The 130945-nt window shown below is 43.5% G+C and overlaps 4 protein-coding genes and 1 pseudogene across 11 annotated transcripts in view; 4 read left to right on the top strand and 1 right to left on the bottom strand.

Moving 5' to 3' along the window:
- The first annotated feature begins 1391 nt into the window (after nt 1–1391).
- On the top strand, nt 1392–7114 carry LOC311103386 (proline-rich protein 15-like protein A). Its single transcript, XM_084144950.1, has 2 exons — nt 1392–1756; nt 5377–7114. Exon 2 carries the CDS (start codon nt 5420–5422, stop codon nt 5753–5755), a length of 336 nt encoding a protein of 111 aa, XP_084001076.1. The 5' UTR covers nt 1392–1756; nt 5377–5419; the 3' UTR covers nt 5756–7114.
- A 5053-nt stretch (nt 7115–12167) lies between these two features.
- Nucleotides 12168–41606, top strand: LOC311104297 (oxysterol-binding protein-related protein 7-like). Of its 7 annotated transcripts, none has more exons than XM_084146102.1 (22): nt 12168–12239; nt 24513–24733; nt 24964–25104; nt 25405–25458; nt 25630–25743; nt 26187–26369; nt 26602–26734; nt 26871–26992; nt 27172–27273; nt 28509–28671; nt 29254–29387; nt 30505–30606; nt 30872–31067; nt 33289–33339; nt 35664–35953; nt 36491–36628; nt 36757–36899; nt 38816–38960; nt 39156–39306; nt 39582–39708; nt 40059–40181; nt 40491–41606. In XM_084146102.1, the coding sequence occupies exons 2-22, from the start codon at nt 24593–24595 to the stop codon at nt 40600–40602; spliced, it is 2865 nt and encodes a 954-aa protein (XP_084002228.1). In that variant the 5' UTR covers nt 12168–12239; nt 24513–24592; the 3' UTR covers nt 40603–41606. The 7 variants fall into 7 exon arrangements, 6 of the variants coding, with proteins under 6 accessions (XP_084002228.1, XP_084002229.1, XP_084002232.1 ...); XM_084146103.1 differs by having other exon boundaries at nt 12193–12239; nt 24513–24730; XM_084146101.1 differs by having other exon boundaries at nt 12215–12239; nt 26187–26408.
- An 875-nt stretch (nt 41607–42481) lies between these two features.
- Nucleotides 42482–58386, bottom strand: LOC311104299 (TANK-binding kinase 1-binding protein 1-like). Its single transcript, XM_084146108.1, has 11 exons — nt 58306–58386; nt 51053–51309; nt 49912–50040; nt 46297–46401; nt 45821–45971; nt 45529–45731; nt 45259–45320; nt 44938–45047; nt 44167–44684; nt 43753–44013; nt 42482–43572 (listed from the first exon to the last, which is right to left on the bottom strand). The coding sequence occupies exons 2-11, from the start codon at nt 51284–51286 to the stop codon at nt 43444–43446; spliced, it is 1902 nt and encodes a 633-aa protein (XP_084002234.1). The 5' UTR covers nt 51287–51309; nt 58306–58386; the 3' UTR covers nt 42482–43443.
- Nucleotides 58387–68675: 10289 nt separating this feature from the next.
- Nucleotides 68676–77611, top strand: LOC311104406 (pyruvate dehydrogenase (acetyl-transferring) kinase isozyme 2, mitochondrial-like; annotated as a pseudogene). Its single transcript, XR_014615791.1, has 11 exons — nt 68676–68879; nt 69518–69659; nt 71989–72060; nt 72332–72516; nt 73362–73451; nt 73692–73769; nt 73947–74023; nt 74178–74276; nt 75431–75541; nt 75748–75863; nt 75985–77611. The product of XR_014615791.1 is annotated as a pyruvate dehydrogenase (acetyl-transferring) kinase isozyme 2, mitochondrial-like (transcript).
- Nucleotides 77612–112743: 35132 nt separating this feature from the next.
- LOC311103341 (N-acetylglutamate synthase, mitochondrial-like) overlaps nt 112744–130945 on the top strand; it is a 19695-nt gene continuing 1493 nt past the window's right edge. The window contains exons 1-7 of the mRNA XM_084144899.1: nt 112744–113227; nt 119575–119852; nt 119958–120171; nt 121124–121304; nt 122310–122349; nt 130202–130333; nt 130611–130793. Coding sequence (XP_084001025.1) covers nt 112862–113227; nt 119575–119852; nt 119958–120171; nt 121124–121304; nt 122310–122349; nt 130202–130333; nt 130611–130793 — 1394 coding nt within the window. The 5' untranslated portion in view covers nt 112744–112861. The remainder of the gene's footprint in view (nt 113228–119574; nt 119853–119957; nt 120172–121123; nt 121305–122309; nt 122350–130201; nt 130334–130610; nt 130794–130945) is intronic.

The raw sequence follows: 130945 nt of genomic DNA, 5'->3' as shown, positions 1-130945 counted from the left end.
AGAGAGAGGGAGAGAGAGAGATGAGATGAGATGAGATCAGACAGAGGAGGGAGGGAGGGAGGGAGGGGAGGGAGGGAGGGAGGGAGGGAGGGAGGGAGGGAGGGAGGGAGGGAGGTATTATAGAGCTGAAGGCTTCACACAACATAGTTTGAAAGGGTTTGGTGCATGTGCTGATAAACATGGCCTTAGCCTTTTAAATAAGGTTTACAAGCCATCCTGAACTATAATGTGTTTTAACTGTACTGTGCTGTCAAGCTTGCCCATCGGTCTCACTATAAAGCAGTGGCTCTTATTCCAACTCAGAGCTCATCACCAGATCAAATCTCACATGACCGCTTCTGCCCAGAACATGCAAACTGATATGAAGCTGAGATATGCTTGAGATATAAGGATGGCATTGTTGAGAGTTTGTGCCTGTGGCAGAGATTGATAGGACAGGGGCGCTGCTCTGGCAGTTTCCTCCTTCTTCATCTGATCTTTCATAATGCTCATAGCATTATATAAAATAAATGTATTATTATTATATTATGATATTATGATATAGGACAATGGTTCATATCTGTGTTAGTTAAAGTTGTAGCATACATACTGTAGGTAGTCAGAAAAACTGTACGTGCCCACTGTCGCATGTTGCTTCAGGGAAAGTCACTGGCAAAACATGTATATGAAACAACAAAATGTTCACCCAAAAGACACGCCTTCACCATTTTCTGCTCATTGATTGTGTTGTTTGTCCATATCACCCTTCTAGAGACACTTATCACATGATCACAGGTTTATAGGCCTTAGCAAACAGATGGTTGACTACTTGGGGCTGGACACAAGGAACCACGCTATCTAGACTTGTGGGGACAGGACCAATCTACAGGGAGAGATGAGCTGGGTTATATAGGCCTCTTTGGTTTTATGGCAGCCATTTTGGGTGATAAGGATTTTTCAACTGACACGTGATCGGCCAGTTTTGGTTACATATTAACCAACGTCCTACTTCTGAGGGAGTATTAAAAACTATAGCGCCAGGCGTGATGAAAATCAACATGAATACAACATGATATCTAATTGCACACAGATCTATAACCATAAAATAATGTTAATCCTCTCTAACCACTAAAGGCTTTAGATAGCTGGTATTAACAACCTTGTCTGACTGAACCAATAGTGCATTTGCATTGCAGACACAGTGAAAGTGTTGTCAGAGTGATTTGTCAGAACATGTAATATGTTATTTATTATTATTATTATTATTAAGTTGAGCGGATCTATTGAGCGTCTATCTACGCTCTTCTCTCATCTCACTGTCACCCTGGTTATGTTTACCCAAGTCCCCGTGGGCGGAGTCTATAGTGTTCAACTCAGCTGAGTGTGTGTGTGACAGGAGGAGGGACAAAGCTTGCACCTGTAGCTCTACACCTGACTATCAGAGAGAGAGAGAGAGAGAGAGAGAGAGAGACCTGTAGCTCTACACCTGACTATCAGAGAGAGAGAGAGAGAGAGAGAGAGAGAGAGAGAGAGAGAGAGAGAGACCTGTAGCTCTACACCTGACTATCAGAGAGAGAGAGAGAGAGAGAGAGTAGACAGAACAGGGGAGAACGAAGAAGACGAAAGAAAGGATAGCAGTGGAAGAGGATTCTGGAGTGGATATTGGAGGAATGATCTGATATTTGAATCGATGAATTTGGCTTTCCTAGCAGGGTTTCTCCCATAAACTATTAAGCTTTGGGAGGAAGGTCGCATCCAGATCTCTACACATACACAGGTGAGGTTATTGCACACGCAAACATGCACTCGCACACACACACATACACACACACAAGCAGACACGCAAACACAGACATGCATTCACGCACACACACACACACACACACACACACACACACACACACACACACACACACAATCTTGTACAACTAACCTTGCAGGGACAGAGAATTCAGCCCCATTCAAAATCCTATTTTCCCTAACCCCTAACCCTAAACCTAAACCTAACCCTAGCTCCTAACCCTTAAACTAACCCTAGCTCCTAACCCTAAACCTAATTCTAACCCTAACACTAATTCTAACCAACAAAATGTCCAAAGTTGGTCAAATATGTTGGGGACTTCTGGTGCCCACAAGTATTGTTAAACACATCCACACACATACACACACACACACAAACACACATAATACCGTACCTTGACAATGTACACTAAACAACATTTTGGCAGATGTATAGCAAGATAGTAATGATGAAATATGGATGATCAAAATGTAGGAGCTTTTTGTATCTTTCTCCACAATGTCAAATATTGTGCTTAGGTAACATACCTAATTCAGATGAACACCTCTTAAACTGACTGAAAGTGTACTTCAGACACAATGGGCTTCCTTGGGCCCCTCATACCAGTTAGCAATAAGGACCTTTGAACACTGAGCTTTTTGACCTTACACACACTGAGTCAACACTAAGCTGTTAGCACACACTGCACCTAACTGATTACACTGTACCTTGGTGACCGTATACGTCTACATTGATATGGATTCAATACATAATATGTTAGCTGTAAAATACCAGCGTGACACCCTAATTAGTCACGCCACCAATGTAACATATACCAAAACATGTATAGTATATCCTTAGAGGGAATGACCACTGCTCTAATGGCCAGCATATTGGCCTGCTTAATGCAATAGTTTGACAGATGCATGAGAAGTTAGGTTGTAATTTTAAAGGACTTTCCCCTCATATTTGACCATGCTCCACATTTCGTAAATATTTGATGCGTGAATTCCCAGATAAGAGTCTAACGTTACCATGGGAATGGGGCTATAGGCTTTACTGCAGACCGAGTTATCACCAAGGGTGACTTTTCTATCAGTGGTGGATGTTTACTATAGCATAGACTTTCCTATGGCTGGAAGGATTGCTACAGAGTGTACAGTGATATGGTCTCACTAGAAATCTGGGCTCTAAGTGCAGGTTTAGTTCCCAGAGCCCCTGTAGCTTAGTTGGTAGAGCATGGCGCTTGCAACGCCAGGGATGTGGGTTCGTTTCCCACGAGGGTTGTGGGTTCGTTTGCACTCACTAACTGTAAGTCGCTCTGGATAAGAGCGTCTGCTAAATGACGTAAATGTAATTTCAGAAATAATAATAATGTTGTGATTTTGATTGATTTACTGGATGAAGAATATGGACATTGTCATTGTTACCTTGAAGGGATGGCCTTTGGCCTTTCCGAATAGTCACACAACACAGCCACAGCCATAAAATGAATGATTCTCTCAAATTTAGATTTCGTGTTTCCTTATGGCATTCCTAATGACGTCATGTAAACCATCTCAGTACTTGGAGCTTTACTGGAAGTAACCTTTTCTGCTGACCGGGACAACTGTCTGTGCCAACGACTAGTCCAGGACATGGTCCAGCTACTTGACCGATGTTCTGCTCTGAGAAGGGTGTGAAATGGTCAATCTAGGTTACTGATGACTAAAGGACAATAGGTAGATGGATGGAATGACAGACAGGCAGGCAGACAGACAGACAGGGTGGATGACCTGAGAATGAGCTATGTTGAATGTCACTGACTGACTGGCTTTCCAATGGGCAATAGAACTAATAAGGAAAACCAAGAACTTCCGCTTTAGAAAGATCATAAAATGGGTTACATGTAAGATAACCAACCACAAGTATTACAAAGTCAGGTGACTGACTATTATGCTGAGGCAGATAAAAAGATGCCCAGACTAGCTTTGCCTCTGAACGTTTCACCCTGGCAGGAAACTAGTCAAAGGAAATCAAACGTTAACATGTTGGCCAAGCGTATCCGCTGTTTTGTCATGAGAGAAAAAAATCTGCCTTGGCTTCTGTTTGCTCATCTAAAAACCCAAACCCAACCCTCAGCTATCAGGCCAAAAGTCACTAGCACCCAAACAGATCATCAAAAGAACATTAGCATATTGTATGGAAATGTCCACAGCGTTGCTAGGCGACCGGCGGGTAACAGCCTACTCCCTTCTTCTGGGGGGAGAGTGGCACAAAGCCGAGGCTTTATCTGTTTGCAGCGAGAGCAGTGTGTGTGTGTGTGTGTGTGTGTGTGTGTGTGTGTGTGTGTGTGTGTGTGTGTGTGTGTGTGTGTGTGTGCGCACGTGTCTATTTTTTACGTTTACTACATGTGTTTGTTATATGTGTGTCCCTCCACCTGCAAGCGTGTGTTCGCCTTTGTCTGTGTATTACATAGGTAGTCTGGTCTTCATGTTCTAGATCTCCATTTGTATTGATGTAGTATATGTGCTGGTAAATCAGTATATATTTGCTTATGTGAAAGGTTTACTTGTGTAGAAACCCACAGTACAGACAATACAACCTGCTCTGCCGGTATTACACAATGAGCAGCCAAACTCTCCCACGACTGTTACAGTCCGAGCAGGAGCACTTAAACCACGCTGACACACTACAGAACACATGATTTCCGGAAGTCCCTTTGATATTTGTTTGCAGAACGGTTTACCTGGAGTTTAAAAAGCTTCTGACTGTCTAACACTAGGGTACTTTTCTCTCTAGTCCTAATAGGGAAACTACCATTGTGGTGAAACACTAAACAGAAACTCCCAGTTTAATGAATTACTCTAATGAGTGGTTGGTTTTGAACCAAGGCCAGGGGATTTTCAGCTGGAGAAATAATTAAATTAATTCCCAGAAATGACTGCATCAGAATGGAACTAACCCCAAACTCAGGTTTGCATTAGCAGTAGTCATTGTTGTAGTAGTAGTAGTCATATCTATTGTGACAGTGGTGGCAACAATGGTAGAGGGATTGATAATGGCAGTAGTAGCAGACAAGTAGTGACAATGGTAGCACGACGCTTGCAATTCAAAGAGCAGCATCTCAGTACCAGAGATTGGGCAACCCGTGAGTGTTATCCCATCCTAGAAAGGGTTTGGCTGAAATAGGAGGCGCTATATTAGCATCCAGCACGTTTAGCTTGGCCAACACACACTAGGAGTAACCCAATCACCAGTGGTGCCCTGTCATCCCTCCACCATATGGTGCCTATTGAGTTCCCCTGAAATATTCAGGAGGGCTCAGTCCCCCTGACACAGATCTATCTGACACAGATCTATCTGAGCTGGGCATTGTTGGGAGTCAGGTTACTGTGGTTAGGGCTTATGGTAAGAGGTGTGGCAGGAGTTTGAATGGGGAATGGGAAAGGAATAGTGGGGGGACTTATGTAACTCACCCTCTCTCTCCCACCATCATCTCTGAGAGGTCATGACTCATGTCTGATCCATCTTCATTGTAAACATTGTGGAGCTATAAAGCTACAGTTATTAACTAACTTATTACTAAACTTCTCTCGCTTTCTCTCCCCTCTTTCTCTCCCTACATCAACCCAAAGCCCCTCCGGTCTTCCATCCCGCCCTCCCTCCTCTCTGTGTGTCATGGCTGACCCATCGCCTGGCTGGTGGAAGTTGACCTTCCTACGTAAGAAGAAGTCGGAGCCCAAGGTTCTGTACGAGATCCCAGCGGAGTACGGCAGCAATACCACACCCCACAGTGGAGCCCCCGGGCCAGTAGAGGGCGCCACAGAGGACAGCCAGTTCAACGCCCGTCTGGAGAGGATAGTGGATAAGACGGCCACCAAGGGACGCCATGTTAAAGTGTCCCACTCGGGCCGTTTTAAAGAGAAGAAGAAGATCAGGCCCACGTTAGCAGAAACCCCCGATCTGTTCCCTGGTCACGAGCCTAGCGACGAAAACCTCCAAGCTGGGAAATGAGTTCATACACACATAGACCTACACACACACACATACACACAAAATGCATGTCTTTCTCTTTCAAACAAATTCATGCACACTGAAACACAGAAGACATTCTTTGCCTTACCCTCAAACACATACATTGGTCACACCATTTCACACAGTCCCCCTATCACACTCAGTAACACACACAGAGATGAAAGGCAGTGCATCCCATTGGGACATGACATTTGTGTCAATCCAGCCAGAGATCTCTATTCTTTATTCCCTATAAGTGTGGGACTGACTGGGAGTCTTTGTATGCATCTTAGTGTCACATTCTCTCTCTTCCTATCACAATCAATGGAGCAGTGGAAGAATGGAACACCTGATTCTCCCCTGTCTGTCTGCTTCATACTTAGGCCATGGATACATAAACAGACTACCTTTAATAAGGTGCTAGCATCTCCGACTTTAAACATTCAACAGATCACAGGAACAGGGAGGAGTTTCAGTTCATGGATATTACACAGTCAGTGTACGGTACATAATGTGTACTTTACTGGTGTTGCTAAGTTTCTCATCTGTACAAAGCAAAAAGGTAATGTGTGAAGCAGACGTTGTTGTTTGAATAACAGCTTTATGACCTAGAGGGCATGGTTACCGACTGTTGGAGGTTGACAGGTTTCCATAGTGACAGACTGTGTCATGTGTCATTCATAAACATGTCACATCAAAAATCAATTGTTCTAAAATCAATTGTTCTAAAACTAACCTACGAGTATATTTTATTCTTTTTTTGTTGCTTTAAAAAAAAAATACCGGTAGGCCTCTCTATCACTTGATAATTTAACCTCAAACTAGACATTTCTGTTATTTTGAGGAAATGTTCTTCCAATTGCACTTTCTAATGTAATAGTGAAGGACTGCTTCATAGACTGCAAGGTTTCAACATAACTTCTATGCATTTCTACAGTGTTTTCAAGATATTAGAAGACACTGAAGCCAAACTAAAACCAGAAATGGAAGAGGAAGCAAGACACCCCACTCGCTGTTTTTTTCTAGTTCAATGAAAGTCAACGAAGAAAGGAGACCAGACCCAGCTGCTATTGCATTGGTGGCTATGGGAGACACACCCAGTTAAGTAGACCGGAACTGACTATTTATTTTAGATGAACGGCCTCAGTGAACTATCTTCATTTACCCACCATCTTCGCTAAATCTACACATCAGATCCCTCCTCTACAAAGACTGAAAAAGCATATTTAATTTAATTTTCACCTTCTACTCTTAATGACAAAAATCCCTTTCATTGAAATTGTGCTGTACATTTTGAATAATTTTGTAAAATGCAGACTGGTTTAATTGGTTTATAAATAAAATATATGTGAGATTTTATTGAAATGCTTAAGGTTATTTATTGTGGACTCATTACATTGCCTCTTATAGGATGATGCCCTCTAGCGGGAACAAGCCCATTGTTTATCTCGAAGTTGGCACATTCAATCTAGGCAGCAGGGTTGGGGTCAATTCCATTTGAATTCCAGTCAATCAAACTCAAATTCCAATTCGACATTTTCCTCATTGAAAATATTTTAAATTGGAATTTCAGTTTACTTCCTGAATTGACATGGAATTGAGCCCAACCCTGCCTATTATTCCACATTTTTTGTCATTTAGCAGACGCTTTTATCCAGAGCGATTTACAGTTAGTGAATGTATACATGTTTTTGTTTTTTTCATACTGAAACGAATCCACATCCCCTGCCAGCCAAACCCTCCCCTATCTTGGATGAATTGTGCGCCGGCCATGGGTCTCCCGGTCGCGCCCGGCTGCGACGGAGCCTGGACTCGAACCAGGATCTCTAGTGGCACGGCTAGCACTGCATATACATATACTCGGGAGTCATGGCAGTGGATCCCAAAATGTTTATTCCCATGACCCTTCAGGAACATGAAACAATACATAACATCCTATACGATTTATCAGTTATAAAATAATAATCCATGACATTTGGATGATTATACTGTCCTTTGGACCTGCAAATCCGGGCTTATCAGGTGTGCAGATAGGCCTAGTCCTACTGTGATTGAAATTGTATTTGTAAATCATATTAGGGATTATAAGGGATGGGATATCCTGTATATTAAAATATCATGTCATAAATTGAATACACTTACTTATACAATAAAATATCCCATGGCTATGATCCAACATTGAGGGTGTTTTACAAGTCTGCTATGGCAATCGACTAACACCAGAGGGCAGTGATAGGGCAGGGAAATCAGAGCCATACGCAAAACTCATTTGACAGAGAGATAAAGAGAAAGAGAAAGAGAAAGAGAGAGAGCGAGAGAGAGAGAGAGAGAGAGAGAGAGAGAGAGAGAGAGAGAGAGAGAGAGAGAGAGAGAGAGAGAGAGAGAGAGAGAGAGAACAGACAGAGATAAGGGGAGAAGTTAATTCGAGGAGAAGCAAGGGATGAAAAAATAGACTGAATGACACTGAAGAGGCACATTGACAAAACATAAAACGAACATGTACCTTTGTGAAAGAGGCTATGACAGAGGAGCAGAGGCAGACAAGGTCTTATCTGATGACATGGAGTCTGCGCTTGTACTTCACCCTAATTGCGCCATGTTGATAATGGCAGACCCTGGCTGTGAACCCACTCTCCGAGGGTGTCTCAGGGAGAGTTGGGAAATGCAAAAAAACACATTTTCAATTCACACATCCATACACTCTTGTATATGTGTGAAAGAGGACAAATATAAGCACCCACTCCCCATAAATATCTCATTCCTGTGCCGTAATATGCCACCTGGTTTAAAGACGTGAGGTCCTCTGGTAAATAACTAAACAATTCTAAGGCAAAACAGGTTCATTAACATAATAGGTAGAGCATGGGTATAAAACATGGGTATAAAAGGCAAAGATTCATAAGGCACAATAAACTCCAGGCCTACAGAAGGTTCATACACTGTCTTCAGCTCCAGGAGCTCCATACAACTGTCCCATTGTTGTCTATTCCACGTTGTGTCTTTTTTGTGAAGCTGAAAACTGAAAATTAAATACTGTTGTTGCATCTTATCTTTGTCTTTTATTCCCATGCTCCACCCCTGATGTTTAAGAACCTGTTTTGCTCCACCCCTGATGTTTAAGAACCTGATTTGCCCCACCCCTGATGTTTAAGAACCTGCTTTGCCCCACCCCTGATGTTTAAGAACCTGTTTTGCTCCACCCCTGATGTTTAAGAACCTGATTTGCCTTGGAATTGTTTAGTTGTATTTAGTTATTTACCAGAGGACCTCATGTCTTTAAACCAGGTGGTATAGTCTGGCTACAGGAATTCCACGTTGGTGGAAACAGCGTTTATTCAACCAGTGTGTGCCCAGTGGGGTCTTACAAGACAGACTTCAACTGTTAGCAATATCAGATTTCTCTCACAACCAAACATTACTGTAAATACGTTTCTCATATAATACATGTATACAACTTCTAAGATCACCTCTTCTGAAATGTTTAACTCAGATGGGACTTTTACCTCACCTGTACTGTTACATTGGCTACTGTACATGTGTGTGTGTATTTCTGTAAATGTGCTTTAAGTGTTTGTTTCCACATAATATATGTATGGCATTGAGTTGTAAATCTGTGTGTATTTCGATATAAAACTTAGCAAAAAAAAGTTTATTTTCAGCAAACTTAACATGTGTAAATATTTGTATGAACATAACAAGATTCAACAACTGAGACATAAACTGAACAAGTTCCACAGACATGTGACTAACAGAAATGGAATAATGTGTCCCTGAACAAAGGGGGGTCAAAATCAAAAGTAACAGTCAGTATCTGGTGTGGCCATCAGCTGCATTAAGTACTGCAGTGCATCTCCTCCTCATGGACTGCACCAGATTTGCCAGTTCTTGCTGTGAGATGTTACCCGACTCTTCCACCAAGGCACCTGCAAGTTCCCGGACATTTCTGGGGGTAATGGCCCTAGCCCTCACCCTCCGATCCAACAGGTCCCAGATGTGCTCAATGGGATTGAGATCCGGGCTCTTCACTGGCCATGGCAGAACACTGACATTCCTGTCTTGCAGGAAATCACGCACAGAACGAGCAGTATGGCTGGTGGCATTGTCATGCTGGAGGGTCATGTCAGGATGAGCCTGCAGGAAGGGTACCACATGTGGGAGGAGGAGGTCTTCCCTGTAACGCATACCGCTGAGATTGCCTGCAATGACAACAATCTCAGTCCGATGATGCTGTGACACACCGCCCCAGACCATGACGGACCCTCCACCTCCAAATCGATCCCACTCCAGAGTACAGGCCTCGGTGTAACGCTCATTCCTTCGACGATAAACGCGAATCCGACCATCAACCCTAGTGAGACAAAACCTTGACTCGTCAGTGAAGAGCACTTTTTGCCAGTCCTGTCTGGTCTAGCGACGGTGGGTTTGTGCCCATAGGTGACGTTGTTGCCGGTGATGTCTGGTGAGGACCTGTCTTACAACAGGCCTACAAGCCCTCAGTCTAGCCTCTCTCAGCCTATTGTGGACAGTCTGAGCACTGATGGAGGGATTGTGTGTTCCTGGTGTAACTTGGGCAGTTGTTGTTGCCATCCTGTACCTGTCCCGCAGGTGTGATGTTTGGATGTACCGATCCTGTGCAGGTGTTGTTACACGTGGTCTGCCACTGCGAGGACGAACAGCTGTCTGTCCTGTCTCCCTGTAGCGCTGTCTTAGGCGTCTCACAGTACGGACATTGCAATTTATTTCCCTGGCCACATCTGCAGTCCTCATGTCTCCTTGCAGCATGCCTAAGGCACGTTCACGCAGATGAACAGGGACCCTGGGCATCTTTCTTTTGGTGTTTTTCAGAGTCAGTAGAAAGGCCTCTTTAGTGTCCTAAGTTTTCATAACTGTGACCTTAATTGCCTACCGTCTGTAAGCTGTTAGTGTCTTAACGACCGTTCCACAGGTGCATGTTCATTAATTGTTTATGGTTCATTGAACAAGCATTGGAAACAGTGTTTAAACCCTTTACCATGAAGATCTGTGAAGTTATTTGGATTTTTACGAATTATCTTTTTTTGCTGAGTTTATATACATACATTTTGTCCATGAATGTGTAAAGCCTGTGTGTAGCAAACACGTGACCACATACTCAGCAGTACTACGTGTTGTAGATTTTGCCAAAGAGCAGAGCGTGATCCTAAACATCGATCCTCCTGTCAACGGCTGAGAGAGAGATGAGAGAGAGAATACCTCACATTCCTTCACATTGCTAGGGCAACTCTCATTGGCCCATTCTAGGCCCTGCGCTTGGTGGCAGTGACAGTGACATGGGCTTATGATTGAGGTGTCGGTCATACCGGTTTAGCAAGGCCCAGGCACCCTATTAACAGTCATAGCCTCGGGAAGTAGTTTGTGGGTGTGGTTACTAGGTGAAGAGTCACTGCCTATCTTGTATGCAGATACATTTACATTTTAGTTCTTTAGCAGACGCTCTTATCCAGAGCGACTTACAGTTAGTGAGTGCATACATTTTCATTCTGGCCCCAGTGGGAAACACACCCACAACCCTGGCGTTGCAAGCGCCATGCTCTACCAACTGAGCTACATGGGACATCATACAGATGTGATTGATGATAGGGTTGAAATGCTAATAACAAATAATAATAATAATAATAATAACACATTGGACTGTCTCCTCTATTTATTTATTTATTTTTGTTTATAGGGAAAAGTTTGGTGGTTTATTTTCCCCATAAACAACACCAAACAAACGCTATCTTTTTACAAAAGAAAAAAATATTATTCTGTGTGTTACTTAATTTTGCTAACGTGGTTTATTAGGCCTACTCTTGTAAACAATTGTCATTTAAAACACATTACTAGTGAATATAACCTGCTGTACAATTCATAAAATTATTAGGCCAATAGCCTAATAGGCTAATTGTACTGGCTAATTGATGCAAAGCCAATCAAATAATGTTTCAAGTTTACAAATTAGTGCATTATGGCACAACATTGATGACCTATTCAGTTCCTGTCATCATTCTCTGAAGCGTCAGGAGTTTGGAGTAGTGGGGGTGAACAACTAGTCCGCTTTGGCATCAGGGATTTTTTATAGATTTTTTAAACGAGGTCAAATCATGACGTCAGTGATCTTCATGTCGGAGCATTAGAAAAATGGCTGAGTTTCCATCTTGAAATTCCCGAGTTGGATGACCGTTCAAAAGATTTTTCCCAGTCGGAGCTCGTTTTTTTTCTCGAATTCCCTGTTATTTTGAACGCACTGAAGTCGGAGATTTCCGAGTTCTCAGTTGTTTTGAACGCTGCATATGGATCGGGCACACCTTTCTCACCTGCGACACTCGGATTTTGACGATTGAGTGACGTGGTGCTACGATATGACAAATGGGAGGAAACAAATTGGAAGTTTGCTAGAGATTTGGCATGTGAAAAGTCACTCCTTTCACGCTGGCCACTGACTTGGATTATCCACGGTTTTCAGGTGAGTTGTTTGTTATTTTATTGACAATGGGGAATAAATTAACATAATGCAAATAACTTCGATTGGTTGGAACGAATTAGTAGGATAATTGTTTGCTTTTTCTCGGCTACAGTAACGTTAGGTATGTTTGTTTTGAGTTTGATATTGCAGTAGGTTATGTTTGATCAATTACGGATCGAATTTCGAGTGTTTGTTTGTTTCATTTGCTTTAAATTACTTAGGTCTATGTTTTAAAGTAAAACAATTAATATTTTGTTGGAGATTTGACACCTGGAACTTCAAATGTGCCGCCATATGAGATTTATCAAATTTAAGCGACTGCTACCTTTATCTTTCTCAACATTTGAGGCCAAACTTTTCCTATGGCACAAAAGTCACAATAGTACTGTAATTAGGGCTACTGTTCTGAGCACCAATTGGCCCCCGTGTCGTGACGTTATTAGCCATCTGTGGCTTTGAAACGTTTGTGTGTTGACACGAGTGTGCCCAAATCCAGGTGCCAAACCAGTTTTTCCATCAATGTGCGTAATAGTCAGGATCTTGTGATCCAATGTTTGTTGTTCTTGCTATACATTGTTGCTTATTCTCGCGATACTCCTGAGATAGTGAAAATTAGGCTATGTTTATTTTCAAGACATCTCCATCACTGCTTTTCACTCACCTGTGTGTTTTCTGCATACCATCTTTATAGAAATGTATGTATCCAGGGCCGTCTTAATGCAGGGGTTTAACGGGGCTTAAGCCCCTGGACCCAGGCCCATGGGAGGGGAGGGGAGGGGGGGCAAGAGATAGCAAAACGAGTGTAATCTAATAAATGAAAGGTGTGTGTGTGTGGGGGGGTATATATATAGATAGATATCTAGATTTTTATTTTTTACTGCAATCACCAACCACAGGAGGATTCAGGAGCCCACTCTTAATGAGTGTACATAAACAGCCTGCTGCTGCCGCACTGCTACTCCTCAGATGAGAGGAGGTAGGGGCCCACGTGGGTAACTGGGGGGCCCTGCATTGATTGGGTAACTGATTATTACAAAATATACTTCATAACTCTTTAGACCCCAATAAAATTCTAGAATGCTGCTGTAGATTACTGAGGATTTTCAAGATAAAGCTCATTTTCTCACATTTCAAAAGGACATAGCTCAAAAACAAAGAACAAATTACAATTACAAGTTAACTTAGTTTAAAAGAGCACAACCTCTTCTTTAATATGACACCACATTCATGTCAATAGGAATAACACTCATTTTGTCTTTCATTGTGTAAAGACGCTCACTATCAAAAAACTAACACTAGTATTTAACATTTTCACGGGTATGTTCCAAATATCTCTAACGGTCGCCCCAGCCCATTTCACTGTTGCGGACAATTTATGTTTGAGGCTTTACTGAGCCGGACAAACTTCTCTCTGAGGAGAGCCCAAGCACTTTCCCAGTGTTTCCGCAGATCAAGTATGCAGACATTTGTGCCGTCTTGCGCAATCTTTTCCCCCTGGCACATTTCCTGTCTTGCGCTCGCATTGCCTTTGTTGTTTTCCTTACAAATAAAAACTTTGGACGTGTGTACGTTCCTATTACAGTAAGTGCCTTATTTTCTGTATATCGTGTTGTTTCTACTGTAGCTTAATGTATTTGCAGTTTTATTCACACGTTTTCAAGTACTGGTGACAATTCATGCATTCCGATTATTGCATAGATTGATGTGTGTAAAATACATTTTTGAAGGTTGTACTGATTATGATGAGCTAAGCTGTGTGGTGCCATGTTTGTTGACATTATACAATGCATTCTGGGTATCACGTAAACGTCCGTCAGACCAAAGATGTTATCACAAAATGAGGTGACTGAATGGTTCACTCATCTTTCAAGTAAACTTACCGGTAATGAATGAAGGGAAGTGAATGATCGTAGACAACACACCCCCTTCATCATGCATACTGCAAACAGACCAAACTCATCTTGTCTCCTCTTATCTTTGGTTGAAGCGGGGGGAAAAAAATAAAACATGGTGGCGCGCACAAACTACACACCTTCGGATTACTTTCAATTTTTAGAAAGTGTTTTACTCTATTTAGATCAATGGTGAGTTCCCCCGTGATGTGATGAATTGTAAATAGTAATTGCTATTAGCTCATTCATATGAGTGGTTTGTGTCAATCTTTCCTCAGTTAGCGCTAGGACTAATGTAACCTATGTTGTCGCTACTTCTGTGAATGTCTGAACAGTGCATCCAAAAATAAACTGGTCACATTCAGGACATAACTTTGTAAGGACGGTGTTTGTGCAGAATGTTTCTGTGAAAAAAGTGTGGCCAGCTCAAACGCTGACTGTTGCGTCAATCGAAGCTGGACATTCTAAGTAAGCGTTCTAATCACACCGGTTTGAGTGTACACTTCAGGGACCACTGTAGAATGATCACACCCATTTTGTTGGTACGTGTCAAAAGGGTTCAATTGCAGTAAATGTTACTAAATTACTCTCAAAATATACCAAGTATAATATATTATACTTCTAAATATTTAAAAAACATGAATAAATAAAAGGATCCAAAATGTTACGAGGACAATATTCAGAAAGTATTTCAAAACCCACACAAAGTAGGCTATTTGATCGACAACGATTCTTACTTCTGTAAAAATGCAAACAACTATTCAGAGACCATTTCAAAATGTAGATAACCCCTCTCAATAACATTTAGTACAGACTAAGCCTGACATAAAATGTAGAAATAGTAGGCTACTTTGACAACAATTCAGTGAATTGCCACGGGGGGCCAGTATGAAAAATGTATGCACTCACTAACTGTAAGTCGCTCTGGATAAGAGCGTCTGCTAAATGACTAAAATGTCAAAATGTGGGATGTGGTGGCGGACAGGTTGGTGTTAAACACCAGATTTAAAGAGTCTCCTACCACTTCTAAAAACCACTCCAAAACCCCTGTCACTGTCACTTTAGGCCCTGGCTGTGTGGTACAAGGGTGACTGGTGGGACTTGGCGCAGACGCACTCCATGGAAACGTAGGCTCCCCTCTCAGGTGTGCTCTTCCTCATCTTCCTCTCCATTTTCCTTTTCCTCTCCCTCCACTCTCCTCTCCTCCTTGCGCCACATCTCTATGCCTCATATCATCTCTAACTATTCCTCCCTGCCTTCTGTTGCTGACCCTTGACTCTCCACATCACTTCCTTCACTTTCACTGACCTAGAGGAACAGACGGAGAGGGAGGAGTGGAGCAACAAAGAGGATCCAACTGTAGTCAGGAACATCTCACGCTCTCCCTCTCTCTTTCATTCCTCTTGTTCTCAACCATACATACTCTCTAACTAATAATCCCATTTTAGGGGTTTCCATAATAGACTGAAATAGACTACATTTTCTTCATATCATGCTTCTTTAGACCTGTCTAAAATAAATTATGGATTTATTGTGAAGGTGTAGGCTATGTTATATGGATTTATTACACTTTTAAAAATGTAGATGTTTCAAAGGTCAGCATCAGTGGCTTGTAGGGTATGTGTGGAAGCCAGGAGATGCTAAATGTGTTTGTTAATTAACGGTCAATTACCGTGAGACCGACAGTTATTTGCTTGACAATCAACGGCTGAAGAAATTTTGTGACCGCCACAGACCTACATAACACAAACGTTGTATCCCTCATTTACTCAAGCGTTTCCTTTATTTTGTCGGTTGCCTATGGTCGGGAAGGCTGCAATTTGGATTATGGCCATAGACATATAATCCATAGAAGGGTTTTGGACCTCCAAGAGGTCACCTCTTACCATTGGCAATTTGAGTGTTTAAACTCATGGGTACATACGCTAGCAATGGCTGCCAGTCCTGACATGAATGGGAACTGCCATCAATGGATTATATTTCTATGGTTGGTTGAGGCTGTCTGTCTTTTGCATATTAAAAAATACAATTGCGGGAAAAACGTACAGTTTCAAAAGCAAATGCCTACCGCTGAAAAGAGAAGACTAATCTGTCTGTAGAACCAATATATTTTTTTCCCCCCTCAACTCCCAATGTTTGGCGAACAGCAGCGCTGTTTTTCAAAGTAGCTAATCTTGAGATAGGCTAATGCCAAGAGTAGCGCATCGGCCGTCACCGTGAGTAGTAGCCTATGGCTTCATCTTCATCATTAGGTGAGTCAGTGTGCCACTGGAAACTGTATTCAGTAGCCTATAAAAAAATAAAATATATATATATATGGATAGAAAGGTGTGTGTGTGTATGTATATATACAGTAGATAGATATATCTGTCCTCCTGATATTGTACAATCTGTGTCGCTTCATTGGCCTGAGCTATTGTTTTCTTTTTATTCAAGACCAGATTGATCTGTCAGTTGCCACTCATTTCGGTCATTTGTGTGGTATTAAAATAGATTAAGCTAATGTATTCTGTCATGTAAATGACACAGAATTGCATTTAAATGCATATTAAAAGGCCTCCCAAAAATGTTGACCCTTCTAACAAATGTTCCCCATGTGTGGAAATCCTAAAAACGCCTCTGGTCAACTGTAGCCTCTGCCACATTGCAAATGTCATAATGGATTTATTATAAAGGGTATTTTTCTTCAACAGTAAATTTACCACGCATAGATTGGCTTCTTTGTGCACGGATCTGTTTACAGAAAATGATGCTGTGCACGGATTTGTTTACAGAAAATGGTGGTGTGCCGGGATGGGGGCTATAAAAAAAGTATTAAGCCCCGGGGCCTATGATTTCTTAATCCAGCCCTGTATCTATCCTGTTACTCTCTCTGCACTGAAACAACTGATTTAGAACTTGAACTTCCATTGCCCATGTCCTAGTCTTAGTAACACTCTATGGTAACATTTGAATTGCACTCATATTTACTTTTAGAAATATGAACATGTTGGCTATTAACACATTTCTGGCTCTTTAGTGCATATTTAGTTCATTTTGATTAGGAAGGTTGTCAGTCACTCTGTTATTGCCCTAGTAGGTGATAAAGGTGACAGTCCACACTTCCATCAGAATATATGATATGAGTGATGCTGAATGTCTGTGGTTTACAGATGGCCAGCCAGGGTAAGCATTTAGGAGTGTTGCATCCCAGCCTTACTGAAGCTTAAATGCTTGGTTGCGCCAAACCCGAGTTGTAGACAAGGGAGTGAATATGGTATTCATGTGGGCCCATCAAATGTGATTTGTCCAATGCTACAATTATGTCCCACAGCCATATATATAAAGTTTTGCAGTATGTCAGCTATGTTGTAATTCTCTTGGAACAGGCTTAGAACTTGCAATCCCAACATGGCTTACATTGGAAATCCGCCAAAAATGCATCCCTCCTTAAAGAACCATGGATTTCTAAACCTTGAACTCAGTTGGCAGCTAGATCTATGGCTCTAGAGTTAGTTGCCTTGTCTAGAAGATGGAAAATCCCAGGTGTCCCGGTAGCAGCAGCAGTGTCACTGAGGCCGTAAGGGGCCCTGCCTGGGCTCCCATGTGTTGGTGCAGCATGCAGCTCAGGCACATTCCTGTCGGAGCACAGAAACCTGTCCGATCACCCTACGCCTCCGGCACCTGATGCAGTCTTTCTCTCTCTCTCTCTCTCGTGACTTTCTTGAACTCTTCTGGAAGTTTCTCCTTGGTGTTCTCATAATCTCCTTCAGAGATCATTCTGATGTTAGGCCTTCCTCTTCCAACCAAGACTCAGATGTTATGATTGTTACTCTGGCCTGCATCAGGGGTAAGCAACAGCAGTTTTCAATATAAGGGAAGGTGTTCCTAATGTTTGGTATATTCAGTGTAGAGTACAAAGAGCTGTTCAGAACATTTGATCCAGATCCAAATTAATCAAACCTCCAGAACAAGATCATGTTTTGTTGGTGTCGGGTATGTGTCAATGGCTGAAAATTCTCTCATTCAAACCACAAGATATGCAGATATCAAGAGCCCATTATCATTGCTAACAGGAAGCTCTAGTTTTTCCCCAAGTGTTATGACCACATTTTCAGTCCGACTATTTTTAAAGGCCTGAGAAACATTGTTGACATCTTACTCAAAAGGAGAAACTTTGACTCCTTATTTTCTGGTTGAACAACATATTCCACATCGTTATTGTATGCGTCAGTCACTGTAACATTCTTCATACTCCAGCCTAGTTATGACTTAGCATTAAGCTGACCTGTATCATGAAGTCATTTGGTCTGAGAGATTCCGGAATGCCATTGTTTGATGGGTGTATTTTAGTATATTGAAAAATTATTTCAAAGCCACCCAAGAGGGCTTGAGTGCAGTTTCAGTTGACTCACTGTAAACTGTGCTGAATTTGTCATGCCAAATTTGGTCTCTCAATTCAAAGCAGAATTATTGTAAATAATCAGCAACGGCAACTCATTATACTCCTTGTAGAATGAGAAAATATAGTCTGAAAGTTACCTGGACAGTTGTTTGTGTGCACCACCAATTGATGGAGCGACTGATGGAGCTGCTGAATCTAATCTGATGGATATTAGAGTTTTTCTGGGGGGTTTTGTACTCCGATGCCCCCTCAGTCAATTTCGTCAACAATAACTTAGATAGACCTACACAAGGCTGGAATGGGCTACAAGACCATCGCCAAGCAGCTTGGTGAGAAGGTGACAACAGTTGGTGCGATTATTCGCAAATGGAAGAAACACAAAATAACTGTCAATCTCCCTCGGCCTGGGGCTCCATGCAAGATCTCACCTCGTGGAGTTGCAATGATCATGAGAACGGTGAGGAATCAGCCCAGAACTACACGGGAGGATCTTGTCAATGATCTCAAGGCAGCTGGGACCATAGTCACCAAGAAAACAATTGGTAACACACTACGCTGTGAAGGACTGAAATCCTGCAGCGCCCGCAAGGTCCCCCTGCTCAAGAAAGCACATATACATGCCCGTCTGAAGTTTGCCAATGAACATCTGAATGATTCAGAGGAGAACTGGGTGAAAGTGTTGTGGTCAGATGAGACCAAAATTGAGCTCTTTGGCATCAACTCAATTCGCCGTGTTTGGAGGAGGAGGAATGCTGCCTATGACCCCAAGAACACCATCCCCACTGTCAAACATGGAGGTGGAAACATTATGCTTTGGGGGTGTTTTTCTGCTAAGGGGACAGGACAACTTCACCGCATCAAAGGGACGATGGACGGGACCATGTACCGTCAAATCTTGGGTGAGAACCTCCTTCCCTCAGCCAGGGTGTTGAGAATGGGTCGTGGATGGGTATTCCAGCATGACAATGACCCAAAACACACGGCCAAGGCAACAAAGGAGTGGCTCCAAGAATAAGCACATTAAGGTCCTGGAGTGGCCTAGCCAGTCTCCAGACCTTAATCCCATAGAAAATCTGTGGAGGGAGCTGAAGGTTCGAGTTGCCAAACGTCAGCCTCGAAACCTTAATGACTTGGAGAAGATCTGCAAAGACGAGTGGAACAAAATCCCTCCTGAGATGTGTGCAAACCTGGTGGCCAACTACAATAAACGTCTGACCTCTGATTGCCAACAAGGGTTTTGCCACCAAGTACGAAGTCATGTTTTGCAGAGGGGTCAGGTACTTGTTTCCCTCATTAAAATGCAAATCAATTCATAAGATTTTTTACATGCGTTTTTGTGGATTTTGTTGATATTCTGTCTCTCAGCATTAAAATTATAGACTGAATTTCTTTGTCAGTGGGCAAATGTACAAAATCAGCAGGGGATCAAATACAGAGAGAGAGATGTTTTTAAAATTTCTAACAGACAACTCTTGGTCGACTAACAACATTTTTTTTAGTTGGGTACAGCCCTAGTGTGAATATATGGATCATTCATTGAGTGTTGTTTAGTCTATTGACCTGGAAGCCCATGATGCCATGATTATGTACATTAACAGAATGGGGCGGCAGGTAGCTTAGTGGGTAAGAGCGTTGTGCCAGTAACCGAAAGGTCGCTGGTTCTAATCCCCGAGCCGACTAGGTGAACTGTCGATGTGCCCTTGAGCAAGGCACTTAACCCTAATTGCTCCTGTAAGTCGCTCTGGATAAGAGCGTCTGCTAAATGACTAAAATGTAAAATGTAAATGTAACATCCATGAAAAATACTCCACCTATTTTTCCTGACAAAAACTAATGACGATAACAAGAAGAGATGCCCTGGAAAAAAACAATTACAAATTACTTTTCATTTTTAGTTGACATGTAACAAAATGAGAATTCCATGTGAAACTAATGTACATTACATTTGACATTAAGTGCCTTTTCATCTGTTTTGTCCAATCATAAGCATGCATGGTTTAGCAGACTATTTCATGCAATCCTCTTATTACCTATTTGCCTATAATGTCTTTCTGTTGTGTGGGCTGCTTGATCAAAGCTGGCTCTCCCACACATACCTCCCGGGGGGTCACTTTATTCCTCTCTCTTTTGAACTGATGCGCAGCCAGGACACTAATTGTAACCTACTTCAATTAGAAACGACAATCATTTATTTGATCATCTTTCCTTTCCTATAGGCCATTTTTGCTCTTATCACATCAGAAGCTCTATTTTGCCATGTGTTATTCATCTGTTTTGCTGCAAATGCACGTTGTGCTTTCTTTTTCCCGATTGGAAAAACTAATGCTATTTTGCTGAATTTATGTTTGTGACTAAAATGACTGACTAAAACTATACTAAAATGTGGTTGTCACTCAAAATAACAACAATATGAAGTTGACACATGGTTGCTGTGGCAATCCTGTATGTATGGAATTGGGGTGTGTAATCTACTTTCCAGATAATGGTCCCTTTAGCATCCAACACGAGTATCCAAGAGAACAGTGACGCATCAATGTTGATATATATTCATATAATTTACGTGTTTAATTGATTTAAATATGTAAACAAGAAAATAAAGACCTTTTACTATTAGAAATGTAGACAGAGGAGAAAAGCCGACCCCTGATATAATTTGGGATGCTTTTAAGGCTTACATTAGGGGAATGATGATGTCATACTCGGCAAAAGTTCAATCTGAGTTAGTGATTTATTTTTAATTTTATATCTTAAAAAAAGCACATAAAAAAAAATCTTTACAAGGTAAAGAACAAAATACAATTTCAGAACTTAAGCAGGGTGATCTTTTACTTTTGAAGAGAGCCAACAACTACAGGTTAAACTCAAATAAAGCATACTATTTAATGGCAAATAAACCTGGTAAACGCCTTGCAGCACTCACAAAACGAATACACGCCAAACCAGTTATCATTTTATAAACTTTAATTAAAAACCACAACTCTATAAATAACAATTTTAAAAGCTACAATGAAAATCTATTGGAAAGTTTGGACTGATCCTACAGCCTTCTTGGACTCTAACCCTGAAGGAACTATCAGCAGATAAAGGAAAGTAGCGCCCCTATTTTTTACTCAAATGACAAGACGTCACTCGACTCAACGCTTCCGAGTTCCATGTATCAAACAGTTATTTTAGTTATATTAAAACCAGAAAAATCTGGAGAGTCCCCTACAGATTACAGACCCGTACATTTTAATAAATGGGGACGACATAATAACAGAACTCATAAGCAACAGCATGGCAGAAGTCTTACCAGACTTGAAACATTTGTATTTATTATGGATCCCCATTATCTACTGCCAAGGCAGCAGCTACTCTTCCTTGGGTCCAGCAAAATTAAGGCAATTACATACAATTAAAAAACATTACATTACTTTTTACAACACATTAAGTGTGTGCCCTCAGGCCACTACTCTACTAACGCAAATCTACAACACAAAATCTGTGTGTGTTTGTAGTGCAGGGTTTCCCAAACTCGGTCCTCAGGACCCCAAGGGGTGCATGTTTTTTGCCCTAGCACTACACAGCTGTTTTTCATTTCTTTATAAACAACTAATCATCAAGCTTTGATCATTTGAATCCGCTGTGTAGTGTTGGGGGAAAAAACCAAAACGTGCACCCCTTGGGGTCACGAGGACCAGGTTTGGGAAATGCTGGTATAGTGCATATGTTATCGTGTGCGTGTCTGTGCCTGTTTGTCTCCACAGTCCCCGCTGTTCCCTAAGGTGTATTTTGATCTGTTTTTTAAAATCTGATTTTACTGCTTGCATGAGTTACTTGATGTGGAATAGAGTTCCATGTAGTCATGTGCACCTCCCATAGTCTGTTCTGGACTTTGGGACTGTGAAGAGACCTCTGTTGGCATGTCTTGTGGGGTATCCAAAGTTAAATCTAGAATCGGCTTCCTATTTCACAACAAAGCCTCCTTCACTCATGCTGCCAAACATGCCCTCGTAACACTGACTATCCTACCGATCCTTGACTTCGGCGATGTCATTTACAAAATAGCCTCCAACACTCTACTCAGCAAATTGGATGTAGTCTATCACAGTGCCATCTGTTTTGTCTCCAAAGCCCCATACACTACCCACCACTGTGACCTGTACGCTCTTGTTGGCTGGTCCTCAATACATGTTCGTCGTCAAACCCACTGGCTCCAGGCCATCTATAAATCACTGCTAGGCAAATCCCCGCCTTATCTTAGCTCATTGGTCACCATAGCAGCACCCACCCGTAGTCTGCGCTCCAGCAGGTATATCTCACTGGTCATCCCCAAAGCCAACACCTCCTTTGGCCGCCATTCCTTCCAGTTCTCTGCTGCCAATGACTGGAACGAACTGCAAAAATCTCTGAAGCTGGAGACTCTTATCTCACTCAGAGCACCTTACCGATCACTGTACCTGTACACAGCCCATCTGAAATTAGCCCACCCAACTACCTCATCCCCATATTGTTATTTATTTTGCTCATTTGCACCCCAGTATCTCTATATGCACATCATCTCTTGCACATCTATCATTCCAGTGTTAATACTAAATTGTAATTATTATGCACTATGGCCTATTTATTGCCTTACCTCCATAACTTGCTACATTTGCACACACTGTATATATATTTTCTGTTGTATTTTTGACTTTTTATGTTTTGTTTACCCCATATGTAACTCGGTGTTGTTTTTATCGCACTGCTTTGCTTTATCTTGGCCAGGTCGCAGTTGTAAATGAGAACTTGTTCTCAACTGGCTTACCTGGTTAAATAAAGGTGAAATAAATAAAAAATGAATGTCGAGTGCAGCAGTGTAAAAACAAAGAGGGGGGGTGTCAATGCAAATAGTCCGGGTGGCCGTTTGATTAATTGTTCAGCAGTCTTATGGCTTGGGGGTAGAAGCTGTTAAGGAACCTTTTGGAACTAAACTTTGCGCTCCGGTACCGCTTCCCGTGCGGTAGCAGAGAGAACAGTCTGACTTGGGTGACTGGAGTCTTTGACCATTTTTTGGGCCTTCCTCTGACACCGCCTGGTATATATGTCCTGGATGGCAGGAAGCTTGGCCCCAGTGATGTACTGGGCCGTACGCACTACCCTCTGTGGCGCCTTACGGTCGGATGCCGAGCATTTGCCATACCAGTCGGTGATGCAACCGGTCAGGATGCTCTCGATGGTACAGCTAGGGGGAAAAGGTGTTGTCGTGCCCTCTTCATGGCTGTCTTGGTGTGTTTGGACCATGATAGTTTGTTGGTGATGTGGACACCAAGGAACTTGAAACTCTCTACCCGCTCCACTACAGCCCCGTCGATGTGAATGGGGGCGCGTTCGGCCCTCCTTTTCCTGTAGTCACTGTTGTGTTGGATGCTATCAAGGGACTGAAGACATTCTTCCATGGAATAGGTTAACTCTGGAATACTAGTAGATAGATCCAATCATTATGTAAGTTGGTCTTTTTTTTAAGTAAACGTTTCTTTTTTTTACTGTAGAGTTGTATCTGTTTGCTACTTTTCATAATCCCACATGCTGCTGGTTCGGTCTCTAATTTAAGCTTTTTTTTTTACAGGGAAATATAGTTTTGACCTTAATTAAAAACATGAGCGTGTTTTTTAAAATTGCTAGTAGTATCTGTGAATAATTTTGGATGTTGCATTGTCATATTCTTTGGTCAGTATTCCTGGACCTTGTCTACTACCAGTTTTTCTACCATGGTCTTTTATAAGGCCAAGCCAACCATAAAGTTGTGAGGGGGTTGGGGTGGATGATGTGAATGTTCTTCTCGTGCAGGGGCAGCAGTGTGTTCCTGACACTTGAATGTCAAGAATTGAAGGCTTCCTCCTTAAGTCTATATTTATCTGATTGCTCAGGGTTGAAAATGGGACAGTTAAAGCTTATGAAGCTGCCAAATGTTAAACCAGTAAAATGGCACCATGTTTTTTGATGTCTCCTCACATTACTGTTCCTTTGTCTCCACAGAGCTGTGTTTCCTCCAATGAGAGAGAACCTTTCTGAAAAGCAGACATACTTTTAGCGACGTTGTTCATCCAATCGTAATTATGGACCCTCGGGTGTGCCCACCCACACTCAACAGCAGCCAATCAGTGATGAGCAATCTGGACAAGTCTCCCGCTGGAGGATTCAAGGCCGGCCACTCACGGAATGGCAGCGCTGGGTCATCACGCAACTCCCGCCAGGTAGTTTCTGAGTCGTTCCTTTTTTATTAAAATGATCTTAAAGTGTGAGTTGGTGTGCCTGTCTTTTGTATCTGATGGGTCACCTCTCTACACCATAGTGTAACAAAAGATGTATATAAACATCACGAATATGTCTGGATGGATGCATGAAACCCACATTGTGAGTATGAAGTTCTTTATTGCCTGAACCCCCCCCCCCCCCCCCCCCCCCCCCCCCCCCGCCACTCCCACAGAACTCCAGGAACTGGGAGGTGTTGGAAGACCACATGGACATAGGTTCAGGGATCGGGTCAGGGCTGGACATGAGCATCCCTGGTATCTGTGAGGGTTTATTGATGAAGAGGAGGAAATACCCTATGAAGGGCTGGCACAAGGTAATGTGAAGGCTGTACTTGGCAAGCCAATTGAAGCGCAGTTGGCAAGCCAATTAGTTCTGTTTCACCATCACTTTTGACTTCCTGTGGTGTATTCACTAGTAACCAAACGGAAGTAATTGGCCGAAACTCGGCTGTAAGGGACTAATCAAGGGTTTCCCAAACTAATCTGAACCCCTCAAAAAATAAACTTGTTTTCATTGCAAAGTGTTTTTGTTGTTTTACGTTGCACAATGTTTTGCTACTGGTGTGCACTTATGAATACACCCCTGTCTAATGTGGTTCTGTCTCTTCTTTCAGAGGTACTTCCTGTTGGAAAAAGGGATCCTCAAGTACTCCAAGACACAGCAGGATGTATGTATTCACAATACACTTCCAAAAACACAAATCCAAGTAACGAGTGCAATCTTTCTGAAATCGGTCAGCGCCATATTGTAAAAGTAACAGGCTACGGAATGCTTGTTTATATACATATTTGACAATAAAGTGAGGGGGTTTCATCCATTGTAATGTTCTACTCGTCAGATCCAAAGAGGAAAGCTCCATGGATCCCTGGATGTTAGCCTAGCTGTCATGTCCATCAACAAGAAGTCCAAGCGCATCGATCTGGACGGTGGAGACTATTTATACCACCTCAAGGTACACTGAGTATACAAAACATTAAGAACACCTGCTCTTTCCATGACAGACTGACCAGGTGAATCCAGGTGACAGCTATGATCCCTTATTGATGTCAATTGTTAAAACCACTTCAATCAGTGTAGGTGAAGGGGAGGAGACAGGTTAAATAAGGATTTTTAAGCCTTGAGACAACTGACACATGGATTGTGTATGTGTGCCATTCAGAGGGTGACTAGCAAGACAAAAGATTTAAGTGCCTTTGAACAGGGTATGATAGTAGGTGCCAGGCGCACAGGTTTGTGTCAAGAACTGTAACGCTGCTGGGTTTTTCATGCTCAACGGTTTCCTTTTCACATCTGTTTCTTATCCATCCATATCAGTTTCACTGCCATTAAATCCATAAGAAGTAGCATATTTTATTTGTGTAAAAATGATTGATGTAAAATTCACTCTCCTGTTAGGCCAAGAGCAATGACTTGTTCTACATATGGCTGACCAAGCTGTGTGCCCATCGTGTCTTCAAGAAGAACGAGGCCCTGAGCGTCCACCACGGAGTCCTCCACGCCCTCACTATGGGCGACAGCACGTTGTTGCCAGCCATGGCAAGTCTAGCCCAGAGAAACCAAGCCGCAATGCCAGGCATGGTGAGTGAACAGAGAAACCAAGCCGCAATGCCAGGCATGGTGAGTCAACAGAGAAACCGGGGCATGACTCAATGTGGTCTGCTACTTGCAGTGCTACAACCAAATACATTCTGGTCACCAAAATAGATTGCTATATTCTGAATAGAACGAGGACTTTATACAAATGGGCTTGGACTGACCGTTGACTACTCTTCTTTCTCTTTCCCTCTGTCCCCAAATCATGTTGTTCCAGTACCCTCACTACGCCAGCTCTGCCTCTGTCTACCAGGCTGAGATGGACGTTCCGCCCACAGCAGCCCCAGGGGTCAATGGCAAGGTGGCTGCATGGCTGCAGCAGACCCACCAGTCTGATACTTGCTCCCAAGGTAAGGTACTGCCATGGTGAAGCTAGGGAATCAATGCTATCAATTTTCAGCTCGGCGTTAAATGAATATCCAATTACTTTCAGAGCCAAGCTTCCTATTCTTCTTAATAACCTTCTCTGACCCTTGACCCCCACAGAGCTAGCTCGTTCTCAGGTGGACTTGACTGAGTTGGCCCAGCTCATTCAGAGGCTCAATTGGCTGGAGACTGGCCAGCAACCCATCTCCAACAGTGATCTAGAGCGACGAATCAACATGCAGGTAAGGTCACCACCCTAACCACTACTCCACAACCGCACATGCTGTATATGGTCAGTTCTCTATGGAAAAAAAAAATAATGTCACACCTGTGATTCTGAGGTGAGCGAGACATTGGAAAATTAATTTAGTGGTTGCCTGTTCTTTATTCTGAACATGTATCTATTATACCTGTCTTTCAGAATCTGACACTTAATATCCCCAAGGTCAAGAAGGAGAGGAAGACTACGAACAAGATATTTGGTCACTCTCGCACCCTGTCCGGTGTCGACGCCCGCGGCATGGTAAGTTCTCATGTCCTATACGGTTGGTATCATAAGTCTTTTTTTTCTTCCCATTTTGTTGTGTGAAAAAGTGGGATTGAAATAGATTTAATTAGATTTTTTTTGTCATTGATGTACACAAATAATAAAATCAAACAATTTACAAATTAACTAAAATGTAAAGACTAAAATATAGTTGTTCCATAAGTATTCACCCGTTTTGTTTAGGCAAGCCTAAATTAATTCAGGAGTAAAACGTAGCTTAACAAATCACATAAATTACATGGACTCACTCTATGTGAATTAATAGGGGTTGAGATGATTTTTGAATGACTACCCCTTCCTCTGTCCCCAATACATGCAACATATGTAAGGTCCCTCAGTCAAGTACTGACTTTCAAGCACAGATTCAACTACAAAACCAGGGAGCTTTTTCGAAAGCCTCATAAAGAATGGCCGTGATTGGTAAATGGGTAACAATAACAAATCAGACATTGAATATAATTTATCTTTAAGCATGGTCCAGTTAATAATTCAGCTGTGGATGATGCGTTATACCACCTAGACACATCAAAGATGCAGTCGTCCTTCTCTCATTGAATAAATAATAACCTGATGGTCACACTATAGTATATTTATAGCTGACGAGATGCGTTTTTCTAAAGACGAGAATAAAACGTTAACTCAACAATAGAGATTGCGGAGATTCTACAAAGGAAGTAATGCTAGTAACCTACAATATATAAACTCATTTCCCGGCCGCGTCATGAAACATTGCGTGCACAGTTAGGCGTCAAAGGGGCTTGTTTAGATTGAAGTGAAGGACAACTTCCAACTTCAGATGCAAGTTAACAAACGTAATTAGTTGGTTATCGTCTACAACATGGCAGATGTCGTCGGAGGACTGATTATCTAGCGAGCTAGCAACAGGCATGGTAAAATATCACAAATAGAGCTAGATAAAGCCAGGAGAATAATGTACTTGTTGAGCATAATTATAACCATCAGTCTTGTGTTCATGGTCCTCACTCACTCACTCACTCACTCACTCACTCACTCACTCACTCACTCACTCACTCACTCACTCACTATTACGTTTGTCAAGGTCCCGACATCAATGTAAAGCTTTTCTTCTACAGGGCTTTTTGATGCTAGCGTGTGCGTGCATCACTCAAACGTGACCAAAAAAATGGCTCTACACATCCTTTCCCCTCTCCCTCCTCCCCCCTACTTTCCTCCCCCCTCTCCTCCCTCAGTTTACCTCCAGCCACCTGAGCACATCATCCAACCACCTGAGTGTGGGAGTCCCTTCGGTGCCGTCCATCCCAGACTATGTGTACTCTCAGCTCTCCAACCCTCTCATAACCTCCCCTGAAGCCAAGAAGATTCAGCAGGACATCTGTGCTGTGTCCCAAAGGGGTAAGCGAGGGGTGTTACAGGGTTTGGGGGCTCATTCGATGGGGTGTAAGGTTAAAAAAGTCCCACATAGGAATGTCATGTGTAGATCTGGTATAATGAGGGTGATTCTGCAACATAATCCCAGGTGGTGAGTGACTCCGCCAGGACAGCGGAGTCACTCACCACCTTCCGGAGACATTTGAAACCCCACCTCTTTAAGGAATACCTGGGATAGGATAAAGTATTCCTTCTAACCCCCCCCCCCCCCCCCCCCCCCCCCCCAAAATTGTAAAGTGGTTATCCCACTGGCTATAGGGTGAACGCACCAATTTGTGAGTCGCTCTGGCTAAGAGCGTCTGCTAAATGACGTTAATGTGCCCTTGAGCAAGGCACTTAACCCTAATTGCTCCTGTAAGTCGCTCTGGTTAAGAGCGTCTGCTAAATGACTAAAATGTAAAATGTAAATGTAATAAATTACCTATGTAGACCACTGCAATTTAGTAATAATTTACTTACTTTAGTTACTTAGGGATTTATGTTGGTATGGATGAATGAAACATGAAATCAAATGAAAATGACATTTGTCTGCTGTAATCTTCTCAGTTCATGCGTCTCTCAAGTCCATCCACGAGGTGCTTGCGCTGGAACGTGAGCGGATCCGACAGGCTTGGACCGGTCCAGACCTACGATTATCCACCTCCAATCAACTGGCCACCCTGTGCAGCACACTGTCTGAGGTAAGAGGCCTGCCCTGGACACACACACACTGAAACATACATCCTACTATAAACTGAGAACATAACCGATTGTTAATTTTTTACATTTTAGTCATTTAGCAGACACTCTTATCCAGAGTGACTTACAGTTAGTGAGTGCATGCATTTTCATACTGGCCCGCCGTGGGAAACGAACCCACAACCCTGGCGTTGCAAGCGACATGCTCTACCAACTGAGCTACAGGGGAATATAGTTAGCAGTAGCTAGCTATCGTTTACAGGAAGGGAGTTGTCTTACATTTGTACATTTTAGTCATTTAGCAGATGCACTTATCCAGAGCGACTTCCAGTTAGTGAGTGCATACATTTTTCATACTGTTAATGACTCCAAAGGAGAGAGCTACATTTCTTTGAGTTTTTATTTTGGAAGTAACAAGAAGAACAGGTAGAGACCTAGCGAACAATAGACAAGGCTGATTTTACATTTTTAGTCAACACTGTGGTCTCTGTTTTAAAACACACACAGCAGAGGTTTCTATGGGCCACACCTCTTTTCACTCTCGCTCTCTCCTTCCAAAATATATTCCTGTCTCAGCCTGCTGTTGTTCAAGTGTGTGAAACCAGCCAGAACTGGTTTGGGCTGTTTGGGGTTGGGACATCTAGGAACTAGGTCGTGCCCATCAGGGGCAGAACTGCTCCTCCCTGTTTCCCTGTTTTGAGCCTGCCTGGATGCAACAACAAAAGCCTTTTCAAACTTGTTCAAACAGAGGGAAATTGTTAGATTTCTCTTGGTGAAACAACTAAAACCTCCCACAAACGAATCTATTTGATCAGAGTTACTAGATGTTCTTGAACTAAACAAATGACTATGAAACGGAACTAGGCTTGAACGCTGCATCAATTGTCTTGTGCTGGATGGATCTGACAAAGCTGACCGAGTTCTGAGGAAATCCGAGAGGGAAAACTTCCACCAAATGTTCATACTGTACATTTTGTCCAACTTACTTGCATGTGGGCCAAGGTTGATACATGATGTGACAATGGGAGGTTTCAGAAATGGGAAATAACTTCAATATTGTGCTTGCTTTTCATACAATTCTCTACAGTATACTAATAAGTCACACTTTTGTGTATCCAGCTGGAGGTGCAGTCTTGCCAGACCAAAGTTCATTCCCTGTCCCTTTCCTCTGGTTCCACGGGGGGTTCCAAGCAGTCCTACAGCACTGTGCGTCAGAACCAGGTGTGTCTCAGCTGCCAACCCCCACTCAACAAGAGGCAGGCTGCTACTTGTTTCTGAATGTCTGTGCGTGTCTGCCTGTTTCTGTGTTTGTGCCTGTATGCATGGGATTCTATATGAAATGAGCACAGTTTTCATCCTTAACTCTCTTTTGTAAGACATTACTGTCATTACTTTTATCCATTTTAAAGCATTGTTCATTATGTATGCTTCCTGTTAACTATAATCTTCCTCCTTCGGTCTCTCTTCCTCTTCCCCCTCTCCTCAGAATGCTGAGAAGACGCCCTCTACAGGTCACTCTGTGCAGCGCACCCCCTCGCTGGCCGACTCCATGGCCGAGTACTATGACGCCAGAGATGTCATCGTCTGTGAGAACTCCTCAGAAAACGGAGAAGAGGAGTCTGATGAGTCCGGGCTGAGTGACATCACCACCACCAGTAACTCTGAGCCAGACGAGGTCCATGGTGAGCGGCCATTCTTTGGATATTACTGTTCAACTGTGGTCATAGAAGTAGAATGACTAGAACGGACGCACTAAAGATGTCTTCTATAATATTGTGTTTGAGCAGTCCTAATATACCTTGAGAATGCAGTTTGGTCTATGTGGTCAATTTGAGTTTTTGTCTTAAAATAAATAACAATATGCATTTGATTTGTTTTAAATTCAGCAGTATCTAGTAAAGCTGGGACGATAAACCGAAAATTATCGATTCCGAACCGACCATTTATCAAGGATGTTTTACTGATATCGACTATAACGATAAGTAGCCTTTACTGGAGGAATGTGTAGTTTGAAATGAAATAAGTCTGCTAAATGTGGGCTATTTTTAACAGGACAATTGATGGCCACATCATTCAAAGTAGTAGTTTTAAGGGTAATATAAAAAAGTAACTGGTGCATATTAATATTGTTAACTTGTCGTTCAATTTATCGTTATCGTGATAATTCAGTAATTATATCGTAATATGGATTTTTGTCCATATCGCCCAGCTCTATCTAGGTAGTTATACTTATAAACTCGGCTGACACCAACGTTGGGTGTATATACAGTGGGGGAAAAAGTATTTAGTCAGCCACCAATTGTGCATGTTCTCCCACTTAAAAAGATGAGAGAGGCCTGTAATTTTCATCATAGGTACACGTCAACTATGACAGACAAAATGAGGAAAGAAAATCACATTGTAGGATTTTTAATGAATTTATTTGCAAATTATGGTGAAAATAAGTATTTGGTCAATAACAAAAGTTTCTCAATACTTTGTTATATACCCTTTGTTGGTAATGACACAGGTCAAACGTTTTCTGTAAGTCTTCACAAGGTTTTCACACACTGTTGCTGGTATTTTGGCCCATTCCTCCATGCAGATCTCCTCTAGAGCAGTGATGTTTTGGGGCTGTCGCTGGGCAACACAGATTTTCAACTCCCTCCAAAGATTTTCTATGGGGTTGAGATCTGGAGACTGGCTATGCCACTCCAGGACCTTGAAATGCTTCTTACGAAGCCACTCCTTCGTTGCCCGGGCGGTGTGTTTGGGATCATTGTCATGCTGAAAGACCCAGCCACGTTTCATCTTCAATGCCCTTGCTGATGGAAGGAGGTTTTCACTCAAAATCTCACGATACATGGCCCCATTCATTCTTTCCTTTACACGGATCAGTCGTCCTGGTCCCTTTGCAGAAAAACAGCCCTAAAGCATGATGTTTCCACCCCATGCTTCACAGTAGGTATGGTGTTCTTTGGATGCAACTCAGCATTCTTTGTCCTCCAAACACGACGAGTTGAGTTTTTACCAAAAAGTTCTATTTTGTTTTCATCTGACCATATGACATTCTCCCAATCCTCTTCTGGATCATCCAAATGCACTCTAGCAAACTTCAGACGGGCCTGGACATGTACTGGCTTAAGCAGGGGGACACGTCTGGAACTGCAGGATTTGAGTCCCTGGCGGTGGTGTGTTACTGATGGTAGGCTTTGTTACTTTGGTCCCAGCTCTCTGCAGGTCATTCACTAGGTCCCCCTGTGTGGTTCTGGGATTTTTGCTCACCGTTTTTGTGATCATTTTGACCCCACGGTGTGAGATCTTGCATGGAGCCCCAGATCGAGGGAGATTATCAGTGGTCTTGTATGTCTTCCATTTCCTAATAATTGCTCCCACAGTTGATTTCTTCAAACACAGCTGCTTACCTATTGCCAATTCAGTCTTCCCAGCCTGGTGCAGGTCTACAATTTTTGTTTCTGGTGTCCTTTGACAGCTCTTTGGTCTTGGCCATAGTGGAGTTTGGAGTGTGACTGTTTGAGGTTGTGGACAGATGTATTTTATACTGATAACAAGTTCAAACAGGTGCCATTAATACAGGTAACGAGTGGAGGACAGAGGAGCCTCTTAAAGAAGAAGTTACAGGTCTGTGAGAGCCAGAAATCTTGCTTGTTTGTAGGTGACCAAATACTTATTTTCCACCATAATTTGCAAATAAATTCATTAAAAATCCTACAATGTGATTTTTGGGATTTTTTTTTCTTCTCAATTTGTCTGTCATAGTTGACGTGTACCTATGATGAAAATTACAGGCCTCTCATCTTTTTAAGTGGGAGAACTTGCACAATTGGTGTCTGACTAAATACTTTTTCCCCACTGTATGTAATCTGTGTACAAATGTCATTTTATTACGTTTTGTGAATATAGCTTCCACTTTGCCTGCAGAGGCAGTATCACCGGACCAACCGCAAACAAAAGGTATTTTGGGACAGGTCAAACTGAAGTATCTGTGGAGTGGTGGTGAATTGCGGCCATATTGGAAGTCCCAAATGGATCGTTTAATTAATTGATGCGCATAATTTATTTAAAAACGGTATATTTTTCAATGCTGTACATGCAACCATACTGATTGGACCCAGAAAACATCCCAATAGTCTACTCATTCTATTACTATGATTTTTATAATTACTCTCATTCTTGTTCCTCTTTGTCCTGCTGAGGTGTCTCTTGGGTTTTGTGGGACTGGTGCCACTTTAACAAATGTATTATTGTCTAATTTGTATAGATATTTTATTCTTTAAACTTCATACCCTCCACCTCAATCTAACATTAAACTATAATTTGGATGATTGAGAAATCGAGAGACTAATGTCATGTCTTTACTTAATTTAGCCTCCCCTTTCACCATCCTTTCCTTGACAGCTTTGGGCCTTCAGACATTTTAAAGGGACGCTTTGGCAATTTTTACATTTACATTTTAGTCATTTAGCAGACGCTCTTATCCAGAGCGACTTACAGTTAGTGAGTGCATACATTTTTCATACTGGCCCCCCCGTGGGAAACGAAACCACAACCCTGACGTTGCAAGCGCCATGCTCTACCAACTGAGCTACAGGCAATGAAGCCTTGAGTTGATTTGACAATTTTAAAATGCATAGAAAAACCACACCAGGCAACAAATGCATGTACCAAAAACTGCTGAGGATTATATGCATATTCAAAAGATATGCAAAGTCAAAAGATTTGTTTCCATTGTGTTCCTTTAATGGTAGCCAAGTGGCTGCAGGGCAAAACAAGAGACATTGGCACTCTGTGGTATACATTCAATCATACAAAATGTATATTTTTTACCTTAAGATAAACTCGGATACCATTTTTATGTCTCGGAGTCCAGTATGAAGTTAACTGCCAAAGTAAAGGAAACGTAATAGGGCGCTGGGCCACCACGAGCCGGTGCTTCAGTGCACCTTGGCATAGATTCTACAAGTGTCTGGAACCCTATTGGACGGATGCGACACCATTCTTCCACGATACATTCCATAATTTGGTGTTTTGTTGATTGTGGTATAAAACGCTGTCTCAGGTGCCGCTACAGAATCTACCATAAGTGTTCAATTCAACCTGGTCTCAGAGCATTTCGTATTATTCTGTATGTAAAACCAAGACACTCCATTTAGTATGATATGTTTCGTATGGTATGTATTCATTTGTGGAATCCATCACCCATTTCGTATGGTATGTTACGAATTTACAAAATGTATGAAGTTACGATTTCTATTTAGGTGGCTAACGTTATCTGGCTAATGTTAGCTTGCTGACTAATGTTAGCTAGGGGTTAGGGTTAAAGTTAAGTTTAGGAGTTAGGTGAAAGGGTTAGGAGAAGGGTTAGCTAACATGCTAAGTAGTTGCAAAGTAGCTAAAAAGTAGCAAGTAGTTAAAGTCGCTAAAATGATAAAGTTGTCTGTGATGAGATTTGAACTCGCAACCTTTTGAGTTGCTACACATTTGCATTATACGCCCACCCATCCAACCCCAACCACCACCCTACTTTTGTTTTTGCCTTAAGTAACCATCGGTCTTAGGTATGGTTACATAACATAACATACTAATTTCAGTGTCCCGGATGGTAGACCTCGTTTTTAATGCTCATCAAACCATTCAGTGACCACTCGTACCTTGTGGATGAGGGCATTGTCATCCTGGAAGAGGCCACTCCCATCAGGATAGAAATGCTTCCATAGGTTGAAGGTGATAACTTAGAATTGCTGTATATTTACTGGTTGTTACAGAATGGCTGTGTATTTATTGGTGTTTACCTTGCCCTCTAAGGTGTTGAGTGGACCCAAACCATGCCAGGAAAATGCACCCCACACCATAAGAGCCGCCAGAATCCTTCACCCTTCAAGTGTTTCCTTTATTTTGGCAGTTACCTGTAGTTTCGCCAGCCAATTCTAACTAGCGTTAGCGCAATGACAAAGTCTACATGAACAGCTAGCATGCTAGCTATTCCCATAGACTTCCAGGCATTGCGCTAACGCGATTTGGCAACTTCCTTCAAACTGAATGCAGAGACATAAAAATGGTATCCACGAGTTAATCTGACCCTGGAGAAAATCCTGAACTCTCCCTTTAAGGGATGAATCTTGTGAATCATGTGTGTTTTTTTTTTTATATTCAAGCTTTCAAGTTGGGATTTGGCCCTAAGTGCTCGGGTGTAATCGTAAAAAAAACTAACGTGAGATTCAATAGAAAATGTATAGAATTCCATCTAACCTTTGTCACATGCCCTCTCCCCCTGGCAGCCTCTGCCACCCTGAACTACCGCGCCAGCGTGTCCAGAGCCCCGGACATGGTTAGCACCGTGCCCACCAACACAGGCCGCCGCACCGTCCTGCCCGCCAACTGTGTCGACAACAGCCACATTGGCATCATGACCATCCTGTACAACAACATTGGCAAGGACCTGTCACGTGTGTCCATGCCCTGTGGGCTCAACGAACCTCTGAACCTGCTGCAGAGGGTGAGCGAAGAGCTGGAGTACTCTGAGCTTCTGGACATCGCCAACCGCACAGAGGACCCATTCGAGAGGATGGTAAGGCGGCCCGCCACATGCCTGACCTTAAAAAGAAGCAGCTCAAGTATAGGTTTGTGCTGCAATACCAGCATTGGTGCTGATTCAAGTGAATTGATACGCCTGTAGATTTGCATAGTTGAAATCAGAAGAACGGTCTTGGTCTCAAGGTCTGCTTTCTCAAATCAAATGTTATTGGTCACGTGCCGAATACAACCGGTGTAGACTTTATAGTGAAATGCTTACTTACGAGCCCATTCCCAACAATGTAGAGATGGATAGATAGCAGCAGCGTATGTGAAAGTGTGTGTGTGTGGTGTCAGTGTAGTGTGTGCATTAGAGCCAGTGCAAGAGAATCGGTGCAAAAAAAACTACAAACAATGAATGGGGTCAATGTAAGTTGCAGATTTACCATGTAAAATACTGTATATCATGGTTCTTACATATAGTAAGCCTTTTGTCGATTTTTGGGGTAGCAGTTTGCTTCCGGTGCCATTTGATATTGTTGATGGGTGCGATCTCACTCATCCGCTTTCCCATCCCTTATTTTTCATGAAGCTATACATTGGAGTTTTCTCTATCTCCGGCTATGCCTGGGCCACTTGGCGGAACCGCTACAAGCCCTTCAACCCCGTCCTGGGAGAGACATACGAGAGCCACTGCAAGGAACGTGGCTTCCGCTACGTCGCTGAGCAGGTAGGACTTGAATAATCCTGACCCGGAATCATCCTAGATACCATCTGCAAAGCAAGTAACCCCTAAAACTGCTCCAGGGTGACTTCCACTGAAGATTCAGTTATTTAACGGTTTCTTTCTGTTCCCAGGTCAGCCACCACCCGCCCTGCTCCGCCGTGCACGCCGAGTCTGAGAACTTCACATTCTGGCAAGACCAGCGATGGAAGAACAAGTTCTGGGGAAAGTCTTTGGAGATCATCTCCTCTGGTCCAGTGAATGTCAAGTTGCCTAAGTGAGTGTTATGCTAATTCCATCATGATTATTTTGCCAAATAAAGAAGGAATGTAACCCTACTTTCACATCGTCGTTTTGAATGTCTTGATCCGTTGTTCAAAGTACAAGCTCAAGGAAAGTGTTTTCATTGAGCTGATTTGAAAAGGCATTAGCTTGCCAAATGAGCTCTACTACAGTGAGGGGAAAAAAGTATTTGATCCCCTGCTGATTTTGTACGTTTGCCAACTGACAAAGAAATGATTAGTCTCTAATTTTAATGGTAGGTTTATTTGAACAGTGAGAGACAGAATAACAAAAAAATCCAGAAAAACGCATGTCAAAAATGTTATAAATTGATTTGCATTTTAATGAGGGAAATAAGCATTTGACCCCCTCTCAATCAGAAAGATTTCTGGCTCCCAGGTGTCTTTTATACAGGTAACGAGCTGAGATTAGGAGCACAGTCTTAAAGGGAGTGCTCCTAATCTCAGTTTGTTACCTGTGTAAAAGACACCTGTCCACAGAAGCAATCAATCAATCAGATTCCAAACTCTCCATCATGGCCAAGACCAAAGAGCTCTCCAAGGATGTCAGGGACAAGATTGTAGACCTACACAAGGCTGGAATGGGCTACAAGACCATCGCCAAGCAGCTTGGTGAGAAGGTGACAACAGTTGGTGCGATTTATTCGCAAATGGAAGACACACAAAAGAACTGTCAATCTCCCTCGGCCTGGGGCTCCATGCAATATCTCACCTCGTGGAGTTGCAATGATCATGAGAACGGTGAGGAATCAGCCCAGAACTACACGAGAGGATCTAGTCAATGATCTCAAGGCAGCTGGGACCATAGTCACCAAGAAAACAATTGGTAACATACTACGCCGGGAAGGACTGAAATCCTGCAGCGCCCGCAAGGTCCCCCTGATCAAGAAAGCACATATATACAGGGCCGTCTGAAGTTTGCCAATGAACATCTGAATGATTCAGATGAGAACTGGGTGTAAGTGTTGTGGTCTGATGAGACCAAAATTGAACTCTTTGGCATCAACTCAATTCGCCGTGTTTGGAGGAGGAGGAATGCTGCCTATGACCCCAAGAACACCATCCCCACCGTCAAACATGGAGGTGGAAACATTATGCTTTGGGGGTGTTTTTCTGCTAAGGGGTTCAGGACAACTTCACCGCATCAAAGGGACGATGGACGGGGCCATGTACCGTCAAATCATGGGTGAAAACCTCCTTCCCTCAGCCAGGGCATTGAAAATGGGTCGTGGATGGGTATTCCGGCATGACAATGACCCAAAACACACGGCCAAGGCAACAAAGGAGTGGCTCAAGAAGAAGCACATTAAGGTCCTGGAGTGGCCTAGCCAGTCTCCAGACCTTAATCCCATAGAATATCTGTGGAGGGAGCTGAAGGTTCGAGTTGCCAAACGTCAGCCTTGAAACCTTAATGACTTGGAGAAGATCTGCAAAGAGGAGTGGAACAAAATCCCTCCTGAGATGTGTGCAAACCTGGTGGCCAACTACAAGAAACGTCTGACCTCTGTGATTGCCAACAAGGGTTTTGCCACCAAGTACTAAGTCATGTTTTGCAGAGTGGTCAAATACTTATTTCTCTCATTAAAATGCAAATCAATTTATAACATTTTTGACGTGTTTTTCTGGATTTTTTGGTTGTTATTCTGTCTCTCACTGTTCAAATAAACCTACCATTAAAATTATAGACTGATCATGTCTTTGTCAGTGGGCAAACGTACAAAATCAGCAGGGGATCAAAAACTGTTTTCCCTCACTGTAGCTGTAACATGTTTGAAAGTATAATTTACTGTGTGCTATTCAATGAAAGGTTCATAGTATTGAAACTGACTCCATTGTCCATGAATTTCAAGAGTGCTAAACCCATGTATTTCTCTCTCCCTCCACCCTCTAGGTATGGAGATCACTATGAGTGGAACAAGGCGGTGACCTGCGTCCACAACGTCCTGAGTCCGCAGAGGTGGCTGGAGCACTACGGAGAGGTGACCATCAGAAACACCAAGAGTGACATCTGCACCTGCAAGATCTCCTTTGTCAAGGTGAGACCCCTACCCGGTACCCACAGAACATAAAACTCAATTGAAGGGTGACCCCATAATGGGACCCACATTGAATCAAATAAACGGTCAACTGTTTGAATGGGGTCTAGACATTTTAGAAATCTTCAAAGCTTTACATATGGAAGTACCTACTAAATTGCCATTGACACGTCCCCCTCTCTCTCTCTCCTCCAGTCCCGCTACTGGACCTCTGAGACCAGTAAGAACGAGGTGCAGGGACAGGTTCTGAACCGAGCGGGAGAGGTGGTCCACCGTTTCGGTGGGCTGTGGCACGAGGGCATCTTCTGTGACACCCTGCCTAACCCACAGTGCATCTGGAAGCCCAGTGAGTACTGCTATTACCTGAATAATCTCTTATCCGCTATGTACGATAATCCTAATCTCTAATCCGATCTCAATATTATAGTTTATCCTATAAAATGGTGTAATCAACACCGTTGTGCCTATTATATTTTCCCTAATCCATATTAGGTCTGTGAATTCTATCTTGTGATCCACTTTGCAAGATTATGGATGTTTTCCTCAATCCGTGAGTCTGTAATCCACTCTATAGTACCAGCACTATGGCCTCATACAGTACCCTGTTTCTCCCATCTCCAGACACTCAGCCTGATGACCACTTCCAGTACTACGGCTTTGGTCGCTACGCCAGGGAGCTCAATGAGCTTACTCCTGAACTGAAGAAGGTCCTACCTCCCACAGACACTCGCTATAGGCCAGACCAGAGGTGAGACCACCGTCCAGCCTGCTCAGTAATGCATACATAGAGGATGTTTAGCCATGTACACATAATTCGATTTGTCAAATGCATTGTAAGTAGGGCTAGGAGTATTTCTTGAACATGTGATGTAACCAGGAAAAACTCTGGGTCCTGTACAGTAGGTCATGTAGGTGGTATCATTCAGTAACATTAACTTCCTCAAATGCCAGAGCTGTGTTCTGCATTGAGTGTGATGCCACATCCAATGTAGTTGCGTGAGATGGAACTGTACACACAATTGATTGTGTTAACACATTTGAAGCTGTCATGCAGAGTGCAGCTGAATCTCTTATCTCTCCAGTATTCTTTCCCCATAGGATCCTGGAGGAGGGAGATGTAGCTGGGGCTGACAGAAAGAAGGAGGAAGTAGAGCAGAAACAGAGGGACCGACGAAAGGAGCTGGCCAAGAAGGGAGAGGAGCATGTGCCTCGTTTCTTCAGGTGAGTCTCACCAACCATCCCTTCCTGCCTCACGCAATCAAAGAGCATTTATTGTAGAAATGCCAAGGTAGTGGTCACCAACCCTGCTACTCAGGGTCTTTATGATTAGCAGATTAGCTGAATCGGGTGTGTTAGGACAGGGTTGGAATATAAGCCTGCACCTGTAGCTTTTTCAGGACTTGAGTTGGTGACCACTGACATGACATGTGTATTCATGCACAGTGTCTGTACTTCCTTGAAGGCCTCTATTGATGCCCTTTTTAAAGGTTACCTTGCACTAGAAAATAAATATACTCTTCCCTCCTTCAGGAAAGAGATGGATGCGGCAGGGAATGAGATCTGGCTGAGCAACGGAACCTACTGGAAGATCCGCGAGCGACCAGGCTTCGCCAACACTGAGAACTTGGATCTGTGGTGTTGAGTAGAGCCTCCTGTCATTTTGGCTTCATCATAAACTATTACAGCCCAATGACTCTACTGAACGCAGACACTAACGTTCCACTGAGAGGGAATAGGAGAGGTGGGAAGGGAGTTTTGGCTGCATGGATGAATCATTCCAGGGTGACTGTCTGCCATGGAGGGAGGACATGTCAACGTGGAGTAGATGAGGACTACTTTGAATATTTTCCTTCAAGTCTTTGATGTTCCCACATTGATGCTGATCCTCCACACCCCAGTAACCGCTCTGGTGTCCGCAAATGTGTAAACTGCTTTGAAAATAACCACATTGAAGTTGGTTCATGCATATTTAACTGCCAAGTTTACTGCATTAGTGGTCTGAGATCCAACATAGCGTTTTGAATAATGTTACCTTGCATGTTATAGAAATGCATGATGCTTTTGTCAATTTTAAGATGTGTATATATTTAAACACTTTTACTTATTGACTTTTTAGGTCTATATGCAAATGTATTTAAATAAATTAGTGATATCAAATGCTCACTTTATAAAGGGTAACTAACAGGGCAGGGGATTGTTTATAAGACTGCTGTGGATTAATTGGGTTTTATGGGTAAGAAGGGCTACCTCTTGCCCTCTCGATGGGTCTTACTGTGTTTTTGTATATTTAGTTGTCATGTCGAGTTGTACTGTACATCTTTGGACATTGGTATGAGTCACCGAATGCCTCACATCCTCCTCCTCCTCCCTCACCTGTTTTAAAGAGAACATGGATCTATTTAGCACTAGCCCTTTCACTGCTTCCCTTCTAGAGTGAGTTTATAGATGTTTAATGCTTTTGATCGTTATCTTTTCAACCTTGATTTAGGTTGATACTATGAAGTATTTTTATGAATGTTTCAACAGGGGGTTTTGAGGAAAAGAGAACCATTGTTACATTTCAGTGAAAAAACAGTTGGAGGGCTATAGTGGGAATCGTCCAAAAATGAATTGTTTTCTAGTCAATTTTCAAATAAATACTGAACAAAAAAATGATTGTTTTTCTTTGACACTGCAATGAGTATCACAGCTATTTTAAGCTGTTGTTTAACTGGAAGGATATATTTTACTATTGCCCGATGCAGGGAATTTAAAATGCCTATGGGTATACAACATGTCCCCTTATGAGTTTAAGTCCATAATGAATTGAATCGAAGTGTGGAACCCAGTCCAACCAGTTGCTTTTTAACAGACTAGTCATTGAAGACTGAGTTAAGCTAAAGGTTCAACCAGTTATATCATTTTTAAATTTAGTTTTTTATTATTTGCATTACAGAAAACCGAAAGATGACTATAAAGAGTAAACTAAGCTTCATGATTCTACGGAAGGAAAAAAAATATTCAGAAAAGGAAATCTTTAGTGTTGAAATGCAATGTGAACAGATGGGTTCATGTCCACTTTGAAATGTCATTCATGTATCCCAGTACTGTTCTGTCTCATTGGTGGAGTGTCTTGGTGTTCCTCCAGAAGCGATCCAGCAGTTTTATTGTGGTCGATTGCAGTGTTACTTTCTATGGTATCTATACTAATGGCATTGTCTTTCGACGGGTGGCGTCACTACTGCGCGACGCTTGTCCCTCAACCGACTGATGGTAGATCTGTCTTTGGATCATCTTGATTGTTGTGCAAATTTGAGAATTGGCTGAGTTGAATCAGCTGATGTTCTGGTAATGTTGTGTATCTGTCCAATTCATATCCGTTGGGATTTAAATGTGTTGCTGTGAATTGACAACCTGTAGGCATGTATCAGGGATAACTGCATATAAAGCTTCAGTATTCTGAGATTCACAAATCATCCATGGAGAACAGCCTGGAATCACTGTACAGCTCCTACAAACCAGAACATCTTCGGCCTGTTATTACCCTAGTTTTAATCACTGGTACAATATAAATCCCTGAATGTCAATATACAAAGGAGTTTCTTATGAGGTACCTATAGTGGTCCATCCTATCCCTGTTTTAAGGTCCTTGACACACTGCCATAGCTACAAATAGTTGAACTGAGCTATTATCACCGTCCACTTTGTCATCCTCGACTTCATTTCATTTCATTTTACAAAGACACGTGAGATACTATAATTCATCAATTTAAAGATTGTTCTTCAATCTTGATGAAAACCATTCTTCAAATTCCATTAGAACTCAATTCTAAAAGAAGTGCTGTGTACCTCAGTTATGAATATGCCCTTAAAGTCTGGATGAAGGGTTCATTCTGGTTTGATGGAGAGTACATTTATGATCAAGCGTGTAGTTGGGGTGTGACCCATTATTGATGGTTTTAAAAACAGTGAGGTAACCATGTCAAAGACCAAACCTATATAAAAATATGGCAGTATATTAAAAATGTATGCACTCTTAACTGTAAGTCGCTCTGGATAAGAGCGTCTGCTAAATGACTAAAATGTAAATACCTGATAACATGGGAGAGATGGGGAGCATTCAGAAACAGCACTGTCCCTGGTTATAGCCCTAAACTAACATTTTCATACAGAGGTAAGGAAACTTTCCAGTTTAGAAAACGACTAGGGGCTTGACAGTATAACCTCTACATTTAGATGGAATTATTCTGTGGATGCAGTCTGTTACCCTAGAGTGCCATATTGCAAAGGGGATACGCAATGGTGATGCTGTCATTTTGTATTGAGGGTGAGCCCATTGTAAATCCCATATTTTTCAGCAGGTGGATAGTCATGACTCAAAGCAGAAGCAGACTGGAGTAGGACGAAGTCGCCTCTGGACACTAAGGTCAGTGTTGTGTTTTCCTAGTAATGGTTTAGGTTCGAATTTGGCAGGGTAAGTTGATCTGTGTCTGGGTGGGAACGGTTAGATCTTGCTGTTCTCCAGGTGCGTGTCGATGTGTTTGATGAGGGCGTCGTCAGGGTAACCAGTGGGGAAGGTCAGCTGACACAGCGGGCAGCTCCGGGCGTCGTTCTCCTCCGTCTCCATCCACAACTGCAGGCAGCCAATCACAAAACAGCACCCGTTAGGATGTGTAAACACTCAACTCGAAGGTAAACACATTGTAAATGTACTCATTGTAATGACTAAAGAGCCTGTTTTCTATTTGCATATCATGTAAGGAGGCTCTGATTATACACTACTGAGCTCTGAACTCTAGCAGCAACAACTCACATTGATGGAGGGCCAGGACTGGGCATGGTCTGCGTTCAGGTACCCTGGCAGGTGGCAGGTGAGGTTAGCCGGGCCCTTTGGGGCCAAGAAGGAGGGGCAGGGAGGGGGTTCCCGTGAGCTTACCCCCATGGCCCCCAGTGTCCTGGGAGGACTGGAGACCGGGGATGGGCACCTCCACTCCTCCTCATCGTCAGACGACTGGGGCGGGGTGACCAGTGGGGTGGGGGCCGGGGGATCCTCCAAATGACAGAAGTGGCGCCCCTTGGTGGATAAAAATGTTTATTTTAATGTTTTAAAATGTTACTCCCTAATAAAACTGTCATCCAAACAGGTCGTGGTGGTGGGTTTAAAAATGTATAAAATAAGGTTATATTATAAGATATTAAAATAAATATATACAAATGTGGTGTGTACCTCTGCAGCTAGAGGGAAGCCCAGCCCCAGGGCATGGTGGTGGGGACTACTGCTCAGGCTGTTTCCTCCTCCTCCTCCTCCTCCTCCACCTCCACCTCCACCTCCACCTCCTACAGCTCCACGGGCCGAGGCCGGACGGGGGAGCCCCACCAGGGAAACCCTGGGCGGGCGGGAGTAGGCCCCAGACTCCTCCATGTTCCTGGGCTTGGGCAGGGTGGAGACCGGGTCACGGAGCAGCCTAGGCGGGGGCCTCTGGTGGGCAGATGAGTCGGCTACCTCCGAGTAGCTGCGGCGCCCCTGGAAGCGGGCACGTAGCCGTTGGCTGGTTGGCCGGCAGGAGTAGGATGCTGGGCCGGTGGGTGAGTAAGAGAGGCCAGTGGGGGAGTAGGAAGCGGGGCCAGAAGGGGGTGAGGAAGGTGAGAGGGGAGGAGAAGGAGAGGGGTGAGGGTGGAGGCGGTCTGGGGAGGGGCGTTGGGAGGCCGGGGAGCGACGCTGGGGGGCTGGGGAGTGTCTTAGGACTGGAGGAGAGAGAATGAGATGGTTATTATAGCCATTGGTGCCTCTGTAGCCCAGCGATAGAGTATGGCGCTTACAACAAGGATAGTGGGTTCAATTCCCGGGACCACCAGTACGTAAAATGTATGCACCCATGACTAAGTTGCTTTGGATAAAAGCATCCGCTAAATGGCAGTTATTGCATACTGCAATTCTACTTCATTCAACATCAATATGGAGCACAATCTTTAATATTCACATGTGTGTTCTACTGACCCATCTGCTCGTGGGATGCCTTCCTGAGGATCTCAGTCTGTTTGACAGCCAGACCTCTCACACGACCCAGCTCCTCTGTCAGCTCAGTGTAGGCCAACGCCAGGTTCACCCTGCGAAGGAGGGACAATCGTTGATCATCTTTCAATGGTAGGGTTTCGTCCAAAATGGCACCCTATTTCATATATAGGGCACTACACCCAATGGGCACTGGTCAAAAGTAGTGCACTAAATAGGGAATAGTGTGCCATTTGGGACATACACTTGGTTATTCTACTGACATAGCTACATTGCAGGAGTATTAGATGGGCAGCTGTCACTCACTGTTCATCTCCTGCCTTCTTGATCCACTCCACATCACAGTGCTCACAGGGTGTGGTCACCTCCTGCTGGACAGAGACAGACGTGTGTGTCAGTGGAGGCTGCTGAGGGGAGGACGGCTCATAATGGCTGAAACAGAGCAAATGGAATGCCATCAAACACATGGAAACCATCTGTTTGATACCATTCCACTGAATCCGCTCCAGCCATTACCACAAGCCCATCCTCCCAATGAAGGTCCCACCAACCTCCTGTGGTGTGTCATTATCTAACCTGTCTCTGTACTTCCTGCTGCAGCTCTCTGATCTCTGTCTGCAGCCTCTGTAGCTCCTCCTTCATCTCCTTCTCTCTCTGACATGCCCCCTGGGCCTGCTGCCGCGCCCCTTCTAGCTCCGCCTCCAACCGCTGCAGCTTCAGGTCGGACACGGCGTCCAGACTACGAGAGCTCTGCAGGGTCGGACCCCGCCCATTCCGCTCTGTAGTAGGCATCCAGGTACAGTGAGAAACATACACAGAAACACACGCCCACACTCACTCAAACATACATACACACACACACACTCACCGCGAGGCACGTCCAGACTGGTGTGTAGCTGTAGGTAATGAATGTTCTTGCTGTGCAGCTGAGCACTGAGTTTCTGCAGGGACCCCTCCCTCTGCCTCAGAGCTGACTCCAGACCACAGATACGCCCCATGTGCTGCTCTGCTAGTGTCGTCTGATGGAGAGCACACACACGTGAATGCATAGTATATACACACACACTGATGTAGGGTATATATAAACACATGTGCGCGTATGCAGATAGCGGTATAATCTCTCTCACACACACACACACACCTCTGAGGCACATTGTTGATGTTAAACTGATGGTCAAAATACTGTTTGATTCTATTTTTGATGGAAACCAAAGGGTTTGGATTTGATGTAAAGGATTCTATTTCATTATAATGCTTTAGCACATAATAATGTCACCTCCCCATCGCTCTACCAGTACAATTCATGGTGTCCAGAAGGAGGCACTGTTTCCTACTGTTTCTCACCATCTTGTCCAGGTCTCTCTGAACATTACTCTTCTCCATGTGGATCTTCTCATAGGCCTGAATCACATCCTCCAGTCTCTCCTCTCGCTCTTTACTCTTCTGGAGCTGAGAGGGAGGGAAAGGTGTAGGAGAAAGGAAAATGTGTTGGATGTGCAGTTCCTCCCACCCCTCTCCCTCTCTCCCATATACCTATTTTCTCTTCTCCTCTCCTCCCTCTCCCCTCTCCTCTCCTCTCCTCTCCTCTCCTCTCCCCTCTCTTCTTCACTCCTCCCTCTCCCCTCTCTTCTTCACTCCACCCTCTCCCCTCTCTTCTCCTCTCCTCCCTCTCCTCTCCCACCCCTCTCTTCTTCGCTCCACCCTCTCCCCTCTCTTCTCCTCTCCTCCCTCTCCCCGCTCTTCTCCTCTCCTCCCTCTCTTCTCTTCTTCTCCCTCTCCCACCTCTTCTCCTCCCTCTCCACTCCTCCCACTCCCCTCTCCTCCCCTCCTCTCCCCTCTCCCCTCTCTTCTCCTCCCTCTCCCCTATCCTCCCTCTCCTTCTCTCCTCCCTCTCCCCTCTCTTCTTCTCTCCTCCCTCTCCCCTCTCCTCCCTCTCTTCTCCTCCCTCTCCCCTCTCTTCTTCACTCCTCCCTCTCCCCTCTCTTCTTCACTCCACCCTCTCCCCTCTCTTCTCCTCTCCTCCCTCTCCCCTCTCCTCTCCCACCCCTCTCTTCTTCGCTCCACCCTCTCCCCTCTCTTCTCCTCTCCTCCCTCTCCCTTCTCTTCTCCTCCCTCTCCTCTCCTCCCTCTCCCCTCTCTTCTCCTCCCTCTCCCCTCTCTTCTCCTCCCTCTCCCCTCTCTTCTCCTCTCTTCTCCTATTCTCCCTCTCCCCTCCTATTCTCCCTCTCCCCTCCTATTCTCCCTCTCCCCTCCTCTCCTCCCTCTCCCCTCCTCTCCTCCCTCTCCCCGCTCTTCTCCTCTCCTCCCTCTCTTCTCTTCTTCTCCCTCTCCCACCTCTTCTCGTCTCCTCCCTCTCCTCTCCTCTCCTCCCTCTCCACTCCTCCCACTCCCCTCTCCTCCCTCTCCCCTCTCCCCTATCCTCCCTCTCCTTCTCTCCTCCCTCTCCCCCCCTCTCTTCTTCTCTCCTCCCTCTCCCCTCTCCTCTTCTCTCCTCCCTCTCTTCTCCTCCCTCTCTTCTCCTCCCGCTCCCCTCTCTTCTCTTCTCCTCTCCTCCCTCTCTTCTCCCCTCCTCCCTCTCTTCTCTCCCTCTCTTCTTCTCTCCTCCCTCTCCCCCTCTCCCCCTCTCTTCTCTTCTCCCCTCTCTTCTTCTCTCCTCCCTCTCCCCTCTCTTCTCCTCTCCTACCTCTCCCCCCTTTCCCCATCCTCTCCCCCTCCCCTCTTCTCTCCTCCCTCTCCCCTCTCTTCTCCTCCCTCTCCCCTCCCCTCCCTATCCCCTCTCCTCCTCCCCTCTCTTCTTCTCTCCTCCCTCTCCCCATCCTCTCCCCCTCTTCTCCCCGCTCTTCTCTTCTCCTCTCCTCCCTCTCCCCTTCTCCTCTCTTCTCCTCCCTCTCCCCTCTTCTTCTCTCCTCCCTCTCCTCCCTCGCTTCTTCTCTCCTCCCTCTCCCCTCTCTTCTCCTCCCTCTCCCCTCGCTTCTTCTCTCCTCCCTCTCTTCTCCTCTCCCCTCTCCTCTCCTCCCCTCTCCTCCCTCTCCCCTCTCCTCCCTCTCCTCTCCTTCCTCTCCCCTCTCTTCTCTTCTCCCCTTCTCTCCTCCCTATCCTCTGTTCTCCTCTCCTCTCTCTCCCCTCTCCCCTCTCTTCCCCTCTCCTCCCATCTCTTCTTCTCTCCTCCCTCTTCTCCTGCCCTCTCATCCCTCTCCCCTTCTCTCCTCCCTATCCTGTGTTCTCCTCTCCTCTCTCTTCTCCCCTCCCCCTCTCTTCTCCTCTCCTCCCTCTCTTCTTCTCTCCTCCCTCTCCCCTCTCTTCTTCCTCTCCCTCTCTCCTCCCTCTCCCCTCTCTTCTTCCTCTCCCTCCCTCCTCCCTCTCCCCTCTCTTCCCCTCTCTTCTCCTCCCCTCCCTCCTCCCTCTCCCCTCTCTTCTCCTCTCTCTCCCCTCTCTTCTCCTCTCCCCTCCCCTCTCCCCGCTCTTCTCCTCTCCCCTCTCTTCTCGACCGCTCTCTCTTCTCCTCTCTTCTTCTCTCCTCCCTCTCTTCTCCTCTCTCTCCCCTATTTTCTCCTCCCTCTCCCCTCTCTTCTTCTCTCCTCCCTCTCCCCTCTCCTCCCTCTCCCCTCTTCTCCTCTCCTCCCTATCCCCTCTCCTCCCTCTCCTCTCCTATCTTCTCCTCTCCTTCCTCTCCTCTCCCCTTCTCTCCTCCCTATCCTCTGTTCTCCTCTCCGCTCTCTCCCCTCTCTTCTCTCCTCCCTCTCCCCCCCTCTCCTCCCTCTCCCATCTCTTCTTCCTCTTTTCTCCTGCCCCCTCCTCCCTCTCCCCTCTCTTCTTCTCTCCTCCCTCTCCCCTCGCTTCTTCTCTCCTCCCTCTTCTCCTCCCCTCCCTCTCCCCTCCTCTCTCTCCTCCCCTCTCTTCTTCTCTCCTCCCTCTCCCCTATCTTCTCCTCTCCTCTCTCTCTTCTCCCCTTCTCTCCTCCCTATGCTCTCTTCTCTTCTCTCTCCCCTCTCTCCTTCTCTCCCCTTCTCTCCTCTCCCCGCTCTTCTCCTCTCCCCTCTCTTCTCCTCTCCTCCCTCCCCTCTTTTCTCCTCCCTCTCTTCTTCTCTCCTCCCTCTCTCCTCTTCTCCTCCCTCTCCCCTTCTCTCCTCCCTCTCTTCTCCTCTTCTCCCTCTCTTCTCCTCCCTCTCCCCTCTCTTCTCCTCCCTCTCCCCTCTCTTCTCCTCCCTCTCCCCTCTCCTCCCTCTCCCCCTCTCTTCTCCCTATCCTCTCCCCCTCTCTTCTCCTCTCTCTCCCCTCTCTTCTCCCCCCTCTCCCCTCCTCCCTCTCCCCTCCTCCCCTCCCTCCTCCCTCTCCCCTCCTCCCTCTCCCCTCCTCCCTCCTCCCTCTCCCCTCCTCTCCCCGCTCTTCTCCTCTCCCCTCTCTTCTCCTCCCTCTCCCCTCTCTTCTCCCCTCCTCCCTCTCTTCTCTTCTCCCCTCCTCCTCCCTCTCCCATCTCTTCTTCTCTCCTCCCTCTCACCTCTTCTTTTCTCCTCCCTCTCACCTCTTCTTTTCTCCTCCCTCTCCCCTCTCTTCTTTTCTCCTACCTACCTCTCCTCCCTCTCCCCCTCTTGTCCTCTCTCTCCCCTCTCTTCTCTTCCCTCTCCCCTCTCTTCTCTTCCCTCTCCCCTCTCTTCTTCTCTCCTCCCTCCCCCCTCTCTTCTTCTCTCCCCCCTCTCTTCTCTCCCCCCTCTCTTCTTCTCTCCTATATTCTCCTCTCCCCCCTCTCCTCTCCTCTCCCCTCTCCCCTATCCTCTCTTCTCCTCTCTCTTCTCCTCACCTCCCTCTCCTCTCCCCTCTCTTCTTTTCTTCTCTCCTCCCTCTCCCCTCTCTTCTTCTCTCCTCCCTCTCGTCTCCTCTCCTCCCTCTCCCCTCTCTTCCCTCTCCCCTCCTCTCTCTCCACTCTCCTCTGTCTCTTTCCTCTCCCCTCCCCTCTCTTACCTCCTGTGTGAGTGAGTTGACTCTCTGTTGCAGGTTGGTGGTCTCCGACTGCAGTAGGCTGGTCTCCTTGGGTTCACAGGAGCAGCACTGTAGAGTCCTCTCCTCCTCAAACTCACTGATCATAGGGAACTGAGGGAGAGGAGGATGGGAGCAGTACAAAGAGGGCGAGAGAAGGATAGAGGAGGGAAATGAGATGAGTAGGTGAGAAAGAAATACAGTAGATCAAAGGAAGACAGTGAGAATAGGACAAGGAGTGTCACAGCACAAAAGATAGGAGATGAAAATAAGAGTACACCAGTGCATCGAGGTCAGATTATTACACCAGTGCATCGAGGTCAGATTATTATTAGAGGTTAGAAAATAACCTTCCTCTACATAACCTTTTCCACTGTACTCTGGTGAGTTTCAACTGAAGAATGGCCTCATTCAGGTATGCCTGAATGTTTCAATACTTTGAAAATCAAACCTTCCTTCCTCCTCTCCTGGAAGTAATCACTGATCTAACTCAATTACATAGGTGAAAGCACAGGTTCCATAGAATAGCTTTTAACAATTCAGTCTTGTAAATCAGTGATACCTTTAAAGGGATAGTTCATGATTTTGGCAATGAAGCTCTATCTACTTCCCCAGAGTCCGATGAACTTGTGGATACCATTTTTATGTATCTGCATGCAGTTTGAAGAAAGTTGCTATCTAGCATTTGCACAATTGCTAACTAGCATTAGCACAATGACTGGAAGTCTATGGAAATAACTAGCACTTCCAGTCTTTGTGCTAGGCTAGTTAGCATTTTCATTTCTTTCTTTCATACTGGACTCAGATACATAAATTGGTATCCAGAGTTAATCTGACTCTGGGGAAGTAGATAAAGGGCCAAAATCCTGAACTATCCCTTTAAGGGGGGATGCCTTTAAAAAATATTCAAAAAGGGACATTGGATGACTGATGTAGACCTACAACATCAGTGGTGTATACTCTCTGACCAATCAATGTCTGTGTAACCAAATGAAACACTATTCCCTATATAGTGCACTACTTTTGGCCAGACCCCATAGGAGTTCCCTTTAAAGTAGTACACTATAAAGGGAATAGGGAGCCATTTGGGATGTAGCCTCTGTCATGAATGGATCAGTCAACCTACCTTGACCTCATAGTTCTTCAGCTTCCTCTTGATGCTGCTGTTCTCTCGCTCCAGGCTGGCCAATCGTGTCTTGATGTCATGGTAGGCGGCGGCCAGGGCGAAGTGGGAGGGGTACATGTCATCTTGGATGGGGGAGGCCGACCAGTTGACCCCCGACCCCAAGCTGCAGCCATCATCCCTCAGCCCCTCGCCCCCGCCCAGGAGGCCTAGCTCGCCCCCGAAGAGAGACTCCATCCCTCAGGCAGGTCAGTGGCTACCTAAGGGGACACACAGGAAGAAGAAGGGTAAGTAATTAGAGCCAGTCATTCTGTAATAGTAATGTTATGAACTGCAGTACCCACAGTCAAAGCAGAACAATCTTTGTCTGTGTCCCAAATGGGTGCCATTTGGGAACTGTTTTTGATTTTTTAATCAGAAAATGCTCTCTTTCCAATTAATGTGGGATTGAGACATATAGCTGGATCTACACAACAGATTGCGTTGACACATTTAAAGTATCAAAGTATCTTATAAAACTGGGATTATGGAGTGAAGAACAATCACTTCAACAACAACGTCAAACAACACTGTGACTAACGTTAGTTGACTTGTAAACAGACCTCAGCACCCTCTAGCATAGAATGCTAGGATAACCGGAAGGATATCACTTCATAACAGCATAGAGGCAACAGGGCAGCTGCGCCACCCATAAGGCCTCTTCCAGTTCAGTGAACACACACACTACTGTCCCCAGGCCTTCTGAGAAAACAGAAGGCTGTGGTTGTTCCGGCGCTACCCTCCCTCTCTGCCAGCCACTCTCCTTCTCGCAGCAGGGGGCGCTAACGAGGCTCAAATGGCAGAGCGACGGGCCCTGGCGCGGCCCTGGCGTGAGTGAGAGCCATGGTCGACGGGGCATATAGAGGGGGCGTGTGCTAACCCTGCCCAGCAGAGTCTGTCCGCAGTCTATGCTAGGCTAGACATTGCCCGCTCCATCTGCCACTGGCTAAATCTGATTGGCTGTTGCCATGGTTGCTATACCATCCCACATCCCGAAACATAAAAAACTACTTATTTCTTCTAGTGCTCCTCCTCCCCACTCGGTTGGGTAATCTGGAATAGATATAGATGCGTCATTGGGTGCTGTAGCCTAGATGTGACAGTTGGTTTGGCCTACATGTACAGACAGCCAACGCTTGTGTATGTAGAAGGTTTCCCAGTCCATAACAAATTAAGGTGTCCAACACTGTAGAAATAATATATTCAATATAAAAGTATCCATACCACTCCATATAGAACATTTATGCATCTTCCCCTGAACTATAATACCCATCCCCTCTCCAGAAACAGACACAACACATATACATTATGCATACATCCATACATATAATCATGCTGAAATCCCCTGGCCTGCAAAGGCTGAATCATAGTCTGTTGTTACGCTCAGCTTGGCTCATATATTTACAATTACAGGAGACCCGAGAGAGCGGTGTTCTTTTAATGTTGTTTGTTCTACCAGCTGCATCTCTAATTTCTGATTCAACATCTCCATACCAGAGACATGAATAGATATGGAAACAGCCCAATGAAAGAAAGGCTCTCAAGCTTAGACCTCACACAGGTACCATAGTTTAAACGTTTCTGAGTCCCCACATGGTCAACATCCCTCCTCTAACATCAGTATACCCCAAAAAGAAAGAGACCACTAGAAACCAATCTGGGACCTTGTTATACAAAGTCTTACCCAGCACAATTGCCCCTTCTCGGATGAATAATACTAAAAGTTGTATTGGGTCGCATTGAAACTATGTTAACAGACATAAACCAGTTGCTTCCCCACCCAACCACCCTTGTTCCTGGAGTTCTGAACTGCAGCTGCCACAATGGTCTAGGTGGGCGGTGCTGTTGCGTCCTGTAACGCCCACGCAACTCACCCATTGGAGACATGCCACTTTTCGAGTTTAAGGGGCAATCTGCAATTGCAACATGCATTTTTGAACTAATTAATCAATGATATACACTCAGTGTACAAAACATTAGGAACACCTGCTCTTTCCATGACATAGACTGACCAAGTGAAAGCTATGATCCCTTATTGATGTCACTTGTTAAATCCACTTCAATCAGTGTAGATGAAGGGGAAGAACAGGTTAAAGAAGGATCTTTAAGCCATGAGACAAGAGACATGGATTGTGTGTGTGCCATTCAGAGGGTGAATGGGCAAAACAAAAGGTTTTAAGTGCCTTTGAACGGGGTATGGTAGTAGGTGCCAGGCGCACTGGTTTGAGTGTGTCAAGAACTGCAACGCTGCTGTGTTTTTCACACCCAACAGTTTCCCGTGTGTATCAAGAATGGTCCACCACCCAAAGGACATCCAGCCAATTGTTGGAAGCATTGGAGTCAACATGGGCCAGCATCCCTGTTGAATGCTTTCGACACCTTGTAGAGCATGCCCCAATGAATTGAGGCTGTTCTGAGGGCAAAAAGGGGTGCAACTCAATATTAGGAAGGTGTTCCTAATGTTTTGTACACTCAGTGTATACCCATTGATTCTTTAAGAAAATAACTTATAAATGCCTCATGAGCTTAGTTCAACTGTCGTACCCCATTAGCACCCAAAATATAAGCTTGTTTTAAGCCAATTTTACAATATAAATGTAAACAAATACTGTATAGCCCCAAAACATGGTTAAAACTATACATTTGCTATCACGGATGGTCAGTTTTGAGTGGTTACATTTCACCAGCCCCATCTTTCAGCTTTTTCCCAAAACAGAGGCGGGGTGTCCGCTTTGTTATTGTTTCAACAGAGGATTGGCCCCTATAACACAACGTATATGCAACCAAGCCGAAAACGCTCCCTGCCGACCCACCGCTGTTTCAGTCTCTATCACGTATTCATCGCCGTAGGGAGGAGAGCTGGGTGGGTGCAAGACTGATGACAACTGGCGTAATGAGTTGGTTAGATCTACTGTACACCAGAGCATTACAATAACATCTGTTATGAATGGGGTTTTGTTGGTTGTTCAGGTTTTTCAACTGAGGCAGGAGCAAAGAGTTGTTTATAATACAGAATATCAAAACACTTGACAGTCAGGGATGCCCAAACTTTACTGTGGACCCATCCATCATGTATGTGCTTACATTTGTGGCTCTATGCATGTGAAACTATTTAAATATCCACCTCTAACAATTTTCCTATTTTCTAAGTCTCCTTTGGTTGCATGTGGTTTGTGTTTCTACCTCGACTGTATCCTAGCCTAAAGACAGTTTATACTTCTGCCGAGAAGGGTCAAGCATCGTTCCTTTAGTCACACCTACACACACACCCACACATGCATCAACTCACTGACACACACAGCACACACAGTACAAACACAGTACACACATGCATTTACTAACACCTACACACACACCCACACATGAATCAACTCACTGACTCACACACACCTCTGTTGAGAAAGCAGAGGACAAAGTAGCAACAGTGGAACAGGAGCTGCTAGCGAGCCCATTCACCCCAGGGCCAATCAGAACAAGCCCATATGTCAACATCACATGGCTAATTCATATTTTAATGTTCCGGATATCAGCCAGAATGGATGCCCCGAGCAAACACTAGCTCAATGTACTGTAGCGATTCAATATGCTTCTACGCTTTGGTTCAGTGTTAGTTTAGCACGATGATTCTGTAAGCTAGTTACTGCAGTGGTTTGGCATTATAGTATGCTTCGGTGCTGCATTTGTTTGTTATATGTAAGTAAGTAGACTTGCACGAGCGAGCCAGAACGGCTCATAGGAGCAGGACCCTATCTCCTGTTTCTGTAGCGTGAGGCAGCTTGATGGACAAGTAAACCCCCTGGACAGGGCGCTAGTGTATTGCAGGGCCTTACCCCCAATCTATCTCCTTAATGCTGAGTGCCAAGCAGAGACGCAGAGATCGGGTCCTATTTTTACATTCTTTCAATCTCAGGGTGGACACTCTAACCACAAGTCGATCTTCAGGTAGGGCTGCACGTAATCCCCAGAAGAACATTGAACTCTGCTCTAGTAAATTGGTTATATCCTTGCTGCTTATAATCTTGCACTTTATAGATGGATGGCTGCATACAGCATAATGGCCACTTCAGTGTATGTAGAATTTTACCAAAGGTTGACACTTAAAAAAGGTACATGACTGGCACTGGACACTTTAAAGCTGGAATCCTTAATTGAAACAATAACAAAGCAGTTACCCCACCTCTGATTTTGTAAAAAGCTGATGGATGGGCCTGGAGGAATGTAACCACTATCAAATACATACACAGAGCTATGGATGCAAGTACTGACCATCCATGATATCAGAATGATAGTTTTAACCAAGTTTTGAGGTTATAGAGTGTTTGTTTACATTTACATTGTTTACAAACATTGGAGTAAAACAAGCTTATATTTGGGGATCTGATGGGGTATGACAGTTGAACTAAGCTCATGAGGCATTTATATGTTATATTCTTCAAGAATCAATGGGTATATATCATTAATTTATAAGTCAAAAAACGGATGTATCAACTAGCTTTAAAGGTAATTTCCGATTGAGCCGACTTCTGCAGCATTTACCATGAATGCAGTCTCCGCCAACGCAGAAACATAGCCTTTACATTTCTATTGCGCTGTAGCGCAGGACTTCAGCGCTACGGATTGAATCGAGACTTAGAACGGTGCATGGTCCTTGCAAAGACAAACCAATGGAAGGAAAACAATATGTCTTAAGAAAGGAATGTATTGCCTTATTTGAATATCATTTGAGGGAGGGATGAGAGGACAAAGAGATGAAGCAAAAAAAGGAAAGGGGGAGAGAGAGGAAGAGGATGGAGGGATAGAGGGGGTCCTTGAGGATTGGCACCAGCCTATATGTGAGGGGACAACTGATGCCAGTACTCGGGGGAGGGGTCACACACGCACACGGTCAACAGCTTAAATAGATGTTGCCTATGCACTTTGTGAGTGGGAGATGGGTAACGTAGTTCTGACAGGACAGAAAAACTGAGCGAGGGAGAGAGAGGGAAAGAGAGAGATGATAGTTGGACAGAGAGAGAGAGAGAGAGACAGAAAGATTGAGAGAGAAAGAAAGAGAGGGGGTGGAGAGAGAGCGAGAGAGAGTCATATCCCAGAATTGTCCCAGTGGGGTGCAGCGAGCCAGCGACCTACTCCACAGTAGCCCTGTTCAGAAAAGCATCTATACGTCAGATACACTCACGCACGCACACACACACACTGGTGACGTACCGAAAGCCACCAATGGGAAAGGGTGGGAAGGGGAAAACAGTTTGACTTGAGTCCTAACCTTTCCCATCAACCTTCACATTACACCAAGGCCCAATTGAATGCCGTGCTCCAAACCAAATAAACCCAATACACTCACACAGCCAAAAGGCACAACAAATAATGTAGTATTTGGACATTGTTTCACATTAGGGTGTAATTGGTGGTGGGTGAGGTGACTCACCTTCACATAACATACGTTGCATTCCAAATGGCACCCTTTTCACTATATAGTGCACTACTTTTGACCAGAGCACCCCCTTAACCTCTCTTACAGTAGACCTGGTGGAACATGTTACATAATAGACTACATTATAATCATTATCAATGTCAACGGCCCACAAGCATGCTTCATCAAGCCTCAAGTGCTGTACAGGCCTATCTGTACGGTCTTCGCCAGTAATGGATTTGACTTACACACTGAAAAGCAATGGGTGAAAATGCATTCAGAAAGCTGTAGGTTTGAAAGATCAATGAGGAATGTTCAATATCCCTATGTGCACATGTTTAAATCATCATTGTGGCATTGTTGCTGCTGGAATGGAAGGTTTTAATGGTCTGAGAACAGAAGGTTCCAAAGCCTACTTGATTCCAGGTGGGACAGTAAGTGATGTTAGACCTTAAGCAAGACACCAGACATTTAACCTTGAACGTTTCCATAAACAGCTGTATCAAAATACATAATTGAAATCCATCGAATAAATGAATAGGCCTACAAAAATCAAGCCATGACTTTTAGTCAAACCTGATTTCTTACTAAAATAGACTTAAGACGATTAGCATAACCTTTACTAGTATCATAACTGAGTAAAACTTTCATACCGACACGTCACTCTCCAATTCACCAGTACCCCCAGATAGTGTAGTTACCGGTAGGCTATGCCCCAAAGCCGAATGTCAAGCATCTGGAGATGCTATTCGCTGCGGGTTCGGTAGCTATTCCTCTCGCTAACAGCCTCTGACTGTTTCGCTGGGTGGATTAATGGACAGTCAATTACTCACCGTGGCCGGTGAACCGCGCTTTAGTGCCATGCACAGAAGGATCGATTCCTCTGATTTAACGGATTCTGTCTGTTTGTGTCCACAAATGCACGTCCAGTTGTATTTGTTAATGGCACATATACGATGGTTATGCTCTGTCATAGTAGAGACATTTCAATGTAAAAACAGGACAACTTAGGTCATTGAAAGACCTACGCATGGTGTTTACAAAACTGAACAAAAATGTCAAGCATCATGTTTGATCAAGGACATTTTCATTTTAATAAACTTCCGTTGACCTACCTGTGCATAATGCATTTAGTGCCTGTTATCATATAGTGGTGGTTCATAGACATAGTTACCAAGGTAACTTCGTTTTTAGCATGTAGGCTACGTTTGTATTTCTAAATAAATGTATAAGTGAGACAACCATTTTGGACTGAAGCTTTGTCAACATGAGCATTCAGCACCACTAGCAAGTGAACAACGCAAGTTTGTCTACGTCGCTAAACCAGTCCGGAACTGTCCAATGTACCGTAGTGCTGATCTCTCAAAGCCACATGCATCAACATTAGGACAATAATATAGTTATATAAAGACAGTTACCAAAACACAACAATCAATCACGTGCATGAATATCTCCGTTAGCAACAACCACGTCGTATGCTATTCGTGGTTGTGTAGACTACCTTTTTCCTGTGATTACTCACAATCGAGCATCTATATCGTTGCTGTCCTTGCCGCAAGACACCAGGGCTCGTTGCCATTCTCACTTTGTAGTGCAATCAGTAGCTACCCTAGTCTACAACATGGCTGTATACAGCGACGCTGCTCTCTCCATCTCGCCTGACGAAAACATATCTAGCTCTTTCTTTCATAAAAAATAAATAAATAAAACGTTGCCGTGAGCGTTACTTAACACCTGTTTAATTAAAAAAAGTATATACAAAGGTACAACAATAAACACTGTCAAACAAATACCACGATATACTTACGTTTCCTCGTGAGATGCTGTGAAAAACCCATAACGAGAAAGGGGGTCAAAACGCCATCGTTCATTTGCAGTTTACATCGACAATGGTTGGATTGTGAATGCTTGTGACGCCCTCCACCAACCCCTCTTTACACTCCCATTCTGTGATGAACTGAGCAGTTTTGACCAATGGAAGACGGTGAAATGGGTTGGAGGGGCGTTCAGATATGGCCAAGGAGTAACACATCAGAAGATCACCGACATTTGAGAGTTTATGGTCAAGAATATAACAAGATGATAGGAAACAATAAGCACGACATATCATATAGGTAGTGTTCAATTGTCACATTCTTCGCCGCATGGATCTCTTTGCGTCCCTGGTTGCATAACTGCCTGCATCAGAAAAACTATATATAATATATATATATATATATATATATATATTCTGACACAAAGTGCTGACGTCGAAGCTTGATTAGATTGTTGTATAAATAGATTGATGATTAATTTTATCTCAATTATGGCAAAGACATTTTTTTGAATGCTGTCCCCATTGAGTGATGGAGTTTGCTTCTTTTTATGAGAATAAATTCTCTCTGATCCAGATATGCAGTTATGAGGTCTTGAAATGAAAGGTGTTCTAGACCTTCTTTATGTGTCAATTGTCCTCCTATTGCTCAGTTGGTAGAGCATGGCGCTTGCAACGCCATGGTTGTGGGTTCGATTCCCACGGGGGGCCAGTATGGAAAATGTATGCACTCACTAACTGTAAATGGCTAAAATGTCAACTGTTGGAAAAATAGATATGGACTTTTGTAGAAAATGTATTACATGCTACAGTGTCCCTAATGTATCTGCTCACAGGGCATAAACCAATTGGAACTTCTAACAGAATGCAATCATTGCAGATGGTGGCATTTGTTGACTGCACAGTGTCGCCATGGTTTGTTGACTAGTTTCCCTTCCACCTCTGACTCCATTCAGGCCATAGATCACCTTGACTTAATCTCTCAATTCAATTTCAATTCAATTCAATTTCAATTTAAGGGCTTTATTGGCATGGGAAACGTATGTTAACATTGCCAAAGCAAGTGAAGTAGATAGTAAACAAAAGTGAAATAAACAATAAATATTAACAGTAAACATTACACTCAGAAGTTCCAAAAGAATAAAGACATTTCAAATGTCATATTATGTATATATACAGTGTTGTAACAATGTGCAAATAGTTAAAGTACAAATGGGAAAATAAATGAACATAAATATGGGTTGTATTTACAATGGTGTTTGTTCTTCACTGGTTGCCCTTTTCTTGTGGCAACAGGTCACAAATCTTGCAGCTGTGATGGCACACTGTGGTTTTTCACCCAGTAGATAGGGGAGTTTATCAAAATTGGATTTGTTTTCGAATTCTTTGTGGATCGCTGTAATCTGAGGGAAATATGTGTCTCTAATATGGTCATACATTTGGCAGGAGGTTAGGAAGTGCAGCTCAGTTTCCACCTCATTTTGTGGGCAGTGTGCACATAGCCTGTCTTCTCTTGAGAGCCAGGTCTGCCTACGGCGGCCTTTCTCAATAGCAAGGCTATGCTCACTGAGTCTGTACATAGTCAAAGCTTTCCTTAAGTTTGGGTCAGTCACAGTGGTCAAGTATTCTGCCACTGTGTACTCTCTGTTTAGGGCCAAATAGCATACTAGTTTGCTCTGTTTTTTTGTTTGTTCTTTCCAATGTGTCAAGTAATTCTCTTTTTGTTTTCTCATGATTTGGTTGGGTCTAGTTGTGTTGTTGTTGTTGTTGTCCTGGGGCTGTGTGGGGTCTGTTTGTGTTTGTGAACAGAGCCCCAGGACAAGCTTACTTAGGGGACTCTTCTCCAAGTTCATCTCTCTGTAGGTGATGGCTTTGTTATGGAAGGTTTGGGAATCGCTTCCTTTTAAGTGGTTATAGAATTTAACGGCTCTCTCTCTCTCTCTCTCTCTCTCTCTCTCTCTCTCTCTCTGTCTCTCTGTCTCTCCCAAGCGCCAGCACTACAAAGTTTCAGCCGCTCAGTGCTATATGTCCTGCATGCGAAATATAATATAGCCAGCAGATGGCGACCTTGTTTTATCCACTGAACAAAAACATAAACGCAACATGTAAAGTATTGGTCCCATGTTTCATGAGCTGAAATAAAAGATCCCAGAAATGTTCCATATGCACAAAAAGCTTATTTCTCTCTAATTGTGTGCACAAATGTGTTTACATCTCTGTTAGTGAGCATTTCTCCTTTGCCAAGATAGTCCATCCACTTGACAGGTGTGGCATATCAAGAAGCTGTTTAAACGACATGATCATTACACAGGTGCACCTTGTGCTGGGGACAATAAAAGGCCACTCTAAAATGTGCAGTTTTGTCACAACACAATGCCACAGATGTCTCATGCTTTGAGGGAGCGTGCAATTGGCATGCTGACTGCAGGAATGTCCACCAGAGCTGTTGCCAGAGAATTGAATGTTCATTTCTCTACCATAATGTCGTTTTAGAGAATTTTGCAGTACAACCAACTGGCCTCACAACCGCAGACCATGTTTATGGCGTCGTGTGGGTGAGCGGTTTGCTGATGTCAATGTTGTGAACAGTGCTCCATGGTGGTGATGGGGTTATGGTATGGGCAGGCATAAACTATGGACAATGAACACAATTGCATTTTATCAATGGCAATTTGAATGCACAAAAATACCACGAAGGCCCATTGTGAAGCCCATTTTTTAAAAGGTGTCTGTGACCAACAGATGCATATCTGTATTCCCAGTCATGTGAAATCCAGAGATTTATTTCAATTGACTGATTTCCTCCTATGACCTGTAACTCTGTAAAATCTTTGAAATTGTTTCATGTTGCGTTTATATTTTTGTTCAGTATAATTCACAGACCTGTCATCAATGATGTTGATAGTACCCTTGCATATGTTGTACATAATCTGAATACTGTATAGTCCAGTGTTAAGGTCATTGTTTAGCTGGTTAGGCTAGTACTGGAGAGATTGTCTCACAAGCACAGACGCTCAAAGCGGAGAACCTCAATAACGCAGGAACTTGAGGCTAAGCTGATCCTAAATCAGTTCTTACATGCAGAAGGTCACTAGAGCAGAGTTCAACATTCATATGGGGTTTACATGTAGGCCTAACAGAAGATCAACTTAGTGGCCTTATGATTAGAGAGTTTGCCCTTAGAGTCGAAGGTTTGGAGTTGGATCCCCTGCCGAGCCATACCAAAGATTGTTAAAACAGGACCCGATGCGTCTCTGCTTTGCACTAAGCATTAAGGAGATAGATTGGGGGTAAGGCTAGTGTCCTGTCCAGGGGGTGTACTTGTACAGGCTCCTGCTGCTATGAGGCATTCCGGCTCGCACAAACCTGCTACCTACTTACTACTAGAAGATCAAAACCCCATGAAGAGCAAAACTAATGACACACATATAGAAGTAGCATGTAAATTACATGTATGTTAACTTAATACACTTACTCCACCGCAGTCTGTTAATGTCATGTTAAAAACAGGAAACGCAATTGATATAGCAGACACTAGGTTCCTCTCCACATGATAGAGCACGGTATGTCAATTCTATGTTTGGCCAACTGTTAAAAACGGTTATAAATGCCACCTCACCTTAATGTTTCACCCAGATCTGCCCTCTCCTGCAGTTGAGCCTGTGCCACACACACAGACCTCACCTTACGCTTTACAAGCATGTCTCTCACACCATCTAATTCCATCGTAATCAAGAAGGTCTCATCCACTAATATGAAACCATAGCCTATCTCACAGTCATACAATCTATTTACAAGATATGGGTATTTAGACTGTCAGTGTCTAAATTTAGTCTCAGCTTCCTCCATCTAGGACATATGGAATATTACTAGTCTGAGCTGTTGAGTCTATAGTCATTAGCTAGGCCTACAGTCACTGTGGAGGCAGGATATATATGTGATTTCAGATTGTCTATACAGAAGAGGGTAATGTGGGCACTCCCAAATAATCAGGTGCTAGTAAATATACCATACAATCCTGACACATAAATAACACGTTGAATACAGTGTCTATAGACTCTATTCACCTCAGTTTCACAGTTTCCACAGTGTTGCTTTGAGTCTGCAATTCTAAAGATGTTTTTGATTTTCTACAGAAATAAATCAATAATGGTAAATCAATATGTAATGACTTTGCCATTTTAAAAAACAGATGTTTACTAGGTACCAGGTAAACATGTTTACCAGGTAAACATACGTTGATTGATATATTGATTGATGATGTTTATTGTCCTCAAGAGGAAATTCTTTCCACAGCTCACCACAAGCCTACATACACAACAAGAAATAACATCCCTGACTCCTTCCATGTAAACATGTGTAACGGTACCCTGTCACTGCTTGGGTTTCACTGGGTGCTGAATGCTTGGCATCCCAATGTCTATTACCATGGTACTCCCCACTTGACCACAACTAGTCTTTTCCACGTCAACAAACTATATTGGGCTGGGTAGGGGGGAGAGGGGGTTGTTTTTACTGGGTGAGAGGTCGAGGGAGAGGGGCTTTCTAAGAAGAGAGATCAGGATACTGGGCCAATCTTTCCCAAGCAAGATGTGATTAATAAGTGTGCACCATTTACAGTCTATTAATACATGGCTATTCATATTGTATTAATATATGAATAGAGGTTATTAATACCTGTTTCTGTTCGTCACCTAATTTGACGATTAAACGTGTTGAAATGTGTGCTCTAGAGTGCTGAGTGATGCACTGTGAGAAGGAGATTTCGTAGGAACAGACGTTTGGACAAATTGGGCAAGACCTGTCTCATCTCATTTGACATTATTTCCAGTTAACCCTGGTCCAGTACAAAACTGTTTCTATAGCAAGAGGATAAGGGTGGTGTTCAATGATGAAGGACCAGGAAGATGATTTTCATGTGGATTTTTTAAAACATTCATGACTAATAAAGTAATCTAATCTAACGGTGGTCATCAATCGTCCATAGTATTAGCTATTACTACTCAAAACAGTTAACATAATAATACAGAATACATATATAAATGTTATGTCTTTAAAAAGTGGTTGAAATAACCATCTACAAAATGTTATTTCGATACTGTATATAGCATAGAATGTCTAATGTCCATGCACATAATCATTGCTTCTCCTGAATGCTGTGTGGTCTGTGGTGTAATGCATAGTGATCTAATCAGTCTAATGCTAGCTAAATGCTAGTTAATACACCCAACCTTGTTTACCAATCGACTGTTCACTCAGATCTAATGTTTTTGTCATTTTCCCCGCAGGCCACAGGGAAAGCAACAGGTTGGTGCATTGCTTATTGGCCTGGAAAAGTGAGTATTCATTGACTGGCAGTGGGCCATTGTGCTATGTGCTTGTAAAGCAATTCAGTCTGAGGACATTCTGAGGACATTAGGCAGCTAGTGCTCTCCATACTGATATATACTGTATTACGTAATCAACATATTCCTATCGCTCTCTCTTGTTTGGGCCCACAACATTTCTAACCTATTGAGCAAAATTGTGTAGATTGCACTGTATATGAACTTCCTTTTTTCCCACTTTAGTGTATATATGACAACACTGGTGAACTTTAGATGGTTAGGACACTATTGTAGGCCAGGCTATATGGTTAGCACACTAGTAGACTATACAGCTAATACTGTCAAAGCAGCGGGGCAGTATTTTTTTTATTATTTATTTCACCTATATTTAACCAGGTAAGCCAGTTGAGAACAAGTTCTCATTTACAACTGCGACCTGGCCAAGATAAAGCAAAGCAGTGCGATAAAAACAACACAGAGTTACATATGGGATAAAACAAAACATAAAGTCAAAAAAATACAACAGAAAATATATATACAGTGTGTGCAAATGTAGCAAGTTATGGAGGTAAGGCAATACATAGGCTATAGTGCAAAATAATTACAATTAGTATTAACACTGGAATGCTAGATGTGCAAGAGATTATGTGCAAATAGAGATACTGGGGTGCAAAAGAGCAAAATAAATAACAATATAGGGATGAGGTAGTTGGATGGGCTAATTACAGATGGGCTGTGTACAGGTGCAGTGATCGGTAAGGTGCTCTGACAGCTGATGCTTAAAGTTAGTGAGGGAGATAAGAGTCTCCAGCTTCAGAGATTTTTGCAATTCGTTCCAGTCATTGGCAGCAGAGAACTGGAAGGAATGGCGGCCAAAGGAGGTGTTGGCTTTGGGGATGACCAGTGAGATATACCTGTTGGAGCGCAGACTACGGGTGGGTGCTGCTATGGTGACCAATGAGCTAAGATAAGGCGGGGATTTGCCTAGCAGTGATTTATAGATGGCCTGGAGCCAGTGGGTTTGACGACGAACATGTATTGAGGACCAGCCAACAAGAGCGTACAGGTCACAGTGGTGGGTAGTGTATGGGGCTTTGGAGACAAAACGGATGGCACTGTGATAGACTACATCCAATTTGCTGAGTAGAGTGTTGGAGGCTATTTTGTAAATGACATCGCCGAAGTCAAGGATCGGTAGGATAGTCAGTTTTACGAGGGCATGTTTGGCAGCATGAGTGAAGGAGGCTTTGTTGTGAAATAGGAAGCCGATTCTAGATTTAACTTTGGATTGGAGATTCTTAATGTGAGTCTGGAAGGAGAGTTTACAGTCTAACCAGACACCTAGGTATACTATGACCTGCACAGGGTGCACTGACCCCACCAATACCAGGATGGAATCCAACTGATTGTTATATAATCCTGAGCATCGCCCCTCATGTCTACTGGTCAGATTACCTGGATCACTGTCCTGTGTTTATATTCACTACCACAACAACTAATCATTCTAAATTACACATCCCTTTAACCCAGACTCTCCTTGTCTCTCGGTCTCGTCACGTCCCTTCACAAGCTAGCCAATGAGTAAACATAGCTATGTAGCTTCATCAAAAGACAAGTGCTGGTCAACTGGATTAACTGTGTCCTGATGTCTACATGCCGTATTAGGATTGATCATCACCATCTCCTTGGACGATCATGCCCACACCCTGTCTGATAAGAGGGTAGAATCCCCAGACTCCCTGTCTTTCTCTATCTCTCTATCTCTTACTTGCACTAACTCTCTCTCTCTCTCTCTCTCTCTCTCTCTCTCTCTCTCGCTCACTCACACACTATAGTGGAATTTGGCTGGTGATAATTAATTAAAAAAATTTAAAAAAAGATTAATTATTTATTACACTTCTATAGCGCTTTTCATAGAATCTCAAAGCGCTTCAAGAGCAAAAAAACAAACAAGCAATATATCATGATGGGTCAACCATTAGAGGCCAAGCCTTTGAAAGCTGCATCCTCCGAAGATCGAGAGGGTCAGTTCATGGCTTGAGCGGAGGGCGCTAGACAGAGGATGGTAGATGATGGTGATCAAGTCTGCTTGTAGAGGGCAAGTCTGGGAACCATCCTGTCTTATAGCCACTAGACTTCTCCTCTTCCACTCTGTGTAGCACCCACTTGGGTGATGCCTCAGCAGCTCTGGGCGCCAGAAAGCTCGCCACACAAATGTTCTGAATAGTAGCCAGTAGTCCTCATTATGAGCCCTCTGCCTCTGGTATAAGCAGCCCACTCTAACCAATATAATCCTGTCCCTCACTGCTGCTGTTGTCATTGATCATAGATCCAAGCCTGTTCTCTCTCTCTCTCTATCTCACTCTCCCTATCTATTCTCTCTATCTACAGTGCATTCGGAAAGTATTCAGACCCCGTGACTTTTTCCACATTTTGTTACGTTAAAGCCTTATTCTAAAATAGATTCAATCATTTTTTCCCCTCATCAATCTACACACAACACCCCATAATGACAAAGCAAAAACAGGTTTTTATATTTTTTGGCTAATTAATTAAATATAGAGAACTGAAATATCACATTTACATAAGTATTCAGACCCTTTACTCAGTACTTTGTTGAAGCATCTTTGGCTGCGATTACAGCCTCGAGTCTTCTTGGGTATAACGCTACAAGCTTGGAACACCTGTATTTGGGGAGTATCTCCAATTTCTTCTCTGCAGATCCTCTCAAGCTCTGTCAGGTTGGATGGGGAGCGTCGCTGTACAGCTATTTTGAGGTCTCTCCAGAGATGTTCGATCGGGTTCAGGTCCGGGCTCTGGCTGGGCCACTCAAGGACATTCAGAGACTTGTCCCGAAGCCACTCCTGCATTGTCTTGGCTGTGTGCTTAGGGTCGTTGTCCTGTTGGAAAGTTAACCTTCGCTCCAGTCTGAGGTCCTGAGCGCTCTGGAGCCGGTTTTCATCAAGGATCTCTCTGTACTTTACTCTGTTCATCTTTCCCTCAATCCTGATTAGTCTCCCAGTCCCTGCCGCTGAAAACATCCCCACAGCATGATGCTGCCACCAACGTGCTTCACCGTAGGGATGGTGCCAGGTTTCCTCCAGATGTGACGCTTGGCATTCAGGCCAAAGAGTTCAATCTTGGTTTCATCAGACCAGAGAATCTTGTTTCTCATGGCCTGGGAGTTTTAGGTGACTTTTGGCAAACTCCAAGTGGACTGTCATGTCTGTCTGGCCAGTCTACCATAAATGCCTGAATGGTGGAGTACTGCAGAGATGGTTGTCCTTCTGGAAGGTTCTCCCATCTCCACAGAGGAACTCTGGAGCTCTGTCAGAGTGACCATCGGGTTCTTGGTCAACTCCCTGACCAAGGCTCTTTTTATTTTTATTTTTATTTATTTTTTTGTCATTTAGCAGACGCTCTTATCCAGAGCGACTTACAGTCATACCGGCCCCCCATGGGAATCGAACCCACAACCCTGGCATTGCAAACGCCATCCCTGCCGGCCAAACCCTCCCCTACCTTGGACGACGCTGGGCCAATTGTGCTTCTCCCCGACGCTCTTAACCACTAAGCTACCTGCCGCCCCCATGACATGCACTGTCAACTGTGGGACCTTATATAGACAGGTGTGTGCCTTGTCCAATCAATTGACTTTACCACAGGTGGACTCCAATCAAGTTTTAGAAACATCTCAAGGATGATCAATGGAAACAGGATGCACCGGAGCTCAATTTCGAGTCTCATAGCAAAGGGTCTGAATACTTATGTAAATAAGGTATTTCTGGTTTGTATTTTTAATAAATGTGCAAAGAATTCTAAAAACCTGTTTTTGCTTTGTCATTATGGGGTATTGTGTGTAGATTGATTAGGATATATATAAAAAATAATGTAGTATAAGGTTGAAAAAGTCAAGGGGTCTTAATACTTTCAGAATGCACTGTATGTTCTGTACTGTACCTCACCTTGTTGATGGAAACACATGCTCTGTCATTTCTATATTGTGTTCTTAACCTTGTTATGGAAACACAGTGCCATGCCCGCTCCATAAACTCTCACCTTGTTGAGAATGAACACCATAAAAGGATTATGGTGGCGTGTTTACTACTATAGCATACAACGGCACCACTTGATTTTACAGTTTTAGATGATATTTGCCTGGTATTGTCTAAGGGAATATATGTTATATTTCTAGATGGTAACAAGCAGAAAAAGAAAAGGAAAAAATAATCGTTATGTACTTAATTTCTTTTGCAAATCACTCAATTTCCTTAGGATTTTTTTACATAGCCTAGTTCAGCAAACATGTAAGCTTCATGGTCTTGACATTTTTTTACCCCTCCCTGACTGGAATGGAGGTGTGAATGGAGGGTGTGTGAAGTTCAGTGCTCCTTGACCAAGTATTGATACCATTACTGTAAACATGTAAAGTATTTTTGTCTGTAATGTCTATTTCAGTGTGTCGGACCCCATGAAAACTAGTTGTTGCTAATAGGGATCCAAATCAAATCCAAATCAAACAAGTTACCCTGTTTTGATGGGTTGATGCCATGGTGACCATGCTTCCAAATAAAATTAACACAGGAATGTGAAAATATTGAAATAAGCTATCAATTATAATGCAATGACCTGTGCTCTGCATTCACAGTAACATTCAAATGGAGCCCTTGTTTTCTGGACAGCAGTAGGCTACCATCCCTGAACGTCACCTTTTTGAGGTTGTCATCAGCATAACAGAGATTATTTCCAGACAGGCGACAGACGTAGGCTACCAGTAGATGAATTGTCTGTGAACAGAGGTTATGTAAATTAGAAGTGGCAGACAATCTGTCAACACCATCATCATGTCCCTGTTGGGTTGTTGACAGGGCGTTGTGGGGTGGGTTTTTCAAGCACGGCGCACCCACCGCCCACTCTCATTGGCCAGTCCTGCGCATAACGCAATGCTATTGGCTGGAGAAGTCTACTTCATGACAACTCCGACTATCGCAATCTTCAGAAAATCAACATTGGTACCTAAACACTCGAGACAGACCTAAACTGACAGGAGCTACACATCTTGTATTGTGAACGGACATTTCTATTTTTCTTTAATATCGGAGGACTTTTATTTGCCTTGCACAATGAAGTTTGTCAGATTCCTCATGAAGAACGCTGCTTTGGCCAACGTGCCAAATCATATTGACCATTTCTCCAAATTCTCACCATCACCTTTGTCTATGAAGCAATTCTTGGATTTCGGTGAGTAGAATACAAACTCAACAGCATCATTTTGAATACCAATGTTATAATGTTGCTCTGCAAAGATTTCGAGCGACACAATGTTTCAATATTAATTTCAGTATCGTGCACACTGATAAAGAGGGACGTCATTGTATATTTTGCTGGCTTGCAGAATAACACTTGGTAGCAAATGTAAAGAAAATGGTCATTAAACCATAAACGACATAGGGGTGTAATCTAAATCTAAACTACAACACTGAATATGGTAATTAGATATCATTTTTCAATATGTTTACACTGACTTGTCTCATGTGCAAACAATACTACCTACGGATGAAGGCTGGTTCAAGTTTGACCACAAGCAGCAGACACATGTTTACTGAACATGTTTACATAAGGAGCGTGGTTGTTCCATCTAGCCAATCATAATGTTTAAATGTAGGCTACAACGTTACCATTGTTTTCAGTAACAATATGAGATACTGAAGGAATAGGCAGAAGCCTGTCTGCATAGGCCATAGTTTGGCATGCACCGATGATGATGAGGATAAATAATAATTATAATAATTATAGCTATTATTATTACACAATTGCTTTGATATATCCTCAAACACTTTTGCTCTAGCCTATCTAACTTTGACACCCACCATCTCCAGGTTCTACAAATGCCTGCGAGAAGACATCCTTCGCCTTCCTCAGACAAGAACTCCCTGTCCGGTTGTCCAACATCATGAAAGAGCTCAACCTCTTGCCGAACCGGTTGTTGACCACACCATCCGTGCAGCTCGTGCAACGCTGGTAAGAGCCAGCTAGAGCAATCAGGAACCTATCCGGAAATGTTTCACAAAACTCGCTTTGTGTGAGAAAACGTAAACCTTTAACGCGACAGTAGCCTATAATGTCGCCCTATAATGTACTATAATCAGGATATATCGTGCCACAGTGTCAGCACAAAAGTGTTTATTGTTTTCAGCATAGTGTACATACCTGCGGTTTGACTGAGCAACATTGTTATGGCCATTTGGCCAATGCACAGGACAGGCCAGCATAGCTCTAGTGTCGCAGCTGTGCGCCACTCACTCGCGCTGTGAACTTTGTCCCAGTTCCCTCCCCTCGTTGTTTTCGACGAACGGCTGTCTTGCCATGAACAGTTGAAACGGGGGTAAACTGTACAATTGCACTTGTGTAATAGCCAATGAAAGTATATTGCACTTTTGGTTTTGATTAAGGAATTCACAAAATACCTTTACAGAAAACAATTAACGGCAGAAATCTGATGTTTTAGAATGTGCATTGGAATGCCTTAACTCAATTTGATCATGTTATTTTATTGCACTTCTTTGTTATAACATGATTTGACTCTGTATGGTATTCTTTGGTGTATTTTCTTGGTATGACTGAATTTTATGATCAGAAGTGTCAACTGATCAACACAACGAGCACATCGAGCGCGTGCGCAGCTCTGTAGCATGTTGATGATATGGGCTCAATTATTAAACGTATATCTCCAGTTTGCGCGCCCCCGCTATAAACGGGAAGATGTTTTTCTTGCCATCGCTGCGGGAGAACATAGCGTTCCAAAAGTATCTGTGTACTGCTGTGTAATTGTAACGTTCTGCCTCTGCTGGAGTCGGATGACTTTAAATTAACTTTGCTTGGAATAGGGTATATAATAAATAATAATATGCCATTTAGCAGACGCTTTTATCCAAAGCGACTTACAGTCATGCGTGCATAATTTTTTTTTGTGTATGGGTGGTCCCGGGGATCGAACCCACTACCTTGGCGTTACAAACGCCGTGCTCTACCAGCTGAGCTACAGAGGAAACCTGAGAAAGACTTTCTAACAAAGAAAAACATTAAAAACAAACTTCCCAGATTCCTGAGGTGAACAATTTGATTTAGTGTCCATAGTTAGATCACCATTACAATGCACATGTACACATAGCTGTAATTACACATCTAGTCAATGGGATTGATCATCTAATAATCTAACAGCTCTAGTAAACAGGTATTATAATTTATTATGTCAACTTGAACTGCCATCATCAAGATGATAACTGGCATATGATAGATAGTAGGTTCCCATTATATAAAGAAGACAGTGCACTGCCCTGATATGTAATCTTGTTTTCCCTGTAGGGGGGTAAAGGGAGTGGCTGGAGCTGGGGGTGGAATGTTCTTGGCATACTGCCCTCTAATTGGTGGAGGAGAGGGGCTGGGACCGCTGGGTTCCCATCTCTTGTTGTGTGGAGGTTGGATAGGGGTAGCTAGAATGGGAAGGGTGATTTTATTTTTTACCTGGACAGACAAACAGGAGTGAGCCACACCCAAAGTGAGAATAACATGTAATGAATCTGATGTTCAAAATGGATGGTTGACAACAAGCCTTCATAGGAATCGATATAAATGGAATATAGATTAAACAAAGCACTACATTGTTATGTTCTCTTATTCATGGATGCCTGTAGCAGTTACACATCGAGTAAAATGTAAACAAACATCTTAAGGTTACCCTAGGTTCCCTTTGCTAATAGACTGATTTAAACCAAATAAGGCTCATGTGCTTTCTTGCAGATTACTATTGGCTTGTTATTGTTGAATGATAATGAGTTTCGCCATCTTATTGATTAGCATGCAGCTCCTGTCCTAATGTGGACTGGCAGGCTGGAAGGAAAGCCTTGTGCAGAGCTTTGCAGAAATGAAGGCTCACGTCAAATTGGTTTAGTTGAACAGAAGAGGCTCACAGTGCTGTCCTAAGCAGCGAATGAGAATGTCAGTGGAGTAGATATACTGCTACATGGACATATTGAGACACACACACAATGTGCCCAGCAATGCGAGATGGATGAGGGGTGTCCTGGTATCAGAGCAATGCAGGGACAGGGATGCAGGAATGGCACCTAGCTGGTCCAAAAGCCAACTGGAAAATGACCAGTGCAAAAGTACCTTCCATATCTACTAACAGTCTCTATTGACAGAGCCTGAGCTTTACTATTTACTATTGAGAATCAATGTTTTTTTTTTTTTATCTCAGTATGTAAACAAATGTTAACAAGATGCCTGTTTGATTGTAACGTGGCAATAGTAAGGTCACTAAATGAACTCTTCCTTCCCTCTCTTCTAGGTACATCCAAAGCCTTATGGAGATCTTGGACTTCCTTGACAAGAGCCCAGAGGACCACAGTGTCTTGCAATCGTAAGTTTGCACCAGCTTTGGCTAACTCCTCCAAATTGTGGTCCTGTGTGGCTCAGTTGGTGGAGCATGGTGTTTGGAATGCCAAGGGTTGTGGGTTTGATTCCCGCTGGGGCTACCGTACGTGAAATGTATGCACGACTGTAAGTCGCTTTGGATAAAAGCGTCTTCTAAATGGCATATATTAATCATCCAATACTAACTCTGAAAAACTAGCAGGCTATTGACATGTTTGGGGGGAGATTGACAGCCCCCTTTCTCTCATTCTCTCCAGGTTTGTTGAGTCCCTGGAGACCATTAGGAACAGGCACAATGATGTGGTACCCACTATGGCGCAGGGCGTCATCGAGTACAAAGACAACTTCGGCCAGGACCCGGTCACTAGCCAGAACATCCAGTACTTCCTGGACCGATTCTACATGAGCCGTATCTCCATCCGCATGCTCATCAACCAGCACAGTAAGTCCCGCCTCTGAGGTCACAGGCATTCCTCATTGATCAGTTCAAAATAAGCTTGTCAGTTAAAGCTATCTGTTTATTTTCAAACATAGTTTAGGGGAAGTGCTTTTGGGACTTGCCAACCTCTCACCAATTCCAGAGGAGCAATTCTTAGAAAATAGCTGTTCCTGATGGTTGACAGGGATTCACCTAAATCAGTTTGGCCTTGACCAATCCAATTCAATTCCCCTTAACTGAACCTGCAACTCAAGCAGAATGCAATGCAACAATTTGGCCCTGGCATTGAGCAAGCCGTTTGAAGCTGAGAGTAATGCTTACACTGTTATTCTTGACACACATCCAAGTACTGTTCTAATTGTGCTGGCAACCAGTTATACAAGAGTTGGCATGGAAAGACTGACATAGGTACTTGCACATGCTGAGGTAGACTTTTTTGACAGTCTCAGCCCGGAGGCCTGACTATAGGACAGGAAAATAGGGTTGTTAAGAGAATAAAGATCTCACTTTACTTGTTTTGCATCTAGAATGTTCCGACTATAGTAGGATAAGTAGTGTCCATGCTGTGCTATGGGTACAGTATTTTGTGTTGTCAGCTCTTGTGAAACCAATAAAAAACAGGTTCAAACTGCTCTTAGGGTTTGGACTACTTTTTTTTCCCCCCACCCACCTCAGCACTATTTGTCCAAGGCCATTCAAACAGAACTGGGCCTTGCCGGTCCTCTCCTGCCCAGTCTTGGCTTTTTCAATCATTCACCAAAACATTTTGGACTTGGTCCACCACACGTAACATTCTAACTCTCCCCCATTTTCCTCTCCTCCTCCCCTTGTCCCCTTTTTCTCTGCAGCTCTTGTTTTCAACGGGAACACCAACCCAGCCCACCCCAACACCATCGGGTGCATTGACTCCCTGTGTGATGTCACTGAAGTGATTCGAGGTAAGAGAACCAGTCTTTGGGGCTTACTCATTCAATTGGTCTGAGGTGAAAATGAGGTGGTAGGGGGATAGAAATACCCAGTTTGATGTGCTTATTCTGTTTACTTGAAGCTGATAACTCACAAAGAGGGGCTCTACCTCCGCTATCATCAAATCAAATCAAATCATGTTTGTTTGCAGAGTGAGAGCTGGAAACAGCTAATTACATTTATTTCTTTCCTTCTTGTCTCTTTCTCTCCAGATGCGTTTGAGAGTGCCAAGATGCTCTGTGAGCAGTACTACCTCGGGGCCCCTGAGCTGGAGCTAAGGGAGATGAACGGTAAGCAGAGCAGGCCTCTACACACACTCTCACCCTTAATGTGAATTTGAAAAAAATAACTAACACATTATCTTAAAAGCTAAATAGCATCACATGCAGTACATTAGTAGCTATTAATAGGGAACTAAACGGATGCAATTATGTGGACTTCAGAGTCTGTTATCATTTCCTTTTCAGCCAACAATGTCAGAGAGCCAATCCAGATCTCTTATATCCCCTCCCATCTCTACCACATGCTGTTTGAGCTCTTCAAGGTGAGTCCATATAATAATATCTTAAAACTCAAAGTGTATGATAGGGAGGACATTGGCTGCATGACTTTAGTACAGTAATATCAAAGTATGATGGTGTGTGGTCAGATTTGATGTGTTGCCAAATACCTGAACGTTCTCTTTTGATGTCACCCAGAATGCCATGAGAGCTACAATTGAGACCCATGAAGTCAGCCACAACCTCCCACCCATCAGAGTCATGGTGGCCCTTGGTGGAGAGGACCTGTCAATCAAGGTGAGTGACAGGGCAGACTACCAATCACAGTGCTCATATAGCCTTGCAGGAATTAGAATTGCGATAATGAGAGAATTGGGGCAAAGTGTAGAACTGTTGGAAACTTGGTGAACCAAAATCTAAAACTGAACGTTTCTAATACAGTTAAACTCCTTGAAACAACAAACCCAAAATAGAACCAACACATAAGCCTATGTAACCTCTAACCTTAAACACAATCCTGTTATTCATTGAAACTCCCTCATTGCATAACCACTACAAATCCTTAGCTGAAACAACCCAACGGTTTGTAAGAGAAAGATGATGCTGGCTGTAATGTTGTGCCATATCCTACCTCTATTGTGCCCTCTGCCTAGTTCACCCCCTAGTACAGCCTTGATTGAGTTATCCAAGGCTTCATTCTTATCAGTGATTAATAGAGCCACTGAGCCATGCTCTCATTAACAGGTATCTAAAGCCATATTTAGTAAGGGATTAACTAAAGCTGCTTTTGGTTGATATCGTTAACCTTTCCCCCAATTAGAATCTTAGTAGTGGTGAATGTGAAACTATGGCTGTCTCAATGAATTGAGCTAAATCCCCTCATAATCCACCTCCACCACCAGGTCCATCTCCTCACCTCTGCACTAGATGCCTTGATTATCCCTAATGACCTCAGCATTTTCTTCTCTCCGGCCCAATGTTCTAATCCCAGGTTTATATCATAGGAATTTTTTCATGTGTTCTTGCCCAATATGTAGAGTGTTAATCAGTGATAGCCCAACTTAAATAGACCCAGATTGAAAAATACAACATTTGAGATAAACTGGTTTGAGCTGAAGTTTAATCTCTCTCTCTCTCTCTCTCTCTCTCTCTCTCTTCTCTCTCTCTCTCTCTCTCTCTCTCTCTCTCTCTCTCTCTCTCTCTCTCTCTCTCTCTCTCTCTCTCTCTCTCTCTCTCTCTCTCTCTCTCTCTCTCTCTCTCTCTCTCTCTCTCTCTCTCTCTCTCTCTCTCTCTCTCTCTCTCTCTCTCTCTCTCTCTCTCTCTCTCTCTCTCTCTCTCTCTCTCTCTCTCTCTCTCTCTCTCTCTCTCTCTCTCTCTCTCTCTCTCTCTCTCTCTCTCTCTCTCTCTCTCTCTCTCTCTCTCTCTCTCTCTCTCTCTCTCTCTCTTTTTAGGTGATGGATAGGGGTGGTGGTGTCCCCTTAAGAAAGATCGAGACGCTCTTCAGCTACATGTACTCCACAGCTCCCAGACCGGACTTCGGTGACAATCACCGGGCCCCACTGGTAAGTGATACACACACATCTACTTATATAACCTCACAGAACCTGAAACCGCACAGTAGCCATACTTACAACTAGATAACCTTGTTTTCTTTAGCAGTTTTCTGTACCTTGAGGCCAAATATCCTATTTTTAACAGTGCTAATAGTTCCAACTAGGTCAATGTATTTTCATTAGCCATAACATTTCCCTATTGTGTGTCCCTCCAGGCTGGTTTTGGCTATGGGCTTCCCATTTCGCGCCTCTACGCGCGTTACTTCCAGGGAGACCTGCAGTTATACTCAATGGAGGGTCATGGTACCGACGCTGTCACATTCACATGAAGGTAAGAGGCAACTATCTAGTACCTCCTTATACACCTCAGATACTAATAACCTGTCAAGTTGTCACATCCCTAGACATGCTAATCGCTAACTCTATCTTCTATCCCCCACTCTCTCCCTCAGGCATTGTCCACAGATTCAGTGGAGAGGCTTCCTGTGTTCAACAAGACAGCTCTGAAACACTACAAAGTCAACCTGGAGGCAGATGACTGGTGTGTTCCCAGTAAGGAACCACTAGACCTGGCTATATACAGAGTCGCCAAGTGAACTTTGACCTTTCAATTACCTTAAGCCCTAAGGAGAGAGAAAAAGGGCCAAATCTAAATGGGACCTAATGCTGACGTGGTGGTGGGGGAAAGACGTCGCAACCATCCTGGAGGAAGTCAAGAAGGGAAGAAGCCTCTGATTGCACAGCTTTAAAGCCCCTAGTGGTTTCCTGTTTCAGGAAATGGGAAACCCACTCACTTCCTGTCCCCACTAAAGTTGTGTTCCTAGAAGGGGGGTTCAGGGAGAGAGGACTGAACCAGTGCCTTAGAAAGGCCATCTTCCAAATTGCAAGTGATTGTAGATCTAAAACTACCTGCTCCCCAAATTGCTACACAATATTATGAGTGTTTGATCAGTATGTTCCATCCCACACCAAGACCCTTAGCAGGAGCCTCCTGCCCCACTTAGAACAGTTGGATTTGGGGTTGACAGTAAAGGAGGGGAGCCTAAAGGTGAAGGAGCGGAGGTGTGAAAAATAGATCCTGGCAAAGATAGATGGTCAGAGAAGGAGAAAAATGAAGGCGCAAATGGGAGATCTTGTCATTCCAGTAGAACATGGGATCGACAATTTCAGAGTTTTGAAGGTTTAGATGAAGTACGTAGTCATGATGGTATTCACTGTGAAGAATAGCCACTTAATTTGAGGATCGTTTCAGTGGAGGTCGTATCATTTCAAATCCTTATCAGAGTATGGAGGACACACAAAGGGGGTGTTACTTAGCAGTTATCAGTGTTGTAAAGCATGGTGACAGCCAGAGTCTGGTTAGCCTTGTTGGCACCTCCCTTTGTTAGTCAGAGCAGCTATGTCCGGTTATAACCTGTTATGAAGGTTGAAGTTGTAGCATCATAAGTATTCGACTGTATCACATAGTATGTCAAACGTGTATGCCAAGTGGCCCACATTTCAAACATTAAACATTCTAATGTCCTTCTAATGTCCCTGATAAGTGCCTATGCATGCAGACAACAGATTGTTCACAAATATTAGCCAATTAGTCATTGTTTGTCTGGTATAAAAATCCTTTATTGTATATGGACCTACTTTTGTGTGGATTGGTCAGTGAGGAAAATGTATACGCAACATTGTTTTCTTTCCATTAGCTTCAACAAAATGTCCGAAACGTGAGCAAGTACAGACAGCCGAATGTATAGTTTGTAATTGTGTGGGATGGAATTCCTTGCATGTGTGAATAGCTTGATGTAGCATGTAGAAGAAAATGTGGAGATGCATTTCCTAAGATGGACGACTGCATAATAGAAGTTTGTTAGTGACAGTTTGTCCAGCTTTGCAATAGTATGAACACTATTGGTCCAGGTGTGCGCATACCTAGTTATAGTTCACCCAGTCAACTGAGTATCTTCTAATCAAGCCAGAAGGCTAGTTTGGTTTGTATTATACTTGAATTGAACAAAATGTACATTTCGAATGTCTTATTTTTATGAAGGAAGTGATTATGTAAAATACATCATGTCAAATAATGAAGTTATTTGTCTTTGTTGTCTTGATTAAAAAACGAACACATGAATGAACAACTGTGGCAGTAGTTTGATACTGTAAGGTCAAAGGTCAGTCATAACTATTCGCTGCTCTGGCACCCCAATGGTGGAACAAGCTCCCCTACGACGCCAGGACAGCGGAGTCACTGACCACCTTCCGGAGACACTTGAAACCCTACCTCTTTAAGGAATACCTGGAATAGTATAAAAGTAATCATTATACCCCCCCCTTCCCCCAGCCCCCCATAAAAAAAGATATATATATATATATATATATAAATAAAAATACAAAGTGGTTGTCCCACTGGCTATCATAAGTTGAATGCACCAATTTGTAAGTCGCTCTGGATAAGAGTGTCTGCTAAATGACGTAAATGTAAATGTAAATAATTGCTAAATAAGCAGCCTTCTGGACAGCGTAAGCATTTATGACTGAGTTAAGGTCAACGCTGCAACTTGCTGTGCTGATCCAGAGTCAGTCTCAGCATTTCAGCTCTACAGTCTGCTCTTCCTAGAACAGTTAAACATATACATACTATCAGAGAACATAGGGGCGGGATGGAGAGAGCCTGCTGCAGGAAGCAATCAATCTCGACCCGTCAGGCGGCGCCCTTGTAACCAATCAGAGAGGAGAGCACGGCCCAGCTTTATGTAACTGTCTCTTCAAGTGAGAAAAACAAGTGTAGGAGCCAGGAGCCAGCCATGCATTGAGATATAGACCTGAGTTATGTCAAGTACTGTTTCTCTGATGCGGCCACTGCCTTCAAAGGCACCTCATGAGTGTTGAATTAGGGTCTTTGTAGGACTCACTACAAATCTACAGAATTTGAATTTTGTGCCTTCAGTTGTTGCTAATACACTGTACAGTTATATGTACAGTATGTACAGTACAAAATGAAATCGCCATTCCATATTTTTTTAAATGTTTCCCGTTGCTTTTTTTTATTTCGACAACAGGTAACTTGGGATGGTTTCATAATGTGTTTCTTCTGCAGATGTGTATTCCATCACTGTCAAACTGATTTTCCCTTCTTGGAAAGGGTATATTCCTGGAAAGTGTGTTTGGGAGTGCCTGCGTCTGTGTCTGTGTGTGAGTGTGAGTGCGAGTCTGCGCACTGAGTCAAACTGCTGCGCTCCTCTCATTTTAGAACATTTTGTACAGCAGCTGTTTGTGGATGTGGTTGGTTAGGCCTATATGTTATATGAAGCGGTGAACATAATGTCTGCGCCAGCCATGACGCCCGATCAGAGAAGTGATGATTAACCTCTGCAGTCTTAGAAAGAAAAGGTACTATCTAGAACCTAAAAGGGTTCTTTGGCTGTCCCCATAGGAGAACCCTTGTTGGTTCCAGTTTAGACCCCTTTTGGTTCCAAGTAAAAACCATTTTGGGTTCCATGTAGAACCCTTTCCACAGAGGGTTCTACATGGGGACAGCCAAAGAACCCTTTTGGAACCCTTTTCTCTAAGTGTGGGGAACTATCTTCTCCCACAGATGGTCATCAGAGTAAGATTGATGAGTAGACATTCAATTCTGATTACATTCACTTTTTTATGCTTTTACAGCACAATAGTTCTACATTTTCTAATGACAATGATAAAAGAAATCCAAACAAAAAATATGGGTCAATACAACTTAGTGTAAAAAAAACAGTTGTACATAGAAACCTATACTCATGCATAGTATAACTAGGCTAATGTGTTCTAACATAGCTAAAAACAACAATACACAACCTAATCATCTTCCTCACTGTATTTATGACCAGTGGTGGAAAAAGTACCCAATTGTCATACTTGAGTAAAAGTAAAGATACCTTAATAGAAAATTACTCAAGTAAATGTGAAAATCACCCAGTAAAATACTACTTGAGTAAAAGTACGAAATTATTTAGTTTTAAATATACTTAAGTATCAAAAGTAAATGTAAATGCCAAAATATTCTTAAGTATCAAAAGTAAAAGTAAAAGTATAAATTATTTCAAATTCCCTATATTAAGCAAACCAGACGGCACCATTTTCTTGTTTTTTAAATTTACAGATAGCCAGGGGAACACTCCAACACTCAGACATATTTTACAAACAAAGCATTTGTGTTTAGTGATTCCGCCAGATCAGAGGCATTAGGGATGACCAGGGATGTTCTCTTGATAAATGTGTGAATTTGACAATTTTCATGTCCTGCTAAGCATTCAAAATGTAATGAGTACTTGTGGGTGTCAGGGAAAAATGGGTGGAGTAAAAAGTACATTATTTTCTTCAGGAATGTATTGAAGTAAAAGTAAAAGTTGTCAAAAATATAAATAGTAAAGTAAAGTACAGATACCACATAAAACTACTTAAGTAGTACTTTAAAGTATTTTTGCTTAAGTACTTTACACCACAGTTTACGACCTGCTATAGGAAAATGAAAGAGGTAGCACACTAGAGAGGTGGGGTGCATAGAGGACATTCTGGAGACTTTGCCCACCATGCAGGTTGTGTGTGGGGACTTTGGCAGCATTAGGTCTTTATGACTACAAACATCCACCCGTATCCATGTCTGGTACACTGACACACCTCAGTGAGATAAGAGCCGTGTGGGCAGACTGGAAACGAGGGAAAAATTAACAGACGGGTAGAGGTAGAGGAACTCTGACGCACAGACAGACAGGTTACATAAAGCCCTGGTGAATCTAGTGTGGGCAGACTGGTGGGGGTGAAGGTTGGATATGCGAAGCACCCGTGTCTTTGCCAATGGTTGAAAGCACCACTGTGTTAATGTTATTTCCCCTGGCTCCTGTTCATCAAGATGACAGTACTGTACGAATGGACCAAGCACCTGTCTAGAGAATGACTGAGTGGCGGGTGTCCCAAAGTAGTGAACCATATCTGGACAGTAAAGGCCCCACATTTACATAGATAAGCCGTATTCCATGCAGGTTGAGTTTCATAAGGTTATTTAAATGGGTTGATAACATCTTGACTAACTTCTGATGACAAAACGCCAAAATGACATATATGACCTTTCAGCTGTATGCCATGTAAAATCTAATTGAATGCTTTATATGAATATACAAACCATACTGCAGTAGGACTCTAAAGAGAGGACATAGCCGCGGGAAGTAGAGGGTGCTGCACCAACTGATAATTTTTTTTAAATATACAGTGCATTCGGAAAGTATTCAGATCCCATGACTTTTTCCACATTTTGTTTACGATACTGCCTTATTCTAAAATTGATTAAATTAAAAATGTTCCTCATCTACACATAATACCCCATAATGACAAAGCAAAAACAGGTTTTTAGAAATTTTTGCAAATGTATTAAACATATAAAACAGAAATACCTTCTTTACATAAGTATTCAGACCCTTTGCTTTGAAACTCGAAATTGAGCTCAGGTGCATCATGTTTCCATTGATCATCCTTGTGATGTTTCTACAACTTGATTGGAGTCCACCTGTGGTAAATTCAACTATTTAGACATGATTTGGAAAGGCACACACCTGTCTATATAAGGTCCCACAGTTGACAGTGTGTCAAAGCAAAAACCAAGCCATGAGGTCGAAGGAATTATCCGTAGAGCTCCGAGAAAGGATTGGGTCGAGGCACAGATCTGGGGAAGGGTACCAAAAAATGTCTGCAGCATTGAAGGTCCCCAAGAACACAGTGGTCTTCATCATTCTTAAATGGAAGAAATGTAGAACCACCAAGTCTCATCCTAGAGCTGGCCACCCGGCCAAACTGAGCCATCGGGGGAGAAGGGCCTTGGTCAGGGAGATGAACAAGAACCCTATGGTCACTCTGATTGAGCTCCAGAGTTCCTCTGTGGAGATGAGATAACCTTCCAGAAGGACAACCATCTCTGCAGCACTCCACCAATCAGGCCTTTATGGTAGATTGGCCAGACGGAACCACTCCTCAGGAAAAGGCACATGACAGACCGCTTAGAGTTTGCCAAAAGGCACCAAAAGGACTGGTGGTGGCAGCATCATGCTGTGGGGATATTTTTCAGCAGCAGGGACTGGGAGACTAGTCAGAATCGAGGGAAAGATGAACGGAGCAAAGTACAGAGAGATCCTTGATGAAAACCTGCTCCAGAGCGCTTAGGACCTCAGACTGGGGCGAAGGTTCACTTTCCAACAGGACAACGACCCTAAGCACACAGCCAAGACAACGCAGGAGTGGCTTCTGGACAAGTCTCTGAATGTCCTTGAGTTGCCCAGCCAGAGCCCGGACTTGAACCCGATCTAACATCTCTGGAGAGACCTGAAAATAGCTGTGCAGCAACGCTCCCCATCCAACCTGACAGAGCTTGAGAGGATCTGCAGAGAAGAATGGGAGAAACTCCCCAAATACAGGTGTGCCAAGCTTGTAGCGTCATACCCAAGAAGACTCGAGGCTGTAATCGCTGCCAAAGGTAAATGTGATATTTCAGGTCTTTATTTTTAATAAATTAACAAGAATGTCTAAAAACCAGTTTTTGCTTTGTCATTATGGGGTATTGTGTGTAGATTAATGAGGGGGAAAAAACAATTCAATCAATTTTAGAATAAGGCCTTCCTGCGACACCTGGTGTTGTAGGTCAAATCAAATCAAATCAAATTTTATTGGTCACATGCGCCGAATACAACAGGTGCAGACATTACAGTGAAATGCTTACTTACAGCCCTTAACCAACAGTGCATTTATTTTAAACAAAAAAAGTAAGAATAAAACAACAACAAAAAAAGTGTTGAGAAAAAAAGAGCAGAAGTAAAATAAAGTGACAGTAGGGAGGCTATATATACAGGGGGGTACCGTTGCAGAGTCAATGTGCGGGGGCACCGGCTAGTTGAGGTAGTTGAGGTAATATGTACATGTGGGTAGAGTTAAAGTGACTATGCATAAATACTTAACAGAGTAGCAGCAGCGTAAAAAGGATGGGGTGGGGGGGCAGTGCAAATAGTCTGGGTAGCCATGATTAGCTGTTCAGGAGTCTTATGGCTTGGGGGTAGAAGCTGTTGAGAAGTCTTTTGGACCTAGACTTGGCACTCCGGTACCGCTTGCCATGCGGTAGCAGAGAGAACAGTCTATGACTAGGGTGGCTGGAGTCTTTGACAATTTTGAGGGCCTTCCTCTGACACCGCCTGGTATAGAGGTCCTGGATGGCAGGAAGCTTTGCCCCAGTGATGTACTGGGCCGTACACACTACCCTCTGTAGTGCCTTGCGGTCGGAGGCCAAGCAGTTGCCATACCAGGCGGTGATGCAACCAGTCAGGATGCTCTCGATGGTGCAGCTGTAGAATTTTTTGAGGATCTGATGACCCATGCCAAATCTTTTTAGTCTCCTGAGGGGGAATAGGCTTTGTCGTGCCCTCTTCACGACTGTCTTGGTGTGTTTGGACCATGATAGTTCGTTGGTGATGTGGACACCAAGGAACTTGAAGCTCTCAACCTGTTCCACTACAGCCCCGTCGATGAGAATGGGGGCGTGCTCAGTCCTCTTTTTTTTCCTGTAGTCCAGAATCATCTCCTTTGTCTTGGTCACGTTGAGGGAGAGGTTGTTGTCCTGGCACCACACGGCCAGATCTCTGACCTCCTCCCTATAGGCTGTCTCATCGTTGTCGGTGATCAGGCCTACCACTGTTGTGTCGTCGGCAAACTTAATGATGGTGTTGGAGTCGTGCCTGGCCATGCAGTCATGGGTGAACAGAGAGTACAGGAGGGGACTGAGCACGCACCCCTGAGGGGCCCCCGTGTTGAGGATCAGTGTGGCAGATGTGTTGTTACCTACCCTTACCCTGGAGGACAGGCAGTGAGCACTCAATGGTGCGTTTGGCTGAGCGTACCACCCTCTGTACAGTCTTGCGGTCAGCGGTGGTGGAGTTGCCGTACCTGGCCGTGATGCAGCCAGGTACGGCAACTCAGTATGCTCTCGATGGTGCTCCTGTAGAACACCGTGAGGGCCCTTGGGGACAGGCCAAACTTCTTCAGCCTCCTGAGGTTGAAGAGTTGCTGCCGTGCCTTCTTCACCATGGTGTCCGGCCCGCTTGATGAGAATGAGGGCATGCCCAACCTGGTTCATCCTGAAGTCCACAATCAGCTCCTTTGTTTTGCTGACGTTGAGGTAGAGGTTGTTTACCTGGCACCACACAGTCAGAATGCCTACCTCCTCCCTGTAGGCCGTCTCGTCGTTGTTGGTAATCAGGCCTACTACTGTCGTCAACGAACTTGATGATGGAGTTGCAACTGTGTGAGGCCACGCAGTCGTGGGTATACAGGGAGTACAGGAGGGGACTAAGGACGCACCCTTGTGGAGCCCCCGTGTTGCGGATCATTGTGGAGGAGGTAATGAACTCCCTTGAACCTGTTGGTGTTGATAAGTAAGCCAACAGTAGAGCAAGCTAACCTTTCTTAGTTAAACCTAGCCAGATGGGTTTAAACTGTACATGCTTGTTGTTGGGTTTAAACTGTACATGCTTGTTGTTGGCTTTAAACTGTTCATGCTTGTTGTTCTTGTATTGACTTTGATAAGTAAGCCAATTACTCTTCTTACCCTAGTTTGACCAAGTGGAATTGCTTTAAACTTCAATATTTTATATTGTTTTATGTATGTACTGATTAGATTTATATGGTTTTACATCTTGAATATATACCTTGAAATCCTTTTTACGATTGTGTTATTCAAAAGTTATGCCAATTGATGCTGCAATGGTACATCTACCTCTCCCTTTTCAGGGTGATCGGGCACCTTATCTCTATCAAAAGATAACAGCTATGTCAGAGGGGAGGATGAATCCCTTTTTGTCTGCAAAGAGATTGTGTAGCGTCATTGCTAGGTGCAGTCCTCCGACCTACTAACCGTAATAGAGCCCAAATTGATTAAGGGATTGATTGGAGGAATCTTTGCATTAGACTAGAACAACATTTAATGATTATCCAATGGTATTCAATGCAAGCTCAGTGAAAGAAAGGAGGGCTGTTTAGGTGATATCTGTTGAGTGTAATGGCATGTCTCACCTGCCTATTATTTAGCTTTAAAGTGATGATTTTAAATAAAGGCTAACACTTCCCTTTGGGCCCTGTGCTAAAAAGGATAGCTGTTTTTTAAGAGATTAGTCTGGTTAATTACACTGGCTGTCACAGTTTTACATATCAATTAAATGAGAAGTATCTATTAAAGTATCTATTCCTGCTTGATGTTGTCACTGTCATATTATTGTATGCAGCCATTTCATCTGGGAATTTGCTGACATAGAATATTTAAGTAACACTTAGGGTGGATTCAAAGATAGAGTGCCATTAATATCACTTCCTTGACAGGTTGACAGGAAAAGCAAAGGGTTTCCAGGAATACAGCATTGTGTCCCATACTTGCCTCTTGACATAAGAAAATCTCCGGAAACTACCAGATCTGTGCTGTCAATAAGGGGACATTCTATGAGATATCTTTCCATTGCTACTGGGAGGACGTAGTGCACTGAATAGATGTTCCCTGATTCTTTCTACCACTCTCCATAAGGCTTGTTGTGAAGTGTTTATAGCAATGCGCTACCAACTTGCCAAGGGGATTTTTCGGAAGGCCCCATGAGGTGTGCCAACGGTGTGCTCACGCTGCCCGAAATACAAAGCTTGTGTCCCTTTCACCCAGTGGGCTGGGACACTGATGACTTCAAAGAAGCACGTCACTTTGTCACTATGCCGACAGCTACCCTGTAACAGAATACCAGTACCAGACCACTCCACGTGGAGTCATGTGCAGGATGTGTTGTGTGCTAAAAGTGGCATCTGAGCCTTGTAGCCTATCGTAGTTAGCCAGGCAAAGAAAACACACAAGATTTAGATTCAGATCAACTTTATTATTCCACCAGGGGGAAATTAATTTGGTAATGTGCTTATACCAACAGTTAGCTTGCTCTAAGTAAGCCAACAGTAGAGCAAGCTAACCCTTCTTAGTTAAACCTAGCCAGATGGGTTTAAACTGTACATGCCTGTTGTTGGGTTTAAACTGTACATGCTTGTTGTTGGCTTTAAACTGTTCATGCTTGTTGTTCTTGTATTGACTTTGATAAGTAAGCCAATTACTCTTCTTACCCTAGTTTGACCAAGTGGAATTGCTTTAAACTTCAATATTTTATATTGTTTTATGTATGTACTGATTAGATTTATATGGTTTTACATCTTGAATATATACCTTGAAATCCTTTTTACGATTGTGTTATTCAAAAGTTATGCCAATTGATGCTGCAATGGTACGTCTACCTCTCCCTTTTCAGGGTGATCGGGCACCTTATCTCTATCAAAAGATAACAGCTATGTCAGAGGGAAGGATGAATCCCTTTTTGTCTGCAAAGAGATTGTGTAGCGTCATTGCTAGGTGCAGTCCTCCGACCTACTAACCGTAATAGAGCCCAAATTGATAAAGGGATTGATTGGAGGAATCTTTGCATTAGACTAGAACAACATTTAATGATTATCCAATGGTATTCAATGCAAGCTCAGTGAAAGAAAGGAGGGCTGTTTAGGTGATATCTGTTGAGTGTAATGGCATGTCTCACCTGCCTATTATTTAGCTTTAAAGTGATGATTTTAAATAAAGGCTAACACTTCCCTTTGGGCCCTGTGCTAAAAAGGATAGCTGTTTTTTAAGAGATTAGTCTGGTTAATTACACTGGCTGTCACAGTTTTACATATCAATTAAATGAAAAGTATCTATTAAAGTATCTATTCCTGCTTGATGTTGTCACTGTCATGTTATTGTATGCAGCCATTTCATCTGGGAATTTGCTGACATAGAATATTTAAGTATTTTTATTTATTTTTATTTCACCTTTATTTAACCAGGTAAACCAGTTGAGAACAAGTTCTCATTTACAACTGCGACCTGGCCAAGATAAAGCAAAGCAGTGCGATAAAAACAACAACACAGAGTTACATATGGGGTAAAACAAAACAAAGTCAAAAATACAACAGAAATACATATAATATACAGTGTGCAAATTTAGCAAGTTATGGAGGTAAGGCAATAAAATAGGCTATAGTGCAAAATAATTACAAGTTAGTATTAACACTGGAATGATGTGCAAGAGATGATGTGCAAATAGAGATACTGGGGTACAAATGAGCAAAATAAATAACAATATAGGGATGAGGTAGTTGGGCGGGTGTCACGCCCTGGCTCTGGGGACTATGTTATGTTGAGCCAGGGTGTGTAAGTCTATGTTTAATTTTCTATGTTGGGCTGAGTGACTCCCAATCAGAGGCAACGAGTGTCAGCTGGGTGTCTCTGATTGGGAGCCATATTTAACTGTTTGTCTTGCACTTTGTGTTTTGTGGTTTCTTGTTCCTTTTGGTTTGGTATCGAAGGACTTCACGTTTCGTTCTTTGTTTTGATCGTGTGATCTAGTAAATAAATATAAATATGTTCACCCGCAACGCTGCGCCTTGGTCCTCTCTGTTCGACGATCGTGACAGAAGAAACCACCTTAACCAGACCAAGCAGCGTGTTCAGGAGCCATCGCTGGCAGATCTCCGTGGCAACCTCGACTGGATCAAGCAGCGGGACGAGGAGAGAGGATGGACGTGGGAGGAGATGATTGCGAGTCTGGCAAGAGGGAGGAGAGACCCCCAGGAAATTTTTAGGGGGGGGCTCACGACGTCGGGCCAGCAGGTGTACGGGTTAGAGCGGTGCAAAGCGTTGGCAGAGAAGGCCGCCAGGTTAGGGGGGCCACTGGGCACAGAGGAGAGGGAAAGTGTGGAGGCACGGCGAGAGGTACTGGGGTGTGTTACCAGTCCGGTCCGGCCCGTTCCTGATCCCTGCGTGGGGCCAGTGGTGTGTGTCCCCAGTACGGTCCGGCCTGTTCCTGCCATTCCCACCAAGTCAGTGGTGCGCGTCGTCAGCCCAGCCCGGCCTGTTCCTGCCATTCCCACCAGGTCAGTGGTGCGCGTCGTCAGCCCGGCCCGGCCTGTTCCTGCCATTCCCACCAAGTCAGTGGTGCGCGTCGTCAGCCCGGCCCGGCCTGTTCCTGCCATTCCCACCAAGTCAGTGGTGCGCGTCGACAGCCCAGCCCGGCCTGTTCCTGCCATTCCCACCAAGTCAGTGGTGCGTGTCGACAGCCCAGCCCGGCCTGTTCCTGCTCCACGCACAAAGCCTACGGTGTGCGTCGACAGCCCAGCCCAGCCCGTTCCTGCTCTCCGCACCAAGTCTGTGGTGCGCGTCGCCAGCCCAGTCCGGCCCATCCAAGCTTCCCGCACCAAGCCAGTGGTGTGCGTCGTCAGTCCGGCACGGCCCGTTCCTGCTCTCCGCACCAAGTCTGTGGTGCGCGTCGCCAGCCCAGTCCGGCCCATCCAAGCTTCCCGCACCAAGCCAGTGGTGTGCGTCGTCAGCCCTGTCCGGCCCGTTCCTGCTCTCCGCACCAAGTCTGTGGTGCGCGTCGCCAGCCCGGTCCGGCCCGTCCAAGCTCCCCGCACCGGGTCAGGGGTGTGCGTCGTCAGTCCAGCACAACCCGTGCCTGGGTCATGTCCGGAGCCGGATCCGCCGCCGAGGCGGAGTGCCCACCCGGTCCCTCCCCTGTTGTGGTTGTTTGGCGCGGCCGGAGTCCGCGCCTTTGGGGGGGGGGTACTGTCACGCCCTGGCTCTGGGGACTATGTTATGTTGAGCCAGGGTGTGTAAGTCTATGTTTAATTTTCTATGTTGGGCTGAGTGACTCCCAATCAGAGGCAACGAGTGTCAGCTGGGTGTCTCTGATTGGGAGCCATATTTAACTGTTTGTCTTGCACTTTGTGTTTTGTGGTTTCTTGTTCCTTTTGGTTTGGTATCGAAGGACTTCACGTTTCGTTCTTTGTTTTGATCGTGTGATCTAGTAAATAAATATAAATATGTTCACCCGCAACGCTGCGCCTTGGTCCTCTCTGTTCGACGATCGTGACAGCGGGCTAATTTCAGATGGGCTGTGTACAGGTGCAGTGATCGGTAAGGTGCTCTGACAACTGATGCTTAAAGTTAGTGAGGGAGATAAGTGTCTCCAGCTTCAGAGATTTTTGCAATTTGTTCCAGTCATTGGCAGCAGAGAACTGGAAGGAATTGCGGCCAAAGGAGGTGTTGGCTTTGGGGATGACCAGTGAGATATACCCGCTGGAGCGCAGACTACGGGTGGGTGTTGCTATGGTGACCAATGAGCTAAGATAAGGCAGGGATTTGCCTAGCAGTGATTTATAGATGGCCTGGAGCCAGTGGGTTTGGCGACGAATATGTAGTGAGGACCAGCCAACAAGAGCGTACAGGTCACAGTGGTGGGTATTATATGGGGCTTTGGAGACAAAACGGATGGCACTGTGATAGACAACATCCAATTTGCTGAGTAGAGTGTTGGAGGCTATTTTGTAAATGACATCGCCGAAGTCAAGGATCGGTAGGATAGTCAGTTTTACGAGGGCATGTTTGGCAGCATGAGTGAAGGAGGCTTTGTTGCGAAATAGGAAACCGATTCTAGATTTAACTTTGGATTGGAGATTCTTAATGTGAGTCTGGAAGGAGAGTTTACAGTCTAACCAGACACCTAGATATTTGTAGTTGTCCACATACTCTAGGTCAGACCCGTCTAGAGTAGTGATTCTAGTCGGGTGGGCGGGTGCAAGCAGCGTTCGGTTGAAGAGCATGCATTTAGTTTTACTAGTGTTTAAGAGCAGTTGGAGGCTACTGAAGGAGTGTTGTATGGAATTGAAGCTCGTTTGGAGGTTTGTTAACACAGTGTCCAATGAAGGGCCAGATGTATACAAAATGGTGTCGTCTGCGTAGAGGTGGATCTGAGAGTCACCAGCAGCAAGAGCGACGTCATTGATATACACAGAGAAAAGAGTTGGCCCAAGAATTGAACCCTGTGGCACCCCCATAGAGACTGCCATAGGTCCAGACAACAGGCCCTCCGATTTGACACATTGAACTCTATCTGAGAAGTAGTTGGTGAACCAGGCGAGGCAGTCATTTGAGAAACCAAGGCTATTTAGTCTGCCAATAAGAATGCGGTGGTTGACAGAGTCGAAAGCCTTGGCCAGGTCAATGAAAACGGCTGCACAGTACTGTCTATTATCGATCGCGGTTATAATATCGTTTAGGACCTTGAGCGTGGCTGAAGTGCACCCACTGAAGTGTAACACTTAGGGTGGATTTAGGGTGGATTCAAAGGAAACTACCAGATCTGTGCTGTCAATAAGGGGACATTCTATGAGGTATCTTTCCATTGCTACTGGGAGGACGTAGTGCACTGAATAGATGTTCCCTGATTCTTTCTACCACTCTCCATAAGGCTTGTCGTGAAGTGATAATAGCAATGCGCTACCAACTTGCCAAGGGGATTTTTCGGAAGGCCCCATGAGGTGTGCCAACGGTGTGCTCACGCTGCCCGAAACACAAAGCTTGTGACCCTTTCACCCAGTGGGCTGAGACACTGATGACTTCAAAGAAGCACGTCACTTTGTCACTATGCCGACAGCTACCCTGTAACAGAATACCAGTACCAGACCACTCCACGTGGAGTCATGTGCAGGATGTGTTGTGTGCTAAAAGTGGCATCTGAGCCTTGTAGCCTATCGTAGTTAGCCAGGCAAAGAAAACACACAAGATTTAGATTCAGATCAACTTTATTATTCCACCAGGGGGAAATTAATTTGGTAATGTGCTTATACCAACAGGGATAGGAAAAACAATGTACTACATGTCTACTCTTCATATGACATCATTGCATACAGTGAGGGAAAAAAGTATTTGATCCCCTGCTGATTTTGTAAGTTTGCCCACTGACAAAGACATGATCAGTCTATAATTTTAATGGTAGGTTTATTTGAACAGAGAGACAGAATAACAACAACAAAATCCAGATGTTATATATTGATTTGCATTTTAATGAGGGAAATAAGTATTTGACCCCTCTGCAAAACATGACTTAGTACTTGGTGGCAAAACCCTTGTTGGCAATCACAGAGGTCAGACGTTTCTTGTAGTTGGCCACCAGGTTTGCACACATCTCAGGAGGGATTTTGTCGCACTGCTCTTTGCAGATCTTCTCCAAGTCATTAAGGTTTCGAGGCTGACGTTTGGCAACTCGAACGTTCAGCTCCCTCCAAAGATTTTCTATGGGATTAAGGTCTGGAAACTGGCTAAGCCACTCCAGGACCTTAATGTTCTTCTTCTTGAGCCACTCCTTTGTTGCCTTGGCCGTGTGTTTTGGTCATTGTCACGCTGGAATACCCATCCACAACCCATTTTCAATGCCCTGGCTGAGGGAAGGAGGTTCTCACCCAAGATTTGACGGTACATGGCCCCGTCCATCGTCCCTTTGATGCGGTGAAGTTGTTCTGTCCCCTTAGCAGAAAAACACCCCCAAAGCATAATGTTTCCACCTCCATGTTTGATGGTGGGGATGGTGTTCTTGGGGTCATAGGCAGAATTCCTCCTCCTCCAAACATGGCGAGTTGAGTTGATGCCAAAGAGCTCGATTTTGGTCTCATCTGACCACAACACTTTCATCCAGTTCTCCTCTGAATCATTCAGATGTTCATTGGCAAACTTCAGACGGGCCTGTATATGTGCTTTCTTGAGCAGGGGGTCATTGCGGGCGCTGCAGGATTTCAGTCCTTCACGGCATAGTGTGTTACCAATTGTTTTCTTGGTGACTATGGTCCCAGCTGCCTTGAGATCATTGACAAGATCCTCCCGTGTAGTTCTGGGCTGATTCCTCACCGTTCTCATGATCATTGCAACTCCACGAGGTGAGATCTTGCATGGAGTCCCAAGCCGAGGGAGATTGACAGTTCTTTTGTGTTTCTTCCATTTGCAAATAATCACACCAACTGTTGTCACCTTCTCACCAAGCTGCTTGGCGATGGTCTTGTAGTCCATTCCAGCCTTGTGTAGGTCTGCAATCTTGTCCCTGACATCCCTGGAGAGCTCTTTGGTCTTGGGCATTGTGGAGAGTTTGGAATCTGATTGATTGATTGCTTCTGTGGACAGGTGTCTTTATACAGGTAACAAACTGAGATTAGGAGCACTCCCTTTAAGAGTGTGCTCCTAATCTCAGCTCGTTACCTGTATAAAAGACACCTGGGAGCCAGAAATATTTCTGATTGAGAGGGGGTCAAATAATTATTTCCCTCAATAAAATGAAAATCAATTTATAACATTTTTGACATGCGTTTTTCTGGATTTTTTGGTTGTTATTCTGTCTCTCACTGTTCAAATAAACCTACCATTAAAATTATAGACTGATAATTTCTTTGTCAGTGGGCAAACGTACAAAATCAGCAGGGGATCAAATACTTTTTTCCCTCACTGTAATTGTTCTTTTGCCTTCTCAACATGTTGCAGGGAGAGACAGGAGCAGGTTGTTAGTAGGTGGGAACAGTCAGTGCTGTTGACTTGTTTTGGGTGTTAATAAGAATTCTGATTTCAGATAGATTTTAATTACATTTTCACCATTCATGGGAATGGAGTATGAACAGCACCCATAATTAAATCCAATACCTTCAACACATACGCTTCATACTGTACATTGTACTTTCAATCAGGTCCTATGGGTAATTTATTACTAAGTACGTGTTTTAATGTTTCTAGTGATTTACACTTAATTGACAGCAAACGTAAATCTGAGCATAAGTATTGTAAGCATTGATTATCAAAAGTGTTTATTATTAAAGTTGTTACTCAAAGTTAATCAACTCATCCCTGGTCATGCAAAGGGTAAATCATGTTTAGTCTTACCTTTACAGTAAGAGGGAAAGAGTAAAGTGGAAGTACTACACGCAATTGTTGACCTCTCACCTTTCACAATACTTTGTACTGTATTAGAGAGGTTTCCATTGACCCACTGTCACCTAGTGGTGAGAAAATGTAGATATTATTTTCACCTGCAATGCATGGACCCTGACAATTATGAGGGGGTGGCCCCCTCGTGTGGCTGTGATCTATAATTGCAGAAACATTTTCTCATTGGCACTAAACAATACTATCCAGGGGCCATGGCTAAGGCATTATATTAAGAAACAGTAGTGAGGATATGGTGATATTATGGGGACATTATGGGAATATTAGATATTAGGAGGACATTATACTGATATTAAGGGGAGGTTATTCCCAAGGTAAAACGCCCCACGAGCACTCATATATGCAGTCTTAACTTAAGACACATGTTGTTGAGTCCATGTCTAAGATATTGGAAAGAATAACAATGAAATGGAATGCAATAAAATGACCTTTAATTAAAGAGTCAAGTGAATTACATGGTCTTGTTGGAGAACTGTTTGAAGGTGTTCCACAGGCCTTAGTTGATGGCTGAAAACATCCTCACAAAGCGGAAGCATTTGTGTGGTTTCTTCTGTGGTTGAGAGATACATGTAGGTGGAGGATCCTCCTCTATTGGAGACATGGCAGCTTGATGAACGATGCAGGGTGCTAAAGACAGAACAGTGAGATTGACATGAACATGATCTTGTGTTAATCAACATTTTTTCATTTCAACTTTTCTAATTACTGTATTGACTATCCATATTGAGGCATTGGATATACACAATGAAGTGCAGTCAGGATAGGCAGGGTAGACAGTGCATACCCTGTAATAATTCAATTCAATTCAATTCAAATGTCAATGATTCTGGTGGTTTTTATGCTCAAAATCAAAACATTTGCTAAAACTGCATCAAAGACCTCAGGAAAGGCGCCAGGGTATGCATGCTCATCCATTCAAATCATTGACGCGCGCGACCGTCCCTGACTCCAGTCACTGGCTATGGACACGGTCAGCATAAGCTTCGCTGGTTTGCCTAGCATCATTTGTTGCATTGAGATGATTTCATATTTTGCGCATGCGTATTGCCTAAACATAGTGTGTGGGTAAACTCTGCACATTTGGACGTGTCTATAAATACTGAACAAAAATATCAAGCAACATGTAAAGTGTTGGTCCCATGTTTCATGAGCTGAAATAAAAGATCCCAGAAATGTTCCATGTCCACAAAAACCTTATTTCTCTCAAATTTTGTGCACAAATTAGTTTACATCCCTTTTAGTGAGCATTTCTCCTTTGTCAACATAATCCATCCACCTGACAGGTGTGGCATATCAAGAAGCTTATTAAACAGCATGATCATTACACAGGTGCACCTTGCAATAAAAGGCCACTAAAGTGTGCAGTTTTGTCACACAACACACTGCCACAGATGTCTCAAGTTTTGAGAGAGCGTGCAATTGACATGCTGAGTGCAGGAATGTCCACCAGAGCTGTTGCCACATAATTGAAAGTTCATTTCGCTACCATAAGCCGCCTCCAACATCGTTTTAGAGAATTTAGCAGTAAGTCAAACAGGCATCACAACCACAGACCACGTGTAACCATGCCAGCCCAAGGCCTCATTCTGATTGGCTGGCCCTGGTTCCCCAGTGGAGAGGCCTATGCCCTCCCAGGCCCACCCATTGCTGCGCCCCTGCCCAGTCATGTGAAATCCATAGATTAGGGCCTAGTGAATTTATTTCAATTGACCGATTTCATTAGATGAACTGTAACTCAGTAAAATCTTTGAAATTGTTGCAGTTTGCGTTTATATTTTGTTCAGTATAATTTGGGTCTCGCATCCCTTGAACTGAATGAAACTAGCTAGCTAGCAAAAACAACCTGACAAATGGACTGCACCTCAAACAATATTCCAAGTTGGATTTCCAAGGAAAACTTGGTATAATTCAGAGAGGGAGACCAACAACTGCCCTTCCTGACCATCAGAGGAAGGGACAGGAAATCATCCGATCGGGACAACGACACGCTGCTGATGGCCTCCGGACATGATACCTGACTGTCAAATGCTTCGACCGGCTTTCTGCTGATGGTCTATGGGGAGGTTTTCAGAGAAAATGATGTACTCTTTCGTGTTCTGCAGAATAACATAATGGACATGGGGTTCTGCTGTGTACATATCAACAACACAATAACATCTGTGGACGCCCTGAGACAAGAGTTTGACACATTCTATGATTGGTTTGAGGAGAAATGCACCACACTCGGACTGACAGACACAGCAACCCAGAGGAGACAGCTGATGAGAGGAATGTTATACAATATTTTGGACAATCTCCAATGTTCAAATGAAAGCCAGGTTTGATTATTTTGTCATCCTTGGCCCTCATGTCAATTCGAGACAGAGACTTTTCAAACTCAAAAGGAATAAAGAAGACTTCTACAACGTTGTCACCGAGAGGTTCACCCTGAACGACAGATTAATGGACTTCATTTACAAGTAAAGGTAGGCCTAAATGCAATTTCATTAGAACCTTATTTATTATATAGAGTGCATTCGGAAAATATTCAGACCCCTTGACTTTTTCCACATTTTGTTATGTTACAGCCTTATTCTAAAATGGATTTAATCATTTTTCCCCTCATCAATCTACACACAACACCCCATAATGACAAAGCAAAAACGTTTTTTTTGAAAGTTTTGCAAATGTTTTACGCTACAAGCTTGGCACACCTGTATTTGGGGAATTTATCACATTCTTCTCTGCAGATCCTCTAAAGCTTTGTGAGGTTGGATGGGGTGTGTCGCTGCACAGCTGCATAGCTATTTTCAGGTCTCTCCAGAGATGTTCGATCGGGCTCAAGTCCGGGCTCTGGCTGGGCCACTCAAGGACATTCAGAGTCTTGTCTCGAAGCCATTCCTGCGTTGTCTTGGCTGTGTGCTTAGGGTCGTTGTCCTCTATGAAGGTGAATCTTCGCCCCAGTCTGAGGTTCTGAGCTCTCTGGAGCAGGTTTTCATCAAGGATCTCTCTGTACTTTGCTCCGTTCATCTTTCCTTCAATCCTGGCTAGTCACCCAGTCCCTGCCGCTGAAAAACATCCCCACAGCATGATGCTGTCAGCACCATGCTTCACCGTAGGGATGGTGCCAGGTTTCCTCCAGACGTGACGTTTGGCATTCAGGCCAAGGAGTTCAATCTTGGTTTCATCAGACCAGAGTATCTTGTTTCTCATGGCCTGAGAGTCCTTTAGGTGCCTTTTGGCAAACTCCAAGCGACTGTCATGTGCCTTTTACTGAGGAGTGGCTTCCGTCTGGCCACTCTACCATAAAGGCCACTCTACCATAAAGGCCAGATTGGTGGAGTGCTGCAGAGATGGTTGTTCTTCTGGAAGGTTCTCCCATCTCCACGGAGGAACCCTGGAGCTCTGTCAGAGTGACCATAGGGTTCTTGGTCACCTCCCTGACCAAGGCCCTTCTCACCCGACTGCTCAGTTTGGCCGGGGCGGCCAACTCTAGGAAGAGTCTAGGTGGTTCCAAACTTCTTCCATTTAAGAATGATGGAGGCCACTGTGTTCTTGGGGACCTTCAATGCTGCAGACATGTTTTGCCATTATGGGGTATTGCGTGTAGATTGATGAGGGAAAAAAATAATTTCATCAATTTGATAATAAGGCGGTAACATAACAAAATGTGGAAAAAGGGAAATACTTTCCGAATGCACTATACACTGAGTATACCAAACATTAGGAACACCTTCCTAATATTGAGTTGTAAATCCATTTTGAAATGCTATGGAGTTTGCGTCGCAAACTCCCTCCAGAGCTGTTGTCTGGATTCTCTGACTGGATAGTAGGGTTGGGCGTTATGCAAATGTTCATATTTTCATTCTGTCCTTCTCTCATCCCGGCCTTTACGGTATTACCGGCTTAGTACACAAGGGGGTGCTAAAAACACAAAAGAATCCCATTCGGCGTCTATTGCCAGAATGCTAACAAAATTAGCTCAAGTAATAGCATATTTCCATGGAGGCTGCTAGCTAAATATGCTAATGAGCGCAAACAAAAATAAACTAATTGCAAAGACAGGCAATCCAACTCATAAAGTTATACATATATAGGTAGGAGCTACCGAATGTCATTTTTGGTGAGTTTGGACATTTACAAGTGAATGTGAACGAGAGACATTGTGCAAATGTATAAAGTTTTGACTCATGCTTGTCTGAAGGAAGAACAGTACTGGCTCTGGTGCAGCATGTGTATACGCTGTGTCTGTGTGGAGTCTGGAGTCGCTAGGGCAAGGGGCCAGTCTGCTCTGCTCGGAGAAGAGGTGAGGAGGAGCAGACAGGCCAAGAACGGAGACAAGAAAAAACACAAGGAAATCAAGATAGCAGTGGCAGCTGTACAGTTTTCTCAAACACGGCAGAAAGCTAACACCAAAGCTAACGCGTCTCCTTATAAATTCAGCCACTTACTTAGATAACTAGCAAGTTAAACTTAGGGGTTGCGTTAACACAGAATTATGCATTTCTCACGCAGAAAAAAATTAAAAAATGCTCGGCATCAGACACATTTTGTCAGCAGACAGCGCTCTGACTGATGTGTAGCTACTTTTCTCTGGTACTTTTCGGTGTAGCCTACTTTTCTCCGGTAAAATGCAAGATTAACTTTAAGCAAAACATTAGGAAATGTAGCTGGCTACATTCTTTCTATGGCAAACATTATAGATATTATGGCCATGCATCGTTTTTGCAAAAACTACCTTGCTTTTTCATTGTAAGCTCATATACTTATATGGCTGCCAGCCAAATAACATTGCACTTCTGTTGTCATCTGATTAAAATTAAGCTATTTTCTGCTGAATGTGTTGCACTAATGCATTTTCTGTGATGTAAAACTATAGTTGCATGTCCCTGATGCAAATGAATACAGTTGACTTTCAATATAAAATGCTACCCGTCAATACACAGTTTGAGTCGACTGCTCCCACTTTCTCTTGTTGTGCTATTTACAAGCAAACACGTGACTGGCACAACTGTTCTGGGGAACTACCGTAAGCTTCCTAATGTAAAATAATGTGACAGGTGAAATGAAGACCTCAATCTGCTTTTTGAGCGGCCTGACCAAATTCACATAGAAATGTGAGTTATAGATCTGTGATTCTCATTGAAAGCAAGTCTAAAAAGCAGTAGATCTGTTCTATGTGCAATATTTCAATGTTTAACCTTCTTAAGTTTCGTTTTTGCATATTTTACTTTCAGTTTTATCCACCAGCTTCAAACAGATGAAAATACAATATTTTCGGTTATGGAAAATATATTTCACAGCGGTTTTGATGGTACAACGATTCTCTACACTATACTTGCTTGTTTTGTCGCATTAAACTGAAATTAGGCTAAATATTTAAATATTTGCAGCCAGGAAATGGTGGAGCGATTTGTGCATATTGCACCTTTAAAAAGTATCTACAAATATAAACATTTATGGAAAAACTTCAAATAAATAGTTTCAACGTTATTGAAAAACCATCCCGTGGCTATTCAAATACCCTGGTATGCGGTATATACTGTATTACATTTAACATTTTAGTCATTTAGCAGACGCTCTTATCCAGAGCGACTTACAGTTAGTAAATACATATTTTTTTATACTGGCCCACCGTGTGAATCGAACCCACAACCCTGGCGTTGCAAACGCCATGCTCTATCAACTGAGCTACATCCCTGCCGGCCATTCCCTCCCCTACCCTGGACAACGCTGGGCAAATTGTGCGCCGCCCATGAGTCTTCCGGTCGCGGCCGGCTGCGACAGAGCCTGGATTCGAACCAGGATCTCTAGTGGCACAGTTAGCACTGCGATGCAGTGCCTTAGACCACTGCCACTCAGGAGCCACTGCCAAAGCCTACTGGATAGTTTCTTGATGCTTGGGATTGGAAGACCTGATGAAGATTTAAGGGCTTTGGTGCTGGTTACGCTTTCCCGTGGACCCACATCGGATGACGACTCACAAGCAGAAAGGGAAATGTAGTGAAGTCATCCAGTTGGGAGATGACACTATCCAGATACTGGATGGCACTGGGGACTGATGATGCATCTCGACAGGGGAGCATTCTTCCTCTGGGTCTTCAGATTTATAGGAAGTCAGGATCATGCTGAGAACTTCCTTGGTGCAGGCGTCAATCTCTACATCCTCCACTGGGCTGACCTCTGACAACTGGACCTCACTCTGGTAGATCTAGGTTCTGGTAGATCATGGATGGATGTTGCAACCATTTCAGCGGATTGCAAATTATCCTGTGGCTGTTCAGGGATGACAGATTTGCTCACACCTTTACCATGAGATAAGAGAAGCTAACTTAAAAATAAATAAATATGTCAGCCTTCAACCGGAGACAAACTTCAGAGTATACATTTTTCCTAGAAGACTTCAGACCAGGTTAGGGGGCATTGGGTGGATTTACATTGACCTCTTAAGTGCATTGAATGGATTCTACAAAATCCTGTATAATCCACAGCGGCTGTAGAATGAACACACTGCAGAGAGGTAGGGGCTGATGGGGAAGCCGCAGAGTCACGCACATTTGTTAAGCTAGTAGCAGAACTTGACGGCTTAAAGGAATGAAGAGAGCCAGAGTATTGTAATGTTTTGGCGCACCACAGAGTCAGAGCCTACATTATTACTGATGTCTTCTGCTGCAGATCAATCAATCAATCAATTTTATTTTATATAGCCCTTCTTACATCAGCTAATATCTCGAAGTGCTGTACAGAAACCCAGCCTAAAACCCCAAACAGCTAGTAATGCAGGTGTAGAAGCACGGTGGCTAGGAAAAACTCCCTAGAAAGGCAAAACCTAGGAAGAAACCTAGAGAGGAACCAGGCTATGAGGGGTGGCCAGTCCTCTTCTGGCTGTGCCGGGTGGAGATTATAACAGAACCATGCCAAGATGTTCAAAAATGTTCATAAGTGACAAGCATGGTCAAATAATAATCAGGAATAAATCTCAGTTGGCTTTTCATAGCCGATCATTAGAGTTTAAAACAGCAGGTCTGGGACAGGTAGGGGTTCCATAACCGCAGGCAGAACAGTTTAAACTGGAATAGCAGCAAGGCCAGGCGGACTGGGGATAGCAAGGAGTCACCACGGCCGGTAGTCCCGACGTATGGTCCTAGGGCTCAGGTCTCTCAGTTGGCTTTTCATAGCCGATCATTTAGAGTTGAAAACAGCAGGTCTGGGACAGGTAGGGGTTTCGTAGCCGCAGGCAGAACAGTTGAAACTGGAATAGCAGCAAGGCCAGGCGGACTGGGGGCAGCAGGGTGTCATCATGCCCGGTAGTCCTGACGTATGGTCCTAGGGCTCAGGTTCTCAGAGAGAAAGAGAGAACGAGAGAATTAGAGAGAGCATACTTAAATTCACACAGGACACTGGATAAGACAGGAGAAGTACTCCAGGTATAACCAACTAACCCCAGCCCCCCGACACATAAACTACTGCAGCATAAATACTGGAGGCTGAGACAGGAGCGGTCCGGAGACACTGTGGCCCCATCCGAAGAAACCCCCGGACAGGGCCAAACAGGAAGGATATAACCCCACCCACTCCGCCAAAGCACAGCCCCCGCACCACTAGAGGGATATCCCCAACCACCAACTTACAATCCTGAGACAAGGCCGAGTATAGCCCACAGAGGTCTCCACCACATCACAAACCAAGGGGGGGGGGGCGCCAACCCAGACAGGAAGATCACGTCAGTAACTCAACCCACTCAAGTGACGCACCCCTCCCAGGGACGGCATGAAAGAGCACCAGCAGGCCAGTGACTCAGCCCCTGCAACAGGGTTAGAGGCAGAGAACCCCAGTGGAGAGGGGAACCGGCCCGGCAGAGACAGCAAGGGCTGTTCGTTGCTCCAGCCTTTCCGTTCACCTTCACACTCCTGGGCCAGACTACACTCAATCATATGACCTACTGAAGAGATAAGTCTTCAGTAAAGACTTAAAGGTTGAGACCGAGTCTGCGTCTCTCACATGGGTAGGCAGACTGTTCCATAAAAATTGAGATCTATAGGAGAAAGCCCTGCCTCCCGCTGTTTGCTTAGAAATTCTAGGGACAATTAGGAGGCCTGCGTCTTGTGACCGTAGCGTACGTATTGGTATGTACGGCAGGACCAACTCGGAAAGATAGGTAGGAGCAAGCCCATGTAACGCTTTATAGGTTAACAGTAAAACCTTGAAATCAGCCCTTGCCTTAACAGGAAGCCAGTGTAGGGAAGCTAGCACTGGAGTAATATGATCAAATTTCTTGGTTCTAGTCAGGATTCTAGCAGCCGTATTTAGCACTAACTGAAGTTTATTTAGTGCTTTATCCGGGTAGCCGGAAAATAGAGCATTGCAGTAGTCTAATCTAGAAGTAACAAATGCATGGATTAATTTTTCTGCATCATTTTTGGACAGAAAATTTCTGATTTTTGCAATGTTACGTAGATGGAAAAAAGCTGTCCTTGAAACAGTCTTGATATGTTCGTCAAAAGAGAGATCAGGGTCAAGAGTAACGCCTAGGTCCTTCACAGTTTTATTTGAGACGACTTTACAACCATCAAGATGAATTGTCAGATTTAACAGAAGATCTCTTTGTTTCTTGGGACCTAGAACAAGCATCTCTGTTTTGTCCGAGTTTAAAAGTAAAAAGTTTTCAGCCATCCACTTCCTTATGTCTGAAACACAGGCTTCTAGCGAGGGCAATTTTGGGGCTTCACCATGCTTCATTGAAATGTACAGCTGTGTGTCATCCGCATAGCAGTGAAAGTTAACATTATGTTTTCGAATAACATCCCCAAGAGGTAAAATATATAGTGAAAACAATAGTGGTCCTAAAACGGAACCTTGAGGAACACCGAAATGTACAGTTGATTTGTCGGAGGACAGACCATTCACAGAGACAAACTGATATCTTTCCGACAGGTAGGATCTAAACCAGGCCAGAACTTGTCCGTGTAGACCAATTTGGGTTTCCAGTCTCTCCAAAAGAATGTGGTGATCGATGGTGTCAAAGGCAGCACTAAGGTCTAGTAGCACGAGGACAGATGCAGAGCCTCGGTCTGACGCCATTAAAAGGTCATTTACCACCTTCACAAGTGCAGTCTCAGTGCTATGATGGGGTCTAAAACCAGACTGAAGCATTTCGTATACATTGTTTGTCTTCAGAAAGGCAGTGAGTTGCTGCGCAACAGCTTTTTCTAAAATTTTTGAGAGGAATGGAAGATTCGATATAGGCCGATAGTTTTTTATATTTTCCGGGTCAAGGTTTGGCTTTTTCAAGAGAGGCTTTATCACTGCCACTTTTAGTGAGTTTGGTACACATCCGGTGGATAGAGAGCTGTTTATTATGTTCAACATAGGAGGGCCAAGCACAGGAAGCAGCTCCTTCAGCAGTTTAGTAGGAATAGGATCCAGTATGCAGCTTGAAGGTTTAGAGGCCATGATTATTTTCATCATTGTGTCAAGAGATATAGTATTAAAACACTTAAGTGTCTCTCCCGATCCCAGGCCCTCGCAGAGCTGTGCAGATCCAGGACAGCTAAGCCCTGGAGGAATACGCAGATTCAAAGAGGAGTCCGTAATTTGCTTTCTAATGGTCATGATCTTTTCCTCAAAGAAGTTCATGAATTTATCACTGCTGAAGTGAAAACCATCCTCTCTTGGGGAATGCTGCTTTTTAGTTAGCTTTGCAACAGTATCAAAAAGAAATTTTGGATTGTTCTTATTTTCCTCGATTAATTTGGAAAAGTAGGATGATCGAGCAGCAGTGAGGGCTCTTCGGTACTGCACGGTACTGTCTTTCCAAGCTAGTCGGAAGACTTCCAGTTTGGTGTGGCGCCATTTCCGTTCCAATTTCCTGGAAGCTTGCTTCAAAGCTCGGGTATTTTCTGTATACCAGGGAGCTAGTTTCTTATGACAAATGTTTTTCGTTTTTAGGGGTGCAACTGCATCTAGGGTATTGCGCAAGGTTAAATTTAGTTCCTCAGTTAAGTGGTTAACTGATTTTTGTCCTCTGACGTCCTTGGGTAGGCAGAAGGAGTCTGGAAGGGCATCAATGAATTTTTGTGTTGTCTGAGAATTTATAGCACGACTTTTGATGCTCCTTGGTTGGGGTCTGAGCAGATTATTTGTTGCGATTGCAAACGTAATAAAATGGTGGTCCGATAGTCCAGGATTTTGTGGAAAAACATTAAGATCTACAACATTTATTCCATGGGACAAAACTAGGTCCAGAGTATGACTGTGGCAGTGAGTAGGTCCAGAGACATGTTGGACAAAACCCACTGAGTCGATAATGGCTCCGAAGGACTTTTGGAGTGGGTCTGTGGACTTCTCCATGTGAATATTAAAATCACCAAAAATTAGAATATGATCTGCTATGACTACAAGGTCTGATAGGAATTCAGGAAACTCAGAGAGGAACGCTGTATATGGCCCAGGAGGCCTGTAAACAGTAGCTATAAAAAGTGATTGAGTAGGCTGCATAGATTTCATGACTAGAAGCTCGGAAGATGAAAACGTCATTTTTTTTTTTGTAAATTGAAATTTGCTATCGTAAATGTTAGCAACACCTCCGCCTTTGCGGGATGCACGGGGAATATGGTCACTAGTGTAACCAGGAGGTGAGGCCTCATTTAACACAGCAAATTCATCAGGCTTAAGCCATGTTTCAGTCAGGCCAATCACATCAAGATTATGATCAGTGATTAGTTCATTGACTATGACTGCCTTTGAAGTGAGGGATCTAACATTAAGTAACCCTATTTTGAGATGTGAGGTATCACGATCTCTTTCAATAATGGCAGGAATGGAGGAGGTCTTTATCCTAATAAGATTGCTAGGGTGAACACCACCATGTTTAGTTTTGCCCAACCTAGGTCGAGGCACAGACACAGTCTCAATGGGTATGGCTGAGCTGACTACACTGACTGTGCTATTGGCAGACTCCACTAAGCTGGCAGGTTGGCTAACAGCCTGCTGCCTGGCCTGCACCCTATTTCACTGTGGGGCTAAAGGAGTTAGAGCCCTATCTATGTTGGTAGATAAGAGGAGAGCACCCCTCCAGCTAGGATGGAGTCCGTCACTCCTCAGCAGGTCAGGCTTGATCCTGTTTGTGGGTGAGTCCCAGAAAGAGGGCCAATTATCCACAAATGTTATCTTTTGGGAGGGGCAGAAAACAGTTTTCAACCAGCGATTAAGTGCTGAGACTCTGCTGTAGAGCTCGTCACTTCCCCTAACTGGGAGGGGGCCAGAGACAATTACTCGATGCCGACACATCTTTCTAGCTGATTTACACGCTGAAGCTATGTTGCACTTGGTGACCTCTGACTGTTTCATCCTAACATCGTTGGTGCCGACGTGGATAACAATATCTCTATACTCTCTACACTCGCCAGTTTTAGCTTTAGCCAGCACCATCTTTAGATTAGCCTTAACGTCGGTAGCCCTGCCCCCTGGTAAACAGTGTATGATCGCTGGGTGATTCGTTTTAAGTCTAATACTGCGGGTAATGGAGTCGCCAATGACTAGGGTTTTCAATTTGTCAGAGCTAATGGTGGGAGCCTTCGGCGTCTCAGACCCCGTAACGGGAGGAGTAGAGACTAGAGAAGACTCAGACTCAGACTCCGACTCGCTACATAATGGGGAAAACCGGTTGAAGGTTTCTGTCGGCTGAATGAGCGACACCGGTTGAGCATTCCAACAGTATTTCCCTCCAGAAGCCATGAGAAAGTTGTCCGGCTGCAGGGACTGTGCGGGGGGAGTTATACTAACGTTACTGTCTGTACTTACTGGTGGCACAGACGCTGTTTCTTCCTTTCCTACACTGATAATACTCTTGCCTAACGATTGCGTCTGAAGCTGGGCTTGTAGCACAGCTATTCTCGCCGTAAGGCGAGAATTCTCCTGTATATTATGAGTACAGCGACTGCAATTAAAAGACATCATGTTAATGTTACTACTTAGCTTCGGCTGTTGAAGATGTTGATGAGCCATGTCCAGATAAAGCGTCCGGAGTGAAAAAGTTGAATAAGGGAAAAAAGTTGCGATGGAAAAACGGAAAATAACGTAAAGTTGGCAGCTAAAACGCACAGGAAAATGACTCTTCTGTCTCGGGATAAACGTCCGGGGTGAAAAAGTTTAACGAAAAAAGATGAGTGAGGACAGAACTAAAAAGTTGGTAAATTTGTTGAACACAGAGATTGATTAAACGTTTATTAAAAGTAAAACGTGAATAGTTTGGCAGGTAGCCAAGTAGCAACAAACAGCAGAGCAGCACGGAGACAATGCGGAAGCGAGACGGAAGTATCTTCCAGATGTATACTTTTTATGCAAGTTCTTGAAGCACGTCCATTGCCCCCTGTCCGTTTCCAGGTGTGTCGCTGCATCCTCCCATTGTGTCAACAACGACTGACAGGACCTTACCTGTCACTGATCCAAGGAACGTCTCAATGTCTGGATCGGATTCACATGGAGTGATCTTGCCTTTTGGCACTGCCTCTTCAATCTTCTGCATTGTGTCAGAGATCACACACATCAACTTCTCAGCAGTCTCCATGGCATACTGCCCATCACTCATCAGTGGGGAAGATTTCCCTGAAGGTGAATTGGAGACTACTATTGAGAGGGAAGAGTTAAGTTAATGCACAGCCTCCCCCACGAGAGCTCTTGTCAATTCAGGTGACCTTCAGGAAGAGTCACCCAATGACTGCAGAATTGTGTCTTCTGTAATCCCAAATATGTATTTTAGGGGCTCAGTGATGGGAGCCTCTCCTTCATGCGCCCTTTTCAACAAGCAAACACAAACATTGATAACTTGTGTATTGATCTCTTATGAATTTTCCCATTTAACAATTCATTTTAATTTCCAAATGGTGTTAATATTTCTGGTTACTATCTCCTTTTCTGGATGTAATAATCATGAAAATGAGGATAGTTTTCTTTCTTTCGGAATTTGTCTACGGTGAGTATTTGTCTATAATATAGGATGATTTTGAAAAAAACATTTTACTCAGTAGAAAACTTGGGCTAATCAGTACATTTAATAAAAAATGTACACTACCGTTCAAAAGTTTGGGGTCATTTAGAAATGTCCTTGTTTTCGAAAGAAAAGCAATTTTTTTGTCCATTAAAATCAAATTGATCAGAAATACAGTGTAGACATTATTAATGTTGTAAATGGTTATTGTAGCTGGAAATGGCTGATGTTTTATGGAATATCTACATAGGCGTACAGAGGCCCATTATCAGCAACCATCAGTCCTGTGTTCCAATGGCACGTTGTGTTTGCTAATCCAAGTTGATCATTTTAAAAGGCTAATTGATCATTAGAAAACCCTTTTGCAATTATGTTAGCACAGCTGAAAACTGTTGTGCTGATTAAAGAAGCAATAAAACGGGCCTTTTTGAGACTAGTTGAGTATCTGGAGCATCAGCAATTGTGGGTTTGATTACAGAATCAAAATGGCCAGAAACAAATAACTTTCTTCTGAAACTCGTCAGTCTATTCTTGTTCTGAGAAATGAAGGCTATTCCATGCAAGAAATTGCCAAGAAACTGAAGATCTCGTACAACGCTGTGTACTACTCACTTCATAGAACAGCGCAAACTGGCTCTAACCAGAATGGAAAGAGGAGTGGGAGGCCCCGGTGCACAACTGAGCAAGATGACAAATACATTAGAGTGTCTAGTTTGAGAAACAGACGCCTCACAGGTCCTCAACTGGCAGCTTCATTAAATAGTGCCCACAAAACACCAGTCTCAATGTCAACAGTGAAGAGGCGACTCCGGGATGCTGACCTTCTAGGCAGAGTTGCAAAGAAAAAGCCATATCTCAGACTGGCCAATAAAAAGAAAAGATTAAGATGGGCAGTCTGAGATTTGGCTTTTTCTTCGCAACTCTGCCTAGAAGGTCAGCATCCCGGAGTCGCCTCTTCACTGTTGACGTTGAGACTGGTGTTTTTTCCATCCATATTTGATCACTTGAATGTCTTGTCCATGTCTGTCTCAGTTACATGCAAGCGCAGTTAATGTATGATGACTGATGAAAAACAGCCTAAGCACGGTTATGATGACTGATGAAAAGTAGCTTAACACAGAGGATTTAAAATGTATTCACTCACTTACTGTAAGTCGCTCTGGATAAGAGCATCTGCTAAATTGCTAAAATGTAAATGTACTTGAGGTATTATGTCATGCAGCCTATGTTGCGTGACTTCATAAAGGCACAGTCCATAGTAGCGCGGGAGAAGGGGCTGGGGGCATCTGTGTGGTGCTGAGACCATTAGCACAATTCAACCATGTGTTGGCCATGTGCTGCTCTGGCTTAGAGACCATTGCATTGACCTATATATATGTACAAGATTCAGGACAGCTTATTTTTCAGATATATAGGATCCCCTGTAAGGGATTGATTTAGATGATAAGTGACATCTAATCTTTCAGAACTAAATTGAGTGCATAAAACTGAAACAGAAACAATTTATGAAAGTAATGCCACTTGCAGTGATGGTTTGGTGCTAGGCCTACTGTAGTACATTACCATTTCCCCTCACCCCACCAAAGAGTAGAACAAAATCATACATCAAGTAATTCATACCTTATTATCATGCTTGTCATACAGGTTGGGTCAGAATAGCAAAGGTCTGGTCCTTGATCTCTCCATCAAACCGAAATAACAGCTTTAGGCTAGATGCAGGGATTCAGGTACTGTATGAGGAAAGGGATACAAAAGAGTTGCAAATCAATATGTAGATCTAGAGGATTGGTTAGATGTAGGCCTATCCAATATGGCAAAACAACCTAACTCTCCAACCTGTGTGTTTGTGTCTTTCTGAGGGGTGGGCATTAAAGCAGAATATGGATTTCTGTGGACTGCAAGGAATATGGATCAATAAAGTATTATTCCTCTTCTATTACCATATTCCTTCAACCTATTAAATATTTTTTCAGACCTGCATGACAGTCTAAGGGTAGGATAGAGGTGCTAGTAAACATTAGGGGGCTATGAGGTGCAATTTGGAGCTCAGTAAATTAGTTTAATAAAATTAAATGATTATTTTCAAATTAGTTTAAGGGCACTTTTCAATCTGTATCGCTGAAGCATTACAGATAGCGCGCTAGAAATGTAAAGGTAGTTTCCTATTGAGTCAACATCTGCAGCGTTTACCGTGAATGCAGTCTCCACTAACAGGGAAAACTGCCTTTCAATTTCAATCACAATAACCACGTTTCCATCCACAGTTTTTATGCAAGTAAATTCATGTCAGATATATTTATTTTTATCACAACCGCTGTGATGGAAACAGGACGTTTCGGTGTGATTTTTGACATGCCAACAGATAATTTGTTCGTTCGACATGGTAGGATCTTTTTGTGTCGGTAAAATTAATTATGCAGGTAATGGCGGGGGAAACGCCTTAATGCACAAATATTGATATAATAACCATCATATCGAAATACACTTGGAGTCACCCAACGATATGGTGTTTGGTCCTCCTATTACAACTCGGGAAACCATGCAAGTTATTAGGCTACAGATTAAATACGTTTTGATTCACTTTACAGGGTGGTGAAAGTGCATTGTGAGGAGCTTGATGCTGCTTTCCAATAAATATCGCACTGTACTTATATGCGAGCTGTTGGCTAGAGTACAGGTGCCACGACCAGAGAAGGCACATTTGCTATTTAATGCAACAGTTTTTGTTACAAAACTATCAGTAGAGTTGAAAATGCGATGGAAACACATTGAACTTTCGATTTGTATTTGGTACATGAAAATGTAAGCGAAAAAGTACATTTTGTGTTCACTACTTCATCACGCACTGATTTTTTTCCACAACAAGTCCTTTTGGTGGAAACAGAGGCCCTAACACTGCTGGGAAAATGCGCATAATTTCTTTATTCGGATTCTAGAATATTTGCATGAAAATCTTTCGCCAATTAGGTGGAAACCTAGCTAATAACCACGTTTCCATCCACAGTTTTCTATGCGAGTAAAGTCATACAGTACAATAAAAAAAGTTTCGGTACAATTTTATAAATGCCTGCAGTTCATTTGACATGGTGGGATCTTTTTGTGTTGTTAAAATTAATTATGTGAGAAATGGCAGTGGACACGACTTTAGGCACAAATATTTATATAATAACCATCATATCGAAGTAAACTTGATGTCACGAGATGATATGGTGTGTGGTACTCCCACTACAACTCGAGAAACCATGCAGTTCATTAGGCTACATATTAAATAATTTATGATGGGGTGGTGAAAGTGCACTGTGATCTTGATGCTACTTTTCAATAAATATCGAGGGTCTGATTCTGGTGACATGATGGTCGATGCTTGACTGCCATTTGACAAATACAAATATTCTCGCTCTTATCCATAATAATATAATCATGAAGAATAGCCTACCTGCACTGTATCTGCGAGCTGTTGGCTAGAGTGCACTCGCCAAGACCAGAATTTTAGATTTTTAATCGGTATATGAAAACTTACATTTTGTGTGCACTATGTCATCATGCAAATAATTTTATCAGCAACAAGTCCGTTTGGTGGAAACATACCACTGGTGGGAAAATGTGCATATTTTCTTTATGCCAATTTTAGAATATTGGCATGGAAATCTTTCGCCAGCTACTGTAAGGCTGAATTTCCGCGATAAGGTTTGAATAAAGCCTTTATTTTGTATGAGGCAGACATAGGCTACTAGGCTAGTTTTTTTGACGCATTTTATTTAACATTTAAATGTGTAGCCTACTCTCCTGTCTGGGAATAACGCTGCTGTAACAAAATTTCATAATTTCGTAAATATCAGCATAAATGGGAAAAATCCACTTCAAATCCTCCAACTGGTAATTACTAGTGGGTAACTCGTATATCATTCCCATGCTCCCAAGTTTCTCACTTACACCTCTCTGACGTCATTTGTCAACAAAAAAGACAGCAAGCATTTTAAATCTCTTGTTCCCAATATTTTTTATCATTGATTGTCATAGAAATATCAAAACAGCTGCAAATTATTCTAAAAAGGTCCAGCCTACTTTTACAACCTATGATTTGAATAAAAAATCAAGTTTTGATTTGATAGAAATAATCAAACCATGTCAAAATGCATTTAAATATCTTGTTCCCAATAACTTTTTCATAGATTCTCATTGAAACATCAAAACAAGTGCCAATTATCTAAAAATGTCGGGCCTACTTTTACAACCTTTAACTTGCATAAAAAGTCAAGTTTTGATTTTATATAAATAATAAAATCATATAGAAATGCATTTACAGTGGCTATAGACCCTTTACAAGTCTACACACCCTTACATTTTTTTGACATTTTGTTGCATTACGAAGTGGGATTAAAATTGATTTAACTGTCATTTTTTGGTCAACGATCTAAACAAAATACTCTAATGTCAAAGTGGAAGATTTATTTTTTATTTTTAAGATGAATTAAAAATAAAACACAAATATACCTTGATTAGATAAGTAGTCACCCCCTGAGTCAATACACCTTCGGCTAGACAGCAATTTTCAAGTCTTGACATAGATTTTCAAGCAGATTGAAGTCAAAACTGTAACTTGGCCACTTAGGAACATTCACTGTCTTCTTGGTAAGCAAGTCCAGTGTAGATTTGGCTTTGTGTTGTAGATTGTCCTGCTGAAAGGTCAATTCCTCTCTAAGTGTCTGGTGTAAAGCAGACTGAATCAGGTTTTCCTCTAGGATTTTGCCTGTGCAAGCATACCCATACCATGATGCAGCCACCACCATGCTTGAAAATAAGGAGGAAGTTACTCAGTGATGTGTTGTGTTGGATTTGCCCCAAACATAAGGCTTTGCATTTAGGCCAAAAAGTGTATTCCTTTCCTGTGTTTTTTTTTTCATTATTACTTCAGTGCCTTGTTGCATACATATGCATGTTTTGGAATATTTGTATTCTGTATATTTGTATTATTCTTTTTACTCTGTCATTTAGGTCAATATTGTTGAGTCACTACTATGTTGTTGTTCCATCTTCAGTTTTCTCCTATCACAGCCATTAAACTCTTTAGCTATTTTAAAATCACCAATCCCTAAGCAGTTTCCTTCCTGTCCTGCAGCTCAGTTCAGAAGGACGACTGTATCTTTGATGTGTCTGGGTGGTTTAATACATCATCCGTAGCATAATTATTAACTTTACCTTGCTTAAAGACATATTCAATGTCTGATTTGTTATTGTTACCCATCTACCAATCACTGCCCTTCTTTATGAGGAATTTCAAAAAGCTCCCTGGTCTTTGTAGTTGAATCTGTGCTTGAAATTCAGTACTTGACTGAGCGACCTTACAGATGATATATGTATGGGGGACAGGGGAAGGTGTAGACATTCAAAAATCATGTCAACCCCTATTATTTCACACAGAGTGAGTCTATATAACGTATTATGTGATTTTTATTACAATTAAATCTATTTCAATCCCACTTTGTAACACAACAAAATGTGAAAGGCACTGTATGTGAATGACTCCAGTTGTGTTGGGCAGGGCAGAGGTGTAGGATCTTGATGCTCTCTCTGCAACTGCTTGGAGAAGACTGAAAAATTGGGGATCTGGAACCCAAGTTGACTGCCTGTGATTGGCTGACCCCACGGTGTGATAAGGCATCTGGCAACCTGGTCCCTAGCAACCAATCTACAGAGTGTGTCTCTGAGAGAGGGCTGTGAGATGGTGTGCTAAGAGTCACCGGCAGGTAATTCTGTACCACCCTTTGTATGGCCGAAACTTGTATGGTGGTGATGCCTTGGATCAGTTCCATTGAGTGTCTGGTTTTAATAATATGGATTTAGTTTGATGTTTCTATGACAATCCATAAAAAAGTTATAGCAGATAAGAGATTTAAATGCAATTGTATATGATTGATTATTTCCATTAAATTAACACTTTACTTTTTATGCAAATCAAAGGTTGTAGAAGTAGGCCAGATGTTTTTAGAATAATCTGCACTTGTTTTGATGTTTCTATGACAATCAATGCTAAAGTTATTGTGAACAAGAGATTTAAATGGATTTTTATATGCTTTTTATGCAAATCAAAGGTTGTAAAAGTAGGCTGGACCTTTTCAGAATAATTTGCACTTGTTTTGATGTTTCTATAATCAGGTTTCCATCCAACAATTTCATGCTGATACATTACTTGATGCATGAAAAAAGTCACGACTGTCCTGATGGAAACAGGATATGCCGGTACAATTTGATGAATGCAGAAAGACAACTTGTTCATTCGACGGTGGGATCTTTTTGTGTCTGTAAAAATAATTATGCAATAAATTGGAGTGTGCAAAGCTGTCATCAAGGCAAAGGGTGGCTACTTTGAAGAATCTCAAATATAAAATATATTTTTATTTGTTTAACACTTTTTTTTGTTACTACATGATTCCATCTGTGTTATTTCATAGTTTTGATGTCTTCACTATTATTCTACAATGTAGAAAATATTTAGAATAAAGAAAAACCCTGGAATGAGTAGGTGTGTCCAAACTTTTTACTGGTACTGTAAATGTAAATGTACTGTATATATATATATATTATTTTTTGCTAAAAATGTGGGGCTCAAAACAGGTTGGGCTCTATGATGAACTTCACAGGGTGGTGGTTATTGCAGTTAAAAGGTTATAATTGTTTTAAAATAGAAAATATAAACAATTTAATTGGTGGAATTAACCACACTGGGAAACTCAAGGGCTCTTATAGCGATTGCACTTTCACCTTAGTCAAAATAAATGAATGAAATAGTAATCAGAGATGAATGGAAATTGTCAACGTTTAAATAGGCTAACGGTGAATGTCTGATATAAAACGTACTTTACATCGGTTAATCACCGTTACAACTGGAGTTGGAGTGAAAACCTACAGGAGGGGTAGCTCTCCAGGAACATTGTTGGAGACAAGAGCCCTGGGCCCGTATCCACAAAGCATCTTAGAGTAGAAGTGCTGATCTATGATCAGTTTTGCCTTATAGTTCATAATGAATAAGATTGTATGGACAGATCCTAGATCACCACTCCTACTCTGAGACACTTTGTGGATACGGGCCAAGGTCTACAATGTAGTTCTACATGAATAATAATAATGTAGATGTAGGGGTTAATTGTTTGAATTTACCTGAAAGCAATAACTAGGCAATTACCTAAATTGTATTGATTGTACAGGCGCTGGCTGCAATAATCCATAAATACAACTGATAGAATGGACCCTCTTTTTATGAAGCTGAGTGGTGTCCATGGCAACCACACGGGCGAGAGTAACCACGCCTTTTGAGTACCCTCCTTCGGTTGTCTACGCTAGTTAAAATCCAAGCCCCCCTGGGCCTGCCTGAAACCTGTCTGTCTGTCAGTAATATTTTGAGGCGTGTTGGAGGGGAAAGAAGAGTGCACGAGGTGTAGAAGCAGTTTAGTTACTTAGCTAGTTATTAAACTACCTGTATTAGCCAGCAAACATGGCTACAGTCAATAGTGGTACCTCCAGTTACAGAGTCGTGATAATGGCTGGCAAATACTTGACGAACCCCTCACCGCGGCTTGTCCCGAGCACAAGTCACTGGCGAATGTTAAAACTTCAGCGCCGCTTGGCGAGTTCAAAGGCGGCCGGCCAGGGAGGCAAAACCCCGGCTTTGGCCCAGCAAGAGTTCCCTAACTCTTTCTCAGCCTCTGACCGCTACGTTCTGTCAAACCGCACATTAATTTATCGGGATGTGAAGGCTTTTCTCAATGAAATTGGTGGAGACCCTCGAGAGGCTCGGTACTGGTTGACCCAATTTCAGAGAGCCAGTTTGGCACAAGCGCCAGCATTTGCAGTGCTCGAGGTAAGAGGCTAGCTAGCTAGCCAGCGTAATTTGCTAATTTATAGGGAACGAATGAACTGTCAAACGGAATAGCTCGTTTGTTAGCTAGTGATTGAAGCGAAATAATAATCGCTGTGTACAGCTGTCAGAGAATAATCTTTATAGCTAAATTAGCTACTGGTATCAGTCCAACAAGCTTGGCTGTATAGCTCATATGATAACCTATTACGTATTGTAATTATATGTTATAGCTAACTATTATGGAGGACTAAAAGTGCCACAATTAAATAAATAAATACACCATTAAATAATTACTTAAATGTGTCATTAATTAATTCAAATTAGAATTAAATACATAAATGTGTAATTAAATGTATCATTAATTAATTCAAATACCGATTCATTTGATGTAAAATACATATATAATTATTTCACTATTTACATTTACATTTCATGATCCTGCATTGCAGTGATTCATGAATTACTTAAAACTGTCAAACTGACCCATCAAAGTCAGTGGGCGGGGCTAACGCGAATCTAGTCTGATCCATTGCTTTGGTCTGAAGTAGAGTAGGCCAACCTGGATAGAGACAATGGAGGATCTCCGTGAACTTTCCAGGGAGTTGGTTAGAGACATTTTAAACTTAGCAGAGGATGTAGAAGCAGGACCTGCTGACATTATCCGGAATTGATTTGTCTTGGCTTGATGCAGAGGGTAACCAATCAGGCGTTAGGTTCCGCCTACCAACTTTTGATGGGTCAGTTTGACAGTTTTAAGTAATTCAGGAAGCACTCCAACGCAGGACCATGAAATGTAAATGTAAATAGTGAAATTATTATATATGTATTTTACATAAAATGAATCGGTATTTGAATTAATTAATGACACATTTAATAACACATTTATGTATTTAATTCTAATTTGAATTAATTAATGACACATTTAAGTAATTATTTAATGGTGTATTTATTTATTTAATTGTGGCACTTTTAGTCCTCCATAAACTATAGTTAGCGTGTGGTTCATAGGCAAAAATATGAGCTCCTCCGTTTAACGTTCTGCGCAATGCTCAGGTGCTACACACAAACCTTAGAAAAAATAGCCGCTACCAAAAATCGCTGTAGCTGCATAGCTTTATGGCCAGGAGGAGTCTAGCGCTTGTCTAATTCTTGACATTGTGAAAGGTGACTGTAAATCAAGACCAGGGGATGGGTTCACCAGTCACAGACACTTTTTACAGCAGGCGTGGCCAACCCTCCTCCTGAAGAATTACTGGGTGTACTGTGTGCAGGCTTTTATTCTAGCCCTGCTTAAACACCTGATTCTAATCAGCCAGTCGTCAGGACCTTGATTACAGAATCAGGTCTGTTAGAGTATATCTGGAATAAAATACTGCATGCCAGGGCCGGTCCTGGCCATTCTGCCTCCCTAGGCAACAATAAACAATTTTTGCCTCCCCGAATAGAATAGAATAGTCTCAGTAAGCAAAATTACATTTAAAATACGTATTTTCTAGACGTTCAAGTTAGGTTCTTTTTCGGTTCTGAATAAAAGGTGAAAATATGTATTTTTCGGACTTTGAAAATACGTATTTTCTGGATGTTGAAATCACGTCTATTTACAGCTCTGAATGAATGTTGAAAATACGTAAATGATAGACATTTTTGTTTGGGCCAAATCAAGGCTGGTCCAGACTGGACAAAATCTGAACCAAACATATGATTGGTTCAGATTTGGTCCGGACTGGACCAAAAACCAACGTCCGTGGACGTAGAAATCAAGGCCGGTCCGGACTGCACCAAAAAAATACCTCCAGTCCAGACGGGACCAAAAAAAGATGTCCAAAAGATGTCGGCGTCGGTTCGTGCTTACTGGGGTATTGCCTACAATGTCGGCCCACAATGAAATTGTATGAATGCCCATCTATGTGGTAAGCCCACCGTTTTGTAAAAGAGGCCGTTGCTTTATTAGTCCTGATTCCTGTGACTAATCAATTTGGCTATTTAAGCTCTCAAAATCAGCTACCCAACTTTATCAGGAGGAGTTATCCTGAGCCTATTTGCAATGTGTTTACACAGCGGGAAATGCAGGAGTATTTTCTTTTTTGCTCTGATCAGCTCGTAAAAAATGTACGGATACAAAGTTGAAACCACTGATCGTGACAATTTAGCCCAGGGGATGAAACTCCTGGACAGCAGTTGTGAGTAGCCTGATTGTCAATTCCATATTGTCCATTTTACTTTGACCTGTCCTGTTTTTAGGATATGTTTGTTAACATGTCAGTGCATTTTTTATTTGATTGGGCGCCATTTAGGTTAGGCTATTTGATCGGAGAAACTCATACATTTTATTTCCAGCCTCTAGGCTACAGAAAAGGCCACATGCTCTTTCTACCACAGGCTATATCTGTTAAATGATTTGTGTTAGAAATTTCTTTTTGGCGGAAAGTTGGTGGAGTGCTGCAGCAATGCATCTCTCCAACAGCACCCTGGAGAGGCGTGCTCGGAATGGACAAGACAAATATTTTGCTTCCCTGTCTTTGACAAAGTGGGCACTGCTTATCACAGGGCGGCATCAGCGCTCACCTAAAAAGCCCATATGCCGCTAGTTGAGAGAAATTGTCATTGTTTTGGGGCAGAATTATGTGAGGTTTTATGTGTTGTTGGAGGTACAGTGAAGTCGTAAGTTTACATACACTTAGGTTGGAGTCATTAAAACTTGTTTTTCAACCACTCCACAAATTTCTTGTTAACAAACTATAGTTTTGGCAAGTCGGTTAGGACATCTACTTTGTGCATGACACAAGTAATTTTTCCAACAATTGTTTACAGACAGATTATTCCACTTATAATTCACTGTATCACAATTCCAGTGGGTCAGAAGTTTACATAAACTAAGTTGACTGTGCCTTTAAACAGCTTGGAAAATTCCAGAATTTTCAGCCAAGACCTCAGAAAAAAATGGTAGACCTCCACAAGTCTGGTTCATCATTGGGAGCAATTTCCAAAAGCCTGAAGGTACCATGTTTATCTGTACAAACAATTGTACGCAAGTATAAACACCATGGGACCACACAGCCGTCATACCGCTCAGGAAGGAGACGCGTTCTGTCTCCTAGAGATGAACGTACTTTGGTGCGAAAAGAGCAAATCAATCCCAGAACAACAGCAAAGGACCTTGTGAAGATGCTGGAGGAAACAGGTACAAAAGTATCTATATCCACAGTAAATCAAGTCCTATATCGACATAACCTGAAAGGCTGCTCAACAAGGAAGAATTCACTGCTCCAAAACCGCCATAAAAAAGCCAGACTACGGTTTGCAACTGCACATGGGGACAAAGATCGTATTTCTTTGGAGAAATGTCCTCTGGTCTGATGAAACAAAAATAGAACTGTTTGGCCATAATGACCATCGTTATGTTTGGAGGAAAAAGGGGTAGGCTTGCAAGCCGAAGAACACCATCCCAACCGTGAAGCACGGGGGTGGCTTGCTGCAGGAGGGACTGGTGCACTTCACAAAATAGATGGCATCATGAGGAAGGAAAATTATGTGGATATATTGAAGCAACATTTCAAGACATCAGTCAGGAAGTTAAAGCTTGGTCGCAAATGGGTCTTCCAAATGGACAATGACCCCAAGCATACTTCCAAAGTTGTGGCAAAATGGCTTAAGGACAACAAAGTCAAGGAATTGGAGTGGCCATCACAAAGCCCTGACCTCAATCCTATAGAAAATGTGTGGGCAGAACTGAAAAAGTGTCTGTGAGCAAGGAGGCCTACAAACCTGACTCAGTTACACCAGCTCTGTCAGGAGGAATGGGCCAAAATTCACCCAACTTATTGTGGGAAGCTTGTGGACGGCTACCCGAAACGTTTGAGCCAAGTTAAACAATTTAAAGGCAATGCTACCAAATACTAATTGAGTGTATCAACTTCTGACCCACTGGGAATGTGATGAAAGAAATAAAAGCATAAAGAAATAATTCTCTCTACTATTATTCTGACATTTCACATTCTTAAAATAAAGTGGTGATCCTATCTGACCTAAAACAGGGAATTTTTACTACGATTAAATGTCAGGAATTGTGAAAAACAGAGTTTAAATGTATTTGGGTAAAGTGTATGTAAACTTCTGATTTCAACTGTACGTCTTGGTCAGTTTAGCTCTGTAAATGCCGCACTCGTCAATCTGCCACCATAGGAGGCCGTCTAATCTAATGAGCGTCCCGGCCCTGCTGCACGCCCAGTAGCTCTCATCATGAAAGTTTTTTTTTGGGGGGGGCAGACAAGCAAACGCTTGGTAATCCTTCCGTGGGAAGATGGCAGACATAAATAAGGAAGAAAGTGGAGCATATTATGAATAAATATGGATTGGGGGATTGCGCAAGCCTTCTGGAAGATCTGGTGAAGGAGAAGATGGCGGATAAGGAGAAAAGTGGAATGGAGGATAGCACAGAAGCTTTGGAAGAGCTAGAGACGGAAAGTGAACGTGAAGAGAGTGAGGGTGGATTAATTGTGGTGGAGTGTAGAGGGAAGCGGTGTGGTGAGGCAGGTTGCCGTGCTCTAGTAGTCCAGAGATGGAACCTGACGAGAGTATGGATGTAGTACCTGCGGTGAGGACCGCAGAGTTCGTGCCTCATCCCGAGGATGAAAAGGATGATTCTGATCCAGTGGGAGTGAGATTTGTGGAGATAATGGTATCAGGTTGGGTGGAGAAGAGGTTGGGGACTGTTGAGTTGGTGAGAGTAACTCTGAGTGGACTAGTGATTATTTGTGTTTTTTCAGTCCAGAGGGAGCGGGTGCTCTGGATCACGTGATTAGGGACAAGAAATGTGACTTGCTTTATTCTCCGGAGCAAGCCGCCATTGAAAGGAGGGATAACGGGGTGGCATTAAGTGTTGAGGATCAGTTGAAATTGAAGATTCCTGGTGTCTATGACGCCTGCCGTTTGGTGCGACGCAGATCCGGAGGAGAGCGTCGCAAGGTCAAGTCAGGAAGTGTAAGTTATCCCGTGAGAGCTTTTGTTCTGAAAATGCTACAGTGTTTTAGGTGTTACGTTTATGGGCATCTTGCAGCAGTGTGTAGGAGGGAGATTCCTAGATGTGAGAAGTGTGCAGGAGGAATGTGTAGTATCAGTGGAGAAAGTTGTGTGTGTAAGCTGTGGGGGTGCCCATGGGGCTGTAGATCGGAGGTGTCTGGTGAGAGAAAGGCAGGTTGAGGTTGTCAGGGTCAGAGTACTACAGAAAACGTTGTCTGCTGAAGTAGTGAAGAGAGTGGTAGAGGAAAATGGGTACAGGGTGAGGGATACTGAGAGGATTCCTGTGAGTAGGCAGAGACCAATAGAGTGATGGGAAGAATATGTGCTTCAGTAAGGTGGGTTTCTTAGCATTCATAGCCATGGTTGTCAATTGTACTGCAAAAATGGATTGGAAGTGTGGAGGAAATTAATTAATCACATACTATGCTGTTTAATTAGACATACTATGCTGTTTTTTACTTAGAGAATTGTCCATTGATTGATGCTAGTGTTTCTTACTGATACAAACTTGTCTTGTGTGACTTAGTCATAAATCTGAGCGTACATATTTATGAGCCGCTTGAGTTCGACCCCAGTATGTGACCTCCTGTGTTTACCATCGGTAGGAATTTAGCTATGTGGGAAGTGCAGAGAGGAACAGAGGATGGTGGCGATATCAGCTATCTTGATCTACACAGACTAGCTAAATTACTTTTTACAACTGTTCCCAGGGCCTGTTTCTGCACACCTGTTAACTGTCACAAAGATAAAAGGATGTACTTTCTATAAAAGGAGACAGCCAGCTCTGTTCGTTGAGCTTTTTCAACCATGAACCATTTGAGTGGTTGTTGATTGCTTCATTTTTGCTAATCTTATAATAAAAAGTTGTTTTGAAGAATACAGTCTCTCTCCTTTTGGTTAGAATTACCCCCACAGAAGTCACAGAAAATAGAGGTTGTGGTGGCAGCAGGAGAGAAATACTTGGGATTGCGACGAATTAGTGCAGAACAGTTGCAGGGGGTGTTGAGTGGTAGGGTTCTGTTGGTCTGGAGTAGGATTAGATAGGGTTAAATAGTTTTTTTTTTTTTTTTTGTGAGTGCTAATAGTTGGCAGGTTAATTTTTATTTTACCAAATGTTGTATTACCGGAATTTAATGTAGGTAGCCTGTGAATGGCCTCACACACCAGTACAGTAGGTGGCAGTGTATGCGCCTAAAAGTTGGATGTGATCCGCCAACCAAATCCAAATTAAGAAGAAACTCTCGTCATGGTTGGCCCCTGATGAGTTTTGATAAATTATTGATATCTAGCACTTGTTCACTGTCATTTGAAATCTATCCTCATGTCAGGTGGACAAATCTGTATTCGAGAGCCGAGAGATGGTGCAGAGTCTGGCGTTTGGGCTCTCTTTCCTGCAGCGGATGGACATGAAGCCAGTGGTGGTGATGGGTCTGTCACGGCCTGAGGATGACGACGCCCCAGATGGATCTACTTCCAACTCCAGGGCCGATATTGTTCAGCAGTGCCAGACCCTAACAGAGGTCCTACAGCACCACTCAGCCAGTGTCATACCGTTCTTCAGTGCAGAGGCCTTGCTGCTGGTGCAGGATCCACCCCAAGGAAGCAGGTCTCCCCTACCACAGTTACCCTATCCTCCTCTGCATTACGATACTAATCTCTTTTTTGTTTAGAGTTTTTTTTAAAGAGTAATAACAGCCCTATGTGTTGTCAGTGCAGGGTCCTCCATTGCAGTGGACAAAGGCCTGCTCCAGTGGAGCCTGGACTGCGGGGCCATCCCCCTGGTGTGCCCTGTGGGGCGGGACACCATGGGCCGCTCGGTGGCCCTGGACTCAGTGGACGTCACGGCCGCCATCTCCAAGATCCTGCAGCCACTCAAAGTTATGTTCCTCAACAGCTGGGGAGGCCTCCGCAACCAGAGTCACAAGGTGGGGGGTTATGGGGTTATTTTGGGGGTTGGGTGGCAGATTACTAGAATGCGCGTGCATTCATAGTACTTGACCTACAGTATGTAGTTAAGGAACTCGCCGCTGTCTTTGCTCTTTGAAAGTAGGCCCATCATAGTGTTTATCCACAGCAGTCTGTACATTTCCTGTACATTAGAAGCAGTAGGCTATTTACTCCCAATCAAAGAAGAGGCCTAACACCTGCCTGCTCTCCAGTATAGGACAACTACAGGTAACTGCCAAAATAAAGGAAACTCCAACATAAAGTGTCTTAATAGGACATTGGGTCATCACGATCCGCCAGAACAGCTTCAATGCACCTTGGCATTGATTCTACAAGTGTCTGGAACTCTATTGGAGGGATGCAACACCATTCTTCCATGAGAAATTCCATAATATGGTGTTTTGTTGATGGTGGTGGAAAACACTGTCTCAGGTGCCGTTACAGAATCTCCCATAAGTGTTTAAATGGGTTGAGATCTGGTGACTGAGACGGCCGTGGCATATGGTTTACATCGTTTTCATGCTCATCAAACCATTCAGTGACCACTCGTGCCCTGTGGACAGGGGTATTGACATCCTGGAAGAGACCACTCCCATCAGGATAGAAATGCTTCACCACAGGTTGAAGGTGATCACACAGAATGGCTGGCTGTGTATTTATTGGTGTTTACCTTGCCCTCTAAGGGGTTGAGTGGACCTAAACCATGCCAGGAAAATGCACCCCACACCATAACAGAGCCGCCAGAACCCTCATTTAATCAAGTGTTACCTTTATTTTGCCAGTTACCTGTATATCACAAGAATAATTTGTTTTGAACCCTTATGTTGTTTTGTTGCTTTCATTTACTTCCTTGTCAAGCTTGTTCACATTTTATTAAATCAAACCCCCCCCCCCCTCTGTTTCTGTCCCACTCTCCTCTCCACATCTCAGGTGCTGGATTTAGTGTCTCTGCCCGGTGATCTTCCCGGCCTGTCGGGGGCACCATGGCTGAGCTTGGCCGAGCGTCGGAGGGTGGGCACCATCGCCCAGCTCCTGAACCAGCTGCCCTGCGAGTCCTCTGCAGTTATCACCTCCGCCAACACGCTGCTCACCGAGCTGTTCAGCCACAAGGGTGAGGGAGACCTGTATGTGTGTGTGACCCCTCACCGACTAACCCCTATGTCTGACCTATGCTCTCTACTCACTCACTCACTCTCTGCACCTGTCACTGCTGCTGTTGATAGCACGTGGGGCTCACCTCTCATGTTGCTAAGCAGAGTTTGGGGCCCCTTAAGGCAGACATAGGCATTATGCAATTTCAGTCCTCTGGAGCCAAAGTGTCTGCTCGCTCCCTTTCTGCTGGTTCACTTTTATCTCCCAGGGGCCTTAAGTATCAAGCATCTTAGAGTAGGAGTGCTGATCTAGGATCAGGTCCTCCCTGTCCATATAATCGTATTCATTATGCTCCGAGACGCTTCATACATACGGCCCCTGGTGTCCCAGTTCTTAATCACTCGCTGAATTGAAGGAAAGAACAGACACCAGCAGTCACTGTGGCCCTCGAGGTGTAGTAGACCACAGGAGGTTGGTGGCACCTTCATTGGGGAGGATGGGCTCGCGGTAATGGCTAGAGTCGGAATCAGTGGAATAGTATTAAATACGTCAAACACATAGTTTGACGCCATTCCTCCCCTCAGCAGCCTCCACTGTAGTAGACTGAATGTCCATGCATGCAGCTCATGTTGTGCATGGCATCTGTGTGTATCTGTGACACCTGAAATCCAATCCAGGGTCATGTTAAGGTCCTAGGATGTGTATTTTGAGACGTGCCCTTAGCACAGCAGAGGTTTTAAAGATGCACTCATTGACCTGCAGCTGGCTCCATTTCTTTATCATATAACACAGAGATGTAATGTGAGTCACTGCATGCAAAGTCTACACTACAGGTGATCCTTTACTGACCTAAGCGGTTAGATTTATCCCATAGCGTACACTCAACTGAAACAAGGAAATGACAGAGGCCTCAACAATCCATGGTTAATTCGCATTTCAAGCCAGTTCACCTTGTATGTGTGCTTGCTGATTTGACATGCTTTGTGTACCCAATTGTTCATTTTCACATCTTATGTTTTCATAGGTTCTGGTACCCTGTTCAAGAATGGAGACCCCATTCACAAGTGAGTATATTAGTCTCTCTTCTCTGTTAGCTTGCAATTTGGCCTTCAACTTGGATGTGTTAACTGTGAGCGGAGCGTCCTACTTGAGACATGCGTGTTTAACCTGACAATTGCGAAAAATCTTCCATTGACATCAGTGTAAGAGTTTTGTGAAATGTAGGAACAGTTAGGCTACTTGCTCATGCCATTTATTTCTAACATTATATCGCTTAGTTTCCTCATTAAACCTTTTGTATCACCCCCTAACAATAATTTCACTTGCCACAGTGATAGCTCTGGAACAATACGTCTAGGGAGATGAGTGTCTGTTTACACATCATATTTTCCACTTCTAAATCGCACACAGGCTGTGCACAAAGTACTCCCTCATGACAAGCCCAATAATAATAATACGGAATGAAAAATAAACTTTTAGGAGTAAAAGTCGTACAATTTGTAATGTATATATTTCTCTCGTCAGTGTAGATGGCCGTCGTGCTATCTGACGTAAAACAATGACATGGCCTTCACTGACTCGGATAGCTGGCACTGTTGTGGCTCGCTAGCCATTTAATTTTCATGCACATTTGGAACTTCATGAATACTGATCCTACAACCACAACTCCTTAACTAGATGTAGAATTAGCAAGTTAAGACTGTTACGTTCTCCCCTCGGGTGTAGTTCGTCTGAGGAGGAGATGTAAATGCCCGTGCCTGCGCACACAATGTAAACTAGATGGATGGGGAAGAAATGTGGGGTGTAACTAACTAAAATAATGGGACACAACAACCAGAACTCAATGTTAGCCCTCTGGAGACGTTTAGTAAAGTACTGAACAACATATACAACACCCATAAAGAAACAGTAATAAATCAAACAAACCAGGGAAGGTAAGAGAAGGGAATGTTTGGGAACGGGGTCCAAGTAATGAAAATGAACAAAAGGTCCCTAAATGACTAAAATGTAACACCTAATCCTTCCTAACACACTAAGCCCTAACCCGCTTTCCTACCTGTTACCACAAATACAGGGGTGACACCCGCCCGGCTAACCTAGTGTATAAAACAGTGGGTTATCTACGTGTGAATGTACACCCATGGGCAGAACTACCTTTCCCTTCTCCAGGACCCAGGTAGGGTGGAATACAGCAGGAGGACAGGCTGAAACACAAACAAAGATACATCAAAACAAACAATAACCAAATCCTCAAACAGCCAAACAAAAAGTGCCCTCTCTCTCTAGCTCACACGACAAACAGTTTATACGCTCTAGTCAATCAGTCACTCAACCACAGCTGCCAGGACTCCGGACCGAAGCCACGCCCACCATCGTCAGCCGCAACTCAGCACACCTGTAATAACCAGAACACACAAACCGAACAACCACTCTGAACCAAACACACACTACAAAGGACGATTGGGAGAAAGAAAAACATGTCACACGTAACACGCCCCCCCCAAAAAAAGAGTAAACCCAGGGGTTTATGATAAGAACATTACATTTTTAGTCATTTAGCAGACGCTCTTATCCAGAGCGACTTATTTGCGAGAGAAGTAACAAACGGGGTGATCTAGACCATCGTGTTCCTGTAATAGTACAGCACCTGCACCCAGTGAGTGCATACATTTTTCATACTGGCCCCCCGTGGGAATCGAACCCACAACCCTGGCGTTGCAAGCGCCATGCTCTACCAACTGAGCTACAGGAGGCCTTTATCTTTATATACATATATTTTTTTATAATACCAAGTACTTACTTCCAACACATCCCCCCCATAGTTGTCAACCCCCCCCCCCCCCCCCTCCTCTTCTATTATTTTCTCTTTTTTTTCTCTGAACTAGGCATGTGACAGAGCATCCGCAACCACGTTTTCTGCACCCTTTATATGATGAATTTCTAAATTATAACCCTGTATAACCAACGCCCAACGCACAAGACTTTGGTTGTGGCTGTACATGCAGCTTAAAAAAATGAAAGGGTTGTGGTCTGTATACACCACAACAGGCAACACACTGGAGCCAACATAAACCTCAAAATTGTAAGGCAAACAACAGCACCAGTCTCCTGTTCGATAGTGGAATAACGTGACTGACAGCTGTTGAATTTGCGAGAGAAGTAACAAACTGGGTGATCTAGACCATCGTGTTCCTGTAATAGTACAGCACCTGCACCCACTGAACTGGCATCCACTTCCAACTTAAATGGTTTCTGGAAATCGGGGGCAGGAAGAACAGGAGAAATACACAATAGTGCTTTTACAGAGTCAAAGGCAGATTGACACTCAGCGGTCCACTCAAAGGACACTGAAGGACTGAGTAACCTTGTCATTGGGGCTACAACAGTTGAGAAATTCCTACAAAATGTACGATAATAACCCGTCATGCCTAAGAATCTGCGTAATTCCCGCCGAGTGGCAGGGCCAGGAAACCGGGTGATAGCGTCCACCTTAGCTGTTACTGTACGAACCTGAACCTGACCCCGCCCCACCTCTTTATCCAAATATGTAACAGTAGCCTTTCCAAACTCACATTTGGCTAAGTGTCAAAGAAGCGCTGGCCAAGCGTGCAAACACAGCCCTCAATGTGCTCATGTGATCAAGCCAGGTTGTCGAATGAACAACCAGGTCATCGAGATATGTGGTACAATCAGGAACATCAGCCAATACAATATTTATCAAACGTTGAAAAGTGGCGTTCCTCATTCCAAAAGCCATTACTGTGTACTGGCAGAAACGGTCAGAGGTTACAAAAGCAGACACCTCAGAGGCACGAGGGGTTAAAGGCACCTGCCAATAACCTTTTAACAAGTCAAGCTTAGTAACATACGCAGCCGATCCAATGGTGTCTATACAGTCGTCCATGCGAGGTAAAGGGAATGAGTCAGGTATAGTAACATTATTCACTTTTCTATAGTCAGTGCAAAACCTTTGAGTCCCGTCAGGCTTTGGAATCAGCAGACAGGGGGAACTCCAAGGACTGCCACTGGGGATTGGCATCTCATTTTCCACTAAAGAAGTTACCTCTTTCTTCATCATTACCCTCTTGATTGAATTCACACGGTAAGGGTGCTGTTTGATTGGAGCAGCATCACCTACATTACAGTATGAAAAAAATGTATTCACTCACTAAGTCGCTCTGGATAAGAGCGTCTGCTAAATGACTAAAATGTAAAATGTAAAAATGTATATCATGTTGCAACACGTGTACGACTGGGAACATCCTTAAAGAGACTTGGAAAATCAGTGATTAGTAATTCAATATCAGCCCTCTGCTGATCATTCAAATGCAACAAATGGGATTGGAGAGACGCTACCATCTCCGAATTACATAAACGAGCACACTGCTCAGGAGTATTTCGCATCACCAAACCGTCCTCATCATTTACGCTGACTCCTGGGTGGGTAACCATGCTCACAGAAGCAACAGAGAATACCACAGGAGGTTTACTGGTAATGGGGGATTTGATACCAACTCTAACATGATAAGCTTTAATCATGTTAATGTGACATAACCGAAATGGGCGTCTATGGTCTGGCGTTTTGATAACATAATCAGTATCACTGAGTTTTTGCTCCACCACATATGGGCCAGAGAAACTGGAAGAGAGACACGAGCCAGGTACCGGCAACAACACCAAGACTTGGTCACTTGGTTGAAAAGAACGAGACACAGTTTTTACATCAAAGTGACGTTTCATTTTCTTTTGTGTGGAAGACAGATTTTCTCTGGCTACAGCACATGCGTCATGCAACCGCTCCCGGACTTGACTAACAAAGTCTAGTACATTAGTAGAGGACCCAACTGAATCATCAGCCATAATTTGTTATTTCAGTACCTTTAGAGGCCCTCTCACTGTGTGACCAAAGATTAGCTCAGGTGGGCTAAACCCAAGAGACTCTTGTACGGCATCCCCTCATCCCACTCTTTTTCTGTGTCCATACAGTATTTACGCAACATGGCTTTTAGCGTCTGATGCCAACGTTCCAGCGCACCCTGACTCTCCGGGTGGTAAGCGCTAGACATCTGATGGGACACTGACAAGGACTTCAACACACTTCCAAACAATCTCGATGTAAAATTAGTGCCTTGATCCGTCTGTACGATTTTTTGAAATCCAAAAAGGTAGAGAAATACTTAATCAGCGCCTTCACAATTGCCTTACTGGTGATTTTACACATAAGAATCGCCTCTGGGTACCTTGTAGCAGTGCACATTATCGTTAACAAGAATTGATTACCCGACTTAGTCCTGGGTAATGGACCAACACAATCGATTATTACTTTCTCAAACGGCTCTCCCATGACCGGAATCGGGCAGAGAGGAGCCGGGGAAATTACCTGGTTAGGCTTCCCCACCACTTCGCACATACTACATGTACGGCAATAACAAGCCACATCCCGTTTCATTCCCGGCCAGAAGAAATGACGGAGGATTCGATCGTAGGTTTTAGTCACTCCTAGATGACCAGACCAGGGAATATCATGAGCTAGGGACAACACCTTCGTCTGAAACGTGGCAGGAACTACAATCTGGAAAACGGAACTCCAATCATTTTCTAGGTCAGCACGGGGAGTCCATTTTCTAATCAAAAGACCCTTCTCAAGGAAATACGTCACACCTTTCCTTTTTGCCTCACTCAAAGGTAACATGGACGAAAAACATTTGGCTAAGCCCACATCCTCTTTCTGGGCAGCTATTAGCTTCTCCCGAGTAACTGGCAACCTTAAACAGTCCACCGAGGAAGCCATTGTCTTGTCTTTATTACCATCATCATAATCAGAACTCACTGGGAACACAGGAGTAGAACACTGGATATCTTCCCCATTTAACATAGGTGCAAGCACAGAGTCAGCTAAGTCTACCATGGTACCTAAGCGACGCGACTGCGCACGTGTAATGGCACACGCTGGAAATGCTTCAGGAAACGTAGTGGCCAAAACATCAGCACTTGACTGAGCATCAGGCTTGTCTAGCACTTCTAACACAGGCACAACTTTGCCTCCTGCTAGATCGTTACCCATGATTAGAGCAACCCCATTTACGGGAAGCTCGGACTGTACACCGATTCTGAAACATCCACTCACTAGATCAGAAGTCAAATGGACAGTATGTAACGGAACAGGCACACAACGCATTTCGATCCCCCTTAATAATACACTAGAGCCACAATAAGACTCCTCTGACCAGGGCAGAACACTCGAGAGAATTACAGACTGAGCCGCACCAGTATCTCTCAATATCAAAACTGGCTTTTGTTCTCCAGAATCACCTGTCAGTGAAACAAAGCCTTTAAATATGAACGGGTCGTAGGTTGGATCGGGACGACTTAGTACAACCCCAGGACTCTCCTTTACAGAGCTCTTAGTGGTTACCTTAATCAAACCCACACCTTTATGGGGTTTAGGGGTTGAAGGTAATGACTTGCGTTTTAAAGACATACATTCCGAAATTACGTGTCCGACTTTATGACAATAAAAACACGCACGTTCCTCCTTTAGAGTCAGCCGTGTACTTCCTGAGTAACTGTGGGAATTGTAGACAGGAGAGGATACAACCGGTCTATTCTCACTACGGTGTGTGGGAAACACTGTTTTATGTGTAAACACAAATTCATCTGCAAGCACCGCGGCTTCAGATAACTTTAACACTTTCTGTTCATTAATGTATACAACCAACCACTCTGGGAGGCTGTTTTTAAATTCTTCCAATAACATTAATTCACGAAGACCTTCAAAGTCATTGATTTTACTCGCTGAGCACCATTTGTCAAAGAGAGACTCCTTCTCTCTAGCGAATTCGACAAAAGTTTTTATAGAGGATTTGGAGTGCTTTCTAAACTTGTATCTAAAAGCCTCCGGCACAAGCTCATACCCACGGAGCACAGTAGCCTTAACAATGTCGTAATTAAGACCATCAGCGAGAGAGAGAGTACCCATCACCTCCTGCGCTTTACACTGAAGTAACAGCGGCCACACATCCCTAGGCCAATTCAAAGCCACTGCTATGCGTTCGAATGCACAAAAGTAAGAGTCAACCTCAGACTCACAGAATTGTGGAACTAAAGCAATATGCCGGCTAATGTCAAAGGTAGAGGCAGATCCTGGGGTGGAAAACACACTATTGGAAATGGCAGGGACAGCGGCCAGCCTCGCCTTCTCTGCCTCTAATTCCAATTTGCGCATTTCGAAGTCCATCTGCCTTATCTTAACATCTGCTTCCAACTCCAGTCGGCACGTCTCCAACTTGAGATGTAGCTCATCCTTTCGGATTTGTGCTCTCTCTTCTGCCTCCAGCTGCAAGTGTACAGCCGTAGGAATAGGAGAGAGGGTCAAATCGAGGCAAGGTGGCCGGGGCCTTATACTCGACCTCATCGTCGGGCCTATACGGGGCACCCGGAGCATCCACCACCTCTCCCACTGCAGGCAGAGGCAAAACCAACACTTGCTGTTCAATCAGCGCCGCTAACACCAATGCCCTTACCTCCGCCTTAACAAAACCCCTTGGCACGGAGATATCTAAATGGTCTGCCAAAGTCTCTAAATCCACTCTCCTACAATTCTCAAAACCCTCCCACGTAGGGTTATCCAGAAAAAACTTCAGGTTAAAAAGGTGGCCATTTTCTAAATCCACCACCTAACTACAACATCCAACACAGAACTAAACACTACACCCAACACAACAACCACACAATCCACATCTACTACCAAAGTGTGCGGGCACAAGCTGGATCAAAGATCCCGGATGAGCCCCCATGTTACGTTCTCCCCTCGGGTGTAGTTCGTCTGAGGAGGAGATGTAAATGCCCGTGCCTGCGCACACAATGTAAACTAGATGGATGGGGAAGAAATGTGGGGTGTAACTAACTAAAATAATGGGACACAACAACCAGAACTCAATGTTAGCCCTCTGGGGTCGTTTAGTAAAGTACTGAACAACATATACAACACCCATAAAGAAACAGTAATAAACCAAAGACCAATCAAACAAACCAGGGAAGGTAAGAGAAAGGAATGTTTGGGAACGGGGTCCAAGTAATGAAAATAAACAAAAGGTCCCTAAATGACTAAAATGTAAAAATATAAAAAAATAAATCCCTCCTCTTCTACACACCTAATCCTTCCTAACACACTAAGCCCTAACCCGCTTTCCTACCTGTTACCACAAATACAGGGGTGACACCCGCCCGGCTAACCTAGTGTGTAAAACAGTGGGTTATCTACGTGTGAATGTACACCCATGGGCAGAACTACCTTTCCCTTCTCCAGGACCCAGGTAGGGTGGAATACAGCAGGAGGACAGGCTGAAACACAAACAAAGATACATCAAAACAAACAATAACCAAATCCTCAAACAGCCAAACAAAAAGTGCCCTCTCTCTCTAGCTCACACGACAAACAGTTTATATGCTCTAGTTAATCAGTCATTCAACCACAGCTGCCAGGACTCCGGACCGGAGCCACGCCCACCATCGTCAGCCGCAACTCAGCACACCTGTAATAACCAGAACACACAAACAGAACAACCACTCTGAACCAAACACACACTACAAAGGACAATTGGGAGAAAGAAAAACATGTCACACGTAACAACTTGCGCAGGAAGAAAATATCAAAATCAACTACAGAGTTATAGTTTTTGATAAGATAAATTCTGACACTTGAGTCTTTTGTGCACTGCATGTGTACAATTAGAATTGGAAAAAGTCACTTTTCCCATTGTCCTGAATTTACTTACTTTGAGACAGGTGATTGTGTGCCTGTCATCCCAAGGGTGTTGTCATAGGTAGTTGAATAAGCTGAGCTTGTCGGGTGTCTCTATTAAAAGAGATGCAAAGATAATCAACTACTGTCTCTCTATCCTTTTGTTTGGCCAGGTACAGCACTCTGGATGACATAGACCTAGACCGCCTACTGGCCCTGATAAACAAGTCGTTCGAGAAGAACCTGAGGGAGGATTACATTGAGTCACTCAAAGGACGCCTCCATTCTATCTACCTCTCTGAAGGGTAGCCCAACACACACACACATCTTCCTGTGTGGCATCCTTTTTTCCATTCTCTACCCTTCTCCCGAAGTGTAAACTCGTACAATCCGCTCTCATAGATAAGAAAAAGACTGTTGTGAGGAATATGGTGGTGGAAGGAAACTCTCTCCAGCCATGCTTGCACCAACCCAATGCTTTTCTTGTTCATACTAGTGGAGAAGGGTAGGTAGAGAATGGGAACCTAGCCTGTGTCTCAAACAAACCACAACATGGAACATGGAATGCTGTATCACCTGCAGGTACAGTGCGGCAGCCATCATCACCAGGGAGCCTGTGAGCAGTGGTACGCCCTACCTGGACAAGTTTGTGGTGAGCAGCAGCAAGCAGGGCGAGGGCACCAGCCAGATCCTGTGGGAGTGCATCAGACAGGACCTGGGCAAGCTCTTCTGGAGGTCCCGCGCCATCAACCGCATCAACCCCTGGTGAGAAGAACATGACACTGCACAATTGACACAAGAAACATGACTTATGGCTGTTTTGGCCCAACATAATGGCTGAAGTATCAGATGCCATGCATCTTTCTCAAGTCAAGTCGAGAGTATCTAGAAGATTTTCTTCACAATTCTGCGGGGCA

Source organism: Coregonus lavaretus (assembly GCF_964263955.1).
Source record: "Coregonus lavaretus genome assembly, chromosome: 28".
In the NCBI taxonomy this organism is placed as follows: Eukaryota; Metazoa; Chordata; class Actinopteri; order Salmoniformes; family Salmonidae; genus Coregonus; species Coregonus lavaretus.
This window is presented reverse-complemented; position numbering and strand designations above follow the sequence as displayed.

Excerpts from the sequence above, each read along its gene's own strand:
- LOC311104299 (XM_084146108.1), bottom strand. The coding sequence starts at position 51,286 with ATGGAGTCTCTCTTCGGGGGCGAGCTAGGCCTCCTGGGCGGGGGCGAG. Across the intron at positions 45,321-45,528 it reads AGCAGGAAGTACAGAGACAG|GAGGTGACCACACCCTGTGA; the intron begins GTTAGATAATGA and ends TCTGTCCAGCAG. Across the intron at positions 43,573-43,752 it reads AGTCCTGGCCCTCCATCAAT|TTGTGGATGGAGACGGAGGA; the intron begins GTGAGTTGTTGC and ends GGCTGCCTGCAG.
- LOC311104297 (XM_084146101.1), top strand. The coding sequence starts at position 24,593 with ATGGACCCTCGGGTGTGCCCACCCACACTCAACAGCAGCCAATCAGTG. Across the intron at positions 25,459-25,629 it reads ACTCCAAGACACAGCAGGAT|ATCCAAAGAGGAAAGCTCCA; the intron begins GTATGTATTCAC and ends TCTACTCGTCAG. Across the intron at positions 36,629-36,756 it reads TCCGCTACGTCGCTGAGCAG|GTCAGCCACCACCCGCCCTG; the intron begins GTAGGACTTGAA and ends TTCTGTTCCCAG.
- LOC311103386 (XM_084144950.1), top strand. The coding sequence starts at position 5,420 with ATGGCTGACCCATCGCCTGGCTGGTGGAAGTTGACCTTCCTACGTAAG.